Raw genomic sequence first — 121,896 nt, forward strand, 5'->3', positions numbered from 1 at the left:
GGTTTGGATTGGTCTGTCCTGGTACCGGAGGTCCTCCTCCTCCTCCTCCTCCTCCTCCTCCTCCTCCTCCTTCTCCTCCTCCTCCTCCTCCTCCGGTGTTAATATTCCGATACAGAGACAATCCTTGGTTGTGATTGGTGGATATTGATGGGGAGTGATAAGGATGGTGTTGCCCGGGGAAACGAGGAGGGTAGTAGGGGCGCGCAGGTGAGATTCCCCCGGGCAAATAACCCGCCCAGTTAGGTTGTGAGTGTGAGAGGGGAGGTGGAGGAGGTAAACACATCCTGCTCCTCTGTGAGACGCCCACGCCGCAGGTCTGGGAGCATTCAGACCACTCTCCCCAGACAGACCACACCCCCTCCACAGGCTCCGCCTCAAACACCTGTCTGGACCGTCTGCCTGCCACCTGGAACACACACACACACACACACACAGAAACACACAGAGATTACACGTCTATTACACCAGAGGTTCCCATCCACTGACGTGCCGACAGAACCAGGCCACAAGGAAACCATATGACTCCCAGAGTCCAAGGTGAAGTGTTTACATTTCTTCTTTTGTTCAACCAAAAGTCCAAAAGATATACAATAAATAACTAATATATTACAAAGATAAATCTCATTTGAGATGCCGGAAGTGGAGAACATTTTTTTCACTATTCTTGCTTGAAAATGAAAGGATTTATTAACTACAAATGATCAAAATAATTGCCTTTTTATTTTCAATCAATCAACTTGTCAAATAATAATTTCGGCTCAAAGTATTCTATAAACTATTATATACACTAGGCCTACCATTTTGGTGGAAAATACCTTGTATTCGTCATCACTCCCTGTCGCGCCCCCCAACAACAACACGCGTTTTTTAACAAAAGCTCATCTGTTTGTGAGGTCACCGTCCATCATCACCACCTTTCAGCGTTCAGCACTGTGTGAGCCCACTACGTGTACCTCTGTACCTTTATCTTTTTTCTTTAATCTTGTTACCACATCATAATACTTACTAAATAAAATTCAATTTCTGTTTCAAAGCTTTCAAAAAACAGTAGTCTGGTTTAATCCAGCAGCTATATCTCTTTTCACTCCACTTCTAGAAAAAGAGTTCTTGGCTTTTTTGTTGCATTTTGTGAAAATTTGACTAAACGGTCAGTTTTCAATATGTTTTGTAGTATTTTAAAATGTAATAGCTGAAAGGAAACATAAGGGTAATAAATAGGTCTGTTTAAAAAAAAGTTTTGGCTGGTTTAAAAACTACTTTAATTGAATTGAAAGTGCTCGACAACTGACTGTAACCTTGAATCTAAAAAAGTTAAAACTGTAAGCTTTGGCAAAATTTTAAAGCACTTAGCAAAAACGTTGCCATTGCAAAATCCAATATATCTGGAAGGACTTATTTCTTCACAGTCCACTGATGAGCTGCAGTCTCGTGAGTTTCCTTCCTCTGAGGCCAAAATATAAATCCTGAACTTTTCATAGTTCGCTCGGGCTTAGAGGAGACTCAGTCACCTGCCAGCAGCTTTGCAGCAGATGGAAGAAGCAACAAGAACGAAAGAATGAAACATATATGTGTGTGTGTATATGTGTGTGTGAGAGAGAGAGAGACAGCGTGCACGTATGAGAGTGCCAGGTCATGCTTCTATGTCTTCTTCTGTGGTTGCAGATAAATGTCGCTCTTCTCATTTCATAACTGAAGCACTGGCCTGGTTTTGGCAGAGTGGCAACCATTAGAGCTGAACAAAAGTTTCCATTCAGAAAGAATCAAAACTCCACCCCCCCCCCCCCCCCCCCCCCCTCTCTCTTTGAGTTTGTACATTTGTGTGTACATGGGCAGATACGCAAGTAAACATACTGTACAAAACTGTGTGTTTGTGGAGAGAGAGAGAGGACAGGTGTAAGGCAGACTTATGTGTTTGTTTCTACGCATGTGTGCTCCAACACTGCATTATCCAGATTATAGCTTGACCTGAGGTAGAATGGCAGCAGGTCGGGAGAAAAAAAAAAGAGAAAGGGGTGAGAGAGATGAGGGGCGTTCAAGGCAGCCAGGCCTAATGACTCTGAGTGAGTGTGTGTGTGTGTGTGTGTGTGTGTGTGTGTGTGTGTGTGTGTCAGTGATTTGTTTCTGAAAGGGGAGGTGTGTGTTGTAATGAGTGACATCAAACACACAGCTGCCACATAACTGGGACCATTAATGAGCTCCGTGCAGTGACCCTGCAGCAGCCACCGCTGACCTCTGGTGCTACTGGTTAAACTCCTGTGACACTGTACTGCCAGGCCTGAACCAGACAGGAGTGTGGCTGTGAATTCTGCCTCCCCTGTTATTACATTTTAAAACAAATGATCTTACTACTGTGGGGCCTCTCCAGCTGTGGGCTCCTTTAAAGGACTGGGTCACATACGGACATTATGAACTCTTTGAATGTTGTAATTATTCCTCCTCTCCATACCGAAGAGATCAGGTGGAAGAGACAGTTCTTCTGTCTTTTAGTATTAAGAACCACTTTATTGTCAGAAAGACATCAAATTAAAAAAGTTGTTATAAGAGAAAGATTGTCTTCTTAGATGTCAGGAGGATGCGTTCATTTAAATAATACTGGCATTACAGTATGTAGTCTACACATTCAGCAAAGAAGAACCGATAACAGTGTACATCAGATGCACACAGCCAAACTGAAACTGAAACCTTTATCTGCTTAAAGAGATATTTTGCTGATTGTAATAGGGGTCTGTGTCATGGCAATGTGGGCATGGTGTTCAGATGAACGCAGACAGACGTGGATTAAATTGGTTAAAGTATCCCGTTAAACCTGCTACGACCCTGACATATCATCATCTTTTAAGTTTTTTTTTTTGCAAACTTGTTGCTGATTTACACATTCAACCGTTACAAACATTATCATTTATTTGGAGGTGTTTCTGGCCACCTGATGAATGAAAGTCCAATATTCACTCTCTTTTAGCTCTGATTTTGGTCTCAACCAACTCCAGGGGGGAACATCTGCCTCTGAAGCTGTTAAGTGATCATCTTTGTTCACCAGCTAGTTTAACTGACTGAGTCTGTCTGCCACTTGGTGCTGAGCAGATAGCGTTCTGTGGGTCTTAAGAGCTTTTTCGATGAAAACAGCGGCTTGTTGTGGCCGGAAACGACGCTATGAGAGCGGTGAAAAACTCACTTCAAAGCTCCGTAAAGCCGGGAGGAAGCTGCAGATTGGGACGATAATTCTCTGGAGCTTCAGTATGAGATTTATTCACATTGGATTCACATTGTCATTTGATACATTGTTATGATTAAAAAAAGCAATTATAGCCGCTTTAAGCTCAATAAACTGTAAAATCTTAAACAGATTATCAGAATATACATATACTGTATATATATATATATATATATATATATACAGCTATTGTTTTTGTTAATATAGCTCTTGAAAAGATGTTGTTATCAAAAACAAAATTTTGCTTCAAAGTTCAGTGGAAACTGATTCAGCAGTCTGGGTTAATCAAAACAAGTGTCTATCCCCCAAAGTTAGCCCTTTTCGTACGAAGTCCCCCCCTTTGTGTTTTCTTAAAGTGTTTAGTAGAAGGATGCAAACACAAAGAGGGAACCCAATGCTAAAAAGACTAGAAAGTACCCCCTCGATCTGACTAGTGAAGCTTCACATTAGATTAGGCTGAACATGCTTTTATTCAAAGAATGAAGACTTTTGATTTTCTCCCATCTGTGTGTTTGAATCTGCTGTAAGAGAGGGAGCACCAAATGGTTACAGTCTCCAGCCGGAGACATGTACTGCGTGTCATAGCTCTATCTCTTTCCCCTGTTTCCAATGTGCTTCTTCACTGTCCAATAAAGGCGAAAATGCAACAACAGAAAGGGATCTCTTTGCAGCCAGTTTGCACATTTGCCGTGATAAATGTACACATGGGGCCAGTCAGGATTGTTTTAAAACATGGATCTATGCTTTAATTATCACGTCTGACCCCTCTATCATGACGCTATTGTCTGTGAATCTCACTTATAATGGGCTAATGACTCACCTTCCTCTTGGCTGCCTTGGTCACGGAGGTCGTGACCACCACAAAGCCCCACAGCACATAGAGCCTGGAGGGAGGAAGAACAGAGGGTAAAATAAGTGGCACATATGCAGGATTTGAAACATCAGTAGGTTGAATAAGGTCTTTTGTAAAGGACATAATTGTTCCATGACCTACACGTTAAATCGGTATATGTTCACAGAGACTTTCATTATTCTGTGTCAACGGTCATGAAGAGCTTCCTTGAACCCCCCTCCCAAAATGTACATTCACTCTGAAACAGTGTTAAAAGTGTTGAGTGAACACCCTATCATATGTTCCAGTGACCTAACTGCACTGCACCAACCACTTGTGCCACTTTCTTTCCCACTACAGGTGGCGTGAGGGGTGAACACAAGTTTCCTTTTTCCCTCAGGGTTCATATGCAAACACCTCAATCAATCTGTGGAAGCCTGGGAGGCACTGACACACGAATGGGTTTTAAACTAATGTATGTTTTCCCTCCGCATGCCTCTCTCTGTGTGACCGTGAACACCCTGAGGATGTGGCTTCAACACACAAACACAAACACACTCAATCAGCCGCAGTGTCCAAAATCATGTCATCAATCTTGTACTCTGAGGTACTTTTTATTTGAGGTCTGATATTCAAAGGATGTGGTTTATGGTGTGGGATGGTGTTCAATGTGTCCTTTTATATTTGGGGTTATTGGGCCATTCAATTACTTGTGGAAGCATGAGCAACTACAGCATTGCAGAAGATGTCCATCTGAGTATTTGAATTCCTGTTAAATACATGCTTGTGTCTAAGTTTCATTATTTGCCTCTTGTGAGTGTCCCTATATTTCTAAATATTTCTATGGTTTTGAATTTCCTCACCTGGGAAAGAGTTTGTGCTTATGGTTTGAGTGCTCTATAAATAAAAACATATTATTACATTGTGTTTTTGAAGCCTTATTTTTTCCTTTAAGGTTTCAGAAAAAGTCACTCTGTCCATATTTGTGGTTTATCACAACAATCGCCATAAAACTGCGGAGACAAGTGCACTGGAAACAAGTGGAAAACCATCTCTTCATCTGCCAAGAAAACGGCCCGAACATGATATTAAAACGACTTGCTAACCGAGAACCAAACCATCACCACAATCACCAGTCCGCAGGCCACATGTAGGCAGAGTAATTGGTCCCTTCTCCCCAATGTGGTGCACCGCCGTGGTCTCTGAAAGCTTCTCCACACCAGACTACATAACTACCCCGAAAAACACAGACAAAGGTCCCGCACAGCCCGACACAACAGAGCCGCTGAGGCCGAAGTAACGACCCCCTACCCGGGTCCACGTTTCCCCTGGCCGCTACAGTGGCACATTGTAGAATAAACTCTGAGCCGCGGGGACAGAAGGAAAAGGAGAGCGAGAGAGAGAGAGAGGGAGACATATGCAACAGGGGGGAAACTCAAAAAAACCCGGCCCGAGGAGAAAGACTCTAACCTAAATCCAGATGCCTTCGGGTAAATTCCTATCCTATATCCTTCACACACACACGCACACACAGCGCCCAGTGCGCACAAGAAAGCGTCGTGCGTAAAAGCGAAAACTTCACCACAAAACAAAACAAAAAAACTTTTGGAAAATGACTTACACACACAACATAAACACCGTGCCCACTCACCGGAGGATGCAAACCCCCCACATGTGATGTTGTGTATACGAGCGGACTGAGAGGCGCAGCAGGTTGCAGCTGTAAAAGTCAAAGTTTTACCTGAATAGTAAACCGAGCCGCATGCTCCTCCAAGAGTCCCCAGCAACAGTTCTCACTCCGCGAGTAATCACCGCTATTGATTATCAGTCCAGGTTTAGTGATCGATTAGTGGTCCGGTCCGGTCCGTGCAGTCCTGAAAGAAATGTGATGAAGTCCTGCGAGGGCTTCTTCAGCTCTCCCTCTCTCTCTCTCTCTGTCCCCTTCCTCCTGTCACAGTCACTCCCCGTGATTTTAGGAGTGGGAAGGCTTCCGTTTTTTCTCTCTCTTTTAGTCCGTTCACTCGACAACTTTTTTGGGGTCCTTATTATAAACTGGTGTGACGCCTGGCAGCCAGGGGGCCAGTGGGGAGGGGAGGGTGCGGGACAGGAGACACAAAATGGACAGATTACACAACTCTCTCTTTCACACGCATGAACCATACACTCCCCCACTGCCTCTCTCTCTCTCTATCTCTCTTTCTCTTTCTCTCTCTCTCTCTCTCTCACTCTATCTCTCTCTCTCTCTCTCTCTCTCTCTCTCTCTCTCTCTCTCTCTCTCTCTCTCTCTCTCTCTCACACACACACACACACACAAACACACACCTCTATGGACCCTGCCTAAGCTATAATAACTCTCAGAGCCGCTTTCTTAGTTGCACAATCCAACATAAGAATGCTACATTGTACTGGGTCATACTGATGATCTACTCATTGTCGGAAACAACCCTGAGCTGGCAGCATCTGCAGCAGGGAAGTAAAAAGCGTTATGGGCTTATCATTGTGCCAAAACAAACACTAATTGTTCTATAACAAAGTGGAATATTGAATTTGGAAAGTGGAAAATGATTTACTTTCAATGTTTTTAGATTTTGCATAGATGAAATATGGCTGTTGACTCACTGGCATCGTGTAGATGTTGTGTAAAATATATTTTTGAATGATACACATATGGCTGTGTTTTCTCATAACTGTTTAATCACATAAGCGCTGGAAAACAGACATGTTCCGCCAGAAGCACACCCAAGAGACATGCCACTTCAGAGCAGGAATTATCACTCTGTTTGTGTGTGTATATGTGTGTATATGTGTGTGTGTGGGCTGTGATCTGTGAACTGTTCTTGGTTGCGGTCTGAAGCAGATGTGAAAAGTGCCTGATGTCAACTTGTTTACGACATATTCTTTTGGTTGTAATCCACCAACCTCCCCACTCAGACAGACCTCTTTGTGAAACAGAACATGCCAGGGGACAGTGGGGAGGTGACACAGGTGGAGAGGGAAAAAGCTCTTCATTGGATGAAGAGCAATTTTTGAAAAGGCTGATAGTTTGTGTTGTGTATCTACTGGAGAGGCTTCTTGTGTAAGGTTGAGTAAGCTTATATCCATATATTATATAAATATATATATATATATATATATATCATAATTCATGCACAAATTGGAACAAAAAAAGAACTGGTGTTCTTCCTCTATCTATCGAGGTTGGAAGATTTCACTGATTCAAGAGTAAAACTGATTGTGTGAGCTGAGTGAGTTGAGAAGAGCGGTGTTATATTGTAGAAACTGAGGATTTCAGAGTATGATGATAAAATTCGGAGAGCTTGTTTGATTTTGAAGAGTTTAAGTTTGCTAACTTTGTCTCAAAAGTGGGGAAAAGAAGGCAAAATGGAGTTTATAGTGTTTTTTATATTTCTCAGTAGTTCATAATCATGAGTAATTTATTGTCCTAAACATGGTGGTCTGAGAATCTGATTATAAAATCATGTGGAAATGATCAACAAATTAGTTTTTTTGTTATTCTTGGACTGCATCGTTTAAAGTGGATGTGTCTGGATCTGGTTTAGACGGGAGGCCTGGGCACAGTTGTGTGCATGACAAATCAACATCTTCATCAAGAAGAACAGATAGAAAAGAGCGCTGAGACGGTCACTGAAGACAAGAGGGTGAAGAAAAAGGCAACCGACAGAAAGCAGTGAATGAGTAAAAGAGTCAGATGGAAATATAGACAGATGAGGGGAAAATGAGGAAGGGAGGGAGGGATAGTGATACTCGTGGTGCTGATACTAAAAACATTGTTTATTACCGAGGAGATCAGAGCCCATCTCATCAACATAATATTTCCCACCCTGCTGCCGCTGAGAAGAGAGGAACGATGGTGGAAATGTGAGAGAGTCCGTGAGTGGAAAGGGAGGGCGGGTACGCGGTGAGTTATGGTCGAACACATATTAACACACCCAGGGGGTTGAGAAGTCCCGGGGCCAAGCTGCTGCTGCTTTTCTTGGACAGGCATCCTACAACATGGACACAGCGATTGCGACGGAGATTAGAGACTTCAAAGCCTGTGGACTGCCAACAACTGAAGACTTATACCACATTATAGAGTGGGCTTAAGATCTGATCTGTCAAAATAAAAAAGTTAATGTTAAAGGCGTACCAAGAAAGATGAGGGCAGATTCCAGAGGTTAATGCACATGCATAGACACATATGCAGTAAGTTAGGGTGTGTGTGTGTTTGTGTGATTAGTGAAATGGATATCTCTGTACTTTAAAGCAGCATGTCTATCAGTAACTACAATTAGCCAGAGGTCATTGCCATGGCCACCAGTGGTCCGTGACCACTTATAGCCCTCTGCTCCCCTCCTCTCTCTCTCTTTCTTCTCCTTCTTTCTGTTTCTCTCTTTCTCTAGGTCCCTGAGAAGCAATAACTAACGTGTTGGTCTGCCGACACGCACCACAAACCGCAGAATCCTGATTAGCAAAATGTCTGTAGCAGTCACCACAACATACAGATGTTTGTGTGTGTGTGAGCTGCAGATCTGTTGTGTGTCTCAGATGGATGATTTGAGTAATAGGGCTGCAGATCAGAGTAACGGGGGCCCTGTGGGAGTGATACATCACTTGAAAAAAAACTCCTTGCATGTACACACACCCTGGCCTCCAGAAAACACACACACCCCGGCCTCAGGCCCAGGCACAGTAGGCCTGCAACCTTTTTACTGTTAAAGTTAATGAGGCCTCCAGGCTTCTGCAGACCAGCAGAGGGTCAGGGCACCTCTGCAGGCTGTGAAGACAGCAGCGAGACAGAGTGACTTAAATAGGTCAAACAGAGGGGATGAGTATGACCCTTCTGATGGTTATCATTAACTTTTTTTTATACAGCCCCCAGTTCATGTTACACTGGTATGGGGGACAGAAAAGCTCAAACTCACTTAAAGATAGAGAGAGGAGTCAGTGAGGCTGAAACATGCTACAGCAGAGATGTTTTAATCATCTTTGTGTAGGAGGAGAGGTGCTGCAATTTAGGTACGGGGATCAGTTTGGCTGTCGGACCGCACTGAAATACCTCAGCAACTCTGGGATGGATTGCCATGACACTTTGTACAAACAGTTCATGGTCTCCCCTGTCTTTTCCTATAGCGATAGGTATGCATTTTTGTTTTTTAGTGAAATGTCTTGACAACTTTATTCAATTTCAATTTCATATATTGTGAGGAAATTGTTGTACAGACATCCATGGTGCCTAATGGATCCTAATGACTTCAGTAAGTTCCTGTATTTTCCTCTAGCTCTACCAGCAGGTCAAAGTCTTCACCTATGGATGGGTCACACATTTTCGTACAGACATTCATGGTTCCCAGAGGACAGGGGTGTCCAATCCTGCTCCTGGTGGCCCACTGCTCTTCATGTTTTAGGTTTCTCTCTGCTCTAAAACACCTGATTCTAACTATTTTTGACAAACTTCAGCTGCTTGATAACGAGCACATCATTAGAATCAGAAGTGTTAGAGCAGGAAGAACCTAAAACATGTAGGACAGTGGCCCTCCAGGAGCAGGATTGGACACCCCTGCCAGAGGATGAAGGCTTATCATTTTGGTGATCCTCTGACTTTTCATTAAACACCATCACCTGGTCAACGTGGACGGTTTGGTTAGACTCTTACTGCTGAGACATACTTCTCTGGGCTGCACAGAGTTGAACATGAACTCATTGTTTTTTTACTTATACAGACAACTTGTGTAAGGTTTAGTTTTTTTTTCTCCTCCTCTCCACGCCTCTGCAAACTACGGTTACCCATTGCACCGTTCTCTCTGCGTAGGTTTGCAGAGACATTCACATGAAGCTTTACTCAAGCGTTAGTCCTATGGAAACTATAGTAAAATCTCAACTATACATAATCCATCCACATAATCTGTAGTCCAACGCATCAAACATGTGTTGACTGTCTGGTTATCCAGTAGAATTGGAGTTGCTTCAACATGGAAGCAAAACAAAGAACCAACAATGTGAAAGAATAAAGCACTACATTTGAGTTGAAAAATGTTTTTCTTTTTGCATTTTTTTTCCGTTTGTTATTCGGTTTCGTAAATGTGGCAGCCAGCTGCAGCATTTACGAACCTTACACATATGAAAGTATGTTAGCACCTGCATTCATGAATATCTACACATTTTTCCTGTGCATGTCAGAAGACTCACAGATGTAAAAGTATATTCCAGGCTTAAGGCAGCAGCACATATTTCCACATACAGCACATGAAGGTGACACATATTCATTTGAACAGTGTGAAATCCAAACACTAAGATAGAGAACGCCATGTGTTGATCTCTGCGAAGGAGAGGAGGAGAAGAGGAGGAGAAGAGGAGGAGAGGCCTGACCTCGACAGCCTGAGAAGCCTTCGGTAGAGAGACGAGAGAGAGACTGACAGACGGGGACACAAAGGGAGCGAAAAGAAAGGCAGCAGCAGAAAGGAGATGAAAGGGAATGTGAGAGAAAGAGGTAATGGCAGATTAGACGGGAACTGAGCAAGTGCAAAGGAGAGTGAAAGAGAAAGAACGCAGGAAGGGGGGAGATTTGTCTGGCTCAGATGGAGTCAATATTTGCTCCATTCCACCCATCTTGTGCCAGGGTTCGGATCAAAGCAGGGCGTGTGTGTGCGCTCTGGAAAGGGCGCAAAGAGCCAGAGGAGAAAATTGACTGACATCTTTACATTCTGAGAGAGAACCAAGAGAGGTTTTATTTTTACACTAAAAGCGTTTGAAGTTCTGTGAAACTGTAAGCATAGATCATTGATGGACCTCAGGTAGGAAGATCATTATGAGAATAAAAAGAAAAAGGGAAACTGAGTGTTTGAAAAAGGTAAAAGAGGTAGATAAGAGGATCGATGAGTGGAGCACTATAATGAGGAGTTACAGTCGTCACTGGCGAGACAAGGACCTGAGAGAGAGAGAGAGGGAGAGAGAGAGAGATAGCGAGAGAGAGAGAGAGAGAGAGAGAGAGAGAGAGAGAGAGAGAGAGAGAGAGAGAGGGGTCAGCTCAGTTGGACCCTAATTGGCTGACGAAACTGCTGAAATAACCTTGTTCCAATTATTCATACAAAGAGCAATTGTTGTCCATTCAGAGAAGCCACCGGGCCACATATGTACACATAACAACAACAAACAACAGGGGCTATGTCTGTGTGAACGGGCATGTAATGTATGGCCCGGCACAGTGCAGCCCTGTTTGGCAGTGGACACACCGGCCCACGAGAGATCTTAAAAAGCAAATGAACGACGCAGCTGGGTAATAAGTGCTTTGGTATGTTTATGGTCCATTGGCTATAGACTACCGTGTGCTGTGCCACAGCCTGAATTTCAATTAGCTGCTGCTGCTGGTGAATTCCTGTCATGTTCATTCAAGGAGATCTCGGTCGATGATGACAGATCCGACAGCCAACAGTAATGTGTTGTCATTACTTTTACATTACTGTGGTGTATTTGACGGATAAAAGGTCTGTTTAACCTAAGAATGGCCGAACGGGCCGAAAGCAGCAGCAGCCGTTCCCCCCCCCCCCTTTTGGCAGACCCACAGAAAGAAAGGCTGAAAGCGATTTTAATGCTTTTAATACTGCCACTATCACTAATAATAATAATCACGATAATCAGAATAATTTGAGATTGGGAAAGCTGGAAAGCTACACTGATTCGTTGAGACAAGAGTAATAAGAGGCTACTGTGCAGCCATGCTAGGGGCTCTTAAAGCACAGTAATGCTTTGAGTTTCTGTATATGCTAACAAAAACATGATGTTAAGCAGGTGTACTTCTTACTATTGTCACCGTCTTAGCTTAGTCTATCAGCATGTACAGCTGAGGCTGATGTGAATGTTAGTTTAGCAGGTATTTGGTAATAAACACAATTCAAAATTTTGACCTGAAGTTAAGTAATCGCAGAGAACCCACTGAAAAGTTATTGCAATTCATCCTGAAGGGAACATGAATATCTGTGCCAAATGTCATAGCAATTACCCAATAGTTGTTGAGATATTTCAGTTGGGACCAAAGTGGTGGAAGCACTGACATGGCCACCACCAGAGAGCCATGCCACTGGCACGGCTAAAAGGGTCCTATTACAGTAAGAGTAGAAAATGTTCCTGTTAAAGATGCTGTACTCAAAATACTGAAAAAAATGGCACGGCTCTCTCGGACTGCTGACCAGCTAGCAAGAAACTCAAAATACAACACAGAGGGAGAGTGACGCCATTACTCCACTAGGTCTTTAGATAGCTGTTTGCTGCTATATTAATTCTCTGAAAGTCGAGTACAGCCCCTCTAAGCATCTTAAAACGCCTTTATTCTTTCTACAGACATGAGGCAAACTTCCAAAGCCTCAAAATACATCAAAAACCCTCTTTTACCTATTTATTTATGCATATAAACCATGTCCAGATTACTGCGCTCTGGCAACCCCGGAGCAGAAATGCACCATGAGCCCCAAACCAACTGTTGTGTGAAGGGGCCCGGATCTCTACTCAACAGAGACGCAAGACTGGATAATAATGCAGGACTCAGAGAGAGGCCCCTATCAGTTCAGTTGATACTCTTCTGAATAGTGCATATTCCCACACAAATTAGCATTTAATCAAATGACAAAATGACAACTGAAACAAGGTGAATTTGGGGAGCAAAGGCGCCTCAGCGTTTGGGGCCCTGCGGCGGTGGACTGGCTTGCTTGAATTGTATCCAACCTCAATAGAAACAATTCACCCTAAATATTATCTGAGGTCTGGACACTATGTGAAACAGAATGGATCGGCGCCCCAAGCAGTTGGGGGTCCGGTGCCTTGCTCAACAGCATCTCGGCAGTGCCCAGGAGATGAACTGGCACCTCTCCAGCCACCAGTCCACGCTCCATACATGGTCCACACAGGGACTTGTCTGAAAGATTTAAAAAATTAAAAAAAAAAAAACTTAGAGAATTTACTCTCAATGTGTAATTTGATTTAAAGGAATAGTTCAAATATGACAAAGATCCACCCCGATATCATGTCTGTGAAACTTATAATTATTATGCATTTGTGTTTGAAAGGATTATTCAAAAGGAGATAGGTTTTGTCTGCAGGTAGACAGGTTTCCCACCTTTGGACAGAGCCTGTCTTTATGCTAAGCTATGCTAACAAGCTGCTGGCTGTAGATTTAATGACAGATATCTGAGTAGTACCGATGCTCATTAAATCTCAGCAAGAAAGGGAATGGGTACACTTCCCAAAATGCTGCTTTCCGGAAACTGCTTGAATTTACAAGACCATTTAGTTACATTTTCCTTTTTAAAAAAGTAGGGCTGATTCGATTTTGTTGGTTAAACGATGTTTTGATTTAATCAACAGATCTGTGAAAAATCATGTGATCTCACGAGAAGCACCACTTGAAATCTTGTGTTTACCAGAGATCTCCTCATACGCTTCTTGGAAATAAGGTTGACTAAGCCCAAAACCACCGATTAGTCAACTACGAGGGGACAGCCCTCATATTCTGTATCTGTAATCCAAACCTAACAAAACTTTATTCTTAATATTTACATCAGGCCAGATGCATTATAGTTTTCTGTATTCATGAAAACACATGCACGCACAAACACACACGCAAATAGTTTGATAAGACAGTCAGATATTTCTGCAACTACAAATTGACTCTGCCACGTGTTCAAAGATATTGTGAATAAACAATAACATAAATCATACACAGAAACTGTTATGGAACAGCTGTGTTTCATGAGAAACCCCTGCAACATTTCAAACATGCCCTGAGCCACATCTACTGTATGTCAGGGAGTTGGCCGTGTACTCCAACACCTCCTCCTCTAGCCTTGTATGAACTGACCAGTCTGTCTCTCCTTCCTTCGGCCAGGTTTAAGTTACAGTACCCTCCACACGCAGGAATCCTGAAATCAAGCTGAGGTCAAAGTCTGAGGTCAGCCTCTCCTCCGTTTACTCCCCAAGGCTTCACTGATGTAAGGAAATTTATTCAACGGGCAATAGATATACTACTATACTGTATAGTAAATCGTGAAGACCTTCTCCTGTGGCTTCAATGACAGTTATAGCACAGCTGGAAAAGAAGCAATACTTTTATGTTCTACAATAATTGTTATCTTTAAAGGGGACATTTGCTTATTTTCAGATTCATGTTTCTACATGCTTACATGCTTTAAAAGGTTCTCTACTCAAAATATTGAAAAACAAAATTTCAGCGTTCATTGTTTCCAGGTTTTCTGCATCTGCTCTCTTAGCATCTTTGCATCACGACTGCAGCCGGGAATGACTGTAACAGCACTGTAGGTGCAACTTTTTACATATATATAGTATAGTTGTGACATCACAACCGTACAGAAGTCCCGGCGGCTCGTTTAAGGGCACAGTTTAAGTATTTATATAGTACCTCGACCTGCTTTACAATAACAAGAGCCATGGGAATATCACTTTTTATAATACTGGCCTTTTCATAACTTATGGTTTGCAAATTACTATTATTTATTCCATGGCTGTGCAGTGATGCATGACTTTCCAGGAAATATCACATCATTTTGATTTTCCCTCACACCCAAAATGTTCTCTCCCAGCTATCAGCTGACACTTTTTAAATAGTTAACTTGCATCTTGAAAGTCTCTGGAGTCTGGCTCTACATCCCACCTCAGGTTTTTCTGTCAACCCCCTGATTTCTTTAGACTGCCTTGGTTCTTTTGAGTCCTGTAAGACTTAAACAACACAAGCAGCAGTGTGGGATAGCAGAGCATGGGCGTCTTCCCCATGGATTGGCACAAAGTCATGCAAGCAAATTAGAAACTGATGCTTGCCTCTCGAGCCTTCCCTTCTTGTCATCCACATACAAAAGGTGTAAGAATTTACAATGAGCTGCAGCGGGAGGAGAATGGTGATTGTAAATATTTGTACACTTACAGAGGGGTTGGTTTATTCTTCTCGATTACTCAACTAGCCCAGAGAGTCAACATGACCTTTGACCTTCCCTTGAACCCCATAAACTCCTCCCTCCTGAGAGCGATTCAACAGGTTGGCTAGAGCAATAAACCAAATGCCTCTTTCGCACAGAGAGACTTTCTTTTCTCTGGCCTCTGTCTGCTCTCTCTTCTCTCTAGGTATCCCGCTCTGATGAGAGCAGGATAGGAAATCAGGTCAACAGTGTGTGGAGCATAGCAGACATACTTGGGAGCAGACGGAGACCAGGCTGAGACTGTACACTACTGTGCTGAGTTATGAGCTATCTGTGTGTCTTGCTGAGTGTGACTTCCCCAGCCTGGCAAAGTAGCCAGCTCATCGTGCATGCAGGAGCATCCATTAGCTTTAAATTAATCTAAAGCCAAGTGCAAGCACACGTCTAAATCAAAAGCGTGAACTGCACACCGGTGGATTAAAGTGGAGACCGTCTGACGGGTTGAGAGAGCAGCCAGATCAAATAAGGAGCAACATACCCCAAAAATTCTTTGTATAAACTGAGAGTTGGGAGTGAGCTGAACAGTTACTGGACCCAGAAGACTGAGGGAAAAGGAAAGGAGAGACGGAGAGGGAGTTGGCGAGGGAATGAGAGTCAAGCCTCTCAGGCCAAGCAGTGCGGGTGGGCTGAGGTTTTTGGGTAGAAGAAGAAAGCTTTCTGACAACTTTATTCCGCTGTTTTACATTCATAAGAAATAATTTAGCTTGATTGTTGCTCTGCTCTGTAAATCAGAGAATGAGTCCCCACTCAGCTGCATGGAAGTGTGTTTTTATGTGTGTGAGAGTGCTGCACTGCTGTCATATATTTGCATGAAAAACATTTACTCCCGGCACACCTGCTGAAGAGAGTAAACAGTCCAAATGATCTAGTGATATTCCCTCAGGTGGTAATTTACAAGCCCCTATCCAAACATTATCGACCTAGACACACACAAACACACAAAGGCATGGAGCCTGAATATTGGAGGCAGAGGGGTTAACTAGAAGTATAAATCAGTGTGTGTGTGTGTATTGAGAAGAGGTCAATGGAGGGTCCTGACCAGTAGGTCCCTGTTTGGCTCTGAGACCCACAGACCTCCTGTTATTGTTTTCAGTGGCTTCACTTTCTAAGGCTGCCATGGCAGTGATCACATGTCTCTCTCTCTCTGCTCACACACTCTCTTTTATGCCCCCACACACACACATGCACAAACGCACGCACGCACGCACGCACGCACGCACGCACGCACGCACGCACGCACGCACGCACGCACGCACACACACACACACACACACACACACACACACACACACACACACACACACACACACACACACACACACACACACACACACACACACACACACACACACACACACACACACACACACACACACACACACACACACACACACACACACACACACACACACACACACACACACACACACACACACACACACACACACACACACACACACACACACACAGGTTATTTATAACAGGGTGGAGGGGAAAGGCAGACCGGCCTCACAGGGCCTATTTTGGGAGGTTTAGCCTTCAATCATTCAGGCTGACAGCTTCTCTGTGATACCAGAGAACAATACAGAGCAGCCTGTTTATCTTCCTCCGGCCAGCCTGTCAGGCTCTGCCTCCCTGCCTGGGTCACCGTCACCCTGCCTCCCTACAGGAAAACTGGACTTCCAGGACAGTCATACAGTCATCTAACTTTACAACCACTTTTGGGTGCTCCAAAAATGCTTCTTTATAAGTACTTATAAAGTATAAAGTACTTATAAATAGTTTGACACAAATTCAACGATTAGTTGATTAGTTGATTGACAAACAAAAGTAGAATAGCAACTATTTTGATAACCAAATAATCTTTGTCATTTTTTTAAGCATAAATGCCAAAAAACTTTGCAGGTTCCAGTTTCTCAAATGTTACGCTTTTCTTAAGTCTGGCTTACTGGATGTTCTATACTGTGCTAGCCTTTTCCCTTTCGCTATCGTACTTAGCACCACCCAAGACGATTGTGATTGTTTCAAAGTAATACAAACAAGCCAGAGCATTGAGCTTCCCCTACACCAGAGTGATAAGCCAATATAGCCAGATCATACTCCAGCGCTTGCGTATGGTGTAGTTATGCGAGACAATGTTTTTTCTTTGTCATGAATCATAGTAAACTGAATAAATATTTGAGTTTTGTACTGTCGTTCAGGCAAAAAATGGCTTTTAAAGAAGCCACAATGGGAAATTATACACATTTTTTAACTCCATTTTCTGACATTTTATGGGTGAACTGATTAATTGGGAAACGAATCATCAGATTACTGATTAACGTTGACCAAACAACCCACCAACTGCCATCAGACTCTGATTCAATTTTGCAAAATCCTGAGACGTATGTGACGTCAACATTTCCCAAAGAAAAAGAAAATATGTGAAATAACCAAAACTGTTGTAACTTCATCAGAGTGTAATGCGCTTGTGTAGATCTCTATCATCATAGCACAAAGCTGATAGAGAAAGAACATATTCAGGGCCTTCGGCCTCTAAGAGATGGACAGTGCTTTATCGTTTTCTCAAGAAGACTTTGCTCTTTATTACACTGCTGTAGATATCCATCTATGCCTCCCTGAATTAACTATCTTTATTGTCCCACTCTATACTGTAGTAAAATGCTTTTTTTCTGTACTGCCAGCCCCCACAGCAGCTCTCTGTTTTGGTAAACCCCTTTAGCTAAAAATAATTTCCTATGAACTCTGTGCGACTCCACCAGTTGAATGAAAGATCGCTTTGTGTGTGTGCGTGTGTGTGTGTGTGTGTGTACGCAAAGAACAGATAATAGGGGTAAAGGGTGGGAGCAGTGTGGAAGTGAGGAGGGCGAAGGGAGCCCGATATTGTTATCTATTAAGTAAAGATTTCAGTGTTTACTGGAGCTAATGGTCTGTGTCATCACTACGTAACTACTGTGCAATGCAGGCTGGTAGCTGCGCCATAATTTATCTTCTCATTTAGCACAAAGACGACAGCAGAGTGAGAGTTCAAGGATAATGTAAATACTAGCAAGAGTTAAATCTTAAAGGGTAAAAAAACACATTTTCTTTCTCACCCCTTCTGGTATCTAGCCATTTTTGGTTTTGCCAGTATGTGCTTGTGTTGTGCATTTTTGAGTGAAACATCTCAATGGATTACCACTAAATTTGGTACAAACATTCCACTCCCCCTTGGGGGATTGTAACAACTTTGATCTCCTCTGATTTTTCATCTAATGCTATCATCTACTGAAATGTCAGTCGATCAAATACTTTGGTTCATTTCCAAATAGCTGCAAAGCTAAAGACCTTCCCATCAGCTGTACTTTGTTTAGTGTTAACTGCCGAACTAGCTAAACTAAGATGGTGAAAATGCTGAACATTATACCTCCTAGCACACTGTGTTACAGAGCTGTTGACTAAGTCGTGTTAAGTGTCACTTTTCAACTCTGGGAGCGCCACAAATTTAATTAAATTCACTTCAATTATGTAACGATGCCAGCAGAAAATTCAGATAAAAAAGGCAAAACCTGAGACACAAAAGCCTCAAGAAGCTACATGAGAACTTTTTTGAAAGGCTGAACTGACCCTTTAAACACAATACTGACGAGACTCAGGTCTTATGATGGCATTCTGTGGTTCACGCCACTTAGCATTACTAGCAGCTACAGCCTGTAAAGAAATAGAAGGGTTTAGCGGCATTTCTTAAGTACACAAGCTCCTCTTGAGCGTACCAACGTGTTCTAACTTATTACAGTGCAGGAGAGGAAGGAAAACCTGAAGGGGAAATGGAAAAAAGCAGATTACTCGTCAAAAATGAAACAAAATAAGCAAATGAGCATAAACTGTAGCAAAAGATAAAAACAAACCGAGAATACGGATTAATGTCGATCCAAAAGAAGCATCTTGTCACGTTTGAGATTAAATGAGACATTTCTTCAACTGTGTCCGAAAAGCTGTCAATTATTACATCTTGAAACATGGACGTCATTGTTTTAGTCTAATCTGTGCTTGTTTGAGACCTTCACTCAATCTGAGGTGACATGTTTCTGATTTACAGCAGACGCTTCATCATGAACCTGCCTCAACCTTTCCTTCTCTGGCCCACTAAGTGACCTTCGGATGAACTAAACACACACTCCACTCCACCTGTTTCACAACCAGCTTTGTTGGAAGTGGCTGCTTTTGTGCAGCCGACTCAAGTTTGTTCGCCCGTCTCTCGCCCTCTGTGTCACTGTTGTGACTGATGTCTTTTCCGTCCTGCTGCCCTCTCTCAATTAAAAAGGAAAAACTCCCAATCTTTTTGACCTTTACTTGGACTTGGCTGTTTCCACTAAACACACATGAAAACACACAGCTCTGACACGGCTGCTCCCTCTCCTATTTTAGTCAAATCCCCCTCTGTATCCTCCCTTTCTTCCAGTCTTTTAAAGGTATGCCGGCTTTTCTATTCTGATATCATGACAAAGACTTACGTAAGCGGGAGTTTCGCATATTTAATGGCTTTTTGGTGATCAAACTGCAACCCTGGCTGAGTAATGCTGATATTAGATTGATAGCGATCTTAAAACAGCCTTAAATCTCTTCTCTGTACACAGCGGATGCCATTAATGGACAAATCAACAAGGAAGGAATCTTTTATACACTTTTATTACATATTTTAGCAGCCATCTCTTCAGATAGAGCCAAAGTATAACAGCTTGAACATGTAAGACAAACATTTATTACATAGTGACTCATTATTTCCAGGATTTTTCCATTAAAACTCATCCAGGTTGCTCCTCGTGTCGCGTAGCTGTGTGAGGGATGTCAGCACCTCCTCTGTCGGCCGCCTCCCCAGCTGTTTGCCCCCTCTGCACCTCACATTCACTGTGGCACTCTCGCTCTCCTTATCCCCCACAACTGGACAAAAACACAAAAATCAGTTCATATGACATGAGAAGCAACAAATAGGGAGTTTCAGGCGTAAGTATATTAAGTTGACATAGTTTTCATCCCATTAGTCATCTTTACCAAATATGTAGTTGCACTGGGCCAGCTGAGCAGAGCGAATCTTCTTATTTAAAGTCGCTCCCTGATCATCATTCAACTCAACCATGAAGCCAGCTTCACGGAACTGCCGGACCACCTTAACAGAAGAGAGGCACTTCTTTTAAGACTGTATCCGTACCATGCTTCTCCCACTAACAAGCAAATTTATAATGACAGAAAAAAAAAAAGAGTACATTTGGTCTGCTGATGTACCAGAAGGAAATCATCATTTTAGACTGACCTGTTTGCTGTATGACTCACTGTTGCCCCCCACAGGAATTACCATGATCTGTGCTGGGGACAACCACAGTGGCCTGAGTGAGGTAAATAAAGAGAGGTGACGGGTTACAGCTACTATATCATGACAGCCAAATAAAAAAACATGACTATTCAAGTCTTCTCACCATTTCCCTGCGAAGTGTTCAGCCAGTATAGCGATCATTCTCTCCAGTGATCCCAGCACCGCTCTGTGGATCATCACTGGCCTGTGCGACTGTCCGTCCTGACTGAGAAAGGAAAAGAAAAAATGTTGAGGTCAATAGAGTGAGGGTTGAGTGATATGATGATAAAATCATTTAAACTGTAGCAGCTATCCTTTAATATCTTGAAGATAATTAGACCACAGTGCGATGATGCAGACTGTTTTATGGTAATATTGTTGTTGTTTTTTTGGATTAACCATTGCTATTTTATACATAAAGGGTTAACTAAAAATTTGACTTTATTCAGAGATCATTTTCCAGGACTTTTTTAGTGACTATCTAGCTGGCATGATGGCATGCACTTATATGTTCCTCTCTGTGGAGGTCTGATTTAAAAGACATTATATGTGAAATGATCTCTTAAATGGTAAAGTAAGTATAACTATGTTACATGATGATTTGGGAAACTCTCCCCTCAGCTATCTTCCCTCTCTTTGAGTTTATCTTCAGTCTCTTTCTTTAAAAAAATAAAAATGAGGCTGAGTAAAAATAAAGAGCCAACAAAAGTATGTGGCTTCTGTCTGTATTTCGTCTAGAGTTGTTCCGATACTCATACTAGAAATGCCTCAGATACTGCCTAAAATGAGTGTGTGAGTCGATGCACTGATCCGATGTTCCATGTTATCAAGCACGAAAAAAAATAAATAAAAAAAAATCAGATAAAATGTTGGTTTTCAAGGAAATCAATTCTTACGGCCTTAAAACAGCAAGTTTGCGAGACATGACAGCCTCTTACGTCCATAAACTAATGTTACCATTTGAACGTTAATATGATCCTGAAAATATCTTAGCCCTTCAAAATGACAATGTTATCCATTTTGGGGAGCTCTGATTGATAGCCAAGTAGTTAATTCTTAGCTAAATTTGGAAAATGTTGAAGTAATGGTCCAGGACAACACAAGATTATGCCTATTCCTCTCATTTTCCATGACTGGGAACCGTGTATATTATGACAAATATTGATGTAAGAGTATAAAATTACATTTACCGTGATAAACACTGCAAAACCTCTTTGATATACAGAGACCATGAGGGAAGTAGGACACATTAATAAGAGGCAAAAATAGGTTTAAGGCAGAAACAGGGAACATGTTGGCCTGAACTAATAAATTCAATAAAGGACTCATCTTTCATGATTTAATTAGGTCCCTATAAAGTTAGACATCTGCCATTTTAACTTGAGCAATTACAGGACATGATATACAGCGCACACGCACACACACACAGACACACACAGACACAGGGTCATCAAACAAAAAAAGCATAAGCTACAAAAGTGCCAGTGTGCAGATCTAAATCACTACAGATGTAGGAATGTTAAAGAGATTGCAAGCCAAATGCTGAAATTTATGACGGACTCACCCGACATACTGAAGGTCAAATCTGATCGGCAGCTGGAAGTCCAACTGGATTGTGGCACACTGGTGTTGTCTGCCTACAGCATCTTTGATCAGGATGTCAATCTGTGTAGAAACGTGTAGGAGTGCATTAGCATCAGGCCTCTTTTCTGATGCTGCAGAGAAGAAAGTGCACTTGTGTGGACAGAAATGGTAACAAATGAGGTTCCAAGAAAAGCTGATCTAGTTAATTATGGCTAACACACCCTAGCTAGATGGCTGTGAGGAATGTTTGTTTGTTACATGGAGCATGTCAGAGTGTATCTAAGCCCACCCTGACTTGACCTACCTCCACTCTGCCTCCACATGAGCATCATGTAACGTCTGGCTGCAGCTGACTTCTTCTTCATGCTTACTGACTTCTTGCACGAGTAAAAGTGAAGATAACATTGCCTCACAGAAAACCCAATGATTCTAGAGATCAGCCACTTTCTATTTTCATTAGCAAAACATTTTCTATGAACAACAGTCACACATTTGGGTTTTTATTGGTGTTCCTGTGGTGTGGACTGTACCATTTAATGTTCAAAAATGTCTCTTTGCAGAGCCAGAAAGAAAACAAAAACGTCTGTCACTGACGTTACAGGTGTTACAATAAACTCATTCAAGAAGAATATGTTAGATAAAGGAAATGAGACTGAATCGTTAAAGGTCCCATATTATTCTTATTTCAGCTTCATACTTGTTTTTATGGTTTCTACAAGAACATGTTAACATGCTTTAATGTCTAAAAAACACATTATTTTTCTCATTTTGTCACAACCGTACAGAAGTCCCGATGGCTCGTTTAAAAGCACAGTTTCTGAATATGGGATGTGGGCTTTTTGTTTTGTTTTAGTCACAAAGATATGGAAATCTCACTTTTTACCACATGGGCCCTTTAGATCTACACAGTTTGACAGGCAGTTGTTAGTTTAACAACTTGGGAAATAATTAGATGAAAAGATTGATACAGCTCTCATGTCTGTCCATCAAATTTGGAGCTACAGCCAGCAGCCGATTAGCTTAGCATAAAAACCCAACATGTTTTGGCTGCTGTTATCAAATACCATAATAAACAATATTTACACTTGGGTGTGGAAATCTTTTTCTTAGGGCATGTTGCCCTTCCCACTGACCTTTGGTCCGTAAAAAGCTCCGTCTCCTGGGTTCATCTCCCAACGTTCACCAAAGTGCTGCAGACTCCTCTCCAACTGCTACACACACACACAGAGACACACACATACAGTAAGTAAGTAGGCGTAGTAGATAATGTAAGCACATTACTGCACATTATGACCACTATGTTTGTCTTTCTTTGTGTCTGTGGGCATAGGAGCTGTGGGAGCTTGGAACCATAATGTTCAATTACGCTCAATTGAATCAGCTTAAAATGCTGCTATGCCTTTCAAAAAAGCATCCGTGGGGATTTAGAGATATACATCTAGCAAGCAGTCTGATGCGGATCACATCTATTTTGGAACGTACCACTCCTATAACCGATTAACCGATACAAAGATTTTTTTTCTATTGCTGTGATTAACTGGGTCCAGATTAAGATGCAGACACATTTCAACAGCTGGGCCTCTCAAATACTACATATGAGTTTGTCAAACGACAATATGATTAAGTGTGTGTGTTTACCTGCTCAGCATTATCCCATTGTTCAGGCTCCCCGAGGCATGGTGTAGGACGTGTAGACAGGAGGCAGTGGAAGGAAAACCCAAACACTTGATACACACTCCTCACAAAGTCCAAACATGCCACAATCTCTTCTTCCAGCTGGAAAGAAGACAATGAAGAAATAAAGACATGGGCAACCAGAGGAAATAATAATGTCAATAATGAGACTAAGGCAGGGGAGTTTATATTCCAACAAGGTTGAGTAAAGAAAAATAAATCTGCCATTGTATTTACTAAAACCGGCAGAGGTTGACTCAGTGTTTCAGAAGCTAACAGAGAGATGATTCTCTTGTGACTATGATCTCTGTAATTTAACAGGATGCCAACAGAAGGTCTGGAGGAGCACAATCAGTATCATGGAAACATTTCCAGAGCAGTATATAGAGAATCAGGACTACACAGGCTGCAAAGCCACACTGATGCACATATGGAGGTGTAATGTTCAGAAGGACAAAGACCTTCATTCATCCAGGCCGTGGCCTCCTGGAATGTCTTGGGAGTTATTTGTACAGCCCATCTAATCACTGTAATATGGGCCCACGTGTGTCTCATTCAGTTTTTACCCTACTTTCCTAAATCCGCAACAAAACAATGTTCATGTGTGTCACGTGTACCTGCTCAGGTGTGCAGAAGATGTGAGCGTCATCCTGGCAGAACCTTCGAACACGTGTGAGACCTCCAAGTGCTCCTGAGAGCTCATTACGATGCAGCGCCCCAAAGTCGGCCCATCGCAGAGGAAGCTCCCTCCACGAGCGAACGCGCTGCTCAAACATGAGACTAAACACAGGAGAGGAGATAGAGGTTTAGTGGGCGTGCATCCTGAGTGATCAGATCAACAGCTCTCCGGACGTCTGTTCACACCTGGGAGTAGTAAGGGTCTCAACATTAGTCTTCAGCCACTTGGGATCTGATTTCACTTAACCGCTTTGAAAGCCAGTAAACACGTACATAATTTCCGTTTGCACATAGACAGCCTACATATTATAATGGAAATGGTTTTGTTAATGTGTGTGAATTTTAATTGTTACTTTCACATAAATCATTATTACAGAAACGTGAGATGACTCATGAAAAGCGATTTCTTACAGTTTGTCTGTGTGCGGTTTGTGTGTGATATGTTCGGAATTGCACTTGTTTTCTTATGAACAGATAAATAATGACGTCTACCTGCGGTGATCGGCGCAGGAGAGCGAAGAGAAAGACCTATTCAAAAGTCTCTCTGTTCAGCTCTGTGCATTATTTTACTATTTCATGTTCGCTTTCAGCTGTATAGGAGTTGTGTTAAGTTACCGCTGATGAAGCCCTAACATTTCCTGAATTGGCTACTTCACAATAAAAGCTAAATAACAGGGGACTTTTATTGTGAAGAATATATAGGAAATTACGTTATACAAATGCTCCGGCTCCTAAATAGCAACGGCAGACATTCCAACCTATGACTGTAACAAGAGAACAGGAATATCTGTAGCAATATATCCTACATATTCAAGTACATTTTATTAACCTTAAAATAATGTAATTATCCACAACAGTCCCTGGGGCTTTCTTTTCCAGGCAAGCGCAGAAGAGCTCCAGAAAGCTGGATACTCTGATAATAACAACCAAAACACAAGATTCACTTTAGGTGGTTTCTGTGATGAGAAAGACTTTCAAAATAATAATGTTTTAAAAATACAAAAACAGCCAAAATAAACAATAGAATAGTGGCTCAGGCGTTGTGGACAAAGCCACCAAATGTGGATGGAGTCCTGCTTACAGCTGAGTAGGTGGTCCTTCGATGTGCCCTGTTGACAGATACTGTTCCCCACTGCTAAATGAACAAGCCCAAATCTGTGAGTAATCCGATCTCAAACAGTCCCAAGTGTATTCGCACCTGTACTTTACCTGTCCACTTCTGATAAGATCACAAAGGACGGATTTAAGAAACAGGTCTGGACTCTATAAAAGAAACTTTCGTACAGGAGTGTATATGTATGTATTTGTGTGTGTGTGTGTGTGTGTGTGTGTGTGTGTGTGTGTGTGTGTGTGTGTGTGTGTGTGTGTTCACCAGTGGGCAGGACAGTTCATGGGTTTGAGAGCGTAGGTCGGAGAGCCCTCAGATGTCACGGTGAACATGTTCTCGCTGTAGTGTTCCCAGTGTCCCGAGCGCTCCCATAATGCCTTGCGGTACAGAGTAGGGGTTACTACCTCGTTGAATCCTCTCTTTTGGTATTCCCTCTACAAGATGTCAGGAAGGAAGGAAGGAAGTACATGACAATGAGTGCAAAACGGGGGCAGACTGTCACAACAGTGCAATAATTGAAGTCTAACAAGGACAATATCCTGACGGCTGATATAGACGTGCATATCCCGGGGATATACACAACACCGCATCATTTCATGTTATTTTAATGCATGTACATGTTTGTGTATTTGAGAAATGTTTACATGGACAGTAACATTTAACCTTAATGAAGGAAACAGCATTTTCTGATTACCTTAACCCAACTAAGGTCATAACTGGTGTATTTATAATCAAATAAAGACGTGATGTTTTTCGGTGATGAACAGGGTAATAAAGTTTCAGTTCATTTTCAATGGTTGCTGCATCTTCAGTGGGACACATGGTGCAATAAGTTAGAATTGTGTGGGGTTTCTTTTTCATTTGTGTCTGGGATGGCCAGTCACAATCCAGACTATTGGGTTATACAGCAATGCCATTGTCAACTTATTGTAACTCTGTATTACTGAACTCTACTTTCATCCTTCCACACTAAAGCTAAGCAACGGCAGACCCATGTTAAACTCAGGATAGGACCAAGGTTAAATGACACTAGGGCTGTCCTCGGTTAAGAAATTCTTAGTCGAGTTGAGTTTCTCCACAAAGAATAATGCAAAAGCACCACTTTAAATTGTGTGTTTACCAGAGATGTGCTCATGAGTCATACAACATGAAAAAAAGCATAAAAAAGTCGACTAAGACCAAAACGACGGATTAATTGCATTTTACAATTTAATTTTTTGCAAAAGCCTGGAAGAAACTTCAGGATGGTATAATTTGTTAGTATTAGTATTGTGAAACATCTACTTTTGGTTTCTGGTCTTTGTTGTGTAAATAATGGTGTCTTGTGAAACCTTGTGGGCTTTGTATACTGTTTATGCATGACCCGATAATAAATAATAAAATTAAATCATCATCATAATCAACTAATTGACCACGGCCATCTGCCAATGATGAGTACAAACACGTGTGTTTATGTGGCCATTAGAGTGGTATTTCTGTTTGAGGCTTCATGTTTTTTTCTGTCTTAGTCTTCCGTATATCTGTAATTCTGTACTATGCATCTATGCAACAATTTATTTTATTGCTAAATTAAAACATTAAAAACCATAAGAGTTTACCCTATTAGCCAAGAGACAGAAAGATAAGGGGCAAGTTTGAGTACTGGAGGGAAACACTGAGTTGTAGTGAGTGTCTTCAGTCTAATCAGGCTGTGATCTGTAGCAGGTAAATGGGGATTTGAAAGGAATTGTTCTATAACTGGAAGCTTGAAATTGCAAATATACCTATGACTTTTTTGAGCAATTATGCTCCTATAGTTGTATAAGATACAAAGTGTATGTTTACCTTGATAAAGTCAGTGAGGCTGTTGAAGATGTAGGCTCCTTTAGGCAGGAAAAAGCAGCTGCCTGGACTCACTTCATTAAAGAAGAACAGCTCCTGGTCCTACGCAAAAACATCAACACATGGCATTGATGACCAGAAAACACTTCTTTATATGCTTAAAAAAAAATTGATCTACTTCTATGCACTTTTCCTAATTTAGATTTACCGTTCCGATGCGCCTGTGGTCCCTCCTCCTCGCCTCGTCCTGCTCCCTCTCCCACTCCTCCTTGTACTTCTCCCCTGGAAAGGCCACACCCGAAAGGCGCATCAAACCCATGGACTCTGTCTGATCGGCAAGGGTCACGGTCGACAGCTGGGGTGTTACAGATACAGAGTGAGGGGAGGTCGCGGGAGAAGGAGAGAGAAAATAATGAGCGAACAACGAGGTGTTAAAAGAGAAAGGGGGGAGTGAAGGTCAGCCAGAGCAGGAAGGGTGAACCGATGAGAGTGACAGCATGTCTGATGGATGGCAGTGTGTTTGTAAAGGCCGAGAACAGGAAACAGGCCTCGGACAAACACAACATCCTGCTGCTGATAGTTCCAGCCTGGCTGCTATGGAATCCCAGTCTGCCCATTGAACACGCAGAATGTAAACTCTTCCCTCTCACTGGATCAATAAAGACGAGGAAAGTTTAATCTACCCAGCATGTGTCCCACAGGATGGACTGCGCCAAATGGGTCCAAACAAAACATATTTTTACAGATTAGAGGAGGTTAACCCACCATCTTTACGTATCCTGTGTGAAATTAAGATTTGAAATGGTATTGTTGGAATCTCATTTTTATTATTATATTATTATAAGCAGCAAAAAAAGAGGCAGAGCATTCATACATGAAACTATGTTTGGTTTTCAATGTACTGGCCATCAATCCATAAGATGCTATAAGATAAAATGGTTAATGTATAAGGCAAATTGTGCAATAAAAAGTAATGGAAACAAAGAGAACATGAAAGCACTACAATGCATACCAGAGGACAGGACGAGGGTTTTTTATATAGAAACAGTGTCACTTTTGCATCCAGGCAAATCGACACCTCCGCCCAAGTCACGCCTGTGCCGCATCAACTCTATCTACATGGAAATCAAGCCGCCAATATGTGTAGGGTCCGAGCCGTCACATTAAGTTGCTATATAAGGCCGGCAATATACCTTGGCCTGTCTGAATTTGCGAAAACGGGCCGCAAAAAAAGCAGCCAAATTACCGTCTTACTGTCCAGTGTAAAAACACAGACAGTTGCACAAACACACCTGGAGTGTCTTGAAGACCTTGAGGAGGCCAGTGTGTGGGAGGAGGGGCCCGTTGCAGACCGTTATGCTGTCTCCACACCTGAGTCACACAGAAAAGATGAAACGGGTTTAATTTTAGGGGAGAGTTCATGAGGCACTGCAGGTAAGTCCACATCAGGTGTGTTTGTGTGTATTAATACCTGTATACTGTGACAGTGGGGCCGTTCATCTGCTCCTCGACAAGCTGCAGCCTCAGCTTACTGTTCTATAAAGACGTACGCCCCACAAAACACACAGAAAATTCAGATTCATCACATTTTAATGTAGACAGCAGGACAATAGGAAGGGACCTGACCTCAGTAAGTCAACACTGGGACAGTAGAAAATATCAGTTACACACCATAAAACAGGAGCCGCTCCTACACAGCGAGTGATATCACGGTTACTTAGATGTTATCAAAGGCAACATGTTTAAACACTCAGTTACACAAGCTGCGACAGGTACGGAGCACACGGACTATGGTTTTTCATTGCCCACTGTGAGTTATAAGAGTTATTGTGCACTGGTAGAATAAATTCACTGTGAAGATTTAAATCCTAAATAAGGTATAATTTAAGGAAATGCACAGGTGTAATATTAACATTAATAGCGACTGCAGTCCATTCAGTTTTGCCAGTTCCAGGGACTTGGTATAGGCCTTAGTTACCATGACAAGACAAACTATCTGCATTAAAAATTGTGAATTGTTATAATATAAGACACTGGTATATCTGACCTGGAAGAGCTGTCGGACGTCTTCTGTATTCAGCTCCAGTCTGGACAGAGGAAGTTTGAGGGCTGCAGCGTGTTTACATTTCTCCTCCACATCGCTCAGAGACAAGGCACTGCAGTGTGTGGAGAGGATGGAGTCAAGCAAAACATTGAAAGCAGAAAAATGTATGGCACTAAGACACGGCCAAGGGGTGTATAGAGATAGTAATGGTGAAGGAAAAGAGATAATACAAAATAATAATCCTTAGACAGGGAATGGGGTCATTATAGCAGCACGGTATAATTCCTTGATAAGAATCGACAAGAGCAATGCTGATTAAACACAGAAAATAGACATCATAATAGTATCATTGGTGGTATAAATGTAAAGAAACCATCTTAAGTAGAGAAGAGAAGCCAAATATTATATATTTAATTAAAAATATATTAAATATGTTCTCTGCAGTCAGTAATTCTTAAAATACTCTACTAATGCGAGTGGTCCACATGAGCCCAGGTGATAATTTGGCTGCCTTGTTACAGTTGCGTGACTATCTCACCTGTTGTCCAGAAGATGGTCGCAGTAAAACCCCAGCTCAGACGCTCCTTCTCTGCACACCTCGGCACCAAAAACATTCTCCAACACTCCACCCAGGACGCACGCTCCTGTCCTCCATGCTGCCTAAAACAAGGAGGGTGGTACAGAGCAGATAAAGAGGTCTAGAGTGTGTTTGAATCGTCTTTTTTTAATTAGGAAGGTCCCCATCTGGACTAACTGATCTGAACACATCTAAATAACAGCTAATGAAATCTCTTCACTAAGGAAATGATCATCTGAGCCCAATTCATTTTCTCCCTAGCCTCAGAAACACAGAATGATCTTCTACTAAAGACCTTAAGATACTCTCATCCTTGAATTACTTCTTCCAACAATATTTAAAAACACAATAGACAATATTAGCTATGTTATGCAACTTTTTACAGTAAATTTGTAATCTTTTGTTGACAATCTCCGTCTTTTACTGGCTTATTTTTCATTCTACCAATACTTCCATCCCTCACTTAAGGGTGTTTTCCACAGGAATTCATAATGACATCACCTTTGAAATCATGGTATATTTCAGAGAAAAACGTGAAAAAAAGTGTTATTACCTGTCTTCCTTCAATTGTGTCAAACCCCAGCAGCTGTAGTTCACAGTCTGCCTCTAGGGGCCGTCCAAGCTCCCACAACTCCCCATTCACCTTACAGACCAGCGCTCCTTTCACACTGCAAGGTGAGATGAAGACGCCGTTATATCACTTAAGAACAATCACAATAAGAGAACACGTTTCAGTAAAAATGTATTTACCGGCTACTCTGAGCAACAAAGAGAGGCGTGGTGACGCCAGCTGTTCCCTTTACTGTCCGGCCGTCAGCCAGTTGGATGCTGAGTCGAGTTTCTGTGGCTTCAACTCTCCTCTTATTACCTTGTTTTTCCCTGAGGGACTCAAAAACTCGCAGTCGCTCAGCTAAATCTGGACACACCTGCAGACGGACAAGAAAGATGGAGATCTGGATTAAAAGGAGTGAAAGTGCAATCATCAAAACACACCATCAACACACAGTCTTCAAAAATAACCATGAAGTTAAGTCACACATGTAAACATCGTAAACAACTTCTGTGAACATGATGACCTTCATGAGGGTTTAATTGACTGTTGCGCTGTTGTAATAGACTGCATTAGTTCTAACCTAATACCTTATATACTGGCAAGTGTCTACTTATGCACCAATATCAATATTGTGAGGAAACAATGTGACTAAGTGCTTTCTTCAGTTTAACGACTGCATCATGGTGAATCAATAGCTTATTCTAATTACTTAAATAAATGAATGAATGAAAAGGTAATGAATTATTAAATAAATGTCTCCACAATGACTTGATTTCCGTCTCACTAACTTTATCACCCACTCCTAGGTTACATTAAATGTTGACCCCCATACAGCTCTACAAAGCCTAAGTGAAGCAACTATGAAAAAAATGTGAACGGCTTTAAAGTTTGTTTACTGTCCCAACAAACGAATATATTTGCCACATTGATGATGGATCAGGGTTTACTAGTTTGCCATTTAAGAACATTAACCCAAATCAATCCTAACCTCCAAACTTCCAGACCCAAAATTGTGCAGAAATCATGTGATTAGTGATTTCGTAGTTACTGCACTCAGGCTTTGTAGGGCAGCCTATCCCAAATGATTAATCTGGAGGTAGTGAGTAAAAATGCTGTGACTTCCTTTTTTTAAAGGAACCAAGTGTGAAAGAGAGAGAGCAAGAAGAAGAAGTGGAGGTTATGGTGGGGTCAATGTCACTCACAAAACCACTGTACTGTATATAAACTACATCACAGGTTTAAAAAAAACAAACATGTTCTGTATGAAAATTACATTAAAACTAATAAACTAATTAAAAAACGACAGAAAAATAAAGTCTAACAGCACAAAACTGCTTCACATGTGTTAATCAACTACAACCACCTCCATGTCTCACACCAACACACTACCCTGCTAGCTCACGTTAGCTGCAGTTGCTGTACAGTAGTAATAACAAGCTCGCGCACCTTGCTGTACCACCTGTGCGCGAGAAGCTTCGCGCGCGCTGCCGACCGACAGGTGACCAGCCGAAACAGCTGCGTCACCGCCATCCAGACTTAAAAACACACGCGGCCACTTTATCACACGTTACTGTCAACCCGTCTCTCTCTGCGAACGGCCATAACACCGGAAGCACAGAATAGGAGCGCAGCAGCTGTGACGCTAGGACGTAAACATTATGACGCTACTAGGAAGCAGCGTGCGCGCACCCGGGCGTCCACTCCGCACCAAGGGCGCGCGTCTACAGAAGGAGCTGCACATACGGGGCATCTGTAGTTGTTAAAGAGGGATGATAGCTCGAGAAGTCATGCACAGGTACTTCTGACAGGATTAAAAAATATATATAATGAAACCTTAACGAAACACTGCATACTCTAGGTGACAAGTGAAGCACAACACAAACCCGCCTATAACGACTGCACACCAGCAGTTCAGAGATCTATTGGTGTGCAACGATAGACTGCATATAAAGATAGTCTGTGTGCAACCCAAAGTGTTTTTCACACAGAGACCTGCAGCATCACGACAGGCAACAAGGCTGAACAGCAGAGTCGATGTGCTCCATCATATGGAGATGCGCACTTCGCCTTTAAAGAGCCGTCTGCTGTCACCTGTAGCTGCATTTAAAAAAAGCCTGGTGGTTTAGTGCACGAATCATTCATCTTTTTGAGATCAGTAACCATCTATAATAATGTTTTACAGCCTTACAACAAAGATTTTAAACGTTAGACTCACTATATGAATGCACTGATATACCTGAATATTTTAACAAACAGTAACTGTCTGATGGTCTGCTATAGCCAGGTCGAAAAAGACTAAAGAACAGCGCAGTTCATTTTGTATTTTTGTTAACAGTAGTACTGCTGTTGCAGATGATGGAGAAACAAGTGCTGAAGTACCACTGGACACCACTTGGGGGAGCTACGGCACTTTGAGAAAGAATGTGGTGCATCTGCACGGTAAACACATACAATCTATTATCATTATTAATATACACTTCAAGTATGTGTGTGTAAATGCTATGCATCAGACAGATTTAAATGTGTTTACATCTCTAACTGGCCACTTTAAGAACATTTTCTGTGGTTGGACCCAATTATTGATGTGATTTTAAAATATTCAGTATTTGCCATGTTTCCCTATGTCCATAAAATGTGGTTGTACGTATGTACAAGTTTGGCGTCTAAAAAGCTAGAGGTTTACAAGCCAGGGATCTGTTGGCCTTTGTCTGCTAAATGCCTGAAAATAGAGGTGGTACTTATAATATCAGTGTTTAACATTAAAGATGAACTTGGTTGTGAAATTGACAACATACCACAATTTTCACTGTTGACTGTAGAATAATGACACAACGGCCATAATGAAACATTTCCCTGTGCATGCCTGGTGTAGCTGATAAGATGCCGGTGCAAAACGAATCATCATATTTACATGATGCTAAATTAAAAAAAAGGTTATTTACTGGTAAGTGTTCTGTTAATATTATGGCTGATGTTCCAGCTGGTCCATTAAGTAAATGTGAAGCATGTACTGCAGGTCAACACCTCGGTGTAAATCTTCCCAACAACAGTGTGTATCGTAGTGTACAAATGTTAAGCAACAATGAAAAGAAAAAAAAACAATGAGTCTTCTCAAGGAGTTAATGAGGGAAAAGGTGGGAGTTCAATCTTTGCAAGAGGAAAAAAAGTCGTAGCAAGCCACCTCCCTTGTTAAATTAAGACAGAGCACTGACTGCTTACAGTCAATGGTGCAACCACAAACAAAAAAGGCAGATATACTCATGAGGAAAATTAAAGCATTAAAAACTGAAGTCTTCCTTATGAATTCTGCAATAAACTTTGTGTAAAAACAGAAAAAGGATAAAAAATTATGAAGATGTATTCAACTCTTAAACTAAGCATATATTAACTGTGACAATAGTAGAATGAGTGCATGTTCATCACACCAGAAAGGATTGGACACTCAAAGACCGGTGATATAGCATCATTGATGAGGACAGCAGTAAGAGCAATGGAAACTTATCAAATATACACAGACTATCAACTTTTGTCAGTCAATTTCAAACTCAATGTCAAAAGAGGAAACAGAGAGAAGTTATTTACAGGGACAATTGAAATGTTGAACTTGGTAAAAGTGTTGTTATAACAGATAATCTAGCCTTCTCCATGTGCAACGTGAACACACCGGACTGGTTTAGTTGATATTTAACTGTTTCAATCAGATAAAAGACACACAGGTTACAGAAGGTGGTAACAGGCTTGTATAACATTCGTTTCAACTTCAGAACACTGATGATGTGCTAACACTGCACCGACAAATATATTCTTTGTGGTTACATTTTTACAATGTATGCAACTTTATGTAGAAACGTTTGCAGGTTGCTCAGTGTATCTTGATGAACTGTAAGTGAGCGCAGGAGACGACAGACTCCGTGATCGAACAAACTCAGGAGACATGAGGCTTGAGTAGCAACACCCGACATGCACCTCTCACTGCGTGGGCAAACTACATCAGTGTAGGACAGAGGGAAGCATTACGACAATAATTCCTGCACATGACAGCAGATTACTGCCGTTGTGCCGACCCCCCCTCCCCCTTTTTTAACCCTCAGAAGTGTTGAGAGGTGCGCAAGTGTTTCTGGGAGAAGCCATGTGAACACAATCTAAGCACAGGGGGTTTGAGGGCAAAAGCATGAAATTAGCAACAAAACAAAATAGAGGAAGGCGCCAAAACAACTGAAGAATTTAAATAAAACATTATCAAACCTAATAGGCTCATATTTGTTCTCCTCCCCCCCAATACCATATGTGGGCGCTGCTGCAGGTGTTAAATGTAAATGCATTGTGAAAAGGGCAGCAGCTGTTTCAATGCATGAAAATTTCTCTGAAAAAACAGGCAGAAAAATCGGCTGAACAGCGCAAATAAAATTACAACAGCGCAATTTAAGTTATATATATATTGACCAAATAAAATACCCCCTCCTCCCCCCGGTTGAATTGAAACTCTGGATTTTATTCAAGTCAGTACATGTTGAAGTCTAGCAAGAGAGTGTGGCTCAAAAATACCTCCCCCGTCCAGCCGTCCACTACCGAGTATCTTCATGACTCAGTCTAACTTAAAGCGCGCACAGGCAGACATTTATGTTGGAAATGAAAACACATAATTATCTTTGCCCTCCTCTTCTGCATGGTGGTTACAGGAGGAGGACAGAAAAGGTGTGACGGATAATTCTTCTGGAGTTAAGCTTATCCAAGGCCTCAATGACAGTAAAGACGGGTTGTGAGAGTGACGCTCATTGTCCTCGTTAACAGAAACAAAAAGCTTGAAGAGAAAAAAAAGTGTCATCTCAGTTTTTATATTTACAAGCTTAGAAATATACAGTGGGAGAGATGAGAGGGTGAGAAAGGTCAAGCAAGAAAAGAATATTATTTACAGCAGGTACTCCAGAGACAAGAACAAGTGTCAACCTCCGCTGCAACACAAATCTCATCACTTCAAATGAGAAATACCATGTTAGGACTCACAGCACACACCCACACACTCATGGAAGAATAGATTACTTTGAAACCTACTTTCATCATTTTTTATCAAACATTTTAAGGAATAATTTGACATTTTGGGTAACACATTAAATTTGAAGGTGGGAACAGGAGCCTAGCTTCTTAAGCCCAGGTCAAACCAAAGATTTGCAACGCAACGAGTTGAAACTTGCAACTACTTGCAATGTGCAGGTCAACGTTCTGAAACCTGCCCGTTCAGACCAATGCGACGAGACAAGACAGCGTATCATTTCCATAGCAACGCCTCTCTGTACTTCCATTCTGACCTCTGACTTTTCAGGGTTTTTTTAATAGCTGGATATAATTTGTAGCATTATAAAAAAAAAACGAGGACAGAGACAGTGAGATACTTGCTACAGCTGCATTTCTATAGAGGTGAATCAGAGAAAATACCGTTTATTTCACTGATTCACTGTTTTTTTCAGGATTACTGCGCTCGTTCTCCTTATTCATTGTATTTCTCGCTCGACCCTCTCTCCCTCTCCCCGTCCAAAATTACCTTTTCAACCAGCTAACAGTCTCTTAGTGAACTGACCAGCGGACTTTGCCAAGACTTGATTGGCTGTTGAAACAGGTGACGTGAGTTACGTTCTAAAACCAGCTGGTTAGATTCACAACGAGACAGGTCAGTTCACACCGGCGACGTTCGAAAACAGTTGCGTTGCGAATCGTTGGTCTGAACTGGGCTTTATAAAAACTGAAAACAGCAGCAAACTCATGCTTGGTTTTATCTTAAAGTAATGACAAATAATCTCGCAAAATGTCAAACTATTGCTTTTAGTTTCTTACCTCTGTGTCCTAAGAGACTTGTACTTCCCTACAAAGCCTAAGTGCAGTGACTACAGAGTCACTAATAACAGTTTTGGGCCTGAAAGTATGGAGGTCTTTGGACGTAGTATGGAGTTTAAGATTGATTTGGATAAAAATGATACCATGGCAAACCAGTGAAACCATAATCTATTGTAGATGTGCCAAATATTAATTTGTGGTCTGACAGTGAAAAAACTTTAAAGCCATTTGTTTGGTCTAAATTATTTTGTAGTTACTGCACTTTGGCTTTGTAGTCCAGCATATCTCTCTTTCAGGTAAAGTAACCCAACAATCACCACATGTATGCAAACTCTTAATAAAGTGTAGTTTTATTTCTGCATGAACTATCTGTGTTATCTCTAAGGTTATGGGGACAGAACTTATTTATCTACCGTGTATAGTGAAATGAGGGGAAAATAGACTACATAACCGATAACCTCAGAGCTGCACTGTACAGTGTAAGATGACTGGCTGGCTACCTAGCTGAAGAATGAAGAGTTAATCAGATATTTACACACAGCCTAAGGTAGTTTTAATTCAAGCTAATGAACAGAGTAAAGATATCTGGGCTCATACCAGCAGGGCAAACACACACTCTGCACTTCAGTGCAGGGCGCTTGCACTTCTCATTCAGCATGTGTTAGATGACCACTTCAGTAGCGTGGGGGTAGGAAGGGTCTCTTCCGCGAATGAAAATGACCACGTGTGAATGGAGAACCACGCCGCTTGCCCCCACGAAATCCCCCCATGCGGTGATCTTGGTTAAACTGCTGAGAAGGGTTGCGGCCTTGCATCAGAGGTCTCTGTGAGATGGGGTCTGAGAGGATTGGGGGTCGAGGGCTGGGCAAGTTGAGGAGGGGGACAGGGTTAGAGCTTTGGTTTCGGAGCTGAGCTGGAGGACTACTGGGGGGCTTCTGGAGAGGAGGGGCAGCGGACTGAGCAGGGAGGCGAGCGGGGAGAGTGTCGACTGCGGGGGAATTAGGGGTGGAGGGAGAGGGCGTGGAGGATGTGGGAGAGGGGGGCGGAAGAGGCAGATTCAGAGGCTCCTTTACTCTGCCCAGTAAAGGTAGAGGAACACCAGGGGTACCTGGGCGGTGGAGAGGGGGCGCATGGCGGGGGACAAATGGCTCTTTAACGGTGCCAGGACGGGGCAGCTTAGGGGGCTCGCCTAGCAATGATGACATGAGGGGCGGAGGGGCCATTTTGCTTCCTCTGGGCCCCACTCTGCCTCGCTCTACACTTTCAAGTCTGACTTGGGGAGGAAGAGAGAGGGGACGGTCAACAGGGACCAACATTCCCCCCACCATGACCGCAGAGGGTACTGCATGGTGGGTAGGTGGGGGGGATTGGTGCTGGGGTATGGGAGGCGGTGGGGGTCGAGGGATGGGTGGAGGAGGGCCGAAGAAATGGGATGTAGGTGGAGGATGCTGGTGGAGAAGTGACGGGGGAAGATTCTCCGTGTGGTAGGGCATTTGGAACAGACCTTGGGGAGGAGGATGTGCATGAGGATGGGATGGAGGAGGGTGGAGATGTGGGAGGAGGAGATGTGGGGGAGGAGGAGGAGGAGGCATGGACGAGTTCATGTCCTCTGTGCCAATGTTAAGAGGAGGTGGGACAGCATGGGGTGACGGAGGCTGCACTTCCATGTATTCCTCCTCTTCATACCACATCACTCCCCCAGGCCGTCCGCCGGCCCCTCCCCCTCGCCAAGAGCCTCGGCCGAACACTCGGATGCTCTCTACTGTCTTGATGCGCTCTCCAGCGAGTGGGCGGTTGGAGTAACCTAGAGTCTGGATGGGTGCCCCTTCAGTGCAAGGCGACACTAGTGTCTCAATACGATGGTACTGGCCATCCTTTCCGTCCCCACGTGGAGACTCTTGACTTTTCCCCTCTCTTTTTCCACTAAGACCTCCTTCATCTGAGCCGCTGTTGGCCTTACGCGAGCCTGCAGAGAGTCTCCTCTCTCCAATCCCTCTGTTGTTTCCTGGCATCCTTATCTGGCCGTGTTGTTCATCTTTCTTACCCTTCAAGTCATTACTGGGGGAAGAGGAGACCCGCTTCCTCACTTCATCGTCCTTTAGTTTTGTGCTGCTCTTTTTTCCAGCTACATATCGGGAAGAGGTGGAGGAAGAGCCCAGAAAGTCTCCGTTGCTGCTGCTCCCTGAGGGGGTGATCACAGCATCCCACGGTTCGCTTCGGTAGGCTGTGGGTGAGAGGTTATGACCTCCAGATGACCCTAAAGATTCTGGCACACTCCCAGGTGTGTCCATGATCTCGTCCTGTGTGGGCGTGCCAGCAGCCTCGTCTCTAACTGGGGTTCCATCGACGCCATCAGGACTGACGTCACCTAGAGCAAGACTAAACCCAGGGTTACCCTGAAGGAAACTGTTGATTTTCGATTCTAGGCTGGGGGGAGAGACAGAAGGAGCTGAGGGACGAGGAGGGGGTGGTGGAGGAGGGGACAGCTGTCTCTCTTTTTCCCAGTTTCTAGGTCTCCCAGATGCGTCTCGTTTGAGGCTGTTGCCCAGAGTGGGTTTTGTTTTTGGGGTGGTGGGGGTGAGCAGGGTTTTAACTGATGATGATTCTGGGGAGGTTCGAGTGGGAGGAGCAGAGGTGGTGTTTGTCACACTTTGGAGAAGAGAGGACAAACCTGCACCAAGACAGAAAAAGGGTGGTGGGGGAGGGGAGTCGGAGAAAAAAAGTATTAGTCATATTTAATAAATTACATTTTTCATGAACAAATCTTAGCAAAGTGTTCTATATATGGCTCTTACCTGGTGTGTTTGTTTTAGACAGAGCATTGAGTATGCCTTCAGGTGTGATGTCAACACGTGACAGGATGCTGGCCAGGTGAGGGCTAGAAGAGGTCGCTTTGGAGGCTGCCGATTGGCCAGAAGGAGTGGTGGGTGTTCCTGGAGACGGCCGAGGTGATGGGCTAGCTGCTGGGAGAAATTCAAAGAAAAAGAGGAATGGGTTTAAAGGGAGGCCTAGAAAGTCGTACTTTTATTAACCTAGACACCAGACCTACACTTTCCTGTGCTTGATACATTGTTACATTCTCTCTATTCCAAATCAGTAATTTACCGTCAATACCCATTATTTGATTTGTTTTGTCTACAGAGCTTTCAATTTAATTCTTAAATTATGACATGAAATCACAAGACACTTATATTTCAGTATCATACTTGAGTTTTAAAGTACATATCAAGGTCTGTTCAATAAACAGATGTTGCACAGGGGTTATGATCACCTTTAAAATTACATTTGTGATCAAATAAGCCAATAGTGAGTCAAATAATTTATGCCTTAAGATGAATCATCAGTGTTCACAGGTGCGATTTCTTTTATTATGGGCAAAATTACAACCCCCTTGATGCTACGGTGGAAGAAAAATGACTTCAGGTTCTGACGGGAATCACATCTGTAGCTCCTTGTGGCTCAAACCATTTGTTATATTTTGTCTGATGAGGAAAGGCAGAGTGCTCCAGGGACAGGTTGTGCATGGAAAAAAAAAATTGTTTAATATATAGGCATGAGTAAAAATGAACTAAATGCAGGCGGGCAACAGGTGGGAACAAAAAGATGTTGGCGAAGATAAAAGAAGGTGAGGAGAATGGCCTCATCTCCACCCAACCCGAGAACACACCTGTATTCTTCATGGCAGATGTGAGTGAGCTGAGAATGGAGCTGATCTTTCCCAGGTCTACCTTCTCCAGATTAACGCCCAGCGGGATTGCTGAGGTGTTTTGAGCAGGAGCAGAGGTTGGAGTCACTGGGGTCGCTGTGGCAGAAGCAGTAGCGTTGGTCTTAGGCGCTTTCGTCGGTGTGGTGGGAAGCTTTGATGCTGCATCTGACTTGGCAACAGCAGTGGAAATCTTGTCCTTCTTGTCATCTGCTAGTAAAAATAATCAGAGTTCAAATCTGAATCACAACTAACAACTGGACAGCACAATATTGATCTATACAGAGAAGAAAATCATCACCCCACTACAACACCCTGTAACCACTAACCCCCTGCTGTGACAGCGACAGCCTCCTCATCAGACAGATCCATGTCCTCCATGTCTCTGTTGTCACTGGGTATTTCTCCTTCATCCATGGCCTTGCCATCCAGTTCTGGATCCACCTGGGCTCTGCTAGCCCCCAGTGCCAGGAACGGTGAGTCAGAACCGGTGGGAGAGGGGGCATCTTCAGAGGGTGAGGGGATGGGAGAGTCCTCAGGTCCAGGTAGCGTTGACTTGAGGGAATCCAATTTCCTTTTAAGACTGCCCACGCGGTTGGCAAAGGCATTGTACGCCTGAGCGGGTTGGCAGAAAGAGAAGAGAGGAAACACAATTAAATGGGAGATATGAGGTAGATAAAAAGGGTGTTCCCGCTATCTAACATATATATTGTATCCTATTTGTAGGATCAATTTGCCAGCAGCCATTGTTAAAAAGCAACGTAGGAACAATAATAAAATGTCTGAGGTTTTGTTAATGCATTTGCTGTTAAATAGAGAAATGGCACCAAATAATTCTCTGCTGGACCATTTCCAGTTTCAAGCCACAAAAAACTTTTTTTTTTTTTTGCAATTGAAAGTGATGATGCAATTTGACTGAACACTCACATTGGCCACAATCTTAACCTCCTTGTACTGCATCTCATAGAAAATGTCTGCGTTTCCCAAAGCTTCCAGTAGAGGAGGTCCGAATTTTAACTCTTGCTCCATGAAGCTGACAACCTCCTGCAGCTTCACACTGCCATCCTCAAAGTCCTTTGCACACTTGTTCCCCCCTGCCTTGTCTGGATAAGGAGAGAGTTGACGAACAAGAAAAAAGTTGAATATAACTTTATATATATATATATATATATATATATATATATATATATATATATATATATACACATCTCATATGGTTCAATACAAGACAGACACTGTCAATGTCAAAATAAAATATAGAGCACATTTAACAATCACAATAAATGTGACTACGGTAACAATTATACATCAGAGGTCTGGCTGATTTATCAATATTAAGATGGTCACATAACTGTTTCACTACAAACCCAGTGCAAAAGCATTTGTTAAAACTTCTGTTGACACGTATCCACCTTATTCATTGGGAATTACTGTAGAAATGTAGCCTGGTATCACCAGACGAATCACAAGTGCTTATTAGTCTGGGCCGTCTCAGTGTATTTACGATTTCCAAGGGTGCAGAGCAAAATTCTTCTAGATGCAATTAGATAGAACTACAATCGCAGCAACGAAACGGCACAATGGTGGTTAACAGAACAAGGCGCAGTGCCAGACGTATTTTGCATGCAATGACATTATGAACATTGGATGTCCAATTTGCATTGACACCAAACAAGGCAGTTAAGGGTTGCACATCAATAGTGAAACGTGTTGAAATGTTAGAGAACCTCCCAGAAAGCATGGAGGCTTGTGCAGGCCCAAAACATATGAAATAGAGTTTCTGAAGCTGCCCTGCACCTCTCACAAGCAGACTTAATATTACGATATATATACTTTCATTTGGTTTGGTCTCAAAAAGATTGGAGCGGTGGACTATTTTTGATGGGATGAGACCCTGTCTACAGCATCGGTAGAAATGTATGCACTTGTTTCACATACTTTCTGGTTAGAACAAGTTCATCTACAAAGAAAAGAGGTGGTTGGAAAGAATCTGTGTCATAAAGGATGGACCCTGCAGGCCAATTTTATTCTCTAAGCAATACTGGCCCAATAGTAGTGGAGTAGATTAGGAAGGGCAAATCCCCCACAATGTGTGGGCCTTTGCATGAATGTTTTACGAATATGAGGTTGCTTACCAAATAAAATAGGAAAGACTCTTAGTTACATAAATCTGGGCACAATATTCATTTTATCAAGTTTATACTGCCAGCGTTCATTTACATAATACAGGTATAGAAAAATATATAAATGAGTCAATTTAGTTCACTTCATCAATAAATAGCTTTTCTAAAAAAGGGTGTTGGATTTGAGCTGCGGGGTATTGCAATGCCTCTCTAGTATGGATATACTGTGCAACACTATCTACTAGTGGTGAATTTTGTTATGGCATGAAGAGGACATATCAAGTGTCAGTGTTGTTTGAGGCTTAAGACATACACTACACAGGACAATAAGTGTGTGGTGATGCAAAAATAAGCTCAGTGACATCTGACCTTTAAGTCTCTTCAGAGCCTCTGTGCTGCAGACATCCAGCCTGAGAGCTGCCAGCTGCTTCTCCCTGAACTCCTGTTCTGCAACTGCTGTCTTATGTCTCGACAACTGCTCAATGAGAGAGTGGGGCTAGAAAAGAAACAGAGCGCAAAGAAAGAAATTAAAGTGATTATAATAATACTTTAGATACACGCAAAGTAATTCAAGACAGCACTATAAAACAAGACCTACTGTGAATTCTGCTACAATCTTGGACTTGAGGGCAGCTTTGGTGCTGGCTGTGGGAAGAAAAGAAAACATGAACTTAATATCATGCAATCCGAATTGCAATTGTAAATCACTCTAAATCAATTACTTTGCGGTTTAGAATAAAGAAAGTTACTTTAGTGAAAACTCTGAAGTACAAAACTGACCAGTTGCCGGAGGAGTCTCCTTTTCTTTTTCCTTTTCTTTCTCCTTTTCTTTTTCTTTCGCCTTTTCTTTTTCCTTTTCCTTTTCCTTCATCTCTTTTTCCTTTTCTTTTTCCTTTTCCTTCTGCTTCTCTCGCTCCTTTTCCTTTTTGGTAAAGCCAGCTTTGAACTGGGCAATGACCTCCTCAGGATACACGCTCCTCTCCTCCCAAATCGTAAAAATCCTTTCCACTGACTTGCGGACCTTAGGATCTCTGACAATGCAAAATAGAAACAAAACATGTCCCACCTCAATACTAGAAGAACGAGAAGAATTACTTTCTTACTTGAAGATCAGACATTTTAATGATGTGGGTCCAATACTGCGGCTGAATAAAAACAGGGTACTCACCTTATGAACTGAGCAGCATTAGGAAGGACTTCTGCGAAGGCTGCACGAAAGACGATGGCGTTCTTTCTTTTGCAGTTCTGTATCACATCGTTTGCAAGGTAGAAGAGATTCAAGCGATGACTATTGTCAGCTGAAAAAAATTAAATAAATAAAAGATAAGATTCAAACAGTTAAAAATCATACAAACAATTAAAAATGTCTAACATGTATTGGCATGGAGTGGCTGATTCAGATATTTGGGAATAAAACATTCCAAGAACTGACAAAAAGACTTAAGAGCAAGAATCAAAATAATTGAAATGCATGAGGAAATTATTTTATAGCTGAACAACAACCAATAAATTGATCAAGTTGATATTATCACCTGGTTTTAGAATATCCTAAATATATTGGAAATAAGTAACAAGACATTGCGATATAGAAATACCAAAGATACTGTTGAATTTAGAACCTGTGATGCCGTCACTAGTGCTGTCCTAAATACCATTTTTTTCCACACCAACCACACCAACATCAGACTGCTCATTTACAACGCGACTCAGCCAGACATTTCTCTGTTCTCAGCTGAGATGGACGGCACAGCAGTGCAATGTTTCAGCAGTTACACTGTAAATAAGCGACTATCAGATTTCCTTTGCTCAGAACACTGAAGTTCAGCCTGCATGAATGTTTTAAAGCCAAATATTGTTGCAACAGTGCAGCTAATATTAGTAATAGCAGAAGAGAAAATAGGTCGCGGACTGCTCAGTGCCTATTGCAACATCCTGCTGCGCACCAAATTCCAGTGTCAGGAGAGGAGAGAAACGAAAGTTGTTCTACAGTTTTATAAAAATATCCGAATCCCAAAATGAAAACAAATTAAATATTGGAATAGTTTGAGTCCAGTCCTAGCCATCAAATAGCCTAGTTGTTTGTCTGTAGAATTTCCCACACAGTACATATTTACAAAAAAATAATTCTTATTGATCGTTAAATATATGTTAAAAAAAAGACAACTTTTCTTAATTTGTTGTATATGCACCATTGTACAGTGATATAAATACATCCGTCACATGAGTCCCCATCATCCAATAATATCAGCCTTTCATTGTCATTTGCGCAGCATTGAAAAGCCTTTAAGAAATTTTGACCTATTAAACTGTTACAATTTAACAGAGGGCTGAAGATGGTCCCTGTTTTTATTAGGTACGATTAGATCAAGCATAGATCCAGAAATCTGTTAATCTTAACCTAACTTTAGCATCAGTCATGCATTTCCATTTTATAAAGAAAGACAATACTCAATTATGTATACTGGTTCCTAAAACGGCTTCAGTACCCTGAATGCACCAGGCAGGGTTAATGTAGACTTGGAAAGCAGGATGTTGGCTAAATCATTACTACTGTTTATGCAAAGAAAATGCATAAATGTTAACTTATAAAGAAAAAACAAGAAGGAAAGTAAGCACAAAGGGGTATATAAACACAAGAGCCCTACGGTTATCTAAGAAAGTTAATGCTCAAATATATCATATCAGCATGTAGTGGAAATATGCAAACAGGCTCTTTACTGTTCACAACACACTGAGAAACTTATTTTACTTTTAAATATCAGTATCAACCATAAAGTCAGAATAAGAGGTTTTTAGAATAAATTAATATTTTAAAAATACATGAGAGTTTCAGAATAAGAGGCAATAATCAGTACTACCTGCACTGGCATTTAATTATTTTTTTTCCAAACAGATTCACAATAATGCCAAAATAACAAGAGGGGGACATGAGTTGTACATACATCTATATAGCTTTAAACAACAGATACTCAAAAAGGCTTTTCTCACAGCGATTCCGCAACAGCGCAAAAATTAAGGAACTTTTGGTTCATTCACACGGACCAGGCAAAGGTGGTGTAAACCCGCCCTAGTTGTGATTTCACACAGAAGACTGGCATTCTGGAGGCAAAAGACGTCAGTGTCTAGTGTGTGTGACTGATCTGCACAGTTGATCAACCGCTCAAAGCCATCCCAAACCACCAAACCGCCACTTCATACATTATAGTAGCACAACTATCAGTGGAGACAAGGACAGAGACGAGCAGCAGAGTGTGAGTGTGTGTGCGTGTGTGTGTGCGCGTGTGTGTGTGTGTGTGTGTGTGTGTGTGTGTGTGTGTGTGTGTGTGTGTGTGTGTGTGTGTGTGTGTGTGTGTGTGTGTGTGTGTGTGTGTGTGCGTGCGTGCGTGTGTGTGTTTGAGAGAGAAAAGAGAGAGGGGGAGAGACTGTGGACTGTTGCACGCAATGTTTCTGCAAGTTATTAATAACTTGAGCTACTCCGAACGCTGCTTTGTCACTTTTTGACCTGCTGGGGGTCGACTTGTGCATCACCACCGTGTGTTGTTCCTACCTGTCGGCTTTTACATTCACACAGATGTCGGCTCGGCACTGTTATGGCGCTGCGACTACCTACCCTGCCGGCTCAGAGGCACAATAGTTCTGTCCCCCCCATTCCGTCTTCGTGCCTTTCATACAGACGACGGGACGTAATGAAAGGCGCACCAGGCAGTGGGAAAGGGGCTAATGTCAACACACACTCATGGACATAAAAAGCCCAACACACTGCATTTGGAAACACGGACAGTTATGACACCCAAACATTTCTCAAATTACAATATCTGTTCTTAAATCAAAGTATTCCCACCGTCCAACTCTGAAACAGTTCGCAAAAGTCTCTAGAGAAGCTTCAAAATGACATAAGATGCATGAAATGTGTGATTTGAATCAGCAACTATGCAGACTTAATTTAGGCACTGGCATTCGTATGTAAAACAATATGACAACTTAAAGTATTATTTACACCAAAACAGTTACAGTATGTGTTTTGTAATTATATGTGGTGAAAATGCCATGCGAATCAAGTGCCTTTTGGGTAGGAAGCTCAGGAGGCTTTATCTCAGACGTCCCCAAAAATAAGGGCCAGGACCCAAAATGTGGATTCATTATCCTAATTTTGGCCACACTGGTCTCTTCAGGTTACATGCTGTAGACGGGGCTGAGTTTAAGTCTGTCGTGTGCATTATCTGATTTATCTAATATGAACTACGTATAACAAAACATGACTAAGATTATATTAAGTGTATGCTTCCCTCAACACCATAAAAGAAACATTTGTTTTGTTCTAAAGTTTAAAATTCATTAAAGAAAAGCATTTGCTGTGCATTTTCTAGTGTTTATCCAATACTTTCAAAGACTAAATCAATACAACATTGTCATGTTTAAATTCAAATATACAGTATGATGTACATTCAAAACTTTGAGCATTGAAGCAGTAAAATAACCATCTCAGTACTGATCAAACAAGATTATTTGCCAAGCCCCGATACTGAAACTACAGTTTAAAAAAACAACTTATGCACACAGACAGGAACAGCATGTTGGCAATGGTGCTCAAAGATGTAGCCTACTGTGGGTAGTTATGTAATTTCCACCACTCTCCCACACTGCAGAGTTTTTTCCATCACAGAAGAGCGTTTCAGTCTCTTTTCTAATCTGCATTACTAGTCATCAACAATAAAAAAAATATTTAATTCAAATAATGCAAATTAATGGATCTCTGCAGTGAAACAAAGCAATGGAAACACCTGATGTCTGCTTTGGAAAATGGTGGGTTGTCTTTACTCAAAATGCAGCCACTAGCTTTGTGTGTGTGACGTTTATAGACTTTTTTGAGGTGTGTTGTCGCCTACAGCCAGCAATAAATGATGATTGGCCGATTGACTCGGTTAGTTGGCACTGCTCTACATCAGAAAACAATGGCTCAGCCAGCGCGCAGCAGTTTTCCTTCGGCTGTCAGCATAAGCTTTTAGCATTTAGGCTCTGTGGGCAGTGATGCACAAGGATAGGAAATGCCTACATGATGATTTGGCTAAGACACTGCAAATTTATCTCAAACCTCCCTAATGGATAATTCATCTCAACATTTTGATTTCAAGGCACTGTTACAGCAGCCAAAAGTGCAAGGAACTGTTCTAGAAATGTCACATTTGAATGTGGATTCATTCTTTGGCTTTCAACATCGGTTTCTTTTCACACTTCTAATTCAAATGTTTAACTCAGATAGAAAAACAGTTCCTTGCATCTAGCTTGCATGTTAATGTTCGTATATGGTGTCATTTGTGCACCGTGTTATAATTATTAACACATTAATACACTCATCTGAACATCTAAACAACCAAAATAGCATCAGGTAACAAAAGGCCCCAAAAGGCCTGTATTTTTTATACCTCCCTTGTGTTTCTGTAGGCTGCTGGAAACTCAATTCCCTTGCAGGAGTCATCCCAAAGGATCAATTAAGAGAAGTCTTAGAAATCTCAGACTGCCCTTACATAACATGATCTAGGGGTAACAATTGCCTCCAAGATTTCAGGGAAAAAAACAATTTTTATCAAGTCAGGCCAATATTCTAATCCTACATTAAGCCATCTTATTTTTAATCAATTTATTTCCATTTCCTTCTGTAACAGTCACACAAACAGCACTGCAACATATAAATGCACTGAAAATAGCAATAGTATGCTTTTTATTTACTCATGTTGGAACAGGTTGGTGATGACTATATGGATTTAATCTGGGCTCATTTCACATTAAACGGCAACATTATGTAAAAAGTACTATTTTTTTTAAAGTGCCCACAAAATTTTGTAAATGGCACATTTTTTAAAAAGGTGGGGGCAAAAAGTGTTCTTTAAAGTTCCTACACTGATCTTCACACAAATTAACTATGTACCAAGTGACATTAGTTGTGAAACCCAACACAGTGAAGACTAAATAGAAAAGGATAAAAAAACAAGACGTCAACCAACATTTTTCAACATTGGTTTGTGAATTCCACCAATCTCTAACTCTACCAAAACAATACAAAAGCTTAAATGAAAAAGTATACCTCCCTGAAGCACTTGCATAATACATTACATGTATTCCTGCGCTCACCAACATTAACGGCCTCAGACTCAGCCGAGAAACTGAGGAAATCTTTTAAATCTACTGAATCATTACTGAAAAGTCTAAAAATAAATCTATCAACACAACAACTCCTCTACAAATGTTTGTTCTTGTTTTCTACAACATGGTGTTTGGTTAGACACCATGCACATCTCTGTAAACCTGCTATAAAAACACCTACATGCTTACATTTACGTTATAATATGATGTAAAAAAATTAGAAATATTATTTATAGGTAAGAAAGCGACGACCAAAGCAACACACAAAATGACCTGTGATTTTACAAAACAACTAAGTGAAGACATAACTGATAAATGGATGGTACTCTTGCTTTCTTATTTCATTGTACTATGTGAAACGGCAATAAAGAGATTGTGATTCTGCAGTTTTTTTAAATAGCACAAGCTAAAGAAGCTAGTAAGTGAGAGCAGTTCAGTGGATTGTTGCTTCTACATTAGGTTTATTCGGCTGAAGCTGTTATCCAAAGGGACTTACAATAAGTGCATTCAACCATTAAGATATGACCCAAAGGTTACAAGAATCATATAATGTACACAATAAACAGCAAATAAGCAAAAACAAGACTGCTTCAATTGCTACATTTTATAACAAGAGCTAGAGAAAGTTTACTTTTTTTATTCCAGTAATTCTATTTTAATTAAGTCTTCCAAAGAGCTCATATTTGACAATGGTGACTACGGGCACTTTCATATTAATGAAGTTAGAAACTGTACGTGTGTTGTGTAGATTGTGTACAGTAATCTTGGGATTACACCTAATCCCAAGAGTAAAGTTGTATGTCTCACTATTGCAATATTTCAAATGCTGCATGCAGGGCTCACACCTCATCATACGACGGAGCTATAAGGAGGAAACTCGTTGACAGTGCTGTAAGATGGGGTCATAGTGCTGCATTGTTTTGTCTATAAAACAGGCTCTAATTATAATATAGGACTGGTACAATGATGTATGCAGACAAACTACGATTTATACAAATGAATGAACAGATTAGAGAGAGAATGAATTAGAAAAGAGGCCAAACACTCGTCAGCCTCCAGTAACAGTGGTTCCACTTGGCTTAAGTATGCAAAAACATGCTTGGTCAACAAAATAAGTTGTAATAGCTTTAACAATAACATCTACATTCGTTCAACTCATATGAGTTTGGTATTTCACAAATACACAGTACATTGAGTTGTGTTAGAACAAATGTATGATGCAGTGAAGTTGATATATTTTGCACAAGACTTACATTTCAGCTACATTGTGTGTATTTCTCGTGTTGCTTAACATCTTTAGTGAATTTAACTTGCACATAGGTTACACTTGTCACTGTATATTGCTGGATTAATATATAAATAAATACTGCATATATATATAATAATAATAACTATTACTATTATTATTGATAGTGCGTCTTGCTGCTGCTTATAGAGGAATTGTTGGATCTCTGATAATCATAAATTAGTCATATAGTGTGGTTTAGACCTACACTAGCCTATGTGTAAAGTGTCTTGAGATAACTTTTGTTAGGATTTGGCACTATAATACAATTTGATTTAATTAAACTACAAAACACCGACTAAAGATGACTTCCAAGTACATCTAACTAAACACCTTGTAACCACATTTAATCTCAATGGTTCATTCTTGTAGATAAGAAATGTAGAGCATGGCTGTTCTTCCTGCAAAAGCAGGGTCGGTCTGATCGAGACCATGCACCCGGGAGGCCCCGACTGTAAACAGGGCTTAGCTACCGTTAGCGGCTAATAGCAAGTGTTTATTTCAACGCCAGCCTTTTCAAAGACGCAGTCAATCGGGGAAAAAAATGCATACGTGACAAATGTAATGTTTACAAGTGTAACAATCTGTTTTCTGATGCTCTGAATTGCCCTGCACTTGTCAGCTGACCGCGGTCCACGCAGAAATGCATCTGAATATCTTCGGTGAGCTAACTTAGCTAACGTTAGCCGCAGTGAAGAGCTACTCACATTTCTTGAGCCACTTCATCCAGTGGCGAACGACCAGGCTGTGGTGCTTTTTGTTCTCAATGCACCAGTTTGAAAGTCCCTGTATTGACTCCATAGTGTTGGATACTCCTTGAAACCGTTTGTCCAAAGACGCTTCCAGAGCAACAGCGTTGGAGCTGCGGGCTCCGTGCCCGCTTGCAGCCCCTGAACCGGCCGCCATCTTTGCAGCTCTGTCTGGAGCGCTCGCGACTGATGCGCATGAAGGAGCTGACGTCATGAGGACGACTAGAGACCCGCCCCCTTCAGTGTAAGGGCATTATAACCACAGACAACAAACAACAACTACAGCAGGACATGCGCTGAAATGCTTTAATACTGAAGCTACACTGAAATAAATATATAAATAAAAAAGCTGAATATTTGAAGAGAATATTAAAAAAGCTGAATATGTGAAAAAATATGTAAAATATGAATATTTGAAGAAAACATCAAAAAAGCTGAATATGTAAAAAACAAATATGAAAAAGCTGAATATTTGAAAAGATTATAAAGCTGAAATTGTGCAAAAGGCCAGCTCTGTGAGAACCAATGAGCTGAATATTTGAAGAGAATATTAAAAAAGCTGAATATGTGCAAACAAAAAAAGCTGAATATTGGAAGGGAATATTAAAAAAGCTGAATATGTGCAAACAAAAAAAGCTGAATATTTGAAGGGAATATTAAAAAAGCTGAATATGTGCAAACAAAAAAAGCTGAATATTTGAAGGGAATATTAAAAAAGCTGAATATGTGCAAAAGCACGAAAAAGCTGAATGCTCAACTGGTGCAGGGTGTTCACACCAATTGGCAGTGCCTTGGAGGTGAAGGTGAGTCAAATTCCTTGTGTTCGCACTTACTTGGCCATTAAAGCTGATTTTGAAATGACATAAGCAGAGTCGTTTCCCATTGACGGAGGAAAAAAACAAACAGAAGTCGGTTGAATTTTGTTGTTTATTTAAGGCTGTGCGACTGTAACGTCAGAGAGAAAATATACTACAGACGCATTGAATATTTATTTGTTGTATTTACTTTAAATCCTTTGAAATGTACCTGTGTGACTAAAATAAGTCTTACCACAATGTTGTAACATTACTCAGAAATCCTCACTGTTAGCACAATAGCAGTGTGGTTGTTCACTGATGTGTTGGTTTTTATTAACTGCTTTGACTCAAACAGGGATTAGTATCAGTGTACATGGCGGGATTTCATCACAGAAGTCATAACATAATCTGACAACAGTTCTTGTCATCACAAAAAGCTTTGGGTAAGTGGTTTATATCACACAGTGTAATCTGTCAGATTGAATTTCGATAACAGACAAGACGATCTCTGACAGAATAGCCTACCAACAAAGAATGAAACACTGATGCAGACACACTCACAGACACTCATTCTTGCAAAAAAAACATCCACACAGGTTCATTGTTTCTCCTTTTCTATGTCCAAGTCTCTTGATTAGGTCTATCCTCAGCCAGTCTTCAGTGAGGGCCAACTGGCTGTGATGCTGTGGGTCTGGGGGCTTGTAGAAGGGAGTGTTGACTGATCTTTCAGTCATCTGTGCTGTCCAACACACTCTTGCTGAGAGCTAGATCCCAGTAGTGTTCTGTGCCGTGTTTCTTGAAGTGTTCTCTGGCCATGTTTTCTGTAGGGCACTGCTTGAACTTCATATCCCCAAAGCTGCGCTCTTTAGCTGTACCCTGGGGAACCAAAAGGAATCGTTAGATTTGAATGAGATCACAAAACAATACAAAGTTAATTTAAATGAATTTAAGTAACGCAGGATATGTAAACACTCACTTCCCAAATCAACCAGCACTTGTTGTTCCTCTTTGTGTCATCATCGCCATCTGGATCTAATTGAGAATCACGGGGAAGATGGTTTAGTATCCCTGAAATAAGCACAAAGGTATGACAACAAGCGCAAAAGACTCATAAGTCAAGACGCTCGTACCATCTCTTTTACTGTTGTGTTCCTCCCATTTGATTCTGTGCATCATCAGCTTCTTGAACTTTTTCTGGGATTTAGGGCCTAAAAAAGGAGGGAGAAATTTACATTTTAAGTATGACTTTAAGGGGTAGCAAAGAAAATAAAACCTTGCAGAGCCACGCACTTGAAATTGACATCAAACCTCATAGACGTACAGCTATACATTTTTCAGAACATGATCAAGTATCATTTTTTGCATACACGTGTACTGGCTCGGCTTGTCAGGCCAGTACGGCAAGGATTTGCATTTCCATTACAAAAGTGCTACCTGCTTGAAGGCGGGTCTTCAGTGGAGTGGCTTTGGCTCCATAGCAGCTCTGTGTATTTTGGCCGGCTTTGCATTTTAGTATTTTATATTTTTAGTATACTTGCATTCACAAACATCTAAGACATTACTACAGGTCCTGTTCTTCTGTTGCCATTTAGAAGCCAGGGAGTGAGCGGTCAAAAGGCTGCTGCAAACGGCGATTAACACGCCATTCCTTTAAACGTGGGTTTCATTGGCAGTAACTGAACACTAACATGAAAGAAAAATAAAACTGAAAGTAGAAACAGGAGATAAACTAAACTGCAGACCACAGAGATTAATTTAGAAGCTACAAAAGCACTGAGAGCTGAACAGGCTCTCTCTGCTGCTGCACAGACACGCTTTGAGTCTCGTTACACAGCTTTCTTTGAGGGGGAGAAGGCGGGACGTCACAGGATGGCTGCGGCTGGCGAGACATTACTGCAGCCCAGAACAATCTAGAGGCTCGTGTTTTATTTGCTCTGGTAGAGCAGAGAGATCTCCAGCCGACCAATCACAGCCCTTTATCTTATATGGAGCCTCCTTTGATATGAAACGGAGGAGTGTCACAGTCCTGTAGGTCTGTCCAGTGCAACTTACCAAGCTCACAAAATTAAGATCAAACAGTCAAACAGTCAGCGTTTATCAAATATGAATCAAGATTATGGGATTGAATTGCCTATTTCTTACTTCAAAAGTTTGCAGCAACACATTTAATGTACCATTTAGATCTAATTTGAGAAATTCTGTGACACCGCTGCATTTTCTCCCTGTTTCATAACGGCCCATGCACCTCCTCAGCTTGCATGTGCCAAGAAAGCACCAGTCACATGTTTTGTTGCTCCGATTGGTTTAAGGTCTATCCATCTGACTCCAGAGGCATTTCGGTCTGAGCCATTGGCGTTACATTTGCAAAAAAATCTAGCGATGCCCGATTACATGACATGAAAATGATGGATATAGTTGATCAGAATCTTCCAGAAGAACATCAGTAAGTGATTGGTGGTTTATCTCGACACCGGACATTTTTCACTCACAGCAAACAGTTTATGTCATGAAATATACCAGCTGTGATTTGTGAACTAGACAAACTGAACTAACAGAGAGCATTGACAGGTTTGCTTTGGCACTTGTCAGTGTCGTCTCTTACCTCCCTCCACCACAACGAGGTTGACGTCTCTATGCAGCACGACTGTGCCTGTCAGGTACAGCTGGTTGGCATTGGCCTCCACTTTAAACTTTTTAGCAGGATTCTGCAGGTTACGGATCCTGTACAGGAAAGGGCGGATGCTTAAATTAGACACACTCCTATGTGACACACACACACAACACAATATCTGAACTAAATCACGTGTTCTCTTGCCACAATTACACACCTGTACACTGCAATGTGAACACCATTAGTGAGGTCTTCTTTTAACTTCTTGACCTTCTTCTCTTTCCTCTGCTCCGCTGTGAGCTTGCGGGCTGCATTGGCCTCCTCATGAGCCCTGCGCAGAGGGAGACACAATTAGAAAAACCTTGAGGAGAGCTTTTGTTCTTCATACAATAGTGCAAGAAATGAGGAGAGAGTGTAGCAGCGTGGAGGTGAGTGGTGTTACTAACTTCTGTCTCTTGGCCATTTGCGCCCTGACGTGGGCCTCTACTTTCGTGGGGTCCTGTACCGCCTCCGTCCCCAGCACTCTCATCAGGTTGGAAATGCGTACTAAGAAAATGAAAGAAAATCTGTTAGATTCTGTTTAATCTTTATTGCAGTAGTTTGTATTAGAGCTGCACCAATAACTGAAAATGAATTGGAGTGCCATTTTTAGCTTTCCATAATTAAATGAAAATGATCGACTTTGATATTGACGTTTAAAATGTGTCCCTCAGTTCATAGAAAATGAGGCTGCTAATCAAATCAAGCACTTCCTATATCAACAGACAACCACCAGGGGGCGATTGAGATGTTTTGATAACTTTTGGGGAACCGTCATGCCTCTGTGTGAACACCCTGCAGCAGCAGCCTGTGAAAATCTTCCCTAACTGTTGCAGCTGCAGTCCAGATTAGAAGAGTAATATCCAACAGAGGTAGGGGAGCAAAATAAAAAATCATATGTTGGAGCAAAGGTGCTAAGAGCTAGTCCCAGTGGGTTACAATTTAACTGCACTGAATACAAGTGAAAACCCCTTATTTTAAGTCTTATTTTGACACAGAAATGTATTAATTGGCTGGAATGTAGCACAACGTGAAAGTGAAAGCGGAACTCTGAAAAGAGCATTTCAATTTGAAAGTGCAATAAAAATATTTTTGCCCCTAACATCAATCAATAATCTTGATAAAGAATCATGATTATCATTCTGTCCATAATCCTGCAGCTCTAGTTTAAGTCATTTGTGTGTACGTACCTTTGGGTTCTGGTGGAGGCATCAGTCCCAGACGAACCTTCTCTTGAACTTCTTTTTGTCCCTCCCTTCGTGTCTGTCTTCTCAGTTTCTTCTGTTCTTTCTTTGTCAGGTATACGCCCAGCGTTACCGGCTTATCTGTGTCGACTGAGAAATAAAATGAATTTGTTTCATTATAACACATAATATGATATGAATAATTTAAATGACATTTTATAGGGGCTTGTAGACAGGGTAAAGCTTTCAAAAATTAGAGCATGCACACGGGCCAGACAGACAGACAGAAGAAAACAACTAAAAAAAGGGATGTCTGCACATTGTTAAAAAGCTGCTGCACAAATGTAAAATCAATCTTGTCGGTAAAAAACAATTTCGGAGTGCAAAAGCATACAAGTAGCAAAACCTGGGATCGAGGTCTAATTTGAGAAAATGGTTCTCTGCAATATGATAGCCGGACAATCTGGAGCAGTAGTGTTCATATCATAATCGTAATATCTTTATTTAGTACTATTTATGTGATGAGCCTTAATTTAAAATAATCAAGTCACCAAGTTCATGTTACACAGATATTGTGAACTCATGATGAAGATCTTTATGGGACAGCAGTGTTCATCTTTATAACACACATATTTTGGGAGCACCTTTAACTTCCGTATATTTACCTGGAGGGCTAATTTGGGCAGGATGTTCTACCAGGTTGGTCACACCAAAGAGCTCCAACTCTTCAAATGGTGTGTCAGATGATCTTCATAAGATAAGTGGGGAAACGTAAGTTTGTTGTACAGGTTCCATTATTATTTATTCTACAATATCATGACAGTGACAATGAGACAAAGGACAGTTTTACATTTCATGGAACATCATACTGTTAAGTCGATACATTCCTGGGTCAGTTGTAGTTTCTTACATGTCTATGTTGTAGGGAAGGATGAAGGAGTCCCACCACTCAATGTTGGGCACTTCCCCATCTCCTATCTCTTTCTTAGGGGCAATCAGTGCCAGCTTGGTGGATGCCTGGATTCCTGTCTTCTTTGCTGCCTGGGCAATCTCATTCTGCAACCTTTCCAACTGGGCCTGATTGAGGTCAAGGTCAAAAGCGGGAGGGGGAAAACAAATTGTTTTGAACCATTATTTAATTAAATGTCTTTTTTCCAAATAACCAGGCTGGGACAACTGTTGACGCTCAGCTAAATCAAACCTTAGTTCTAATCCTCTGGGCAATCTTCTCGAAGCGCCCCTGGTCATGGAATTTGAAGCCCCTGCGAATGCGCTGAGCTGGTGTAATAGTCACACGTTGGTCGAAGTAGGACGTGGATTCCAAGTCCTCCCCAGGCTTCTCCTTTAGCTGCTGACGGAACTGCTCCCTCTTTACCGCTCGAATGTTTGCTACACAGACAGAGGAAAAGGAGACGAGAAATTAAGATTGCGTGCGTGCGTGCGTGTGTGTGTGTGTGTGACAACTATGAACATACCTTTCAGCGTAGGCATGCGGTGCGTGAGTTCAACTTCTTTGCCGCTGGCATCCACAGTTCTTCCCAAGTCATCCAGAATAAGTGGTGTTGGTTTGTTTATCTCCTTGACTTCTACTTTCCTACAAAGGGACAAAGAGAAAGCAGACTACTTTCACACTGCACACAATCGACGAATATTCCTTTTTTTTTTTAGATTTTTAAATCCCAAATACTGTGACGTTACTCACGGTGGGGCAATTCCCATAGCGTGTAGATTAGCTAGTGCCACTAGGTTGTGAGGCCCAGTGTTCCCCAGGGCTCCAAGGATACCAGGTTTCATAGCTAAGTGGGACTGGATGCGGGCCTGTAGCTCAGCAGCCTTGCGGGCCTTCTCGATAGCATCATTCATGAAGCTGGCGGCCTGGGAGGGGGCGATAGATGAGGCACCACCTGAAGCGGCGGATGTGCCATGAAGCCGGGAGACTGGAGGGGATTCCAGCTGGGACTGTGGTGTGGAAAGGGGCAGCCGCTAGTCAGCAGGAAATAACAACAGTAGCATACTGCATACATTGCCTGAATTCTGATACTTGTTTTGCAGTTTGTAAATTGTTAAAAAAAAGTAATTTCTTTACGGGTGCCGAAGAGGAAAAGCTCAGTTGTTTCTTCCTCTCTTCGATCTGTTTTGTGGCTGCTTCCATCATCTGTTTTATCTATAAAAAAATACAGAGAAGAGGTAAGTAAATGCAGAAAGTTCATCATAAAAAATTAAAAACATCTTATTTAGGTACAATCTTAAATGTCACTGAGAAAAAAATGTCATGCCTGCATTTTGGTCAGCATGCCAGGGCTCTCAGACAGGGGTCCAGGTATGACCTCAGGCTCCTCCACCTCCTCAAAGCGAGGGACTCGTTTCCTCTTTGGCGCTGTCACATCCCCTGACTCCGGAGTTTCTCGCACTGCACCTGCTTCAGTCTCATCACTGAATACATCCTGAGACCAACCAGAAAAAAGAGAAACACCACACGCCACCATTAAGCCAAAGATCAGTGCGTTTACATTTATGTCTTATAATGTGGTTAAATATAGAATTTTCTAATGTGATTTTGTGCTTTTGACAATAATCTCCACACAGGAACGTAACTAGGTTTTAAGAGTAATCAATCTAAGCATATATACTGGCAATGTCTGATTTCCTGACTTCCACACTTTTGTAATAGTGCATGTACTTGTGATCACTGTAACTGGATTATTTAGGTATGTGGTGATCAAGCAGAGGTGGCTTGTTAAAGTTTGTGCACTGTTTTTCTTACCTTGAGGTCTCTCTTGCGGTGCTTTTCTCCTGCTCCTTTGCTGCCACGTGCAATGCGGCTTTCCTCCAAAGCTTCAAAAAGACGCTCTACAAAACCTCCGGCGGAGTCATCCAGAAAGGGACGCAGCTGGTCTGAGGTGGAAATAAGTGTTGAATAATTAACACAAACCTAGAACTCCTTTTATCATTGTTACAATGTATGTCCTTTTTTAAAGTAAGTGCCTGGCAGTTGAGTCAAGAAAGATGTGCAGCGGTGATAAATAAAATGAAGGATATGGGGAGCTTTGTCTGGTTAGTATTTTTCACCTGGATCAAGCAAATTATTATCTATTGTGTTAAATGTAACATGAAATTCTCTTTATTGAGTGCTGAGAGCTAAGATTACCTTGAAGCTTGTCAGGGATAATAGTATCTACATATAACGTTTTGGTCGCCACTCGGGATGAAATGGTTACTGGTTTAAACCGTGGCAAAATTCTTTGACAGTTAGTATTAATGTTTTAAATATTACTAAATACTGATAATAACTGTCATTTAAACCGTCCATAGACTCCGAGAAGCAGTCATATCAGTGAAAACACGGTGAAAGGCGGTGACAGCACTCCAGACATTTCATCTGTCTAAATGACGTCTGAAGTGTGGTCATATTTTAGTATTTTTGTATTATTTATAAGAGAAACCTGATCGAAGATAGTCACCTTGTCCCCAGAAAGACAATTGATATGAAAGGTTGTGTTAATCAAACTTGGTGTGTATCAGTACATATGGAACTTTTTCAGCACATTTAAACGATACCTGGATAATATTGATAAGTGTGATAATGTTGGTGACTATAATCGTGATATGAAATTTATGAAATGGATGTGTCCCTAACTAGTCTATTTGAAAGGCTGTTTAATCAACTGCGATGGTTGACCCAAATTATGTGGACAACTTTTTGAAGGTCCTACATACAGTGAAGTTAAATCATTGCAATCTTTACTGCATCAGCATTTTCCACACAGATTAAATTAATTAGGGTTATTGTAATGCTTACTGATCTGGGATTGCTGATGCTTAGTGCAAAATGCATTTCATCTTAAACTAATCTTGACTAAATCTTGATGTTTCTGAATACAGCAGGTCTCAAATGGTCAATACAGTTACCTATGGTCTTCCTTTTGTCCAGCCCCTTTCCAACACAGTGCAGAGCAGCAGTGACAACCGTGGGCTCTGAGAAACCCAGCACTTTCTTCACAGTCCGCTCCACCCATGGCCTCAACTCCTCCACCTCCCGTTTAGGAAGAGACATCTTCCAATCCTGCAGAACACCATCACATTTACAACATGCACCATTTGCTGCAGGGTTCCTACACCCTTTCCAAATTCAAATTCAAGCACTTTTCAAGCATTTCAATGTAGGTTTTCACGCTTTTCCAGCACCTTACAGCTGTGGTAAACTACACATTTGTATACAGTTCAATATTGTAATGACATCTTTACAGGTCTTAGCAAAAGTAAATCAGGCAACTGCAGTTTCTTCCAGAATGCTGCTGCCAGAGTCTTGACCAACACCAAGAAAATGAACTACATCACACCCGTCCTTAAATCTCTGGTGAATGGTCTGGGTCCAAAATAAATCTGAGTTGCTTGTTGGATCTGAACTACTCAGACTCCTCAGGTCTTCAGGGACACGTTTGCTCTGTATTCCCAGGGTCAGAACTAAAACGCCGCGTTCAGTTTTTATGCTCCACACCTGTGGAACAAGCTTCCTGAACACCTGAGGTGTGCACAGACTGTCAGCTCTTTTAAATCGGGCCTAAAAACACTTTTGTTTACTGCAGCTTTCCCATAACCTGAGGTAATCTTCACTTTCGATAAAACACCAACAGGATGTTTTGAGACAGCTTTCTACTGAAGGACGACAAATGAAAGGAAAACTAACTGGACAGAAAAATAAGCACCAACTATTTTCATCATCTGTTAATCACCAGAAGTCATTTTTCATGCAAACATGTCAGAAAATGCTGCTTTCAGTCCCTCAAATATGTAGATCTTTTCTGTGTTGTAGCATATATGCCATCTTATATGACATAACATTTCAAGCAGTTTCAAGCCCTTTGTTCAAAACACCAGATCCAAACTATAATCCATGTGTTTTCAAGGATGTCCAGCACTCGTACGAACACTGAAGCTGTGTCACAATGAAAACAGTCCCAAACATTAGCTACATGAGGACTATCCGTTGTCTCACTCATAGCGACTAACACAACTAATTCGTTTCCATGATAATCAATTCACAGTCTGTCCAAAACCTGCTACTGTTTTTCATTTGATAGCTGTAATGTTAGACAAATCTGCTAACCAGGAGCAACACACGATAAAAAAAATGCCATCCGCCAAAACTCCCGGCTACATGCTAGTTAACGTTAGCACAACGCTGTCTGCGAGCTACCAACAACCAGCGAATAACCGCTTAATTCAACTTACAAACCTTCAGATTCCGCCTTGGTCCTTTATCGGGCTCACGCTGTAGGAGTTAAACAGAAGCGATCAAGTCTAAGAAGCGTAAAAACACTCAAAACGGTAAAGTTTTCTGTAGAAAGTTTCTATTTAGTCGCGCCGTTCACACGACGTTTCTGATCCACGACCCGGAAGAGGAAACGGATTCTGTTTCTTCTTCGTCGACATGAACAACGGTCGTGTCGCGGCTCAAATGTCCGTTGTTTCCACCCGGACGCACGCGAAGGAAGTGTCCCGTTTGTTCTTCTTCTTCTTCTTTGTGTTTGTTGGCAGGTTGCGACCATAACTTTCTTTGGTGCCGCCATCAACTGTATCGGAGTACGTAACACTACCATTTATGTCTTTTTGCATAAAAAGAAAGAGGAAATACAATTAAAAAAAAAGGTAAATAAATAAATCATAAAATAATTTAAAAATAAATAAAATAATATTAAAATTTAAAAAATAATAAAAAGGGGGGTGTCTCGTTTTTCCTTTAAGGTTACACATAACACATTATTCTTAACAAAATGTATTTATTTATTTATTTTTATTTCGTTTATTTGTTTCAGGGACCTTGTACAAAATGAATTGGTTACACAGTGTAAAAAGACGAGTTGTACCAGATTCTAGCTAAAAGCTCATTTCCATCTGCAGTCCCTGGGCAGGTAAATGATTAAGCACACACACACACACACACACACACACACACACACACACACACACACACACACACACACACACACACACACACACACACACACACACACACACACACACACACACACACACACACACACACACACACACACACAGAGCATGAAACAAATGAGTATTAGGGAAGTTATGGCTATATGCAGAAATACTGAGTACCGATTGATGATTAGAGCTAAATTAGTACTAACTTACTTAATATAGTACTTAATATCCATTTTTACCTCACATGCAACAAAATCTGTAACAAGCTTTAGTAGCTCTAAAGGGGAAGGCTGATTGCGTAAATGCAGTTAGATCTAGTAGCTCTGCCCATTCGTTCAGAGCAGAGATGGACAAATTCTTTAAAAGAGATGGAGCATTATTATGAAATATTTTGTGTATAAGGCGCATATCAGAACACAATATGATATTATCAAGGCTAAGCATATTATACTTGCCCAGTATGGCACAATGGTGGTATATCATTGATATTTTGTCTAAAACTTTAATTACCTGTTTGTGAAGTGTTCTAATAGATGTTAGGGCAGTCTTGTTAGCCCGGGACCATACAGACAGAAATGCAGATGCAACATAATCATAGCATTTACAGTGTCAACATAGAAGCATGAACTCTTAAGGATTTTTTTAAGGATTATTCTAAAATGAGCTATGTTATATTTCAATGTATTGCCCAACTTTTTAATATGTTTTTTTAAAAGTGAGTGTGGAATCTAAGGTCACTCCCAGGTGTTCAAACTCATCAACATTTTTTAGCTTTTACCATCCACATATATGTTTGGAATATCACTTTGTTTATGTTTATTTTGGAAGAACATGTTTTTTTCAGTATTCAGTGTGAGACAAGAATTACTTAACCACTTGGTGACCCACTTGGTGCTAGTGTCAATTTGGTAGCAACCTGTTTTGGATCTTTACCATGTGTAAATAGGACTTTATCATCAGCATACATCAAGATCTCCACACCGTTGCATACATAAGGCAACATTTTTAAGAAAGAAGCCAACTTTCCTGAGCTGTCTGCCGATATTAAACAATATTTTTTTTGATGAATGCACGTACAAACAGAAATAAGCTGTGTAATCATATGAACTCAGTTAGCTTTACAAAAATATTATTTAAAATCTTTTTTTACTTTGTTTTGGTTATATTTCCTTTTTTTCTTGGAACGGCTTGACCTCCCTGGTTTGTTTGTGATTGCACTCAAAAGATGTACAGATGATGTTGTTTACCTGCTGTATATCCATGTATTCAATAAGAAATCAGTTAACGAGAAGTCAGGTTTTCATGGTTTCAACTATCTTTGGATAGAAAAAAAGTTTGGATTTGACCAAAATGACACTTAAAAAATCACTGCTGCTATTCCAGAAGATGTTAAAAAGTGGCACTAATGTAACATTGTTATCACAGAACTGGGTGAAACAGTTGGTATTATACTTATACCAATAGATATTTATAAGTAAATATAAGTGAAAATAAGCGTTGTCATTATTAATAGAGACAAAACATGGATTCATTTACCCAACTATTAATGTAGACTCAACATACAGTATTAATGCATGTTACTCCCCTCTGAAATGTAATGTGATATTAGTTCTCCTAGATTTTAATTTAATTTAATTAATTAATTTAATTTTAAATTAGCACATTACACTGTTACCCTGCAACAGGAAATTGCTATATATAACCAACATTTTAAAAAGTTACACATACTTTTCAATGTCAACAGGGAAGTTTAAAAACACAAAGCAGGTCTTATAACACTAAAAAGATAGGATAAGCTAAGTTCAAGTTTAAATCTTTATATTTATAATATTACAAATATTTCAATTATTGTTTATGCATTTAAATTAAGAAGCAAGTTTGGTACAAAATAATTGGTGAAGTTGGTAAAGTTAGTCTAATGCAAATTTGTACCATATGGACTAGAATGCGTGATATGACCAATTTTTCTAATGGTTATCACCAAGGTTTTCCACTCTTCCTGTAGCTTTGGTTCATTTACTAAGGTGTTGACTTTTGTCAAACCAGCCAAAGTTAATCATGTTTAATGACCAATAACTTGTTATTTGTGTTAATTATTAATAATGTGGGATAATCAGCCTTATTAAAAGCATTAGTGTAGTGTATGAATCAGAACGTGAACAGATTAACTGAAGCAAACTGTCCACAATATGGGTTTGATTACCTTTCATTTCCAACTGCCCCCCATAAGGCTGTGGCTCATTTCTTTGTTTAAAATAAAAGCATAGCCATAATCTCCTGTTATCACTAGTGAAACATTGCCCAGCTATTGCCTAACTAACCACAGACTAGTCATAAAAACAGTCCTGTGATTAAAGCTCTGTAGGCCCGCCCCTTTCTATGTTTGCATGATATGGGTCATCTGAGTGCAGTTGTATTAGTGAGCATGAATGCAGTAGTAAGCCTGAGGCTTCACCCCCCACCCATCAATCTGCAGCCATGCTTTCAGTCCAGTGTCAGGATACACACACAACATAAATTAGTTTGCCAGACGTGTTCCTTCTGCAGAGTCATTAGAGTCACCAGAGTGTCAGCCATTCATTATAGCTACATTCAATTACTCCTTCTGAACAGTTTACCCCCATCATCAACCCCTGCATATGCTGATTCATCAAAAAAACATGCCTCACGATTTATTTTCACTCACTAACAGTTTACATCCATGCCAGATTTATGTCAACAACTAGTTTGAGCTTTTACATGGTTTGCATATTTGTGATATTTGGTAGTTTTAGGGAAACATCTCATTTGCACCACCGAATAATGAAAGGATTTTCTTCTTCTCTGATGCTGAAATGTGAGCTTTTTCTACCACCATAAGCCTCTACAGACATCACTTTGAACTCAGTTAACTCTGTGACCTTTGTCACAGTCGGTTTATGTGCAGAATCAAAAAACACAAGAAATTAGAAGTGTATATATAAGCGATATGACTGCAACTCACTTTCTTTTGCTTATTGATGATTCTGCTTATTGATTATTGTGCTGAAAAATGTTGAGAGAATTCACAGCCACAATTTTCCAGGGCCCAAGCTGACGTCTAAGCTGAAATTGATTAGTCAATCCACAGAAGACATATCAACAGCTATTTTCATATAGATCATTTGTTATTTTAAAGTATTTTAGAGCAAAAATTCTTCTCACATGTGAATATTTGCTTACTTTCTCATCTTCTAAGACAATAAACTGTTTGTATTAGCACTTCAAAAACCAGAAAATATGCAACTGAATGATATAAAATCTGGCAAATCCTCACACCAAAAAGCTGGAATCATGTTTTTTATTTCCGGTTTAAACAATTAGCAAAATTTCTGTTGGTTAATTTTCTGATGATCAAGACATCATTTCAGAACTTCTGTCAGTCGAGTAATGCTACATCCAACTTTGACCTTAGTTCCGGTAAAATAACCTGGTTAAATATTTAATTTCTGAATGTGATAAAAAAAAAGTTTTAACAAAAAGTTGGGGATCTAAATAAATAAACACAAACATAAACATAAACATTCACAAGAGTAATGACTTAATCTGGTCGTAATCAAATGATTAGCGGGACACTACACAACACATTCACTCACATTTATCCACGCAGCTAACACCACCACCACCACCACCACTCGTGATCAACCTGAACTCGTAGTTGGCACCCCACATGTGCTGTCTCCCCCCTCTCCCCCCTCCCTCACCACTCTCTCTGCTGCCAACTCTATTATGTAATGACACCTCAGCACATAATCGGACAGTACCACAGATATTTCTATACAAGTGCACACAGAAAAAAACAAAACACACACACACACACACACACACACACACACACACACACACACACACACACACACACACACACACACTCTTACCCCTGGCAAACAGTGACTTCCACTTGTCTGTGCAGCTAAACATCATCATGGGGGGGGGGTATGAATGAATCTATTATATCGCTGGAACGCCAGGCATTTAGTCTGCAGTTTTGTTTTCAAGTCCCATATCAGAAAAGCACTTATTGACTAATTGTTGAGTCTCACACTAGCGTTTCCTTTCACTGGCTGAACTATTTCATGCTTATCATAATAAAACATGACCGTGATGTAAGATGTGTGTTAAATTGTTCATTATTGCCACGCTAAATATATATTACATAAGTGCATTATAATTTATGACTATTTAGATATTCCCTATGTTGCTTCGCACGGCATTTTGATTCATCAAGTGTGTAGTTATGGTATATTTCATCATGCTGACCCAGTTTTATTTCATTGCATCTGACAGGAGGCTGTAAATCATCTTGGAAGATATAATCTCAGGAGACTCTGCTGTCTTTACTTCACACGTGGGCTGCTAGGACCTCAGTGTGTGTATCGTGTGAGTGCATGTGCTTGTACTATATCACAAGTCCTCCATTAAGACTGTAAGCTTTTATATCTCACTTCTTCCCTCATTCATAACCCACTCTTCTTGGCTAGTCTGCCCCTCTTTACACAGCTCTCCTTTTTTCTGTCCTCGGTGTATTCTTTCTGGTGTTTCCCCTTTCACTCGCTGTACTTGAATAATTGAGCAGTAATGGCGTCATCACAACCAGCAACACATTCAGGCCAATGAAACTGATGAGGATGTTATTTGCCTGTAGCTCGGTCCGTGCCCCAAATATCACACACAGTGTTGTGAGATACACGTGCGTCCTTGAAAACGTAGTCCTGGTATTTCTTGTCTTTACCGTGTCCCCTGTTGGTGGCACCACGGTGAACGGGGACCACAGATGGTTGGGGCAGAGCAGCATCTCCAACCCCACACATTTAGGCCTGTCATCGCTGTGAGCTCCAGCAAGGCAGATATGACTTAGAAGTAGCTCTGACTTCCATCGCAGGGCTGGCCACTGTGCAGTTTTAATGAGCATTGAGGCTGTTTTTGGGACTCTATTGGCACCAAAACCCCCTGAGGACTTTGGGTGAGTATGAGCAAGCGTTCCAGTGTGTGGTGCTCCTACTGTGTCTTCGCCTTTGTGTGAACATGAGTGTGTGTGTGTGTGTGTGTGTGTGTGTGTGTGTGTGTGTGTGTGTGTGTGTGTGTGTGTGTGTGTGTGTGTGTGTGTGTGTGTGTGTGTGTGTGTGTGTGTGTGTGTGTGTGTGTGTGTGTGTGTGTGTGTGTGTGTAAAGTCACAGTGTGGCTTCAACTCACGTGAGTTTTACTGGAGTTCACTGAGTGCATTGTGGGGGAGGGGTGTTCAGAATAAGTGAATAAGCACCTCATTGTGTCATTCCTGTCATTCTGCACATGGCATGTCCAGCAGAACTGGACAGACACCCTTGAACCATTAACCTGTTAGAACCAATAGCAGGACTTGGAACCACAATTAAAACCTACACAACATGGGGATAAAAGGGGCAGTAAGTTCATTATGTGCAATCCTATTGATGCTCGCACACATGCTCAGCTAATCCAACACATGCTGGTTGGATACTCCGAGAAGTGAAAACAACTGAGCCCGTTTAAGCATTAACAATTACTGATACATGCTGTAATATAGACTGCTACAAATACAGCAAGATAATATGGCTGTAATGTAAGAAAACTTTGTTTAAACACAATAGGAGGCAAACTGAAAAACACACTAATCAAATGGGTGGCACTACACACAAAACAATTGAAAGCAAGTGGGATAAACAACAAATGTCCTCTATGCTCCCCAAACCTGAGTGAGGTCATGTCTCCTCCCTGTGCCCTCTACACATCCTCTTCCCGTCCTTTTCCTCTTGCCCCTCGTTTCCATCCTCCAGAGGAGGAGGGGTGGTGTAGTGGCAGGAGGGAGATGGAGGGCAAGGGCTTCTCTGCTTAAAACTGCATGGATACAAGGGGGGGCCGAGAGGGAGGGAGGCAGAGGGGGAGGAGGGAGGGCGGTCGGTCTCTCTTGTTGTAACGTAGCACACTCAGTGTGTCAGAGACGGGCCCATCACAAAATCAGCCAGTCAGTGTGTCAGAGCGTGTGCAGGGGAGTGGCACACGCTTGTGTATATTTTATGTTTGTGTGTGTGTGTGTGTGTGTGTGAGGGTGAGTGTGCCGCATGGCTGACTTCATCCTGTCTGAGCAGGGAGAAATCAAACCACACCCTCTTAAAATGTGCCACTCTCGTGCCCATGTGCTCGTTGTATCCATGGATGTGGTGCTGGAGAGAAAATGGTGAATGTTTCAGGATTTTTTAAATTCAGGAATTTGAGTCAAATTACATTTAATATTTCATTAAACATATGAAATCAGAGTTGAAATTCAATCAACAATTACAATGAAAAAACAAAACAAACAACTATTTTAAATATCGCGTAAACTGACAATTTTTTTTCTTGAGTGTATGATGATTTGCTTTGGTCTAAAAAAAGTCAGATATAGTAAAAAAACAATTCCATCACAATTACCTAGAGCCCGATAGTTTAGTCCAATCTGCCCATGAATCCAAAACCCATCCATCTTCACACTGATATAAGACAGCAAAAGCAAATCCTCGCATATTCAGTTTTTGCTTTAAATAAAACAGAATGAAATAATATCAAAAATAACAATTACACAGTTATAAAATAGTTGCAGATTATTTAATGAATGTTTTTCTGATATAACATAATATTACAATAAACTGGCACTCAGTTATCAGCAGTTTGGTTTTTGTCGACCATGTTGCAGAGATATAAACCGCCCACTTGTGTTTGTATGTAAAAATATCCCCGCCAACAGAAGTTTTATGGAGTGTAACAGAAGCACAGGACGCTCTGGTGAGTGGTCGCTGAGGTTAACTTCTGACTTTGAATCCTTTTTTTGGAGACTGAAATCACCAGGCCTGGGTGCAGAGATCAGACTGGAGTCCCTGTTTGTTTGTTCTGTTACTGAACCAGGAATGCACTGAAGACACAACCATGCTGGGCTTTTCTCTGCTACCTATAGTATTATAGTATTTACTCATTGTGACCTCTTGAAATAAACAACACACACAGACTGCTATAAGCTATACAGTAGTGTTTTCGCTCTGTAGAAGCAGCTGGTTGGAGGATCAGTCAGCCCCCCTACTACTACTGCCAGTCAGATTACTGAGGCTGTAGTCTCACATCCTGCTGCCCCTCCTTCTTGCTACCCTGTCCTTCCCTTCATCACCCCCCCCCACCCCCGCTCTACCACGCACACATACACACTTCAAAATGTAGTCTGTAAATCTGCACCCCCCATTGAGTCACACATCTGTTTAGTGAGCTGCTTTCCAAAACACACATTTTACACACAACTTTGCATATGATATAAAAATGCAAATGTTTGTACACAAACACACATTAAAGTTCTCAAAAACCAGCACAAAAACACAGTTTAGCTTTCAAAAGTGTCATTTATTAAAAGATTGTTTTTTCTTATTCATCATGATTGAAAAAGTAGCCAGTAGAGTAATATCATGTAAAGATGGGGTGAGAGAAAGATAAAGAGTTTAGTTTAGATAGAAAAGATACTATCGGGATAGAGGGAGATGAAGGAGAGAGGGCAAGGGCAGACGAATGCAGCAGAGTGGGGGAGGGGAGGGGAGGAGAGGGGAGGAGGGCACTACAGTCAGCCTTTACAGTTTAAGAAGAAAAAAAAGGCAGCTAAAATAAACAAGACATATATTATTTCTGACCAATCAGCAGTGGTCGCTGCAGTAGAAAACATACATGAAAATAGGACATAAACAATGAAAAATAAGTGCAATTGGTTTCTCTGTCACAACCACAACCGTAAACAGGAGTGGGGTGGAGGACGCCCCCAGCCTCCGATCCAGAGTCAGCATCTGGCAAGTCATACGTCTGGAGACGGGATGGGGAAAGACGGTCTGACTCTGGTCTGTGACTGAGGGCTTGAACTCTCCTTACTCCACAAACAATAGGCAGTAACATGGAGGCTGCCAGAGGCTCTGTGTGTTCACATGTGGTGGTTTTATTTTGGAGGAGAAAAGTATGTGGATATCCCTCCTTTATTTATGTAAATCGTGTATGAACCACTCATACCAATTTAAAAATATTTTAGTCTTAATATTTACAATACTTTTGAAATATAGGTTCAATCCAATCCCATCACTAAAACACCCTCCAACATTTAGAAGAATATTGTGAGTAGATTTCCAGATTGCTCCTATCAAACATCTAAATTAGACCTGGAATCAGAATAACAATAGCAGCAGTAGAGGGTGTAAATAAAAGATTTCCTCCCTTACGTTTTTTTCAAGTTTTCAAGAGCACCAGCTACAAGTGCAGTACAGTCTGTTCCCCGGTTGATCAGAACCAAGAGAAAAGCTCCACAGGAAGGCTACACTTTAGTAAAACATGACAAATAGTAGCCACTGCTGTTGGTTTGTAAAAAGTTGGAAATGTAGGCAATTTATGAAACTGTAAATGTGTGAATAGTCGAGCTGGACGCCGGATTTTAAGCAGTTAGATAGTCAATGATACTGTTGGTTTGGATGCTCTGTGTAGTAATTTTTGGAAGCAAGATGAAAACGACTACATGTATGCTTTCGTGATCGAATGTGTACTGGTTTTTGTAAAAAAAATGCAAGCAAACAATCAAAATGCAGTATGAATGCACTGAAAGTACCAAATGCTTTTTTTCTGAACACATCCTATTTGGTAAAAAGGCACAGTAGTCCAATAGTTCAATCATAACATTTCACTTCCTTCTTTTTTTTGTCCCTCATGATAATAATAATAAAAAAACCACAAACCCTCTACAGCATCTTCCAAGTCCCCTCAAAACAATTGTAGGCCAAACTATGCAAGTGCACAGAAGGCGATATTCAGCTGCCCAATAAATAAATACAACAATAAATAAATGCATCGTCCGATCAACACATGAATAAATTAACTGTGGGACTGGAGAGTCACATGTCTTTTTGAGTGGTCTTTGTTTTTTTCCCCTCTCCAGCCAGTTTGCAGAAACCTCTGACCCACAGCATGATAAGAGAAGCTGACCTCTGATCGCTGGGTTGACACACCTCTCGTTGCCAAACAGTTCTCATATTACATTCGTGGTTTGATGACATAAGTTTCAGTCTCTGATGACTCTAACACGCCACACAGTACAGTATAATGCTGCGTTCTGTACACTGTATTTCTCACATCTCTAGCTACGAGATTTACAGTGACGTCAATGTCACTTTTCATGCTTCACGCCAGATGCCTCAATTCTATCTGCAACGGAACGTCAAACCCGTCTCCTGGCGTCAGACTAGCCTCACCTAAATTCACCTAACCCTGTGTTTCTCACTCTGGATTGAAGCTACCTCATAACTTCAGAAGATTTCATTCTGAATATTGACATCAGTTTTTCTAATTTCAGATGGAGTGAGTCCCTCAAGTTAGACGTAGTAACATAGTGATTGCTTTCATGCTATTATTTGCTCCTCGAAATTCTTCAAAATCTCTCCGATTGATCAATAAGCTATAGACAGCCTTTCAGCTTTAGGTGTTTGTTCCTATCCTCCCCTTAACCACAACTGCTTTTGTGCACATGTTTAGATTATTATGTTATTGTGATTATCAACTTTAATGCCGGTCGATTTGATTCATTTAAACGCATTATGTCCTGTTGCAGTCATGGTTTTCATGAGGGGTTACGTATGATCCATCATTTATCACCTAGAATTCTTTGCTCCCCTTCCTCTCTTTGATGCATCTAGTAATCACAGGCCTACAGCCTCTTCCCTTCGTCCTCACACAGCAGCGTTTGGCACGGTGATGTAACAAAGCAAGGCTGCTGGCTCTTTGATTGTTCAATGCATCAGGTCTCCAAAGGGGTGGGGCACACCTTGGGCAAAGGCGTAAGCGCGACTTGAGGAGACTGACTTTGACCCTGACACGTCTCGGCGGTCTCACTCTCACTCTGTTGTCCAGCAGTTGGCTGGCTTTGGCACCGGATTGGCTTCTTCTGATTTTTGGGGTGCTTGTAGGGTGTGGTAGAGGAGATGGAGCTGTCTTGCATCGCTGGACTGCCCTTTGTGCTGTGTGGGAGGAGGGCAGTAACGGGCTGGTTTTCGTTGTCACCTGCCACTGTTGTGCCTTCGTGCAAAGGGCAGGCCTTTCGCGGGGACAGGATGGGGGCAACGTGCACCCACGTCAGGCTCGGCTCGGAGTTTTGACCTGCTGTGTATTTCGATTGCTTGCCTAGTTCCTCGCCGTCACTGTCCTTTCCCTTTGTGTCCTCGTTTAGCTGGCTGTTACCGGCCACATCTGGTGAATTTTGGTTTGCATCAGGTGCCAGTGATGGAGGAGGAGGAGGAGGAGGAGGAGGAGGAGGAGCAGGGCCTTCCCCTTCATCACGATCTTGCTTCACACTCTTCTCTTCCGCACTGATACGAGGGCACTTGAGAAGCACAGGGGAAGGCGTGGCAGAGTCTGTACCTGTCCAGCTGAGTCTGCGCTTCTGGAAAACGAGCAGGAGAGTAGTTTGAAAGTTAATATAGAATTCAGTTTTTGGTGGTGTTTGTGTGTGCACAAGCAGGTTTCTTGAGCACACAGGACTCGCACGTGTTCTCACCTTGACAGGAATGTGTAACTGATCTCTGTGCTTGTGCGGCGGGGTGGAGCTGGAAGTGTCTTGGAGGGAGCGAGCTGGGGATGCGGAGACGCTGGAGGCTGCAGAGACAGGCTGAGTGTGGATCTGAGGAAACCAGAGCTTCAGCATCATCTCTACCTGGAGCAGAGTGTTCAGGTACTTCTCCCTACAAAACACAAGACAAGTTAGAAAAGACAATGGCAAATGCTATTGTGTTACTTCATGGGAAAACATCTGGACGTTTATGGTCCTGTCTTGTCCTGTGATCTAGAAACACTTTCTTCTAAAAGTTTGGTGTTTCTCTGTACTGCTGGTGAATGCTGTAACTCTACCTAGCCCGAGGACTTTTCAATAAAACATGGAACAGCAGATGAGGCTTGCAATAGTAGAGTACCTCACTGCTCCTTTCTTGATATAACTACAATTTAACAATCGTTGATAGGCTAAACTAAGATGTGGGGTCTAGTGATGCAGAGGCAAGATAAGAATGAGTAACAGAGGACGGGTGCTGGGACAATGTGGACAAAATCTTACCCGCTGCTAGGTCTCTGTAAAACGCCCACAATCCTCTGGATTCGATCCATGGCAACACTCTGCTGGAAACTACTCAAACCTGTCAATCAAAAACATTATCCCCCAGTCAGTACTACAAAATATGCATACACGTATAGACACGCACAGTCTCTTTCTCTCCGTCATACACACATGCACACACCACTTCCACTAAACTCTCGTGAGATGATGAGTCAGCCGCACGACTGTCGTTTTACACACACACACACACGCTGCACTTTAGACCACATCAATAGGCTGTGTCGATACAGACTGCTGCAGAGAGGGACTGAAGTCACCTAGGTCATGCAAAGCTTTGTTCAGCATCTACAACTTAAACTGCAGGTCTGCACACACGCTTGACGGAAAGGTGTGACGTAAGGATGCTTACCTCGATCGAATCGGCCCCTCTTCAGTCCATTCAGCAGCTCCAGCAGAGGCCTGACAAAACCCTGTAGCTCAGCACACTGGAAGAGAAGATAGATTACTAATGAGTATGGGTTAGGCCTTGCTGTCTGAATCAGTCCTCTGTGCTTTCCCTCTGCACACGTTGCTCCACCATCCCTCTTCTCATGCGTGCCTTTACCTTTTGAGCAAACAGCAGGTCTCCCTGTGATTTCGGGATCTGGCTCGCGGGATCCCTCTCATCCAAACCGATGTGAGCTGCCTTGCCGCCATTCTCAGACCTGTATGACTCCTCCTCTTCCTCTTTATCCGTGAAGCCGTCACACGTCCACTGGGACCCGGGACTCTCCGACCCCCTGTCTCCGTTGGCCACGGCTACGCCCGGAGCGCCAATGACGACAGAGGCAGAGCCGTCCGTCAGGAAGACGTCCGTGTCGTCCTCCGCCTGCTCCGAGTCACTGAACAAGAGGCTGTCGCTGGAGCTCAGGGAATCGAAGGAAGGCTGAGAGGAAGTGCTGCCCTGGGACTGCATTGCTGTGGAGGGGGGGGGGGGGGCAAAAGCAGAGAGTTAGGGTCATTGTAAAAGTCAATTCAGCTTGGAAAGAAAATAACAAAAAAAACACTGAAAAGCAGCGTGTTGTCACTAGAGTGAGAGGCAGGGCAAATGGAGACAGACATGGAAACAAAATCATAGTAAATCACTGCTTTCCATTCGGCAATTCTCCATTTTTTGCCCCATCTCGCTACCAAAAAATAATAACCCCCAATTACTCAAAATGGTGGGTATACCAATGCCCTAGTTTAACATGGTGCAGAGTGGGACTGGGGGTAGGCAGTATAGGCACACAATGGTAGTGCATGTCTGGCTCCCATTGAGGAGATTGGAGACTGGAGAGGAGAGTAAAATGTGAGGGGGATGGGAGCTTGTAGAGTAGTGAAATCAGAATAGGCAGTCTCTCTCTCTCTCTCTCACTGCCTCCGGTGCTCTCTCTAGCCCCTCCTCTCTGTCTCGGCTTGCTCTCCATCCCCCCTTGGATTCTCTCACACACACACACACGCACACAAACACACATGCACACAAACACACACACACCTCTTCCTTTACGGCTGTATTTCTGTATGCCTCTCTTCTCTCTGCTCTCCCTTCAGCTCATCCCGTTCGTTATGCACAGAAGCCTGGTGCTCCTCTTTTTACAGACCAGCCCTCCTGCTCCTCCTCCTCCTCCTCTCTCTTCCTCACATTTTACATTCTGTATCTCTGGCCATGTGCCTCTCTCTTTCTCATGTGTCTTTCTTCTCTTTCTGCTCTCTTCTGTGTAATCTCTTGATTTAGTGCCTGCTGGTCTTTGATCCCATCAACACACAAGAGGGGGATATCGGAGGGGTCACAGGGACACACACACGCACAAACACACACACACACACACACACACACACACACACACACGCACAAACACACACAAACACACATACACACACACACACACACACACATGTATCTTTTTATTATTATGAGAAATAAAAGTCTCAACTCGCTCTCAGACAAAAGGAGAGTGCTACAGATTTTTGCATTCATTTCAGGAGTATGGAAACATTTGCAATAAGCCCAATCAGCTTAAATTCTTAAACAGTTCACATTTTATTTGTATCTAATAGTTGGCAAGCGGCTTCCTTAAAAAAAAAACAAATGTCACGTTGCTAACACGCATATGCACGAGTCAACGGAAACAAATTATACACTATGATTCAACTCGGCCTTTTATTTGTTTGTTTTTTTCAATCTCAATCGTCCCTCGCCCTCCGTGCTTTAAGTTCATATACTGGCTGTGGTGCATGTGATGGAGCTGGTGGTTGAGTTAGGTGGGAGGGGGGTGGGGGTGATGGTGCATTTGTCGGTATACAGTCTGCACAGGTATAGGCACGATGATGATGGACCATGAGGCTGCGTCTCAGGTGTTGGCTCCCTCCCTGTCTGCCTGTCTGTGTCTGCGCACAACAGGAACTCACACATTCTTATACAAAAATGTCCCATACATTTCTAACAAAGCAGTTCAAATGTCGGGAATAAACTAGGATGGCATGACAACAATATCAAATACATGATAAAACAATGAACCAATGTCATGTTCTGACAGTATATAAAAAAAGCTCTGATCATCATTACATAGTTATGCTCTATTAATAAAAATAGATGTAATAAAGCCACGTGAGAAAAAAATAGTTTGGGGCTGTATTAACAAATAATAACGGGAGCCATACAGCATACAGCGAGACAGGACATTCCTTTAGGCTTGCCACCAACTTCGGGAAACGTTAGTCATTAAAAAATACAAAACGATGAGTTAGAGGAGATGCTCACCTTCAGTGGTGTGAGATGAAAACAGCAGCTGCCTGAAACAAACGTTGACGGCTCTATCTCCTCGCTTCGATACGGCAGATCCGTCAATACACACTCCGGAGCAGGAGCAGCATCGGGACATCCAGGCCGGCCGTTCATCGGTTTGTGTCTATGCTGGGTCTTTCTCTCGCCAGTTTACGAGCGTCAACATGTGCGCGGATCCACGTGCCCACGTTTTGCGCGCATTCTATTGGCTGCCGGCCCGGACGGTGTCGGACGCTATTGGCTGACCCTTACAGCCAGTGATTGCTTTACTAGACGCCCATTGGACGGCGACCCGGGCAGTCACAGTCCTGCCCACTCATGTGTCGGCCGTGTGCATGGTGTCGGGGCAGGGTCGCTCTACTACAGCTAAGCGGGTGTAAACACACACGTACGCACGCACGCACGCACGCACGCACTGTCGGTCCGTGATATGCACAATCTGTTCTATGTATCTGATGTGCACGGGATTTATTTACCCCACCACCTCCTCACACTCGCTACCAAAACATGAACAGAACTCACGCCAGAAAATGGGAAACCGTGTGCAACCCAGCTCATCCATAATGATTGTGTTTGATTGAACACCAGCAAACATATAATATATTATAGCCTTTAATTCAAAAGGACTAATACATAAGTGTCTTAAAATCCACCCACGCACAATACCCACTCATCATCTGTAATATACTGATTGAAACAGACACAAACTGACCTATATGTCAAGAGAAGATCTAATTAAAAGGCTGGCTTTAAGGCTAAATATGTAGAATCTTTATTAAAAGCAATTACATTGTACCAGCCAATAGCGTCATTTTGAGTTGAGAGCTAATTAATCGATTACACACCATTCAAAGAAACACTTCCAGTTGAAGACTGGCTAATGTTAAATACTGTTGTAAAATGTGTCATTACCCTGTATGAGTCATCACTTGACATGAAGCAGGCTGATCGCTTGACACACTCAGCAACCAACCTGGCAACCCGACTGCTGGAATTATTTTTTGTTGTTGCGACAACGATCTTAGTGTTCTGCTCACTCTCCATATTCAACCTTTATTTTATTTATTTACTTATTATTATTATTATTATTATTATTATTATTATTATTATTATTATCATTAATTATTCTCCTGTGTTGCTCAAAACTTTCTGCATATTCAAATCATCACACCTTTTTCGGGATGTTTTTGGGTTTTTTTTTTTAGGAATCATCTACATCTCAACAACAAATCTATTAGAGAATGAGACCTTGACCAAAAGCTGAAAGACTTAAAAAGACGCCCAATTTCCACGGGACAACCGTGGACATGGCAACTCAGCAGAAGCCACTGCAACATTGCGGTGCGGCGCGCTGGAAGAGTAATATGGTCCACTATAGACCATTTCAAAGATGTGAACGGAAACATTCAAAAAGTCCTTGTTTATTTCCTGCTGCAGTGAAGGTGAATGACATCAGCTGACAGGAAGTTAACCAGGAACATGGCTGTTGCCAAGCGATAGCATTCCGTTGAAAAGGTCTATAGGAGTGTCTGACATTGTTGGAAAAGATATATTTACAGGTAAGAAGGGTGCATGTTTTGAGCCCACTGAACGGTTATTTTTTACCTCTTTTGGGCAGTGGATTGTCTTTCATATTTGTCGAGGGGGACAAATGTATACGTATATGTATATCCTCCTATTTGATTCAATGAAACAACTAAACTTTCGTAACCATAACATGATGCTAATACACACCATGGCTCTCTCCTCCTTTCTTCAGCTTTTCTAAGAAACCCTACCAACTAATTCCCCTATACCTACTGGAAGATCCTGTTGAAGCAAATACCTATATGTGACATTTTCAGGAACTGGCTGGAGGTATGCAGCATAGCCAGGAATAGGCTGACCTCTTATTCCAACAGAATTCTTTAACCCTATCTGAGATATATTGACTAATATAACTGCCACTCTTAATATGTTATTGATACATTTTTCTATGTTTCCTTGAGAAATGCAAAATGTCTGTATTTTCTTCAGTTGTATTTTAAGTTAAATCAAACACCACACAACTGTAGGGCTCTAATATTATGTCACAAACGTCCTTAAACTTCTCTTTCAACAAGTGTTGTCAGCGTTCAGGTAACGCAAGTGGAAAGCGTGACTAAAGATATTTGCCAAAAGGTAAAAAAAAAAACATAAAATAAAAATGATTTGTTTTATTTGATGAGAAATGTTATATTTTATGACATGTTGTGTCTTTGTGGCCCTTCTGTAAAAGTAAAATCACCAATACATCAAAATGTAAGTGACAGAGATTTGAACATATTATTCAGTTTCCAGCTCCGTGATTTATGACCATGTAGCTTCCCCCTCTACTTAAGGCTACAGAGTGAACTCAATGACCCTCTCTTGAAACATGCAATGCAGTATACCACCATATACATCACACACATACGCACACACATTTTCTTCCCACACTCATCATATGTATTGGTATTGTATCTTCTCAGAAGACCTTAATTGCAGCATGATGGCTTTTACTGATATTTTTAGTCGTGAAATACCATGTTAAAGCAGAGTGGGGGATGCCTCTAAGCGCCTTGCCTGAGAGTCAGTGATGAAGGGGCTTCCCTTCCCCCACTATACATACAACATACACATGAACTCACTGAACCCTCTCCTTAACACACAACAAGCTGTGTCCTTGACTGATTGACAATACCTGTCTTTGAACCTTGGAACTATGCAACATCACTATAGTCACCTCAACACCAGGTGAGCAAACCAGCCCATCTTATTGTCAAAACACAAAGCACTGGTTAACCTTTGGTAATAGTAAACCTATGGGGGGGGGGGGGTCCTGTTTGTGTATGTGTAACAGGGACCAGGTCGATAGAAAAAGCTCTCCATCCCCCACAGCATTCCTCTGCAGCACATGAACCCGATGAACCTGCTGAGTTCATGGGTGTTAAAGACCACCCCCATCATCTCCAACTCCCTTTCCTCCCCAAGCATTGACATGCTTGAGAATTCAATAGAAGTGATCACGTCAAGCCTAAGCCTATGGGTGGTGCTTTTGTCAGTGAAATAGGTCAAAGTGCAATGTGTGAAACTGGTGCCTAATATGGAAAACACAGCCTTCCTCAGCTGGTATTCAGAAATAGAGTGCTACACATGTTACAAATGGAAAAACAACGTATATTTTGCCCATGAATTTACAATACGGTGTAAATGATTTGTAGATTCACCGCTGAGGCTTGTGTCCTCAGATGACATGTAGGGCGGCACAGTGAACGATCCTGCGGTTTATGTCAAGTCATATTGAATATCACATTGTTTAATGTTTTTGTAACGATTAGACATTCGTCTTTAAGTCTTACTAAGTGTAAAAAAGTATGCAAGCCTTCAGGTCATCATGTGAGGAGGTCCTGTAAGGCCAAACACACATGCTGGTGTGATCAGAGCAAGGCAACACAACAGAAATCTGATCTGCCTGAGGGAAAACAGAGGCCTAAAGAGAGACTAAATTGTAAACTGTCTCCCCGCTCTCTTTGCACAGGCTGAGCAACATATCATGTTTCACCTGGAAACCAGGGCAGCTAGGAAACAGTTACCTGCTGTGTCCTCTTGTCTTCTCCTTATTCACCCTCCTCTCAAATACAGGAATTTGAATTATTACTGGCATATTACAGTTAAACAACTTTGACAAAGGAACACGATTCAATATACCCTTTCCACTGTTTGTGGAAATATATGTATATATGCAAGTGCTGTTTATATTTAATACCATGACCAGCAGGAACAGTAGTATATTAAAGATTGTTTTTCACATTTAAATCATTGCTTATGTTATAATGAAAGCATTCATTAGATGCTTCATTAATATTTCTAATGAATGCTTTATATTTGAAAAACAATCTTTAATAGTAGAGCCATAGGCTGCTCTTCCTGCTTATCACGGCAGTATAGCTTAACGTTAACATACCTAATAATTTGACCTTAAATCTCGCGGAGCATTATTCAAAACCAGTCACACTCCCTTCTCCTCTGGATGCTGCAGCCTTTTCCGCCTGCTCACATCTGCGGAGCCGGGACATGTGTTTATCACCATAAACAAGAAGCTTCTTCACATGTCGGAGATGCTCCGCTGCTATATTTGTGAATGAAACTTAGACGACGCGCCCCCTGCGGAGACGCGGCCAATAGTGTACGAGAATATCCCCAAGCCACGCCCCTATGGAACGCAGAGCGACCAATAGGAGGCCGACAAAGGCTTTCTGCTGTTGCATAATTTGGCTGAAGTGCTTCACGTTTGAGCGTGGCGGCCCGGCACACGGTGGTGTGAGGAGATGCAGCGAGAGACCGACAGATGGGGAGGAGAGGAGGTGGAGTAAAACTGTGGATGTAAAGAGCCCGTGAATTAAACTCATGTGAGAAACATTACTCACCACTCAAACAAACCTCTGAACCTTATTCATTTTGAGAGAGCAGCACAGTCTACGTTGAGGTTGCATCGTGATGCGATTGCAAAAATGAGCCTATTGCCTTCGAGCATGACCTGTGTGTGTGTGTGTGTGTGTGTGTGTGTGCGTGTGAGTGTGTGTGTGTGTGTGTGTGCGTGTGAGTGTGTGTGTGCGTGTGCCTAAGTAAGAATAGCAATACTAGCCTATACAGTATAAAGCCCTGCATTGAAAATGTTATCAAAGTAAAAGTACAAAAGTATTAGCACCAAAAGTGACAAACGTATAGGAGTATATTTATTATACAGAATAATTTACATTATATTATTGTATCATAGACTAATTACTGAGACATGTTCACTGTAATGTTGCTGCTGGTAAAGATGTAGCTCCTATGAAGTACTTACGGGTAGGGGTTACATGGAGTAGTTTAATCTATAAAAATACAAAATCATTCAGTTGATTATATTTTGCTGTTATATAAATGTAGTGAAAAAAGTACGATATCTACCTCTGAGATGTGGGGTAGAAGTAGAATGTAGTATATTATGGAAATACTCAAGTACAAATACCTCAGTTTACTTCAGTACCAGAGGAAATTTCGACTGTTTTGTTTATACTCAATAGTATAAGTATTGTTTATACACAATACAAATACTAATTACAAACAACTATTTATATTTTTACCACCACAATTGTGTGTAAGTCAGTGATGTGTAAGTCAGTTTCATTTTAATGTTTTAACTTTGTCCTTGACTCTTAAAATGTGATGCAATCTACATCCAAAGACTCCACCCTAAACACACACATTGAATCTTAATGTGTTTTATTGGCAAGTAGGTTTTCACACACTGTACAAGAATGTCTTTGGTATTTTAATGCATAACTATAAACATAGTAAGAGAAAACAAAAGAGGAAAAAAAGTGCTGCAAAAGCCGAGAAGCATTTGTATGGTATAGAGCACTTTACAATAAAAGAAGAAATGTACATATTTGTTTTTAATCGAAGAGCTTTGCAGTGTATGAAACAAAAAGAATGGGATATCCTAAATATTGCAAAATGCAAATTTGGGGTTGATATTCTGTGATTAAGCAAAAAAGGTAAAACAAAATGTATTCTATCTATTAATACAATGAAACGGTGATGAACATGTGGGCTCATATTTTTTGCTTTTGGATATTACATCCAAAATGATTTTATTTTTCTAATGTGACTGTGAATTACCACCTCCCATTAAAATTACCACCATATTTATTTAGTTATTCAACATCTATGGAGAAGATCCAGGGTTGTAACAAATATTTACGACAGTAGCTCAGTACATAGGTGACTTGGCTGGAGAGTCCCTGTGTGGACCATGAATGGACAGGGACTGGTGGCTGGAGAGGTGCCAGTTCATCTCCTGGGCACTGCAAAGGTGCTGTTGAGCAAGGCACTGAACCCTCAACTGCTCGGGGCACTGATCCATTGGCAGCCCCCTCGCTCTGACATCTCTCCATTAATTTCATGTATATATATCCTGTTTGTGCATGTGTGTATTTTAGGCCTGTGTGTGTGTAACCTGTGTAATAATAACAGAGTGAAAAAATTGAATTTCCCTTGCGGGATAAATAAAAGTCACCCGTCTTCTTCTTCTTGTTCTTAACAATGTTATAGGAAGGAATGCCGAAATGTGAATGGTGTTTTAGGGTGGATTTTCCAAATAAGGAGTCAGGCTACAATATGTCACGTGGAGAGGGCTCCCCCTCCTGTTCAGACGTGAACAAGTTGTCCAATGAAGTTCCTGTACAGTATGTTCAGTTTATATAACCTTTTTAATAAATACATATACTGCTAATCTGAAATACCACATTTTAAAACACAATTCACAGCCAGTATTTGTTAACAAAAACAAACATACAACATTTTCCCACCCAAAATGATGCAAGTTAAATGCTCGATATAAGAAATACTTCACACTACATCTGGCTGTGCAGAGAATTGAAGATAAAATAACAACAGACCTTTTTCACAGCCATGTCATAGTGCGAAAAACACAGGGTATACCACTGAATCATTCATTTAATTATTTACATCTGTGCTTTTATTGCTGTGACAAAACGGTCTTATGTGAAAAAGGACTTTGGATTCCTCATGTCAAACAGAAATCTGAAAAATAATCATATACTGTGTTTACACAACACACTTATCGGTGGCTGGTGTCATGTGTTCCTCATATATAACATTACAAATTATTCTTATACTATACGCTATAGTGTATACACAGTACACAGTATTCATGTAATGTTTTATGTTTCTTGTTTATATATATATATATATATATATATATATATATATATATATATATATATATATAATAGTCAAGTCAAGAGATCTTTTTTTGTCCCCGGAGGGCACTTTGCAGTACAGTCAGCAGCAAAAACAACAGTAAAATGCACAATAATGACACTTACGATGACAAAGAGCTAATAATTAAAAGAGATGGAATACACAACAACATGAGTGACATGGGACAACAACTAACAATCATCAATCAACAAAGTGCAACAGTGCCTCACTGGATAAAAACTGGATAAAATTAAGGAGTTAAAGTGACCACAGTGCTACAGCCACTGGAACCCAGGATTTTCTAAATCGGTCAGTCCTGCATCTGGGCACGTTAAACCTGCGTCTTGATGGAAGCAGTTTAAATTCTGGTGCTAAGGGATGGCTCGGGTCAGACAGGACAAGTCTCGCTTTGTTCAGGGCCCTGGTTTTGTACAAGATGGTAATGTCCATGAGTGGAGTACCGATAATTATATATATTGAATATATAATATACAATGTGAAACATGAAATAAACAATATAAGTATAGTTGTATTTGTCTTGAAAATAAAGAAAATAAATGAATGCCCTGCTTACATATTACACAAATATAAAGTGATTTGTTTTAAATGGCCCTTTGCTTGACCCTTACTCCTAAACCTGGGACGAGAAGGTTCATGAGATGACCATGGATTTAAAAAAAGGGCTTGTTTTTCCATTCAAATGTTGTAATTTTAGCTCTTAACACCTCTGGTATGTATAGACACTACAAGAATCCATATTCAATTCATTATTGCATCAGAGCACTCTCAATTAAAAACACACAAATCTAAAAATTAGAATAAAAAAATAAAGTATATCATTTAAAAATGTAGGATTATAGAATTCAAGATGCCACTCGCACAGGGAAAACCATAAATGAGCCAATGTATAGTCCACACATGAAGGCGTCATTGACTTGTTGGTACAGGCTGAGGTACAACAGAGAGACACAGAAACAACCTGAGAAAGAACATCACTCTTTAATTGATTGCTCACATTACTTTGTATTAAGCACTGTGTCATACACCCTCATCCTGTCTTCTCTGTTCCTCTCAGTTCTTTTCATCGCATCCAATATTTGTGAAGGTCAGAGGAAATTTAGTGTCAAACTGAAACAACTTCCTAAGTTGAGCAAGTCAGATGTCTCTTCTCAGATTCACACGTTTCTCCCCGTGATCTGTGCATTTTTGCGTTAAATGTGTCATTTGTACTCCATTGTTTCCAGGCAGTAACCTCCTTTTTCTCAGTGCTATTCTGTCCCTATCTCCGTCCTCTCACCCTCCTTTTCCAGCAACTCTTCATACTTTCTCTCCATCTCGCTCTTGCTGAGCCCTGTTCTGGCGCCCTATATGCCAGAGTGGAGCCGGCATGTAACCTCCACACTCTGGCTGTTAAACAGAGCTGTGGCAGGTGGGATCACTGGACCCAGTCGTTCTCCCCCCCTTCCCTCCCTCTCACTCTCTCTCTCTCTCTCTTCTCTCACTTGCTCCTCATCTCTCCGTTCACTTTCATTCATTTCTGTGTATGGGCAAGGAGGGCTAACATGGACTTGTTGGGTCTTTTTATCCTTCTAATACTTCTGTGTTTCCAGTGGACAACTGCCCCCGCTGCTGGTAAGGTCTAAATTAGCAAAATAATCAGCATCACGTGAGACTGTTTTGCTTTGATATTGCTGTTGCAGTGTTTGGGTGTTTCAGTGTGAACCGTAGAAAAAAACAAATCAGAAATAACAGTAGTATTTGGGCACTTGTTGATTAGGATTGTACTTTAATGTATGTGTTTTTTATGAATGGAAACATTTATGTTATGTGAAATATATCATATTCAATTTCACAGATGTGATGTTTTTTTGACATTTGTTTGTTAAAAATGAAATTAAGAATCACTGTGAACTTAAAGAACCGACTAAAAATAAGTGTTTTAGAAGTTCTTTTCTCTTTTATTATTTTTTCAGAGGAAGTTACCTGGACCTACACTGGTGAGTTCAAGTTTATATGTAGTGCAAAACCTCAAAATCTGCAAAGGCAGCTCAAAGTGTAGCATAGAGTGAAATAAATAAGAAATAACATACACACGCGGAAATGATTATCCAGGTACATTTAACAGATGTAAACTATAATTTATTTAGGATGATTTGCAGTAATTTGTATCAAACGAACAAAGACAGGGACAAGTTTACTAAAAATGAGTGCTTCAACTATCTGAATGACACTTGTACACATGAATCTCTTAAACATTAAAACCATCATAAAAGCGTCTGTAAGTTGGGTAGAATACCTCCCAACCCTTCTCCCTCTGTTTCCCTCTACTCTCTGTCTGTATTAGTTACAGTTCAACAAGCTGGCATGAACACAGCACACACACAGAGATGATGAAGGGGTGGAGGGAGATAGAGAGGAAGAAAGCAAGAAAAAAGGCAGAGGGAGAGGCAGGCGGAGGGAGGGAGGGAGGGTGGGAGGCAGGTGCACGAGGATGAGGGTGTTGGACAGAGAGAGGGAGATGGGACGGGATGAAGCAAAAGCATACCAAATCATGGCCTGTATTGTTGCAGCGCACAATAACCTATGTGTTTATTGTGTTGTGGACGCACACTGGCTGCCTATGCCGCGGACAATGACATTGTGGGAATGAATGGGGCACACAGACCACCACTCTCTGCGTGTATTCAGGAGAGCAACACCGATGGACAGTACATACAGAATGCACAGCAAACTGTAGAGGCTTTGACTGGAGCAAGCTGAAATCTATAATTAGGCCTTTTGGGCATTATTATAGTAATACATAAGGAGGCAAGTGTATTCTGCAGAAACGTGGTGCAATCTTAGACTGGTAATCAATATGTTTAGTGACATGTGTCTTGCCTTCAGATGGGTTTAATTTGTGTTTTTGTCAAGATTTTTCAAAATAAAAGTCACTGGGATTCATCCACAGTCCAAATGAATGAGTCAGTGTGTGTGTGTGTGTGTGTGTGTGTGTGTGTGTGCGTGCGTGCGCATGTGTGTGTGTGTGTGTGTGTGCGTGCGCATGTGTGTGTGTGTGTGTGTGTGTGTGTGTGTGTGTGTGTGTGTGTGGCATGTTGTCTGACACAGCATTGCATGATGTGGGGCCATTGCTGCGCCGTTAGCTGAAGTGGAAAGTGAAGTATTGTAATGCACAGCATTTTGTCACTCAAAAGAGCAGAATTGCACGGCTTCTTTCCACGAGAGACGGACGGTTACGAAAAGTAATCGAGGGAAAGTCAGTTCCATATTTCCTCATCATGCTCTGATTGAATGAATCTGCATGTGTGTTTGTGTGTCTTTGTCTCTTTGCCTGTATTCAGGACAGGGATGGCATGCTAGGAGAGGTAGAGTAGATGCAGAGGGTCATAATTTTTCGGCCTCCGGTTACCATGGAGACCTCCATGGTGACAAGTGGCGGGGCCACGGGACTCACTTTTGAAGTTGGGTTGTGGTGCGGGGCTTTGCTGTGCAGAGGTAGAAGGGGGGGCAGAGAGCAGATTAGAGGTGCAAGGTGGGGGTTGCAGGCAGGGAGAGCAGTGGGAGAGATGCGTTATATGTTTACATCACTAATGTAAAGTGTGCAAGAGAGGGTGAGAGAGAGGAGTGACTGTATTACAACCCTGATCCATGCCATACAATCACGGTAGGCTACGGTGCTTGTGTGTATTGTGGGGTTAATTTAGTCTTACTTTTTCTTCACCTTTTTTTTCACACATACATGTTTGTTATTAACAACTTTAACATTTTCAAAAATCCGAAATTGCTAATATATGATTTGATACGTTCACTACAGACTACTGATGCATTTTTTTGTCGTCCATTTTCTAAAGCATTCCTCTCCTTGCAATTGAAATTCAGATTCTTTGCCTCACATGTCTCTTTTTCTTTCAGTCTTTTCTCTAACTTTCTTTTATTATGCAATTGGGGAGACCAGTTTCTTTTTTTACTCCCTGAACAAGAGCCCGAATCCCTCTCCCCTCCCTCGATTACTCTTTACTCTCAATATTTCTGTCCATTTTATAATTAAATTCTTCTTAGTTTTTCCACACCAGTTACTTACTGTTACAATAATGCTTGACGTATGTCCAATAATTAGAAATATAGAGTGTATTTTGCTATATAAATATACAGTAAGTATACAGCATAAACAGTGCATTGGCTGATATGAGGCATTAGCAGTATGACGCTTGCATCTGTAACCATTCAATCTGCACATCGATTCATGTCAAAATGTACAAAAAAACTGTGCAAGTATAATATTATGTTTTGTTCTAAAAGTATGTTTCAAAATATTTTACTCTATTATTATTTTACTGTAAATCAAGTTTTTGATTATGTGCCAATTTGAAGGTGAATTTGTCATTCAGGAATCAAAATTACATCTTTCCTGTGATTTTCAGCTGATTTTTGGAAATGTGGAAGATTAAACCTCTTTGTTATGACCACAAACACATTTTTCAAAAGAAAGCTTTTTAAGGCTACTTTATAAAAATGTTTTTGCCTCCATTACAAAAACTAATACAAAAACAAATAAATTCAAATTCAGTTGTAAATCCTAAAAATCTGACTATAGGATACAGTAATCCTAACAGTTTGCATCGTCTGCAGGAATTTACTCTAAACAAGACGAGTGTTGATATGTTTAAATAATTCATTCCTCTGACATAAAAAAGGGACACTGAATACGAGAATAATATTACTATAGTAAAGTAATTTTTATTTTCTCAACTCAATGTCAGCCTTAGAAAGACATGTCCTATCAGTTAATGCAAGATCAAATCAGTTTTGTATTTAAAAAATCTATCATTTGTGTGACCTGTGCACATTTTGCAGATGTTCATTAACATAAACACCTTTAGGATCTATATAATTATCATTATTACAATGAGGCTCATTTATATCCGTAATTTAACTGCCCTGATACTGAAGAAATCGGGACATGTGGATATTACGGTACAACCCACGTTAGAAGCGGTAATAAAAAGCTCAAGTGGCATTCTGTGTTGATTTTGTTGTGGCTGTTATTAGTTGACGTAAGTTATTCAATGAAGTGCTTTGATCACCTGCTTTCATAGATAGTCTTTAATTCTTCGTGTGTGGGTTTATTTGTTTTATTGGAGGTTCATGTCACCTGCATTTGAATTAGATTGAAATGTTTTGGTCTTCTGATCCAGAGCAGCGTTCATTATAATACAACAAAAGATTTCAGCTGTGGTTAGAAATGACTGAGGCGGTTTAATCCGAGGTTATGGATACACACACACCCCATACGTTCTCTCAATGGATACAAATATTGATTGACAAAATGCATCACTGAAGAAAGAAAATGGTCCTATGTTGGCAACAAAAGATGTTAGTGGTTTTCATGCTGGATAGTGAAATCTCCATTTAATGAAAAACGTCCGAATGTGGATTCAGGTTCAGAGAGATTCAAACGGTGAGCCGTAAAGACAGCATTGATGGTGATGGCTCAAACTTAATACAAAATGTATGATTACTTCCTATCATGACTGTTGTGAAACTCATTTAAAAAAATCATATGTTTCATTACATTCACCACCCTGGGGCGGTGAACCTAAAGAGAACAGGAATAATTGTCTTGAATAATTAGAGACTGATCAATGGAGGCTTTTCACTGCATGACTGGAGCCAGCGGGCTGTGTGATTTGGTGACATCACTGTTTTCTGTCCTTTCTCTGGCCAAAGGCTTGATGGGTCAGTCCGAGTGGTCGCAGTATTTCCCCGACTGTGGTGGTGCCTCTCAGTCCCCCGTTGATGTGGTAACAACCCAGACTAAATATGACCCCAGTTTAATTCCCCTGACCCCACTGGGCTACAGCCAGCACGGCCACAGGCCCTTCACTCTGTACAACAACGGACACACAGGTAACTATGGCAGCCAGCTCCTAATATGACCCTCGCTCAGTTATCCGAGCAGTCTTGTGGTTGATCTGTTTATATTGCAGCAAGTTCGATCGTAACCTGGCAACAAACCTTTTACTCTCTGTTTAAAAATTCACGAGTATATCTACATTTTATGTTCATTTTTAAGTTTTAAAAAAGCCCTTTCTCATCATATGCCTACCTAGTATTTCTTGTTCAGTGATTCCTTTCTGTCTTTTGAACTCAGAAATAAACTCTTGTTATGCTTTTCTCTCCATCAGCGGTGATTGACCTGCCAGACTGGATGGGACTAGAAGGGCTGCCCTGGCTCTTTACAGCTGTGCAAATGCACCTCCACTGGGGCAGCGGAGGCCCGAGCCACGGGGGCAGTGAACACACCATCAATGGACTGAGTGCAGATGCAGAGGTACGTTTAAACACAACACTGTAAACAGTAAACAATGACGAAGAGTAGAGGGGCAGACGACGGTGTGATCATTTTCAAAGATTTTATACAGAATTATTAAATAAGAGAGTACTGCTTGTGATTACGACAATTCTGATATTATTTAAATATAAACAAACAAATAGATTTACCTCAATGACCACATTAAAAAAAAATCAGTCTAAAAATCTTTAACCTGCATCCACAGAAATCTACGTTCTGTTCTTTGTTATGGAGAAGAGGACAAATAGTGTAAATTTGTGGAGGAAATATGAAATACTATCTTGTGGAAAAGATGCAGTGTGATTTAGAGAGGAATGTCTGTTGAGCAGATTAAAAATAGATTACACTGCAGATTTTACCAGTATGTGAATATATTTCACACAAGGTTTACATTTTAAAAATACTGTGTTCAGAAGGAACACTCCACAGACAGGATTGGATAGTCGAGAAGTATTGAGAGATGAACCTGCGCGTCTTAAAACTTAAAGAGCCTCTCTTCTCTTCTGTGACTATATCCCTCTTTCTTTCCCTCACTGTCTCTCTCTCACACACAAATCTGTTATAGCTGGGTCATCTTGGTTCGGTGTGGGATAGGGATGGTAACAGCACACTCACGTCCTCTAGAGTCAATTGAGAGAGGGGTGCAGCAGTCTGATTTCAGCCGACATTCTCCTCCCCTTACACTATCTCTGCTATCTATCTTGCAAGGGCACCGTCACTGCATCCGGAGCTTAGCCCAAGAAGATTTTGATTGGTTTAAAGAAATTCAAATGAGCCAAACCCCCCCCCCCCCCCCCCCCCCCCCCCTCCCCATCCCAGAATGTAACTTGTGAAGCCAGACTTTTCTGCAGCAGTGACACTAAACAGTGGAGATTACGGGTGATGTAATAAACGAGCAACACACAAGAAAGTTTGGGGATAGATTGCTGCTTATGAAAGAGACACATAAAAAATGTAAGTGATTGAATAACCTTTGTAGGGAGGGAAGAAGATGGGGAAAGAGAGGAGTAAGGAGTGAAGGTAAGCCATCTCAGCACCTCTGTACCTCTCCATCTGTCACTGTCCTGGTCTGCCAAGGTTTCCTTCAAGGGTGAGCGGTTGGAAGAGGAACAGGCGTGAGGGAAATTAAGCAGATTAAAAAGACAAAAATCATGCTGAGGGGATGAAATGATGAGAAAAAAATCAAACAAACAAAATCAATGAGAGGACAAATATTAGCAACAAAAAAGGACCCTGTCATGCATGAGTGGTTGTTATTACATAATGAGACAATTAAGCTCTTCCTCATTCACATCAGTCTCATCAACGCTCTTTATTTTTCCTTGGTCATACTCTCAGAAGGATAACTGAGTTTGCACGCAGCTTTCCCTCTCCTAGTCTCCCCCTCTCTCTCTCCCTCTCTCCTCTTTTAACCAATCAGCTGTCACAAGGATAAACCAGGACGAATGGAAATAACTAACAGCGTTCCTTTTTTCTCCAGCTGCATGTGGTGCACTACAACTCTGAACTCTACCCCAACATGTCCACAGCAATGACGCAGAGTGACGGTTTGGCTGTTTTAGGAATCCTCATTGTGGTAATAAAAGCAGTGATTGTAAACAGTAGCATTAGTAGTATTTGGAGCAATGTCATAAACATTCAAGCCTGAGTTTTTGTTTCCCAGACAGGTGAGGAGACCAACCCGGCATTTAACAACATCCTCAACTACCTGAGTCGCATCAGACATGCTGGTAGGTCTAATTAAAATGTATAAAAACATGTCTAGTTGTTTGGGAGTAACTTCCTTTATATTATATATAAAATCAAGTGATATTGGAAATTCTTATTTGCTGCTGTGGGGAGGCCTTAAGATATGACATTTGGCTCCAGCAGTATCTAACAGACCTAACATACTTTTTTTCTCCTCTTTCTACTGACTGGCAGATCAGAGGGTGTCCATCCCAGCCTTTGACATCCAGTCCCTCCTCCCTAACGATCTGGGGCGCTACTATCGCTACAACGGCTCCCTAACAACACCTCCCTGCTACCAGAGTGTGATCTGGTCACTGTTCAATGAGAGGGTTCAAATCTCAAGGGCGCAGGTAAAGCTGAGACAGAAGTAGATCCTACAAGTCTCAGCTCAGGGTACACCTTTCATGCAGACACTGAGCCTGTTTGATCCATCTTCTATAAGACAAACTGATCCAACATGCAATGAAATGTTGTCTAATGTCTAAATACAAGATGGACATCTTTTTTTGTATTGGCACAACACAGATTCTCTAAGCAACCGGCGCAGTTTATTTGTCAGTTTCAAACTAAAGTTGTTGATTATTGGCCTCCGAAATGATATTCTATATTTTCACAATTTCTAAATGGAATAATTCTATATTGTTATAAGAAGTGAAAAAACTTGAGATTCTCTCATCAATCATGATCTAACTGCAGCAGACATTGAAATGCATTACATTAATGTGCATTAGTGTGGATTATGGTAAACGGAGAATTTTCTTCTTTCTTTCCCCTTTGCATAGATGGCATTGGTGGTTTCGCTGTAATATTTGCTGCCGATATTGACTAAAGGTCCCATATTATGCTAATTTTCAGGTTCACACTTGTGTTTTGGGATCTACTAGATGTTGTGTTTACATGCTTTTATCTTCAAAAAACACATTTTATTTCTCATGCTGTCTGTCTGACTATTGCTGTATTCACCTACTGTCTGAAGCCTGTCTCTTTGAGCCCACTTCCCAAAAAAGTCTGCTCTCACTGGTCAGTGCTTTCGCATCTGCGCTCCCTGTGTCGTCATTGCAGCCAGTGAAATGACTGCAACAGCAACGTAGCAGCACTTTCTACCTATATACAGTATAGTTGTAACATCACAAACGTAGAGAAAGTCCTGATGGCTCGTTTAAAGGCAGTTTCTAATAACGGGTTATGTGCATTTCTCTGTGAAATTTAGTTTGCCTTTTTACAATTCGGGACCTTTGATTTAAGGGGAATATTTCATTTTACAAAAACTTCTACATGAATTCCTTTTTTAAGATTGGATGAAATAAGTATAAAGTAGTAGCAACACTTTAAACAAACTGTGCATTGGAGGCAGCTCTTAGTATGCAGAATAATATACGACCTAAATAAAATTATTGATATTACTGAACAGTGAGAAAAGGTAATTGAATCACTACCAGGGTCTCTGTCGCAGTCCTCGATTAGATATTGAAAGTAGTATTTACCTCTTGCAATTACATTAGTGTTAACATGACTCGCAATTTGCTCACTGAATCAGTTTACTCTGTGACTTTTACTTTATTTGAACTATTATTGATCAATTTTAACAGTTGAGTTCACTGCAATATCAGTCACCTACTTGAGTGTCTCAGGACTGTGACTGTTCTCCTCTTCACTCCAGCTGCTGAAGATGGAGACGATACTTTACTCCAGTAAAGCTGAAGATTCAGACAAGATGCTGCTGCAGGACAACTACCGCATGACACAGCCACTCAACCACAGGGTCGTCTTCACTTCCTTCTCTGCAGGTTAGACACACAGAGCACGTAGGAAGCGATGATTCATCATTATGTTGACGGCTGACATGAAAGATAAGCACATGCTGTGTTAGGCCTGCAAAATTTCAAATATTACCTGATTAGTGTAGTTTAAGTCCTAGGGCTGGATGATATGGCCAAAATCTTCTATCCCAATGTAGGTCATTTCATATCTGAATAACAATATATATATATATATCACTTTACAGCATGTTCGCTGGTAAATCAATAAATAAATAGTCTATATGAAATAGCCACATGGTAAAGCCTACTTTTGTGCACTCCTGCCTAAATGTAATATGTAACAAACAAAAAATAGTATTTTGTTATTTTATTAAGAACTTTAGTGCAAAATATAAACTCAATATATTTCTAAAAAAATTGACTTTGTATGTGCTTGTTATTATCATATCATCATTATCATGTAATTGTGAATCGTGATATCTCGATACATAATTTCATCACAATATGATTTCAGTGAGAGAGGGTAAACGATCGTATGGAATTATCGCCCGGCCCTAACGAGTACATTCTTAGAGTTTATCCTTTCAGATTGCACGAATGTGAGTTGCAAAAGGTCACAGCCAATCTGCTGTGAGCTCCAGAGTTTCAGCCAAACGGCGCTTCTACATCGGTAGATTGTAATGCCAGCATGCTGTTCGTAATGCAAACCGCAATAACAAGCCAGTGGGTGGCCATGTGCACCAAAGCTAGCAATTAGCACAAGCCATGCAGAGAATGAAGAGTGGAATGTGGAGAGAAATGTGGGAATATTAAGGATTACCAGGGTGACTTTGTCTGAGTGAAAGAGCCTTTGGACGGCAGGAATCGAGAGAGAGAGACAGAAATAAAGGGGGGAGGGGGAGAAGTGTTTGTTTGCGAGCTGATTAGAGAATTGCAAAAACTAAACAGTGACTCCATTGTTATCACGAAAGTCTAACTGAGAAAAAAGGGAGACGAAAAAGAGACACAGAGAAGTGAAAGAGGGAGCGGAGTGGTCGACAAAGACAAAGGAGAAAGAATTTGTGTAGTGCTCATTGTAGTGAGCGACTGGACTGGAAGGCCTGTGATTTCAGCACTCCTGTCAGAGGCAGCAACACTGACTCGACATAACACGTTCAAACTGATTCTGTTGAGATAAACCAACTAATAAATATGGAGAGAGTCACACTCTACTGTGATTTTTCTAATGATTTGTTCAATCTTTTATTTGCTGTAGAATCAGGGAAGGAGCTCTCTTCTGGTAAGACTACATGTGATGATTTTGAAAAAACAACTAAGTAACTGTCTGGCTGATGACACTGATGATCACATCAATATGTAAAAACAGCATTGTTTTTGTTCTTCTGCAGGTGAAGTCACAGCTATAGTAATAGGAGTGATGTGTGGCTGTGTAGGTCTGGCAGTAATCATTCGCTTCATCGTGAAGACGATACGGTAAGACGCTTCTCTGTTTCTTGGCTGTAGCAGACACTGGACACCAGTCTGCTGTGGTTCTAGTTTTACTGGGCGATCTGCAGAAACTGTCGAAGCTGTCTCTTCTCATTCTCCGTCTCCTATCTCTTGGCAGATTTTTTACACTCCTACACCGTGAATCAGTTGCGGTAAACAGGTGGTTTACCTGATCTCATTACTGACAAGGATACGCAACCTGCACTGACAGTGTGACTTCTTCTTCTTGTGCTTGACAGATATCCTTATGCGCAGATCTTGGATCAATGATAAACGAAGGGTTATTGAAGAAAACTGGTGATAGAATCTGGCGGTTTTAAATCCATATTGAAATACCCTCTTTTCTTTTTGCAATAAATTAAAGTCATGTATGCACACTGCAGGGACATTTGAGACAAATTGGGATATTAAGAGTCTGACCAACACACCGGCATGACCAATGTTACTGGCTGATTTTGCCGTAACACAGACATATTGGCATATATTTCAGCCAATAAGCAAAAAGAAATGCAAAAGATATGTTTGAGGTAATACAGGAACAGAGTTTGCATTTTGTAGGGGGTCTATTAGAAAGCACTGACTAGTTTGTTTTTGTTAAAATTCCTATTCAATCGATATCTTGGTCACAGCTCTCTAATAACTAAATGCAGGCCCTCCTTATCAAAGAAAATAAGTTATAAATAGATAATACATTGATAAAAAAAAACTTAGTAGTGACACACACAATCACTTGACGTTACTGGCATTAGCCATGAAACCGTGTTGGTTGGTCAGAAAATGTATAATCATCTTTGTAAGGTTTTACAATAAGAGTTAAAAGCAACCCTAAGATCAGCGCTAAGGATGATCTGATCCTCTGACCTCTGCTGCAATAACATGGCTGTTTCCCAATATTTTCTCTCATAATCACCACTGATTAATGAATGTATGCGGTGGGTCCCACCACTCAGTGATTTAACCTCTCCACTGCTTTGATCAGGGGTCCCCAAAGTTTTTTTCATTGTTGGATATGTTGATGTGAAGAACTGTAATAATGTTTAAACTGAAGATGAGGGAGAATGAGACCTCTGATCAGTGATTCGATCTTTAAATGAGATTACAGTGAAATGATCAAACCCCTCATGTGTCTGTTTGTCTCCTGGACCCTTGTCATGAAGCCTTCAACCGGCCCCTTCATCCCCCTTTGGGAACCACTGACTTTTATAAAGTCAAGCCGCCGTGTGCAATCATTTTAAAATGTCACCTCCAATCTTTCTGTATAATGAAAGCCGAGGAGAGAGAGAGAAGGAGTTTTGCACATGGTCTCTTTGAAATGTTAAATCCAAGATTTTCCTTAATTGTTTTAGTTATGTGATTGTGTCTTCTGATCCGTAACAGCTCTACCTCTAGCTGGGACGTCCTGCCCAGTAACCGGCCTGCTCCCATGTCAAGGTCACCGTTCAAAATTATAACCTTTGACCTCAAAACCCTAACTTCTGAGAGTTAGATTCCTCACCTCATCTCTTTGCTTTAACAACCCCATTTATAGTGATCTATCCTCTTCTTTAACACCTCTCTATAGAGTATTAGTGCTTAAATAAATTCCAGACTGTAAAAAATTGTATTATATGAACTTTCAGGGAAGCTTTAGGGGGTTCCCACAGTGTTTCCTGTAGTTTTAGAACTTATTTCACATCGGTCAACACTGTAGAATAATCCTTTAATCCTGCAGTGTTAGGTGTGAAAGATTTGTAATATGGCTATTGATGCAGTGCACCTACAGTGTAACCCCCAATGGTCACTGGATGCAGATGTTCTGGCTCTGCCACAGCTGAAACCTGAAAACATGGCCACGTGCAGTGGATATCCATGTTAACACATTTCTTCATTCTTTATTATAACATGTCCGGTCTGTATTTATTCATCCACTTGATTAACAGATAACACAACTCAGTCTTGGAGGACTACAAGCATCTCACGGTGCACACAAATTAGACAACATTTAGAGCTCTGCTAGTCAAATTATATACCATTTCACAGCTGTCAACACAAACATACTCATTGTATATGAATGACATCATCTGACAGGAAGTTGAAAAGGACCCAGGCTGTTGCCTAGCAATGGAATTCCATTGAAAAGGCAACCTTCTGTGTATTCTTTAACAAATGAGGACCTCTGTTGGACAACATAGCAAACTACAGTGACAGCGTACTCGCAGCGTATGTCAGACCCAATGACTTTTCCCTTTCATGTTTCAGGATGAAGGAGCCGGAAAAAGAGAAAAAACAAGACATGGCTCTGAACTCGACCTCTGAAGCGGAAAAGAAAGAAGAACCCTCACCGTCTCCTCAGACTGAGCCTTAGCTGACGGCACGGCTCACTTCAGGGCTTCAGTCCGTTTTCACTCAGTTACAAAAAGCAACAGGAAAAAAAACATTTTATTTAGCGAACTGGACACAGGACAAATCCCCTGCTGCCCTGATCGCCTTACTGTTTTCAGTATGTTTTCTCCCAAATTCAGTGATGTCGGCAGTCTTGGTATCAGACTTTTATTTTTTTTCAGTTTGCACATGAAACACTTGGTGTAAATACGTCCGTTTGCTGACTCTGAGTTGTATGTTTTCTCTTGAAATGGGGGGGATGCATTACTGGTTCATGTAAATACTTTGTAAAATATATTTTGTTGTTTCAGGTTATGCCGTTATTTCATCCTCCTGCTTTGAAACACAAGCACACTGCACTCTTATGATGTGTAATAGACATATGATAATATTTACCTGTGAAATCATCCCCAATGTTACATTACCATTCGTTTGCCCCAGGACACACACGAGGTCCTGCTTCTCAAATGAAAACCTACGAAGACATCTCTGAATTCAGTTTAGTCGATTATATTGTAAATGGATGAGTTATATTTATGTACATGTAATAACCGATGTGTATGTTTCTTATCATTTCTGTTTATCTTTCTTTCTATTATTCATGTTTATTCTAGAATGGGAGCAACACACGGAGGCATCCAACTGAGTGTTTACATCTCTGAATTTAATTTAGCGCATTATATTGTAAATGGATGAGTTATATTTATGTAATATCATCTTTGTCTTATTGATTATTTTGCTGTATATAACCCATCAACATGAGCACCTCATTAAAATATATGAATGGCAATCTCAGCTGTTTCGATTTCTTCATTTTATGTGTGTGTGTGTGTGTGTGTGTGTGTGTGTGTGTGTGTGTGTGTGTGTGTGTGTGTGTGTGTGTGTGTGTGTGTGTGTGTCCCTGACTTAGACTGGAGACAAAAGCCTTGTCCCCGGTTGGGAAAAAGCAGATTTTTGGGTCAGTGATTGAGGTTAAAGGTTTGGCAAGTAGGGGTTAGGGTGAGTTTCCAGGAAATGAATGTAAGTAAGTCTATGTAATGTCACCAAAAGGTATCTAAGTAAACATGTTTGTGTGTGTGTGTGTGTGTGTGTGTGTGTGTGTGTGTGTGTGTGTGTGTGTGTGTGTGTGTGTGTGTGTGTGTGTGTGTGTGTGTGTGTGTGTGTGTGTGTGTGTGTGTGTTGTCCTGATCAGATTTCCCAATAGTTATTTCTAAGTGGGTAAGCATTGTACTGGATTGCAACAATGCAAAGTTTAGTAGTAGTAATTCATTTGTCTTTTTCAGAAGACTTCCAACTCGATTGTGACTTTAACAGTAACCCCTTGTTAGTAGACTTTTAATTCTTACTTCGTACCAGAATGTTATTCACGTGTCAGTCAAGAAACATAAAGTAAGAATATAATAAAAAAAAGTCATACATATTTATTTTTTATTTATTTATGTTTTTATACGTATACGTAAGTAGAAAGAAAATCTACTTATGTGTGTGCAAGATTTCTCCAAGTGTCAGGTTCAGTGGTATTTACTTTGTTAATCGAAAACAGTAGATAGACAGATTAGATAGATTGATAGATTAGATTAGATAGACAACTATTTTCCACCTGGCCTCTGATACCCTGGCCAGCCTACACCATCAGCCTGAGAGCCTTACCTCAAACAGTCAACAGGCTACGACAGATCTCTCCAGTCCTTCCTCTCCTTGGTCGACAGACACAAAGTGGAGGACGTTTGCACATCCGCTGCAGGGAAGGTAGAGACAGAGAGGGGGGACATTTGATAAACAAATTACACCTGGTTTTGCAGCTTTAGGAGTTTACATATAATTTAATGCAAAGTTGAAAGCAGAATGAGTTGTTAAGCTCTAAATTGATGCAGAAACCAGGATTACCTGATGTTTGTTATCCTTCAATATGCTACTCAAAGCATAACCTAACTAATAAACCGAAGTACACTGTGGGGACATTAAAGAAAACCTTTGATTTGACCCTGCCTTATCCATATTTATTCAGATTAAACTGAATACACAACCATACAAAGTATATAAGTATATATATATATTGTGTTTTTGTATCCTAATATTGGAGAAAATAAAGACAAAAGTGGTAAAATAAGGTGATTTACTGGAAATTATGATTTTGATGTCTCTATTTAACCACATTTTGCAGAAAATATACTATATATATATATATATATATATATTTCTTTTTATACCTATTAATATCTTCATTTGCGTAACTGACTTAACAGGGCAATAATTGTGTGCAACAATAATTCAGTGTGCAATACTACTACACAGTATTACTTTGCATTTACAGTATACTGTACGATTTCAACTAACTCTTTTCAAAGTATTCTTGCATTTTAACACACACACACACACACACACACACACACACACACACACACACACACACACACACACACACACACACACACACACACACACACACACACACACACACACACACACACACACACACACACACACACACACACACACACACACACACACACACACACACACACACACACACACACACACACACACACACACACACACACACACACACACATACAAAAATAGCTCACTGGACCTTATACAGCTTGTAACTGGATCACGTCCCCCCATGCTCTAAAGCACAGCCGTGTGGACATATTTAAGTAATGCACACACACAGTTTCAGCCCCTCCCGCTCAAACAGGAAGTGAAATGTGGAACCGTAACTGAAGGACAGAAGAAAGACCTCACACCTGGAGCTTTTTAGGTCACTTGTAGCTCACAGACGCCTCAACTGCTGCCAAAACAAGGTAGTTCTCTTATCAAGCAGCTGTTTTCTACATCCTCTCCTGCTTTCATGTTTAAAAACACAGACAGACACACAGGCAGCTGTGGCTTTAGACTCCGCTCTTCTGCACTCACTGTTAACTTTTGTATGTGAATTTGGTAAAACAGAAAATGTAAGATGTAAAAGATCACCAAAGGCTGTGAAGTGTTTTCCTCCTCCTGTTATGAACTCATGTGTTTGTTTCACTCTAGGACTGCTGGGTAATGGCTGCCCTCTGGGTTTTTCTCACTCTCGCTGTCTGTCTCCTGCTGGGTCATCAAACGTTTGCCAAAAACGACGCTCCCTGCCAGCTCTCCAAATGGAACAATGGCTACAACACCTTCATCAAACGCCACATTCGCTCTGGCACTCCCACTTCTCTGGACCAGAACGAATGGGAGCACTACATCAGGAATAACGGCGGCTGTGACAGACCCACCCAGTCCTTTCTCCCCCAGAGTGACCTGGAAAAGGTGAAGGCTGTGTGCACGAACAAAGGGGGGGTGGTGTACAAGGAGAACCTGTGCATTAGCCGACAGTCTTTTTCTTTTGTCACGGTGAGGAGTCAACCAGGGACGTGCGGGATCAAGAGCGTCCGAAAGGAAACCAAACATCTCATCCTGGCATGTGAGCAGCTGAGCAATCAGTGCCTGCCAGTCCATTTTGAGGGAAACCCTGAATATCTACGACCAAACAACAACGCCAAAGGCTGCCAGGAACCACACGGCGATGCTCCCAGCTCATTTAAAATGACGTGGCTCTGGTTGTTATCTGTTCTTCTTGTTATTATTCATGTTTATCAAAATTAATTTGAACAAGACCAGACAAAAAGTGACCTGAATACATTTGAGTCTTGAAATTTCAGAATGAAAACAGTGTTTTTATACCATATTTTTTGGAAGTATTTTTGTACCACTATTATATGCTTGTGCATCTGTGAGTTTGTATCTCTAAGATACTCAAGAGGTAATTCACTTCATTTAAAGCTATAGTAGTTAGTGCATGGACAGCACAGATGCTGAATTCATTTAGTCTTGTCAGTATTCTACATTCAAAGGGCATACATTAAATTGCTGCACAAAAGGGATTTAACTGCATTTAAAACATTTATGGTATGACTTAATAAACACAAAATTTGTAATTCATCTACAATTGTTTGCACATCCTTTTCAGTGCCTCACATGTGATCCAGATCACTGCAACCACTTGTAAAGTATGATGTACTGTGTTCAGAAAAAATCCATGATAGAAAAACAAGAGAAAACTCTCAAGCTGCCGACCAAAATTAGTGTAAGACTACATTTGTGTGACAATCAAAAGAGAACACTTAGAAAACAAAAAATTTAAAAAAATAGCTTAATAAGTCAATTGTTGACCACTTTAATAAGGAATAAATAAAATAAATTACACCATTTCTAAATCACCCCAGGCATTGTTTTCTGCATTATGTTCTGTAAAAAACAGGCTTTAAATATCGCTGCTTATCATAAAACATTTTTGCAAATACCGATATGTCTGCTGATAACATCTACAATGCAAGTGAAAAGAACTTATACCATTAAAGGGATTTGATGGCACAAGTTGGTCACACATTAACAGCTTTGGCAGTTGAAATTCAAATCATTTTTTTTTCTTTGAGGCATTTTCCCTCTGGCTTGAAGTGTATAGCCCAAATCCTTATTAGCTTCTTTTGCAGTCATGAAAGTAAGAGTATTGAGCTGAACGGACAGCTGAAGGCATTTAGCAGATGAGACGGACCATTTCAGCCTCAACGTGCTCTCCTCACATGCTGAGACTGTCGACACACAGATGATGGCAGTATTGCACAAAGCTGTGGTTTGTCAGCAGAAAGAGCTCAAAGAAAATAGTCACTCTGTTATTTAACAATTTTTACATTTAAACTGGGATTTAGGATGCATGTATTCAACTGGATATAGGCTAATGTTGCTCAGGTTGGTTGTTTTTCTTCATATCAGCTATTTACATGCACCCAATTTGAAATACCCAATTAGGTATTTGGTGCTAATTAAATGTGAATGTGTTTATCAACTTTCAATGCAATTGTGAGTCAAGATGTCATGATATACAATCTAAATTGATAATATCAAGCTAATACTAACTCATGTTTTCTCACTTAATCTGATGTCAAACATTTTGAGGGATTATTTGAAAGTTGCAGTTTTGTTTTTACATCATACAATTTGTGTGCATGCACGTAAGCGAGATTCTTTTTCTATATAATTTCACTTGAAAATGTTATGTTCATTTTGAACATAAGTTCTTAATAAAATGAGAAAATCCTTTTAATTTACTTTACTTCTCCTTAATCAAGTATTTAATTCATATAGGATTATGAAAAATAGGCTTTACCATGTAGTTACGTCATATATACAGTATTTATTAATGATTTATCATGATATATATTTCGTTATCAATATTTGAGTGCACAAATCAAAGATGGATGTCACTCTCTCTGTTTTCCACACAATAAGTGACTAATTCTCTATTCCTGATGTTTAATCCTTTCAATTTTAACTTCTCTCAGGTCTGTATTAACCTGTTGTTAATAATTTGTGACAAAGAAGTTGATTTATTTAGCAAAATGCACCATGAAGCACAACATTTCCTGAAGCAACGAAGACTTTAACAATGATAATGCGGACGCAGGCGTTGCCTTAAGAACTTGATCAATTCAGTTTATGAATAACTGGCTGGTGTTCTTCATTTTTATCTATTATCTGTTAATAGATCTGTTAACTATTAACTTATTACAGTCGTTCACTGACCGGTCATGAGGGCATGCAATAGGTTCAGCTGATAGTTTAAGAGCGCCCACTGCTGGACTACAAGGCAAATTACTTCAAATGGTCTGTTGTGCTTACAGACTATAAATATGCATTAACAGTTTAAATGTTTATTTTTGTCCCACGTTCAAACGAAAGCCTGAATTTCAAATAAAACGTGACAGCCCTAGTGTGCACTATTAAACACATGTTCACAGTCTAACTGCCAAAAAGTGAACCTGAAGCCTTTGACCCCCGGAACAGCTGGAGGTTGTCACTCTGTTAAATAGTTTTTTGGTGGACAGTGAAGCTCCCGACATCAACCACACATGTCTGAGCTGGCAGTGGTGCCCACAGATGATCCTTTTGGAAAGAAATGCAGCTCTGATTGTGTTGAAACGTCTTTCCATTCAGCCACAGAGCCTCATGTTACGTCCTTTCCTTTTCTCTTTCGATTCTATGAATTTTTTTGCCTCGTGATTCTGTTGCAGAGACAGAAAAATACAAGTGTTTCTTAGTCTCCGGTTTATGTTTCCCTCCTTTAATTTTTTTCTCACTGGCCGTTGGCAAAGTCATATGATCATTATGAAATCACAGGACGCAGCTAAACTTGATGTGATTTGTCAGTGCCTGCCCACAGGGAACCTACGTGTATGTCCGCTGAGTGATATTCAAGAAAACAAAACAAAGCAAACCAAACACATAAATATGCCGCCATTTTTTCACGTAATTCTGGAGACTTTGGGGACCCACACTGGTCACATACAGTAACAGTGACCAGAGGCTGACCTCTAGTGAAATATTTAACTATGGGCATTCCTAATCCATTACATCATTACAGGGTCTTTTTGTCACACACACACACACACACCCACACACCCACACACACACACACACACACACACACACATTGTTGCATTTACAGTAGTCACATGTGCTCATATGTACACTTTGAGAACATACACACACAGTCATGGTTGAGGAAAAAGCAAAGGCGAACAACAATCGTTGACTCGGGTCAAAGAGGAAAGGCAACGGGAGAATAAAAGAATGAGTGCAGAGTGAGAGGCGGTGTGAGGGTGGAGGGGCAGAGCGGTTGGATGCAAGAAGAAGGAGGGGGTAACATGATAAAACAAAACATGGCTACTGCACTTTTATTGAACTTGTTGGCATTTTTTTTTTTTGGAAAAACAAAACACATGGACATAATGAAATGTGAAAATAATGTGAAAAGCAGGGAGAGTATGGGAACCGGCGCTTGTTTTTCTTCTCGGCTCTCCCCTCATTCCACCTCCACTCCGGTCCACACCGGCGCACTGTACGCCACAACCGTCCTCATGAACATGAACATCTCTATCTTCTACACTTCCTTCCTTTACATATTTGACACCCTCCTTCCCCTCTGTTGTCTTCTATCTTCCTGGAGAGCAATTAAGCATCATTCAGCCCCATACATCGCTGTTTTTACAGTGCCGTAGCACCTCAGAGGGGCTCGTTAAACTGTAGGTGGTAGGCACAGAGCGGAAAAACAGCAAAAACAGAAGGGAAGTTTGGAATGTGTAAACATGTAAATGTGACCAACTTGAAAATAACTTCCACAAAGAAACTTTAAGAAAAATACTTTTGCACTTCCTTAGCTCTTCTCCTTCCTGATCTAACCTCTCTCAGCTCTCCCTCCGTCCAGACCAACTCATAACAAATGAGCGCGATAATTAGAACCACAAAGACTCCAGGGGGAGGGAAGAGATTTCAGGAGGGTTTGTGTGTGTGTGTGTGTGTGTGTGTGTGTGTGGGGGGGGGGGGGGGGGGGGTGGGGGAGCTGAAGGACAAAAGGAATAGAGTGTGAGTAATACAGGCGTCTGGGTGCAACTGCCCAGGCATCTGGAGGTTTGGTCTCATGTACACAAGGACACTCAGTTTGACTCATGTCCACACACACAGACACAGTCTACTCTGACGCTTTAAAATCAATTTTGAATAACAAAATTCCCGGGTACAGTGACGTGGTGTGTGTGGGCAGGATTTTAAGAAACAATTTGATTCCTGTAAGATACCATTTTATGAGTAACACGTCTGGTAGAACAAGATTTCGACACAGACACACACGTAGAAGAAAGCTGCATTTACAGCATCACACAAAGCTGGCCTAATCTTGCCCTGAAACAAGAAACTTCTGCCCCTCAAACTTTTTTTTTTTTTTAGGATCTTGCCAAGCAGGGATTACACACATTACATGCACAATATCCCAAACGCACAAGGACACACTCCTGCACACGCACACTTTCAGTCTCCATTCTTTTTTCTCGGTTCCTATTTTCTTATCTTTTCTGCTCTTTGGCCTCCCTCACTCTCTTCCTCTCATTTCCACTTACGTAGTTGAACGCTGCCATCTCCTCCGCTCTAATCAAACCCACATGCTTTTGGAGGGTCAGCATGCCAGCATCCCACAGTGCTGCACACACTTTTGGCTGTGAATGTGTGCGTCACTGTGGCTGTTTGTTGTGCACAAAGAGCAGTGGCTCACAAACTTTTTGGCTTTTGACCCGTTAAAATGAAACTCTGTGCCTCCCGCTGTACATGCCTGTGAGGCGTGAGTGATTTTTCTGCATGTACAACTGTGATTTTTAGAGGCACTGTGCAGTATTTCACACGAAAAGGAGCAAAGATGCAAGAAAAAGACACCACTTTGTGTCACAGAAGAGTTTCTGTTTCTTTCCGGTCCAGTTAATCTTCTCTCGACCCTTCAGATTTATTGTATGACCCCTTGGGGACGTCCCAGCCCCCCTCTGACACAGAAGTAAATCATAAGGGAAAAATACTGTATTTCGTGCCACTTTTTTCTGCATGCATGTGCACATCTTGCCCAGTGGCTTCCTCTGAGGGTAAAGGCCACTGATAATGACTTCCAGGGGTTGGCGGTTGGGAAGGCCAGGGTCAAGTTCACATCTTGGATTACCAGGGTTACTGGGGTGAGCAGTTTTTACTGGAGGTCATCTGGATGATAAAGTGGAGAATGCCTCTAAAGTGTGACTTTACTGCAGGCTCATCTCACACACACTTTCACACACACACTTTTCCTTGTGCAGACAAGCTGCTCTCTTCAAAAATTGTAATTGCAACATGAATTCAAAAATGGTACAGCAGGGTGACACCACTATAATAAACAGCACACGTTAAATTAAGTATAAATGTTTTCTTTGGGATAGTAGTTTGGATGTTCCACAGATAGGGTTCAAATATGTGTGATTTGAATGAGGGGAGGAAAGAGGAAACAATAAGCAGCACAGGAGGAAGTGAGCGTTGAGATATTGCACAGTTCACCCTGAGTATAGAGTTGATACAAGATTCAGCCTGTTTGATTGGGACAGAGGCCCAGCACACAGGAAATACAGCTAATAATGGTCTCTTTACTGCTGCAACTATATCTCAAAGTCACTTTTCATGTTTTCAAAAGTTGAAGTTGTCTGTTTAAATTATGTTGATAGAAAAACATGACTATAAATCTGTTGATAATAAAAAAATTAATGAAAAATTCCCATCTCATCCAGCGTCCAAGGTGTATTCTCCATCCAACAATTAAAAAACTAAAAGATATTGAATCTAAAATGATATACAACAGAGAAACACAGCAAATGTTGCCAGTGGAGAATCTGGAAACAGCAAATGTTTGAAAATGTTGGCATGAAATGATTAATTGATGATCAAACTGTAGCTGGGGATTCATTTGCTGTCAATCGATTAATCTACAAATTCTGCAACTTTTACCAGTATAAAATGTAGTTTGAATAATCAGAATGTCCAAAAGAGAAACATAACATTAGTTTTTTTTCTTTCGTAGAGTGTATCTGTCGTGTATATGACATGTTGACATGACTCTATACAAGTCACAATACTCTTTGTTTTGCTTGCACGTGGTACAGCCTGTGAATCTTTGCATTGGCAGGTGGTGATATCAGTTACCAAAAAGGTTGTTGGTATAAGAGAGAACACAGAAAGATGAATATGACGAAACAAAAGAAGTGAACAGTATATGGGCGTACAAGAGCTGGAAGGGAACATAAGGAAATGAAGATGAGTGAAATAAAGTTGGCACCGGAGAAGCAAACTAATACCTCTTACACCTCCAAAGATAGAGTCTCTCTTTACATATCTGTTTCCTTCTTTCTTCTTCTTTCTGTTTCTCAACCTCTCCATCTCTGTCACAGTCTGTTTGCCTTTGATCTCCCAGCTCTCTCGGTCTGTCTCTCTTTGCTGACTCACTCTCCCTATCCTTTTCTCCACAACAATGAGATAAAAAATGACCCACTCTCTTGTCTGACTTTCTCACTAACGTTTCCCCTCTTTTCTTTCTTCTCCCTTCCATCCTCTCCCCTTCTGTTTTTCCCTTCTCCCTCTCTTCAGCGTGTTTGAGGAATGTGTCGGAGCAGCACAAAAGAACAAAAGCTTGACAGGAGGAGGAGGAATAAAAGAATAAGGGGGAGGTAGAGAAAGTTGCGTGAGGTAAAGGAGAGGCAGAAAGGAAAAGGGGAAATGGAGGGAAAGAATGAGCGGAGAGAGGTTGAGAAGAGCAGAGCACGGCTGAGTGCATCTGAATGCTGAGCGGTGCTTTGTCATCACGTGCTGACATGCAGCATCACACACATTTCAGAGCTCTTTATCAAGCCCCCTCTGGGCAGCACGCACACAAGATGGGTGAGGCTGTCGCTGTGCTATACTACACGGCTGCCTGTTTGATGCAGTGGCCTTTGATGCATTTCTTGTTGTGTCATGGTAATATGCTAATGTCCTGTGGCGAGGCTGAAGATGAATTTTCCCAACAGCAGACAGCTCTCTATTGTAACCTTTGTGTTTGCGTCAGTCACTTTCAAACTGGGGGCATGATCAATTCCCTCTTTCTGAACAGACCATGTTCAACAGACCACCATAGCGGCCTTATGCTGTGCTTATACTCTATATACAGAGAGCCTTTACTACTTTTCTACTATTTTACTGTCGTCAGAGCAAAAAGACAACAGAAGAGGGGAAGGAAAAGGAGATGATGGGATATTGGAGAGGAAATTGCAGTTGATACAGTTGTTTGATGGCACTCTGTTGTTTGGACCAGGGGTAACTTGTGAAGACATGCTGTAGCTGTGGCATGGTGTGTGGCCAATGAGAGGAGAGTGTGTGTGTATGTGTGTGCGTTGATAAAGGAATCGATGTGAGGGAGCTTTGTTCACATCAAACAGAGCCTCTGGCCCGATGCAAGGCGCTGGATTTGGACTCAAGTCTGTGCGTAAAAGGCGCGTATCGCGTTACCAAATATCTATGTGAGGCAGTTATTCACCTTTGTTAGTCAGTGTGTCTGTGTTAAAAGTCTGGCACTTATCCGGTGTATTAGAGGGGTGTGTGTCTGTAGCCTATGGCTGGGGCTTCTCCCCCTCCTTGCTCAAAGTCGCCCGGTTCTCCTCGCGCTAATTCGCCGTGCAGTGTAGCGGATGGGATCATCCATCAAAAGTCAATAGTTAACGTCGGCTTTGTCCCGTTGCCATCCATCATCAGCGCGTGCGTGCGCGAAGACACACTGTGTGTGTGCGTGCTCTCTATAGGACTACCTCCGACACCGCGGGCCCCTGACCCTGCCCCACGAGCCCGTCTGACGCGCTGTTCCAAAAGCCCCGGCGTCTCCTTCTCCTCTCAGCCCTTTCTTCCGCCCGAGCAGCGGGGGGCGAAAGGCTCCGAGGAGAGACACCGCCGACCTACGCCAATCCCACCTCTTATTTTAATCTCTCTCTCTCTCTCTCTTTTTTTTTTTTTTTACCTCCCTCCTTGGTTCGGGGTGTTTTTCCTTTGACGCAGGCTCCGTTAAATGGATAGCCCACCGGTCGAGGCCAGAAGCTGTATCCCATTACCACCGCTTTTATTTTTATGACACACCGCCGTGGCGCACAGGAGGCTGGGAGTGAACTTGGCCTCTCTGTCTCTCTCCTCACGCACGCACACAGACACAGCCCCACACACACATACACAGCCCCCCCCCCCACACACACACACACACACACACACTGCCATCCACTCAGTCTGCCAGTCTGGCAGTTGACTGGTTCTTCCTTCGCACCGCCCTGCCAAGACGACATTTTCTGTCAACAGACTGGCCTGGCTGACATCCTCCCCGTTTTGCACTAATAATGTTCACCGCGTTGAAGTCAATCAGTCAGCCGTATAGTAATATTACTGGTTCAATCACAATTGGCAAATATAGCATACACCTGAACATTGAATATATCATGTCTGCAGAGGTTTCTCCAGAGCGCAGGAGGACCCTCAGGACGCGGTCACTTTTGGGTGATTCAAGGTACGCGCATAGAAGAGAAGCGTCTCAACACGCTGGCTGTAAAAACAGTGCGGCTCTGAAGTGCACGTTGCCTTCAGGGGCGTGGTCAGGCTCAGACACTGAGGGCCTTTGCCTGTAATCTGTTGGTCTGCGGGGCGTGTCCGTATAGAAAGAGGCGTGTGCATCTCTCCACAAGTATCTTTGCGCTCTGTGCCATTCATTTGTAGCGAAGCCCCTATACTGTGCACCGGCACATAGGTAACATAAGAGCGCGGTCAGTCGGTCAGTCATCCCGGGAAGAGGGTAGAAGTAACTGGGCGGACAGAGTCAATCCACCAAGCGCGCCCACACACCCAGACGATATTCATAAGGGACAGCATTATTGACGCAACACGCGCAGGGACAGCAGCGCACCGACCCGCTTGGATCTGACAGTTCATTTACATTTATCCGCAAACTACCTGCAGTCGAACATGGAGCGCAAAATCCCGGATTTCTCCGGCACCTGGGAGATGAAGAGTTCTGAAAACTTCGAAGATCTCTTGAAAAAGTTGGGTAAGTGACAGAAAAATATATAATATAATATATATAATTGTATAAAGTCATTGTCACCAAACATGACTCACTTTTTTTGTGCTTCAATGGTTTCTCGTAATTTGATTCACGTTTATTTCTGTGCGTAAAGACACAGATCAGATGTGTCAGCTCAAACTGTAGCTTCCTCAGCAAATTTATAGGTCAAATCTTCCTATGTGTCCGTGCACCAGCGAGGATCACCCTCTGTACCGCACTGGTAGGGGGTCTTTGTCATTCTACAGAACCCAAAACTCAGTGCTTGGCCCCCAGCCAGCTTCACCCCATTACTCTCTTCACCCCCTTTGGCCTCCTCTGCTAACACAATAGAGACAAACGGCGGCACATCTGTCTCGGTCACAGCCTCAGATTGTGTGTGTGTGTGTCTTGAAGTGAGCCGTTATGGTAGGATACAGTGCAGGACAGTCCCATCATTATCTGAAGTGACACTCTGGGAAAAGCACAAACAACGGCTGCTGAGATTTACACCGTTTTTTGTCAGTGCATATGGAGTCTGGGCAGACGTCTGGTGTGTGTGTGTGTGTGTGTGTGTGTGTGTGTGTGTGTGTGTGTGTGTGTGTGTGTGTGTGTGTGTGTGTGTGTGTGTGTGTGTGTGTGTGTGTGTGTCTTCGCATCAGAGCCGTCTGTCGTTAGTAGCCAATTCCCATTAGATGACTTGTCAGTGCACACCTTGGATTCATATCATCAAGTAAGAGAGAGATATTACTTTATGAGATGTCTGCACCAAACAATGCTGCCTCTCTCTCTCTCTCTCTCTCTCTCACACACACACACACACACACACACACACACACACACACTCACACACACACTCACACACACACACACACACACACACACACACACACACACACACACACACACACACACACACACACACACACACACACACACACACACACGTTATTGAAATAGCTGTCAAATTATTGAATTAATTATTAAAATATTGTTCTATATGTGGACACATCATCATTGGGCGGGTGCATCAATTCCAACTTTCCTGTTAGACTGACGTATCAATTAGCATTTAATAGTTGATGTCTGTTTATCTACGTGTGTGTGTGTGTGTGTCAGGCAGAAAGTAGGGTGTTATGACAAAAGGAAATATGGCTATGTAATAAAATATGTGATGATATGGAACCATGAGCCATAATGACAGGGTAGGGCATTTGAGCATGTACTTGCATGTGTATACACGGGTATATGCATGTGTGCTATCTTAATGTACTTGTGTGCAAGAGTCAGTGCCAAAGACAAAGGTGTAAGACAAGTATTCATGGAAGAGGAACTGCAACAGGAACGCAGATTAAATTCCACTAAGTGACACTGTTGTACCCAATACTCTTCCTCCCTAAACACACATACACAGACACACGCATCGCTGCATGTGTTCCTATAATTTCCCTCTGCATTGGCATGACTGACAGAGAGGAATGGCCCTTGGTTTCACTGGGGGGCAAAACGCAGCTGGACGCAACCTGTCAGCACCCAGTGCACTCCGCCTTCCCTCCATCCTCTCTTCCTTTCCTCACTCCTGCTCTCCTCCCCTCTTCCCTCATCTCCCCTGTGTCCCAAAAGCTTCCTCTGCCCTCTGCACTTTGACCTCTGACCCTGACCGTCTGTCTAGCTGTGTGTGTCCTCATGTGGCCAGGTCTGTGGGATTTTAAGCATTTTGGTCACAGGTTTTTACAAAAGTCTGTTCAGGTAGTTTCTAACTTACAACTGGCAGCTACTTGAGAAGCTTTTCAAATGGTCCTGAGGCCGGCACTGACTCCTTCAGTCTAAGCCAACAGACTGAAGAGAGGAGTCAAGTGTCTGCAGGTCGGTTTGTTGCCTGAAATAATTTAAACTTTTAGTAAGGAGACATTTGAGTTGAACTCCACTATCGGTTTACTCACCTTTTAAGGCTGGCATTATTCTTTATGATTTAGAGTCATTATATACATACTGTATATCATAGGAAGTGACATCAGGGTTTATTATTCATTTTTGTTTGCCGATTTTAATTTGTGTTTTAAGGCTAAATCCATACATTAATTAAATTTAGATATAAATTATAATTTCCCTTACCAACAGACGTGTCAATTATTTTAAATTGCTAAATCACTATGTCCAAAATGTTAAAAAATGGTAAAATGTTTTTGCAATGACACCAATGATATAAGAGAGCTAAAAGCTGAAATTGACCACATTTTTAGAAACTGGAAAAATCAAAAATGGCGAGAAATACATTTTCTATTGATCATCTAAACAATGAATCATCTCAACCAATCCTTTCTGCGCTCCCGACATTACCACCACATGGGTGTATGCATTTGTGGAAGAAGGATTTATATCCTTAACTTAAATTAAAGCTGCAATGACACATTGTAAACTCCCCATCGTTCTCCATTGTAAGTAACAAGTAGCACACCAGCGGACTGAGTCCTGTTGAGGGTTCTTTACATGCTGTTGGATAGTTTAATCAACAACAATGCATCATATTTTATTTCATAGTTTATCTCTCGTAACAATAACTATTACATACTATAAATGTAATGAACTAAAACTTACAATATACCCCCCATGAAATGTAGTAAATAAGAAGTATAAAATATGAGTACCGCTAAAAGTGCACGTAAGTACAGTAATTAAGCGCATGCACTTACTTTCCACCCTTCGCTGCATGCCTTTGAAACTGGTACCCAATATTCAAGTACACTGTACAGTGTGATGCAAGAGGTACGTTTTACACAAGGCAAACTTAATCTACAAACGATGACAATGCACATAATTACTGTGTTGGGTCTGCTGTACATACAGTGCATACAGTGTGCAGCTTGGACATCCTGATGCATGCTGAATGATTGTGCATTTCAGAGTGGGTATATATTTACCCTTGGTGACAGGTGATAATGTGTGAGAGGTGAGAAGTGCGAAACCCAACTCGACGGCAGATACACGCTGGACGACGTACACACTTCCCCTCACACTTGGGGCAGAGATCTTCACACACACGGACCACTGCCCCTGGTCTGGCTGACTCCCCTCTTCCTCCCCTCCTCCCTCCACACCAGTCTGCTCATGGGCTGCCTCTCTTTTCCCACGCTGTATCATCAGTTTCACTGCAGCACACAAATATGAATGTGCTTTCTCTCTGTGGTTGGAGATCGCATTGCAGACAGTAAAAAAAAACACTGCTTTAGTCTGTGTGTGTGTGTGTGTGTGTGTGTGCGTGTGTGTGTGTGTGTGTGTGTGTGTGTGTGTGTGTGTGTGTGTGTGTGTGTGTGTGTGTGTGTGTGTGTGTGTGTGTGTGCAAAGATGATTAAGTCTGGGGGGAATGCAGATGTGCTTGGCATGACCTCATCCTTTCCCCTGTCATCATTATTGGACAGAGCTGTGCAACGCTAGGGGCTGCTCCTTTTACCCTGAGCGTGCAGGAGAACACACACTCACACACACACACACACACACACACACACACACACACACACACGACCATAGACCTGTAGTTGTACATAATCTGATAAAAACGGGTTTCATTTGGCTCGCTTTTTAGAGCTGAATCCTATAAACCAGCACAAAAATATCTGTTCTCATTGTAAGTGCGTACAGCTTGAATATTCATTCACCGTTTGTGAAAGCAAGTGTTTTACTTGTGTCTTTGTGTGTGTTGTCATTTATACGGACCCCAAAGCTCTTCTTACACTCTTTCTAGTTTTCTGATTATCTTCTTGTCTTACGTGTATGTGTGTTTTTAGGTGTGAACATGATGCTGCGTATGATTGCGGTGAAGGCCGCTGCCAAGCCACTCGTGGAGATCACGCAGGACGGAGAGATGCTGTCCATTAAAACCTCAACCACGGTCCGCACCACCCACATCACTTTCACTGTAGGGCAGGAGTTCAATGAGGCCACGGTGGACGGACGTCCCTGCACGGTACACACAATACTTTATCTACACACACACACAAATAATAAATGGGCATTTGGGGAGAGTGTTCACATTACATCAATCTATTTAATTTGGCTTTTCATCATATTTGGACTGATAGCAGATCTTTACTCCACCCTTAGTCTCTGAAGGCCCATCATGCTACACTATGCTCCTTCACACTCTTTACGACCCCTTTCAACTTCCCTTCTTCCCTCTGTTCCCCCTTCTTGCCCTTTCCTGCCCTCCGTCCCTCCCTAATTCTCCCCGTTGCTTTCACGGTTTTCCCATACATGGCCTCTGTTTGGCCGTCTCCAAAGCAAACACATGCAACCAGCCAGCACTTCGCTCTAGTAACGATGAGCGCATCACAAGTTATCACATCTTAGTGATCGCCCTGCTCCACCTTTGTTTTCTTTCTCCACTCTCTCATTATCTCCCTTTCTCACCGATTGGTGTTGCATCCATCTGTGCATCCCTACATCTACACATCCAACAGTTAACATTACAGGTTTTTCCTCCTTCGCTCCCTATAGAGTTTTCCACGTTGGGAAACAGACAGTAAGATCAGCTGTGATCAGACTCTGCAGAAAGGAGAAGGGCCTAAGACGTCCTGGACCCGAGAGATCACCAATGACGGCAAACTGATCCTGGTAAAGCACACACATTTACAAGTTTAGATGAAGAACCACCAAGGGTAACAATATACTGTAGATGATAAAACACAATAAGTGTAATTGTGTTACACTTGGGGACTCAATAAAACCATAACCGTATCTACCTGTCGTGTGGACATGTTTTAGACAACTTGACGTTGACGGACACTTCTGTAGTTGCACTTCTGTGCCTTTTTAGGCCACCAGGGTGCTCCAGTTATAGTAGAGTATTGATTTTAGCTAAGTAACTTTGCTAAAATAAAAATAGAACAGAGTACATCACTCAGCTGGCACTTCAGGTTGACTAAAAAAAGTATTTCAATATTTATTTGACCAAAGTCTACCAGTAAACCAGTCCGACAGGAGATGACACATGCGCCCTACACAGTCCTCTTTGAAGTAAATGGATTTCTTCAGCAACTGTAAACAGAACAAGTATTTACAGGACGATGGGTGCTTCAGGTTCGCAGGAAGTTCAAACCTGACGTGTTCTTAGAGCACCAAACCCACAACTTCTTTTTAGAAGCCAGCAGTTATATAACTGTGCGAGTGTTTTGCGCAGAGTTGCGTGTTGGCATAAACAACTTTCCGTAATTAATGTTTTTTCAAAAATGGTCTGCCACAGTGAGGTAACATTGGTTTTAACGACTGGAGAGCTCAATTTGGTGGTTTGGAGAGAATCTAAATTAACAGCGTTTTCTTCGAAATACTTTGAGAATTCAAATTGAACTGCCAGCGTTTAAATACCCAATTTCTCCTCTCTTTTCAGACAATGGGAGCAGATGATGTGATATGCACCAGAGTCTATGAGCGACAATGAACAGGAGCACTTCTCACTATTGATCCTTCCAGCTCCCCTCTCCTCTCCTGCATCATCACTTGCATCTCTACTTCCCCTTTGTTAAGGCAGTGCTGGGAGATAGCAGTCTAGTTTGATTCCAGTATCTCTGTTAGCTTCACTATGTAATAAGCGTGTATGTTGTGTGTCACATATCTACACAATGGTCTTAGCTACTGAGTTACCCCCGTCCCTCCAGCTCCATCAAATGTGACCTGCTGGGTTTTAAACATGGAAGTGTATGTTGGATTTGTTGAGTGACAGCTCATTTACAGTATTTGACATTGAACTTGTGTGTTTGTTTGTGTGTGTGTGTGTGTGAGCGAGAGAGAGAGAGAGAGAGAAAGAGAGAGAGAGAGAGAGAGAGAGAGAGAGAGAGAGAGAGAGAGAGAGCGAGAGAGCGAGAGAGAGCGAGAGAGAGAGAGAGAGAGAGAGAGAGAGAGAGACAGAGACTATATTTGTAGATGTGTAAACCAATCTTTGAGCTCTTCCAGTTTCAGGTCAGTTTTGATGTGTGCCTCCTCTCTGTTCCTGTAGCCCAGCCCCACAACTTTAACCTTTTCTATCTCACGACATTTTATATTTATTTACTACACTAGGAGTCTGATACAGTACTGCTAAAGTTTTTACTTTGTCTCTCTTTTATATGAAATGTGACCATAGGAAACAACACTTTCTATGGAAAAACAATAAAGCATGATATTAACTCGACGACTCTTGTGCCCTCCTATACTGAAAACCATTAGTCGCATAAAAGCATTTAACAGTTTGCGTTTTATGGTTTGTGAGTGTAGTGGCAGAATATGTGCACATTAGATGGCTCCATCTTATTTTAGGCTTTCTGTCAGCTGTCTGCAACTAGAATAACTCGTCTGTCCCCTCCCTCTCAGTTTTTGTCTTCCCATCCCTCCCGTCCTTCTCTCTCTGTCAATCATCTCTCTGCCACATGCCCTCGTTATTCCTCCCTCCCTACACTTCAAGGCTCAACTTTTCCGTTTGACTTTTTTTCTCTGTCTGCTCACTTTTATCACACATTTCATGTACATCTGCTCATCCGGCACTTTTCCCTTGCATGTGAAGTAAAGAGGGCCAGCTGCAGGAATGCCACTAATGGATTTTGCTCTGGTTTATTTCCAATTCACTTGCCAGTTGGTTAAATTTGGTTCATATTTCTCTGGAAAGTCTTAAAAGGGTGTTTGACGTAAAGGAATAGTTCAACATTTTGCTCCTTTTTTTTTAAATTTTGATTTAGATGAGAAAATCCATACAATCCAAATGTGTGAACAGTAAATGTGGAGCTGGAGACGTTAGCTTGGCTTATGACAAAGACTGGAAACAAGTAGCCTGGCTCTGTCTGATGGTAACAAGTAGCTTCCACACCTGAGCTGTTTGGTCCGTTTTAACCCTAAAGTGTTCGTCAGCTAGTCCTGTTGGTTTGGGGTGGTGCTCATTCAAACCCTGGTGCAGACCAACAATCAAACTCTGGTCCGTCTGAAAACAGAGGTCTTGGTTTGCCTCCAGGTGCACTAGAGTTACGTTCACTATATTTGGGAAATATAGGAAGAGCACTCACTATTTTCTTCAGGGCGCACCTTCTCATCGATGCAGTCTCACTCGTTCATTCAAAGAAGTCTTGTCAGCTGCTCATATTGTTCGCCTTCTTCTAAAATATTCACATTATAAGCAAAACTTGTAATTAACACAAAAAACAAAGAGTAAAAATGACCATTTACCATTATATTTTTACCTTCCTGGAGTCTTTATTGGTTATTGATTCTCATCTAACTCTCAGCAAAGCAAATAAACATTTCCCAAAATGTTGATTTATTCCTTTGAACATCCTAATGTATGAGCCATCTGTTGTTATGGTAACCAAGGAGGGTGATAAGACAAGTGAAGGTCAAGTTGGGGCCAATTTGGGTCGGACAGTGTACTACCTGACCAATCATTAAATGGTCAGTGGGCGTGTCTACAATGGCAGGAAATGCCAATTGCATTACAGGATACCACTGATTGACAGCAGATGTGCTTAACAAGGAGTGGGCTGTTAAGGGACCTGGAAATGAAAGATGGATGACCTCGGGTACACGCACAGACCCGTACGCACACATGTACACACAGTCATACAACAAGTAAAAACTAGGTCCCAAGAAGAGGAATTTAGTGATGCTAAAACTTTTTACAAACTATCTCTTTATTCCTCTTCTTGCCCTGCAGCTGTGTGTAGTTACAGTGTGACCCCAATAAAGTCCCCTCCTCTGCCTCCTGCCCCAATAAAAAGGGGTAAATAACTACCCCTCCCTCACTGTTTATTACCCCCTGGGGCAGTAAAAGGCAGCTGTCTGGCCTCCTTCAAAACGCCCAGCCTGCACCGGACCCCTGTTAAAAAAAACATACATACACATGTACACACACACACACATTCACATACCAAACTAAAAACACACATTCTGGGAACTTTCACACATACCATCAAACACTCACAATGTGCATGCAGCTCATAAAACATTGTTGTGGCTCACCCAAAAGGTCGACTCAAAAGAACAACAACAAGAACAAACGAAACACATCTTCTCCGCTGCCGACAGCCTTACTGCATCGTTATCCCTGCAGGTTGTTGGCTTTGCACAGAACGTAACAAGGAACAGAAGACAGTTTGGAAACATCCTGACAAACTCACTCCTACACTGTAAGTGTCCTGTAAGTCAAGAAATAAACAGGGACACAGAAAGCGTAAAACTGCATGCATGCATACCGACAAAATAAAAAGACCTGCACGATGAATGAATAAGCCTTCACATTACTAATGCACTTAATCCATCAGAATTACGTGGAAATCAGATGCCCACTTAACATGTCAAACAAGGTAACCATGGTAGCCATCTGAATGGAAACCAAACGTTGGGTGCTATTGTGTGAGAGCAGGTTAGTTTAGGTGCCCCGGGGCCACGACTGAGTCTGGTTGAAGTTTGATATATGACTTATGTGCATGGAGGGGTGGAGTGTGTGTGCTTGTCTGCATACTTGAGACTATGTCACAGAAGGCAAGATGGGTGATTTGTGATCTGGTTGAAGCAATTATTGCGACGCAGGCCAAATGCATTCTGGGTTAGACAGTAAAGAAAAAGGGAGGGCTTGTAGAAAAATGCCCCGCAGGTGGCGCATATCTTTCTGAAAGTCTGAACACGTGCTCACAAATTCATAGAAAGAGCATGCATGTGACAGTTTGCTGACAGCTGAGTGTCATTAACTCTCTTTCATACTGTACTGTCTTTGTCCAGGATATTGATTTACAGCCATACACACACACACCTGCAAGCCTGCACAAACTGACATGCACATCTCAACAGTCAACAGTCACACGCACAGTGGTAAAGTGCACCAATCTCCTGTGGCAAACGCCATTAGACCACCCAGGAACCTTTGAGGCCTCTTGTAAAACATTGGTTAAGAATAGTACACATAAGGGCATACCTAAGACACACACACACACACACACACACACACACACTCACACTGCCTGCAACTTATCCATGTGTGCCACGTATAATTTACATAGAAACTAAAAAAAGCAAATAAATAAATGCAAAAAATACAAACAATACATACAATTGGACTTCGTTGCTCGGGTCTCATCACCAAGACAGACAAACACACACACACACACACACACACACACACACACACACACATTTAAATATGACCTTAAATGATCTTGAAATTAGCCACAGGAGAGGCATGAGAGAGTGGGGAAGGTATTCAGTAAAGGTCTTGGGAAGACATCTGGAAATCACCAGTATATGGTTGGCACCTTGGCCCACTGAGCCACACAAGACTCTCAAACCAGCAAGCTTCAAAAGCTCTTCTCTTTAATGTGTGGGCAGAGAATCCTTCCATGCGGGAAAATAAAATCAAAGAGGAGTGAAATGGAGAGACGCGGAGCTGTTGAGTCAGAGACTAAAGAACGGGTGAGGTAAGGATGAAAGCTTCATTTTAACTCCCGCGTCTAATTTTTTTTAAAGATGATTCATTGACCTGCACACAAAGGGGCCAAATATTTATCTATGCTCTTTGCTCAGACATCTGCAGATCTACAGTCAGCTCAGTGGGGAGCATCCCCGACGAGCATCATAATCCTGCTCCTACGCTAAGTGTAGCACAATGGTCCCACAGTGTTCCAGAGGTAGACTGAATGAATTCTTTGTAGGGATGAAGAATTTAATAAATCTGATTACAGGCTCTGACCTCAGGATAGACAAGAGGGAGATGATGGAAAGATGGAAGATAATATTTGAAGACAGAATAAAGTGAAAGAGGCATAGTGTGGGGGCAGTTAAAGAGAGAGAAGAATTCTCTTATATGAGGAATTAGACTTTGCATTGTTTTTCTTAGATAGGATTACTCTACTTATTAATTATTATTATCATTACTGTACGCAGATATGAACAGGTGTGTCCAAATACAGGAGAATCAGGATGATCAACTGTCAGACTTCCATGATTCATTCCTTGTTTTATAAGAGCTCACTGTCACTCTAACTGTCAAGACACACTCTCAAGCTCAAACACACACAAACACACACACACACACACACACACACACGCACGCATGCACGCACGCACGCACGCACGCACGCACGCACGCACGCACGCACGCACGCACGCACGCACGCACGCACACACATACACACACACACAGGTATACACATGCAAGCAAATGTCCATTTCACCCAAAACTCTCCTTTTTTTACATATCCTCCACAGCTACTGTGCTTTTGTTACGGATCAGCAGATTCAAGTGTATTCAATACATTAAGTTTCAAGTGATCCCTGAGAGCCTCCAGGGAATCAAATAGAAGGTTTAATGAGGTATAACATGAAGAACTCTTAAAGGAAAAATAATAGTGGGAGTCAGATTAGTGGTACCTTAAAAGAGCCTGCATCTGATTACTGCATACATGAGGTTCAGCTTATCACCTTTCTTTCTTTTTCTTTTTTTTCTTCCCTTCTCTCCCCTCTTCAATCGCTCCATCTCTTTCCTCTGTTGACCAGCTCCAGACAGCAACCAGGCCAACACATACCGGAGACCAGCATGTCATAGCTGGACACAGTGCAACATTGCTGGCTGAAGTGTGCTGTGGTGTCTGATTGGTTGCTGAGGACTGGGATTTGGGTGGAAGTGCACCTTGTAAAAAACCTACCGGCTGCTGCACATGCACGCAAACTCACACACACATTGGAACGTGTGTGTGTGTGCATGAAAAGAAATCCAAATCTGACACCCACAAGTTGCTCTATGTTTTCTGAAAAAGCAAAGCCGTGCCCTCTTCATGGGAAGAAGAACAGCACACTGAGAGAAAATCATCATGATAACCACAGGCGGAACAACTGCTGCCAACTCCAACAGGAGAACCCGGTGACAGATAGAAAACAGGCTTGTCTACTAACACTACACTGTCACTAACCATCTAACTTCCACAAATCTGAATACGGTAGTGATGATATGTAACACGCTAGTGCTATGGTCACCTACTGTCCTGCATCTATCAATCTACACAGCCAAGCTCTGCAGCATGTCTGACATTGATTTACTGATCATCCAACTGGCAAAATATCCCATGGACATGCCAGCGACTAATGCAGTCATTCCATTTGCACCTCATCCTAAAATCTGCGTTTGCTTTCATAGAGAAACTCGGCACACTGAGCATTAGACGTCAGTTCAATGTCCAATCTCTGCTGCTGTTTTTCTATTTTAGGGGGTATAAGAGAGCTTTTAAAAAAACTATATATACATTTGGCAGTACTTATAGGGCATTTAATTCATTTCTGGGAAGAAGGCTAAATTAAATTGTCATTTGATAGTCTGGATCATTATTTTTAGATATTAACTTTTAACAACAGCTCTTCAATGACTAATCAACGTTAATGTTAATGTTAATGTTAATCAATTCCTCAGTGGGAACACAGAGAATAAACTATATAGGATTCACTCTACTGCACAGTTTGTAAAAGCTGCAAAGGTTATCTACTCTGCACTGACTCAAATTTTGTTATTACAGCAGTGTTACTCTGCAAAGTTATATTTTTGCCTAATGTTTATGGGCTCCTGCAGAACGCCCAGTGGTGTGAAACAGTCTGTACATGTGTATGTGTTTGTGTGTTTGTTTTGGCTGTCCCTCCAGTTTCACCTCTATGCACGAATCAGTGGTTGTGTACGGTGAGGTTTGGTTGCACAGGTGGTTGAGCAAGCGCGTCTGACTATGCTGCCAGTCCAGTTACAGTAACAGCCACCTGCCAAAAAACTGCTCATGTGGGTGACTGTGTGTGTGTGTGTGTGTGTGTGTGTGTGTGTGTGTGTGTGTGTGTGTGTGTGTGTGTGTGTGTGTGTGTGTGTGTGTGTGTGTGTTGTCTGTCTTGGTGATGAGACCTGAGCAACAAAGTCCTATTGTATGTATTGTATGTATTTTCTGCATTTATTTATTTGCTTTTTTTAGTTTTATGTAAATTATACGTTGCACACATGGATAAGTTGCAGGCAGTGTGAGTGTGTGTATGTGTGTGTGTGTGTGTGTGTGTGTGTGTGTGTGTGTGTGTGTGTGTGTGTGTGTGTGTGTGTGTGTGTGTGTGTGTGTGTGTGTGTGTGTGTGTGTGTGTGTGTGTGTGTGTGTGTGTGTGTGTGTTAAAGAGGCACTAGGTTAAGACGAAATGCCCTTTGTTGTGCATTGATTCATCTCAGTTGACAAACTCTGTGAAACTGACACCGCAATGCAAGGAAGAAGACAGAAGATGGAGAAAGAAGATGAGGAAGGCAATAATGGCAAGGACACTGATGGAGACCAATGTCAATTAGGCAGTAACTAAAAGCGCAATGACGGAGAGACCAAGGTCAATTATCCAATAATCATTATCATTTCCACTCACTGAATTAATAAATCAAAAGCTAATGAAGCTCCTCTCATTGCCAGATGTGTTGGGCACTTATGAGTTTACACTAAACTATCCTCGTCCAGGGAGAAATCCATCATCACATGATGAGTCCCTAATGGGAGACAGACAAAGACACTCAGATACAAATGTGAAGGGGGGAATTCAGTATAATAGGAATCAGTCATCAGCTGATCCTCATGGCTATCAGTAGACAAACTGGCCTTGGATGATCTTTGAAATTTGCCATAAAAGGAAAACCCACCAATTTTGAGTACTCACGCACAACATGAAGCTGTTCACTCAGACTTGGAAAGCACAATAGTTGAAAAAGAGCGGCACCACGTGGTGACAACTGGGAATTGTTTCGCAGCAGCCAATAGTAGCACATGTCAACCTCAGACAGAAAAAGTAAATCCTCAAAATCTCATAGATTACAGTAAACCTCGCCTTAAAATGATACATAAACATCATCAAATACATGAGAAACTGCTAAATATCCTTACAAACTAATGTTAGAAATACAGAAAAACATCAATGCAGACTACAGCTGGACATATGACCAACATCTTTTATCCCGATAGGTCACTTCATATCTTGATAACGATATCACCATATAGCATGTTTACTGGTAATTCAATAAATAAATAGTCTATTAGAAATAACCACATGGTAAAACCTATGTTTGTATACTGTGAGAGTTTAACACATAACAAATGAAACATACTATTTTCTCATTTTATTAGGAATTTTAGTAGAAAATATAAACCTGAAGATTTTGAGAAGGTGTTTTTTATCAATTATCAATTTAGATGATGCAATTGTGTATGATGATATCTCGGTATATGATTTTATCAGATGATAACTTATACCACATTATCGCCCAGCCCTAATGCGGGCTACTGTATGTTGTTGATAAATAACAATATGCTTTTTCACAGGAATCGCTAGCTACACCTTCTGACTTTTGCAACAGCATGCTTCTGTAAACTGCATCAGACTTCAGCAGTGAATTGTCAGCAAATATCCCATATGTGTTGCAGATACAGTGTGGAAAGGTAGGAAACTCCTGTCTGATGGGTCTGTCCTGTGCAATTCAGTACACTGTATGCATTTATCAAAAGTCTGTTTTGCACAGAATAACCTGCCATACAAAATGTGTGGATTCATTCAGAGAAATCACACAGCATGCTGACTCCTCAGAAATTAAGTTTACCTTTCTCTATAAAGTCAGGAAACCCCATGAACTTTAAAACCCACCCAGTTTTCATATTACTGTTATCTCACACACGTTACTCCAGGGACTTATGCTCAATAGAGGCCAGAAAAGACAAACTCAGAACTGAAGATTAGCTAAATGTATGACGTTGTTAGCCATAAACTGTCTTTTTACTCACCCAGCAGAAACATGGTAACAGGGACAAAGCTTTGAGGTATTCTTCATGGCCTCCTCAGGTACATTTACATGTTTGATAGTCCTCGTTTGTTTTGAAATATATCGTAAATGTTACACTTCGTCCACCTGTCACTCACCTCACTGCTCAGCGGGCCAACGGGCGTCAATGGTTGCCAACGGAAACAGTCGTCATGGTGACTTATCAGGTGGGAAAATCGACAGCAGGGGGTGTAAAATAACAAGAACAACATGACTTTGGCCGGTTTACAGGGGATAATTCGTATTAAAATTTTAACAAACTTTAAATAAAAGATGGCTATATTGTTATTTTATTTTTTTTATTTTTATTTTTTTATTTTTTTGTCCCTGTTCTTTTCAATGGTCAGAAGAGGCAGTGAGATCCCAATGAAAGAGGGGTGTTGTGTGTATCCAGAGTAGTGATAGGCCTACATCTGGGGTCACATCACGGAA

At 41.4% G+C, this 121,896-nt stretch overlaps 6 protein-coding genes across 12 annotated transcripts in view; 2 read left to right on the forward strand and 4 right to left on the reverse strand.

The window, feature by feature from the left end:
- adamtsl4 (ADAMTS-like 4) overlaps positions 1-6,081 on the reverse strand; it is a 37,006-nt gene extending 30,925 nt beyond the window's left edge. The window contains exons 1-3 of the mRNA XM_083919076.1: positions 5,785-6,081; positions 4,032-4,095; positions 1-406 (exon numbers count right to left, since the gene is read on the reverse strand). The exon at positions 1-406 is cut by the window's left edge and continues 202 nt beyond it. Coding sequence (XP_083775202.1) covers positions 1-406; positions 4,032-4,095; positions 5,785-5,807 — 493 coding nt within the window. The 5' untranslated portion in view covers positions 5,808-6,081. The remainder of the gene's footprint in view (positions 407-4,031; positions 4,096-5,784) is intronic.
- A 13,664-nt stretch (positions 6,082-19,745) lies between these two features.
- LOC310950366 (threonine--tRNA ligase 1, cytoplasmic-like) lies at positions 19,746-50,377 on the reverse strand (the record flags this gene model as incomplete). Of its 6 annotated transcripts, XM_083918116.1 has the most annotated exons (18): positions 19,746-19,942; positions 20,054-20,168; positions 20,313-20,385; positions 20,476-20,577; positions 21,916-22,016; positions 23,069-23,146; positions 23,574-23,711; positions 24,227-24,389; positions 25,660-25,829; positions 27,220-27,318; positions 27,425-27,571; positions 28,509-28,587; positions 28,688-28,752; positions 29,264-29,372; positions 29,799-29,920; positions 30,391-30,505; positions 30,588-30,763; positions 31,837-31,984. In XM_083918116.1, 18 exons carry the CDS (start codon positions 31,918-31,920, stop codon positions 19,800-19,802), a joined length of 2,079 nt encoding a protein of 692 aa, XP_083774242.1. In that variant the 3' UTR covers positions 19,746-19,799. The 6 variants fall into 6 exon arrangements, 2 of the variants coding, with proteins under 2 accessions (XP_083774242.1, XP_083774241.1); XR_014593289.1 differs by lacking the exons at positions 19,746-19,942; positions 20,054-20,168; positions 20,313-20,385; ... (12 more) ...; positions 30,391-30,505; positions 31,837-31,984 and adding exons at positions 36,817-38,890; positions 39,015-39,179; positions 39,887-40,132; ... (5 more) ...; positions 43,214-43,343; positions 50,179-50,377 and having other exon boundaries at positions 30,626-30,763; XR_014593290.1 differs by lacking the exons at positions 19,746-19,942; positions 20,054-20,168; positions 20,313-20,385; ... (12 more) ...; positions 30,391-30,505; positions 31,837-31,984 and adding exons at positions 36,817-38,890; positions 39,015-39,182; positions 39,887-40,132; ... (5 more) ...; positions 43,214-43,343; positions 50,179-50,377 and having other exon boundaries at positions 30,626-30,763.
- Positions 50,378-51,152: 775 nt separating this feature from the next.
- prpf3 (PRP3 pre-mRNA processing factor 3 homolog (yeast)) lies at positions 51,153-60,233 on the reverse strand. 2 transcript variants are annotated; one of them, XM_083917978.1, is made up of 17 exons: positions 60,088-60,233; positions 58,761-58,914; positions 57,616-57,746; positions 57,128-57,295; positions 56,938-57,015; positions 56,554-56,810; positions 56,327-56,445; positions 56,053-56,240; positions 55,762-55,928; positions 55,517-55,599; positions 54,858-55,001; positions 54,075-54,174; positions 53,846-53,959; positions 53,620-53,738; positions 52,148-52,225; positions 51,994-52,049; positions 51,153-51,893 (listed from the first exon to the last, which is right to left on the reverse strand). In XM_083917978.1, exons 2-17 carry the CDS (start codon positions 58,903-58,905, stop codon positions 51,744-51,746), a joined length of 2,097 nt encoding a protein of 698 aa, XP_083774104.1. In that variant the 5' UTR covers positions 58,906-58,914; positions 60,088-60,233; the 3' UTR covers positions 51,153-51,743. The 2 variants fall into 2 exon arrangements, with proteins under 2 accessions (XP_083774104.1, XP_083774103.1); XM_083917977.1 differs by having other exon boundaries at positions 56,554-56,834.
- A 10,375-nt stretch (positions 60,234-70,608) lies between these two features.
- On the reverse strand, positions 70,609-74,809 carry LOC310950865 (uncharacterized protein; the record flags this gene model as incomplete). Its single annotated transcript, XM_083918880.1, has 6 exons — positions 74,699-74,809; positions 72,521-72,873; positions 72,326-72,401; positions 71,917-71,995; positions 71,365-71,548; positions 70,609-71,250 (listed from the first exon to the last, which is right to left on the reverse strand). The coding sequence occupies exons 2-6, from the start codon at positions 72,869-72,871 to the stop codon at positions 70,609-70,611; spliced, it is 1,332 nt and encodes a 443-aa protein (XP_083775006.1). The 5' UTR covers positions 72,872-72,873; positions 74,699-74,809.
- Positions 74,810-83,041: 8,232 nt separating this feature from the next.
- ca14 (carbonic anhydrase XIV) lies at positions 83,042-95,176 on the forward strand. Its single transcript, XM_083918675.1, has 13 exons — positions 83,042-83,122; positions 83,464-83,487; positions 87,218-87,397; positions 87,676-87,821; positions 89,323-89,418; positions 89,506-89,572; positions 89,766-89,923; positions 91,234-91,360; positions 92,589-92,612; positions 92,722-92,806; positions 92,940-92,981; positions 94,199-94,252; positions 95,060-95,176. Exons 1-13 carry the CDS (start codon positions 83,053-83,055, stop codon positions 95,163-95,165), a joined length of 1,179 nt encoding a protein of 392 aa, XP_083774801.1. The 5' UTR covers positions 83,042-83,052; the 3' UTR covers positions 95,166-95,176.
- A 12,172-nt stretch (positions 95,177-107,348) lies between these two features.
- crabp2a (cellular retinoic acid binding protein 2, a) lies at positions 107,349-113,814 on the forward strand. The gene is made up of 4 exons (XM_083918565.1): positions 107,349-107,657; positions 111,437-111,615; positions 112,146-112,262; positions 113,035-113,814. Exons 1-4 carry the CDS (start codon positions 107,576-107,578, stop codon positions 113,083-113,085), a joined length of 429 nt encoding a protein of 142 aa, XP_083774691.1. The 5' UTR covers positions 107,349-107,575; the 3' UTR covers positions 113,086-113,814.
- The last annotated feature ends 8,082 nt before the right edge of the window (positions 113,815-121,896 follow it).

This window comes from Echiichthys vipera, assembly GCF_963691815.1.
Source record: "Echiichthys vipera genome assembly, chromosome: 8".
Taxonomy (NCBI): Eukaryota; Metazoa; Chordata; class Actinopteri; order Perciformes; family Trachinidae; genus Echiichthys; species Echiichthys vipera.

Bases quoted from the DNA above. Each gene is read 5' to 3' on its own strand.
- prpf3 (XM_083917977.1), bottom strand. From the start codon at position 58,905: ATGTCTCTTCCTAAACGGGAGGTGGAGGAGTTGAGGCCATGGGTGGAG. The intron at 57,747-58,760 runs GTAACTGTATTG...TTTCCACCTCAG, and splicing joins GGACAAAAGGAAGACCATAG to ACCAGCTGCGTCCCTTTCTG. The intron at 57,296-57,615 runs GTAAGAAAAACA...GGTTGGTCTCAG, and splicing joins ACCGCAAGAGAGACCTCAAG to GATGTATTCAGTGATGAGAC.
- ca14 (XM_083918675.1), top strand. From the start codon at position 83,053: ATGGACTTGTTGGGTCTTTTTATCCTTCTAATACTTCTGTGTTTCCAG. The intron at 83,123-83,463 runs GTAAGGTCTAAA...TTATTTTTTCAG, and splicing joins GACAACTGCCCCCGCTGCTG to AGGAAGTTACCTGGACCTAC. The intron at 92,613-92,721 runs GTAAGACTACAT...GTTCTTCTGCAG, and splicing joins AGGGAAGGAGCTCTCTTCTG to GTGAAGTCACAGCTATAGTA.
- crabp2a (XM_083918565.1), top strand. From the start codon at position 107,576: ATGGAGCGCAAAATCCCGGATTTCTCCGGCACCTGGGAGATGAAGAGT. The intron at 107,658-111,436 runs GTAAGTGACAGA...GTGTGTTTTTAG, and splicing joins AGATCTCTTGAAAAAGTTGG to GTGTGAACATGATGCTGCGT. The intron at 111,616-112,145 runs GTACACACAATA...CGCTCCCTATAG, and splicing joins TGGACGGACGTCCCTGCACG to AGTTTTCCACGTTGGGAAAC.